Source organism: Rana temporaria, chromosome 9 (genome assembly GCF_905171775.1).
Source record: "Rana temporaria chromosome 9, aRanTem1.1, whole genome shotgun sequence".
Taxonomy (NCBI): Eukaryota; Metazoa; Chordata; class Amphibia; order Anura; family Ranidae; genus Rana; species Rana temporaria.
The window spans coordinates 146,454,339-146,565,778 of NC_053497.1; the positions used below are offsets into that span (position 1 = coordinate 146,454,339).

Below are 111,440 nucleotides of genomic sequence, written 5' to 3' on the forward strand. Positions count from 1 at the left end.
AGTTGTATATTGACTTACCGTTTTTATATATCTAGACATTGTTATAAGCTCCTGAAAAAGTGGCTCTAGATACACAAGGTTGCGGCAACTCCCCTACTAAGTGATACTTTTAAGTTTTCTATACATTATTTACTAGTCATTTCAGGGGTGCATACAACTTTTTTTAGGGGCAGATAATTTTATTACACTCACTGGGCCACTTTTTTAGGTACCGGGTTGGACCCCCCTTTGCCTTCAGAACTGCCTTAATTCTTCGTGGCATAGATTCAACAAGGTGTTGGAAACATTCCTCAGAGATTTTGGTCCATATTGACAGGATAACATCACGCCGTTGCTGCAGATTTGTTGGCTGCACATCCATGATGCAAATCTCCAATTCCACCACATCCCATAGGTGCTCTATGGATGAGATCTGGTGACTGTGGAGGCCATTGGAGTACAGTGACCTCATTGTCATGTTATAGAAACCAGTGGTGAGATGATTTGAGCTTTGTGACATGGTGCATTATCCTGCTGGAAGTAGCCGTTCCGAAGATGATGGAATGGACATGGTCAGCAACAATACTCAAGGTAGGCCGTGGCATTTAAACGATGCTCATTTGGTACTAAGGGGCCCAAAGTGTGCCAAGAAAATATCCCCCACACATCACACCACCGCCAGCAGCCTAAACCGTTGATACAAGGCATGATGGATCCTTTTTTTTATGTTGTTTACATCAAATTATGACCCGACCATCTGAATGTCGCAGCTAAAATTGGGACGTTTTTTTCCGAATCTTCTATTGTCCAATTTTGGTGAGCCTGTGCGAATTGCAGGCTCAATTTCCTGTTCTTAGCTGACAGGATTGGCACCCGGTGTGGACTTCTGCTGCCAGGGCCACCATTAGGGGTGACATATATAGCTAGATTCAGTATGGCGAGCGCATACTTGCGGCGGCGTAGCGTATGGCATTTACACTACGCCGCCGTAAGTTAGCGAAGCAAGTACATGATTCACAAAGTACTTGCCTGCTAAGTTACGGCAGCGTATCGTAAATGCGGCGGGCGTAAGCGCGCCTAATTCAAAAAAGCTGAGGGGGCGTGTTTTATGTTAATTTGGGATGACCTGATGGGATTGACGTTTTTTTGGAACGGCGTATGCGCCGTCCGCCTAAATATCCCACTGTGCATTGCGGCAAAGTACGCCACACGGTCCTATTGATTTAGACGTGGACGTAAATGACGTAAATCCCTATTCACGGACGACTAACGCAAACGACGTAAAATTTTCGAATTTCGGGAATGGCGGCCATACTTAACATTACTATTCCAGCTATTTGATGGAATATCTTTAGGCCTGATAATGCGTTACGTAAACGGCGTATCTGTACTGCGTCGGCCGGGCGTACGTTCGTGAATAGGCGTATCTAGTGATTTACATATTCTACGCCGACCGCAATAGAAGCGCCACCTAGCGGCCAGCCTAAATATTGCACCCTAAGACAGGACGGCCCAAGCTGTCATATCTTAGATAGGTTGAAGTGTATCTCTGTTTGAGAATACACTTAAACTTAGGACAGCGCAAATTCCGAGTTAGGTCGGCGTATCTACTGATACGCCGGCCTAATTCTTACTGAATCTGCCTAATATTTTTCTAATGTAAGTTTAGTTCTGCTTAATTACAAAGAAATAGAAGCATCTGAAACAAAAAGGAGTTCACATATTGAATACTACCATTGCAGGTATTAAAGCAGGGGTTCTCCCTAAATTTTTTTTTTCCTAGCATGTCATTCAGCATACTAGCGCGAGCTACAGTATGCCTTTATATTTTTTTTGGCGCCGTACTCACTGTTTAATCGCGTAGTAAAGTTTCAGACTCCCCGCGGGGAATGGGCGTTCCTATGCAGAGGGCTCGTGATTGACGGCCGGCTATGGTGCGTCACCCTTCACGAAAATAGCCGAGTTTGCTCTTCACGGCGCCTGCGCAGTCAGCTCCGATGTCTGTGCGCAGGCGCCGTATAGCGCTGTGAAGAGCCGAGACCTACTCCGGCTATTTTCGTGAAGCGTGACGCGCCATAGCCGGCCGTCAATCACAAGCCCTTTGCATAGGAACGCCCATTCCCGCGGGGAGTCTGAAACTTTACTACGCGATTAAACAGTGAGTACGGCGCCAAAAAAATATATAAAGGCATACTGTAGCTCGCGCTAGTATGCTGAATGGCATGCTAGAAACTTGGGGCCAGATCCACAGCCAGCCAGCGCAACGTAACTTTTTCCATTTAAGTTACACTGCCGCAAAGTTGCCAAGTTAGGTGCCGATCCACAAAGCACTTACCTGGAAATTTGCGGCGGTGTAACTTAAATCCGTCCGGCGCAAGGCGGGCCAATTCAAATGGGCGAGTCCCATTTAAATTAGGCACGCTCCCACGCCGGACGTACTGCGCATGCTCCGTCGGGTAACTTACCCGACGTGCATTGCGCTAACAGACGTCGCTCCGACGTCATTTGCTTGGACGGTAACGTAAATGGCGTATCAGTTACGCCGGCGTATCCCTTTTGTGGATTACCCCCTTGTTTTTTAGGGTGAAACACCGCTTTAACCCCATACAGTTATCGGAATACAATATTCTTCATAGCAGAGATCCGTACATTGTCCCTGGTCAGTGTTGGATCTTGATAAAATTAAAGTAATTATATCGGTCTCATTGTAGAAGTAACAATCTTAGAAGGAGATGGGAAAGGAAGGGGATTCATTTGAACAATGAGATTCCTGATATTCCCCAAATCATTTACATAGATTGTTTCTGCACAGAGAATAGGATGCTGCTGATGCAGAGGAAAGTTCTGACAAAAGCCGGCCGAGTCAAAGAGAAGATAAAAAGATAATGCTTTCTCATTTAACACTTACACAAAGCAAGAAGTAATTGGCAATGGGGTGATTAGAGCCAAGAATGTGAAGAATGCCTTGGAATGACTTGTGTTTTGCCTCAGAATAGACTTTGTGATCCCCGCTTTGAAACAATGATATTATTAGTGCACAAATAGATGTCATGCAGTGTGGATGAATGACCCCCCCTCTCTGAGCTGGGACCATTGGCACCTGTTGTTGAGTTAAAGAGAAAGTTTCTTGGTTTCTGCCACTCTCTGTTTTACAGTTTCAACCTTTGAAACTGATCTAAAAACTTTTATAAAAAATTTGTACAAAGTTGCATTTTCTGAAATGATCGATTTGAGTGGCAATCAATATCTGTTCATTGGGGGGACCCAGTAACAATCAGTGGGGTGATCCCATCACACATACAGGGCCAGATCCACGTAGGGCGGCGTATTTTTAGGCAGGCGTAGCGTATCGTAGTTACGCTACGCCGCTGATACTTTGAGAGGCAAGTGCTGTATTCACAAAGCACTTGCCTCTAAAGTTACGGCGGCGTAGCGTAAATCTCCCGGCGTAAGGGCGCGGAATTCAAATGATGAACAGGGGGCGTGTTTTATGTAAAACAAGCTTGACCCCACGTAAATGACGCTTTTTTCGTACGGCGCATGCGCGCGTATGCTCAGTATCACGTCGGATTTTCGAATGAAATTACGCCCGCTCAATGCCTTGACGACGTGAACGTAATTTACGCAAAGCCCTATTCGCAAATGTTTTACGCAAACGACGTACACAACGAAAAATTCTACGCTGGCCCGACGTCCATACTTAACATTGCGTACGCCTCATTGAGCAGGGGTAACGTTACGCCGAAAAAAGCCTTGGCGTATCTAGCTAATTTGCATACTCGACGCGGAAATCGACGGAAGCGCCACCTAGCGGCCAGCGTAAATATGCACCTAAGATCCGATGGCGTACTAAGACGTACGCCAGTCGGATCGAGCCCACATTCAGTCGTATCTTGTTTTGTGGATACAAAACAAAGATACGACGGGGCATCATAGAAATTACGCGGCGTATCAATAGATACGCCGGCGTAATTTCTTTGTGGATCCGGGCCACAGAGTCCAACTCCAACAAAAATTGATAGTTACCAATTAGCAATAACAATTTGACCACCCACCATAACTTGTCGACGCATGGACTCCACTAAACCTCTGAAGGTATCTAGCACCAAGCCATAAGTAACAGATCCTTTAACCACTACACTACCGGCCCCGTCAATTGACGGCGGCACGATAGTCCTATTGTTCTGACAGGACGTCATTTTACGTCCTTGTCTTTCACAGCTGCTAGGGGGCGCGCGCACACCCGTCGTGTTACTGGAATCACAATGCGCGTGCCCGGCGGCCGCGATGGCCACCGGGCACCCGCGATTGCCCAGAAACTGAGCAGGGACGTGGAGCTCTGTGTGTAAACACAAAGCTCCATGTCCTGTCAGGGAGAGGAGACCGATGCTGTGTCCCTTGTACATAGGGACACAGATCGGTCACCTCCTCCAGTCAGTCCCCCTCCACACACAGTAAGAATCACTCCTAGGTTACACATTTAACCCCTTCCTCGCCCCCTAGTGTTAACCCCTTCACTGCCAGTCACATTTATACAGTAATCAGTGCATATTTATTAGCACTGTTTGCTGTATAAATGTGAATGGTCCCAAAAATGTGTCAAAAGTGTCCGATGCGTCTGCCATAATGTCGCAGTCCCAATAAAAATCGCAGATCCCCGACATTACTAGTAAAAAATAAAAATAAATATCTTTGTATTCAAAAAAGTGTCTGGCGCCCACCATTTCATCTTGCATCACACCCACCATGCCTTGTAACCCACTCTACACTGAACGGTGTCAGCTGTCCCTAACCCTGGAGGTCACCTTTAGGCCTTGAGGGGCCCGGGAATTTGCTATACAAAGTATGTGCCAATACACCAATACAGAGGTATATTTAGAGCAGGGGTGCCCAACCAGTGGCCCGCGGAGCTCTCTGATGTGGCCTGCGACCTCCTGCTCTGGAATACGATAGAATAGAATACTGTTATTAAAAGTAATTTTTTTTACTAAAAGCACAGTGTATATATGGACATATGTGTTTTGCAGGGGTTACTGGGCTGCTTTCAACTGATCCACAGGTGCAGAGCAGTGTACCTGCGGGTTACCTACACTGTGCCATAGACTTCTATCACCTGCGAGTTTGGTGTGCTTTCTGAAAGTGCACCACACCTACCGGATATAACAGAAGTCTATGGCAAAGTGCAGCTAGCCTGCAGCAAAGCCACAGGTGAACCCGCGGTGCGGGTAAACAGTGCATCAGTGTGAAAGCAGCCTTTGGCCCCTTTTCACATGGTCTGTCCGACCCGATCGGACCCTCCATTTACCTCTAATGCCCCGTACACACGTCGGAATTCCGGTCAAGCTGTCTTGCATACACACTGTCAGACCAAATTCCGACCGTCCAAAACGCGGTGACGTAAAACACTACGACGAGCCGAGAAAAATTAAGTTCAATGCTTCCGAAAATGCGTCGACTTGATTCTGAGCATGCCTGTTTTTTTCTCCGTCGGAGTTCCACACAGACGATCGGAATTTCTGATAGGATTTTTTTCCAATCGGAAAAAAATAAACACGTTCTATTTCTAAACTCTGACGTAAAAAAAAGTCAGATAGAGCCCACACACGGTCGGGATATCCAATGAAAAAATTCCGTCTGACCTTTTTTTGACAGAAGGATCCGTCTGACGTTTTTCATCGGAAATTCCGATCGTGTGTACAAGGCATAAGGAGTGGCAGATGTAAATGGACTTGTGTCCATTTTACAAACACCTACCTCAGACCTGCTAAAAAAAGAGTTCAGTGGGCTCTATAGAGTAGAGTGGACTGCCATCCACCCGCTCAGCTTATTGTGGCCCGCGGCCGGTTACCAAGTCGCTTAAGTGTCCTCCGCTCTTCAAAAGGTTGGGCACCCCTGATTTAGGGGAATGTTATGGGCCAGATCCTCAGAGCGAGTACGCCGGCGTATCTACTGATACGCCGGCGTACTTTCAAATTACCTGCGTCGTATCTTTAGTTTGAATCCTCAAACCAAGATACGACGGCATATGGGTTCGATCCGACAGGCGTACAGCTTGTACGCCTTCGGATCGTAGATGCAATACTTCCGCGTCCGCTGGGTGGAGTTCTCGTTGTTTTCCGCGTCGGGTATGCAAATTAGCTATTTCCGTCGATCCACGAACGTACGAGCGCCCATCGCATTTTCTTACGTTGTCTGTAGTCGGCTTTTTCCGGCGTATAGTTAAAGCTGGTATTTTGCGGAGTATAGTTAGATTTGCCATGTTGAGTATGGCCGTCGTTCCCGCGTTTAATTTGATTTTTTTTTTGCGTAAGTCTTTCGTGAATCTGGATGGACGTAATTCACGTATAAGTTAAAAAAAATGACATCCTAGCAACGTCATTTAGCGCAATGCACAGCGGGAAATTTCGGGGGGACGCATGCGCAGTTCATTCGGCACGGGGACGCGCTTCATTTAAATGAAACACGCCCCCTAATCGCCGATTTGAATTCCGCCGCCAGAGATACACTACGCCGCCGTAACTTATGGCGCAAATTCTTTGAGGATTCAAAGCAGCCAAAAGTAAGTTACAGCGGCGTAGCGTATCTCACATGCGCTGCGCCAATCTATTTCTTTGTGAATCTACCCCTCTATATATATATCTGTCTGCACTATACTTTTAAAATGAACACAGTTTTTCTATAAAGGAATACATGAGGATGTTGCTTTGATAAAGCTGGATTATCCCATCATTTTTCATATTATGGATATTTATTGGGGAAGTATGACACCATCCTTTGGCTTTGTAATGGCCATGACTTTTGGGTACAATTGGAGATGTTAAAGTGTCTATCAATTTAACAGGGTACCTTCAAAAGAGATAACAAAAGCCAGCCAGTGATTTAGCTTGCGGACTACGAATTAAAAAAATCTGTTGCGGTCGAACGTACCCTTTAAGCCCCACCCACACGAGACTTCACTCAGAAAATGAAAGATACAGAATTACATTGGGGAAAAATAGGAGTCATATTGCCATAAACTATACCTGTACATCTAAATATGTGTTTCAAATATTTTATTAAAGTTAAACAGGAATACAATCAATTCATGTATATAAACATGGGGTTGTACAATAAAAAGAGAATTCAGAATAACAGATATATAGTGGCATAACATATAATACTATTATCCCCATATATTCAAGCATCATAATGTCAAAGAGAATTAAATATAAATGACAAATAGGAAGATAATACATCACTATATCAATAGCCTGAAAATATAAAGCACAGATGAAACAGAAATTACATAACGATGTAGTCTGATCATATTGATGTGAATGAAAAGATAAAAGACTGATGTAGTGTAGTCTTAACAAAATGTGGTAAGGAATAATAATAATAATACAAAATATATAGGGGGTATTTAGCACATAGTAAAAATATTCAGTAAACTAAAACAAAGGTAGGGAAAGATTTCAGAGGAAAAACGTAAAAACGTATAGGCAAGCGCTCAAACCGAGTGGGAAAAGGAATGTGTGGGGGTTCCAATCACTTCAGGTGATTTATTTCAATAAAGAAAAAAAATTCAAAGTAGTCGTAACAATTGCGAATACAAGGAACAATTAAGCGCCTAATAAGTCTGTAAACCTCGATGAATTCTTAAAGTTAATCCAACATGACCAAGTGGATCTATATTTTGTCGGGTTATCATTGGCTTGGTGAATCAAGTCCTCCATCTCAGAAATTTGTTGCACGCGGTTAATCCAGTCAGTTAGTGTAGGAGGATTAGCCTTCTTCCAAAAAAGAGGGATGCATTGTTTTGCAGCATTTATGAGATGGAGTATCAGTGATTTTCTATAGGTGGATTGAGGTAATAATGTATGGTGTAGTAGATATTGAGCAGGAGAAAAGTCCAATGTGTAAGTTGAGATTTGAATAATTGCCTCATGTACCTTTTCCCAGAAAGGTTTAATGATGTCACAGTTCCACCAAATATGTAATAATGATCCCAAAGTGTTGTTGCATCTCCAACACATTGGGGAGACAGTTGGATAAAAGACATGTAGACGTTCAGGGGTACGATACCATCTAGAATATAATTTGTAGTTATTTTCCTGGGCCGAAATGTTAACAGATCCCTTATGAATATGTGTAAAAATATTGTCCCAGTCAGATTCTAAAAGTTGTAATTGGAGTTCATTTTCCCAACTTTTATTAATTTTGTTGGAGTTTTGTAACATGGTACTAAAGAGAATTGAATAAACTGATGAAATTAGGTGTCTCTGAGGAGTCTTGGCAGTACACAATTTTTCAAATGGGGTTAGCTCCCTGTACCATTGTGAAATAGGCCTTTTGCTTTGTAAAAAATGTCGTATTTGTAAGAATTTGAAGAAGGGAATGTTATTATTTGGAAAGAGGGATGACAACATGTCATAAGATATAATGGAATTGTCTTTGAAAAAATGATGTGCTCTTAGTGTTCGCTTCGGGTCTAGTGAATTTGTTTCAGTGCCCATAAATCCGGGTTGAAAGTCAGGGTTACCATCCAAAGGTGTTAATGGGCCAGGAGAAGGAAGCATGCAGAGTGTATTATTTGATTTTTTAAAATATAGGAGTGTAGGTCCTATCAATGGATGGGATAGGCAATCCTTAGGAATGGATTTGAAAGATATCCATGGCAGGTGGGAAAGGGGAATTTGTGTAGAAAGATCTTCAATGGCAATCCAGTCTTTGGTGTGAGTGTGTAGATGCCAGTCAATGATCCTAATGATATGGCATGCTGAATGGTATTTTCGAATATCTGGGAGGCCGAGTCCCCCTTTTAATTTGGGAAGAATCATTCTATCCCAACCTATTCTAGGAGGTTTGGAAGCCCAAATAAAATTTCTACAGAGTCTCTTATAAGTTGTGAAAAAAGACGGTGGGAGTTTGATTGGGATGGCTTGCATAATGTATAAGAAGCTTGGTAAAATGTTCATTTGGAGAATGGCAATTCGGCCAAACCAGGAAAATTTACTCAAGGACCATTTGTGGAGATCATTTTTAACATTTTGGAGAATAGGGGTGAAGTTTTTCTCATAGAGGTCAGCTAACTTAGAGGGGATTTGGATACCCAGATATGTAAGGGAATTGGGTTCCAAACTGAAAGGGAAATTAGCCTTGCATTGATTTATTAAATTGGTAGGGAGAGAGATATTAAGAGCTTTAGATTTAGTAAAATTTGTAAGTTAGAAAGCTTATTAAATAGGGTGAAATCATTAAGTAGGTTTGGAATAGTGATTAGGGGTTTAGAAAGAAAAAGCAGGATGTCATCCGCGTACGCAGCAATTTTGAATTGTCTGCCTCGGATATTAATGCCACATATGTCTGGGTTGTCCCTGAGTTTTCGTAATAGGGGTTCTAAATAAATCTAAATAAAGCCTATAAGAGCCTGGGAAGACTTTGGCCCAGATCCACGAAGAACGTAAGTTCTACGATGCGCCGGCGTATCTTTGTTTTGTATTCACAAAACAAGATACGCCTGAATGTGGGCTAGATCCGACTGACGTACGTCTTAGTACGCCGTCGGATCTTAGGTGCATATTTAGGCGCTAGGTGGCGCTTCCGTTGATTTCCGCGTAGAGTATGCAAATTAGCTAGATACGACGATTCTCAGAACGTACGTCCGCCCGTTTACGTAAAGGCTTTTTTTGGCGTAACGTTACCCCTGCCTCATGAAGCGTATGCGATGTTAAGTATGGACGTCGGGACAGCGTCTAATTTTCTGTCGTTTGCGTAAAACGTTCGCGAATAGGGCTTTGCGTAAGTTCCGTTCACGTCGTCTAGGCATTGAGCGGGCGTAATTTAATTTGAAAATTCGACGTGATACTGAGCATGCGCGCACATGCGCCGTTCGAAAAAAGCGTCAATTACGTGGGGTCATGCTTAGTTTACATAAAACACACCCCCCCTGTTCCTCATTTGATTTAGGCGCGCTTACGCCGGCACATTTACGCTATGCCGCCGTAACTTTAGATGCAAGTGCTTTGTGAATACAGCACTTGCCTCTCAAAGTTGCGGCGGTGTAGCGTAACTACGATACGCTACGCCCGCTTCTATTTACGCATAGCTACGTGGATCTGGCCCTTTGTGATTTTTTTTTTTTTGTTTTTGTTCTCCGGGGTGAAAAGGTGAAGTTTCATTTTAATTCCAATGACTTCGGTCCAGCAGGCTTTGCTTTTGAGTAATGAAGGACGTTTGCCATCATCATCTCTGCAGCGCGAGGGAAGAAATAGAGGAGGCAATTAAAAAAAAAAAAAGGCCAGCCAATTCTGCATAGAGTACACGGCGGGCCTGGAACAGCTGTTTGCATCCTGTGCAGTGAAAGCATTTAATAAAATGGCAGACAATAGTTGGTTTGAAATAGAGGAGGACCCCTCTGCAGGGGTGACAATGAAGGCTTGCCTGCAGTAGCTTTGTTTGATCCGCAGCCTCTCAGCATAAGGAGTGAGGGGGTCAGCAAAAGTGAGAGGCCTTTTTCAGCCACTCTTGTGCATTCATGTGGTAATTGGGTGTCAAGCAGAGATCAGTGAGTCTCTCTGCCCGGGTTAAACTACAGGAAAAAAAAAGAAAGAAAGAGAGACAGAAAGAAAGAGGGAGCTGAAGCGATGGAGGCTGTGAATACCATCACGACCTGCAGGAAGCTCCAGGCCTCCCCCATACGAAGCACTTGTGTTCCGGCTGAGGGAGGAGGAAAAAAAAAAAAAAAAAAAGTGGGGGCCCCCATTGCATTCTTATTCAAGAAACCATTGAAAAGGACTGGACAATGCAGGAGAGGCCCTTAACAATAAACCCCCTGCTCAGCCTTCAATGCTTAGCTCTAAACAGCCATTTAACCTTCCAAAAAAAGGCTGAAAGTGACACTAAAGCCGCAAATGAGGCTTTATCCCCTAACTCCCTCCTCGTATTTTCTCCGTGAGCGGAGACTGTGGTCAGGTTGCCCCAAACCTGTGCTTTCGATGGATATGCAGGAGAACAGCGCCCTCTAACTGCAAGACAGTTATGACAGCCACAAGGTCATCTTGTTTTAGCTTAGTGTTTGAGAAAACTTTGGCCATGCCGTTTTACTTTACCTTTGGACGCCCCCTTCTGTGTATTATGGTAACATGTGTAGCGCCCTCCTCCATTAGGACAACACAATTCAGACAACACAAAATGTACATTATAGCGCCTATTCATTAGAATAGGCGCTATAATGTACATTTTGTGTTGTCTGAATTGTACATAGTTCAGAATGTATATTTCAAAGCTAAATTAGCTTCTGTTCCAGTTTAGCTGTGTTGTGTGCATTTCTCACTGTTGCCAGTAGGTGTCATTGTCACCACAGGCCGGTGTGAGAAATACAGCAAGCTAAGTGGATTGGCTCTTCTTTCCCCAGAAACAGCCCAATCAGGAGCTTCTTTGTAGCTGGGCATTCTGGGAGAGGATATTTAAGGGACAGAAGTCATGTGATTCGCTCTCTCTGACCTCGTGGCCCTCCTGGCCTAAGATATGTGACAACTTCTCGATGATACCTCAGGCCCTGCTGGCTCGAGGTTATGTTACTACACGTAGGCCCAGAAGTCTGGTTGGGGGCCTACTAGTCCAGAGTAGGGTAACCACATATCCAGACTACCATTCAGGGACACCCTCCTTCCCAAAAATCAGCTTGTGGTGTAACGAATCACAGCAAAGTGATTGGACACAAGAGGCAGGATTTATGATTTCTCCAATCACAAGCAGGGGGCGGGACTGTGCTCCCCCAGGCATTCCCGGCCAGGACAAATACTGTCAGCGAGTAAAGCGGTGATGTGGCGGCCTTTTTTGGGGGCATCAGATTGGCCCGGGGGGGGGGGTGGCTGTGTCAGTTTTATTCGGGGACACTGTATTGTCCTGGAGTGAATGTGCCCGGGACAGACCTGCAAAATGCGTGACTGTCCCGGGCAATCCGGGACACTTGGTCACCCTAGTCCAGAGGTGGTCCTGTGCTGTCTTGCCTGCGGGAAGAAGCCGGGCAACTGAGAAGATCCAGAGAAGGACTTTTCTTGGAGAGAACCGAGCGGAAGGCTGGTTTCTCAAGAAGGGCCTGGTGACTCATTTGGAGGACGCACCAATTTACCCTCACAGTACTGCCGAATGGCTCAAAGGCTCTAGTACTGTGTATCTGTGCTTCAATCTACCCACTACTGGTCACACAATCCTGTGGCAGAGGATTATCCAGCAGTTTCAATATATTTCCAAGTTTGTGGCAGAGACTTTGTTTGTGCATCATACCGGCTGCTAGGTCGGTGACAGAGGCCTATCCGGGTGTACAAAAAATCTGCTGACAGAAAGTGGTATATGTCTTTTGGATCCTAAAGTTCCTCAGTGATCTGCAATAAGGTATCTGAACTTTCCCTAACCCTTCATCCCTCTACTACTGCAAGTTGCGTTTATTAAAAGCATTGAAAACAAGACTAAGTGATTGGTGCATACATCTTTTCTTCAATATAGACTCTTAGGCCCGGAATCACGTAGAGCGGCACATCTTTAGACCGGCGTAGCGCATCTCATATGCGCTACGCCAACGTAAATCAGTGAGGCAAGAACAGTATTCACAAAGCACTCGCTCCCAAACTTGCACCGGCGTAACGTAAATTGGCCGGCGTAAGCCCGCCTAATTCAAAGTAGGAAGGTAGTGGGCGTGATCTATTAAAATGAAGCTTGACCCCATGTAAATGAAGGGCCGAACGAACGGCGCATGCGCGGAATTACATCGAATTTACGCCCTAAGATACGCCGGCTCAATGGCAACGACGTGAACGTAACCTACGCCCAGCCCCATTCACGTACCACTTACGTAAATGACGTAAAATACGACAGCTGTTCCGACGTCCATACCCTAACATGACTTACACCTGCTTTTGTTGGAGTAACTATACGCCGGACGTACGCCTTACGTAAACGGCGTATACTACTGCGCCGGGCGCAAGTACATTAGTGAATCGGCGTATCTCGGTCATTTGCATATTCGACACGTAAATCAATGGAAGCGCCCCTTGCGGCCAGCATAAATAGGCGCCCAAGATACGACGGCGTAGGAGACTTACGGCGGTCGGATCAAGCCAAAATTAAGGCGTATCTTGTATTGAGAATTAGGCGCACAGATACGACGGCGCATCCGAGAACTTACACAGCGTATCAGAAGATACGTCGGCGTAAGTCGTACGTGAATCTGGGCCTTAGTTCTGAAACGGTGAAAGGAGGGGTAACAGCAGGAATTAAAAATTATTCTCAGCAGCTCCTACGGGGTAGTGCTTCACGTGGGGGCTCGTCCGGGATCTGCCGTTGCCCCTAGCAACTCAAGTAAAACCATTCACAGAGAGTCTGTGCTAAAGAGGGCCTTGGACTGTGTTACTTTTTTCCGGAACAATAGGGGTTAATTGCATATAATTGCGTAGGCTGCGGGCAGAGCCAAGAAAGCCTGGGAGCTACGTGACTAGAAGAAAAAAGGGGGAGGAGTTTCCGCCTGCTGCTGCGTGAGGCGCTGTGTGTGTGTCTGGCACTAAAGAGAGAGAGCTGCGTGTTTTTACAGATGGCTACTTTTTATTTAATGCAATCTGCAGTGGGGCCTAGGATGCTTCCCACAGCTACCACTGCAGGTGCTGTGCTGTCGGGAACCCTGCTAACGGATAAGTTGCGTTTATTAAAAGCATTGAAAACAAGACTAAGTGATTGGTGTATACATCTTTTCTTCAATATAGACTCTTATGCCGCGTACACCCGATCATTTTTCGGCATGAAAAAAAAAGAAATTTTTCGGCATGTAGAAAAAACTATGGCCCAGATTCTCGTATCTGGGCGTAAAACTGTGCGGGCGTAACGTATCCGGTTTACGTTACGCCGCCGCAAGTTTTACAGGCAAGTGCTTTATTCACAAAGAACTTGCCTGTAAAGTTGCGGCGGCGTATCGTAAATCACCCGGCGCAAGCCCGCCTAATTCAAATTAAGCGGGTAGGGGGCGTATAGCATTTAAATTAGGCGCGTTCCCGCGCCGAGCGTAATGTGCATGCGCCGTCCCTAAAATTTCCCGGCGTGCATTGCGCTAAAAGACGTCGCAAGGACGTCATTGGTTTCGACGTGAACGTAAATGGCGTCCAGCCCCATTCACGGACGACTTACGCAAACAACGTAAACTTAAAAATGTTGACGCGGGAACGACGGCCATACTTAACATTGGTTGCCCCTCATATAGCAGGGGCAACTTTACGCGTCGCAAATCTAACGTAAACGTTGTAACTTTACTGCGTCGACCGCGCGTACTTTCGGGAATTTGCGTATTTTGCTAATTTGCATACTCGACGGGGAAAACGACGGAGGCGACACCTAGCGGCAAAAAAAAAAAATTGCATTTAAGATCCGACAGCGTAAGAGCCTTACGCCTGTCGGATCGAATGGTTATCTATGCGTAACTGATTCTAAGAGTCAGTCGCATAGATACGACGGCCCAGATTAGGACTTACAAAGGCGTACATTGCGTTGCGCCGTCGTAAGCCCTTTGAGAATCTTGGCCCAAGTTTTTCCAACTTCATCATTAAAACGACGTTGCCCACACACCATCGTTTTAAAAAAATGCTCTAGCAAAGCGCGGTGACGTACAACACGTACGAAGCCACTATAAATGGGAAGTTCCATGCGGATGACGTCACCCTTGGGGCTGCTTTAGCTGATTCCGTGTTAGTAAAAGACGATTTGCGCTTTTCTGTCTGTTACAGCGTGATGAATGTGCTTACTCCATTATGAACGGTAGTTTTACCAGAACGAGCGCTCCCGTCTCATAACTTGCTTCTGAGCATGCGCGGGTTTTTAACGTCGCCCACACACGATCATTTTTTACAACCCGAAAAACGATATAGTTTAAAACGTTGTTAAAAAATGTAGCATGTTCGAAAAAATTTGTTGTTTTTCAGAACCCGAAAAATGATGTGAAGCCCACACACCATCATTTTAAATGACATTTTTTTAAAACAACGTTTTTTTCATGACGAAAAATGATCGTGTGTACGCGGCATTAGTTCTGAAACGGTGAAAGGAGGGGTAACGGCAGGAACCTGAAGCAAGTTAGCTTGAATAATGTTATAGAGCCTCTATTTGTATTTAGAAATAAAAATCTGACAAGGGTCCTAGCCTTCCCCATCTCTAGAAAAGTGACACTAAACTCTGGTTTAAAACAAGATTCTATTTAATGTATTCATAGGTGTGCACAGCCTATTGCAGTAGGAAAGCTAACACACAAAAACACATCTGTACATACAGTGCCTTAAAAAAGTATTCATACCCCTTAAAAATTTTCCACATTTTGTCATGTTACAACAAAAAATGAAAATGTATTTTATGTGGATTTTATGTGATAGACCAACACAAAGTGGCACATAATTGTGAAGAGGAAGGACAATAATAAATGGTTTTCAATTTTTCTTTTAACAAATGAATATATGAAAAGTGTGGGGTGCATTTGTATGGCGCCCCCCTGAGTCAATACTTTGTAGAACCTCCTTACGCTGCAATTACAGCTGCAAGTCTTTTTGGGGATGTCTCTACCAGCTTTGCACATCTAGAGAGGGACATGTTTGCCCATTCCTCTTTGCAAAATATCTCAAGCTCTGTCAGATTGGATGGAGAGCATCTGTGAACAGCAATTTTCAAGTCTTGCCACAGATTCTCAATTGGATTTAGGTCTGGACTTTGATTGGGCCATTCTAACACTCGAATATGCTTTGATCTATTCTAAACCATTCCATTGTAGCTCTCTCTGGCTGTATGTTTAGGGTAGTTGTCCTGCTGGAAGGTGAACCTCCGCCCCAGTCTCAAGTCTTTTTTAGACGACCATTTTTATTGTCCTAGAAAAAAAGACCTTTTTCTCGACGTGATTCTTGTCAAGCCTGCCTTGCCTACACACGATCGTGAAAAAAAAAAGCATAAGCAAAGCGCGGTGACGTACAACACGTACGACGGCACTATAAAGGGGAAGTTCCATTCAGAGGGCGCCACCCTTTGGGCTGCTTTTGCTGATTTTGTGTTAGTAAAAGTTTGGTGAGAGACAATTCGCGCTTTTCAGTCTTCGTGCTTTTCAGTCTGTTACAGCGTGACTAATGTGCTATCTCCATTAGGAACAGTAGTTTTACCAGAACGAGCGCTCCCGTCTCATAACTTGCTTCTGAGCATGCACATTTTTTTCCCATCGTTAAAGCCCACACACGACCGTTTGAAAAACGACAACGTGAAAAACGACGAGAAAAATTAGAGCATTTTCTAAATTTTTAATGCCCATTTTTCACGTTGAGAAAAATGCTCTGGAGTCTACACACAATCGTTTTTAATGACCATTTAAAAAAAATTGCATTTTTCACGTCATGAAAAACGGTCGTGTGTACGCGGCATAAAGCCTCGTACACACGACTGGTTTTCCCAGCAGGAAAATTGCCAGGAGAGCATTTGGCCCAGGAATCCCGGCCGTGTGTATGCTCCATAGCAGTTTTCCTGTCAGGAAAACTGCCGGGAATCCTGACATGAAAATAGAGAACCCTGCTCTCTATTTTCCCATCGGGATTCCCGGCAGAGTGTTTCCTGCAGAGAAAACCGGTCATCTGTATGCTTACCTAAGTGTACAAAAACCGTGCATGCTTGATAACACTTAGACGAATGCGCGGTAGCATACAAAGTTAGCGTGGGGTGTAGCAAGATGGCGGAGAAAGAATCGAGTGTGGCGAGACGCCGGCGCATCTTAGTCGATGACGTCACCGCGTTCTTGCCATTCAAAAGAACGGCGGTTCTTTTGAGTTGTCATCTGTATACACGGCTTTGCAAGGCAAGCTTGCAAGGAATCACGTCAGAAAAAAATGACGTTTTTTTTTCTGACGGGATTCCAGGCCATGTGTACGAGGCTTGATAGGTTTTCTTCTAAAGCCTCGTACACACGACCGAGGAACTCGACGGGCGAAACACATCGTTTTCCTCGTCGAGTTCCTTGTTAGGCTGTCGAGGAACTCAACAAGCCAATTTTCTCCATTCCCGTCAAGGAAATAGAGAGTTTCGACAGTTTCCTCAACGAAAATGTACACACGACCGGTTTTCTCGGCAAAAAAATATCTCCCAGCAAGTTTATTGCTGTTTTTTTCTGAGAAACTCGGTCGTGTGTACGAGGCCTAAGATTGCCCTGTATTTGGCTCCATCCATCTTCCCATCAACTCTGACCAGCTTCCCTGTTCCTGCTGAAAAAAAGCATCCCCACAATATGATGCTGCCACCACCATGTTTCACAGTGGGGATGGTGTGCTCAAGGTGATGTGCAGTTAGTTTTCTACCACACATAGTGTTTTGCTTTTAGGGCAAAAAGTTCGATTTTGATCTCATCTGACCAGAGCACCTTCTTCCACATGTTTTCTGAGTCCCCCACATGGCTTCTTGCACGTTGCAAACGGGATCACTCTTGCATAAAGGACAGATTTCTGGAGTGTACAACTAATGCTGCGTACACACGATAATGCTTTTGCCTGGCCAAATCACATCGGAATTCAATCAGAAAAATATAGAACATGTTCTATATCTAAAGTCCCCTGTTGGGGGTCCTTGGTGAAATATCCGGGGTTTAAACAGACCCCCTGATGTCTCACTTTCTTAGACCGAGAAAGGGACTAAGGACAGCCTCAGCTGCACTGGACAGTGAATGAATGGGAGATGCTCTGTGCTGAGCTGTACCAGTCACTCACTGTGTTCATTCAGAAAAGGTACCTTCTATTGCTCTCAGTTGCCTCCAAATTCCTCTGCTGTGATCCAGCTTCCTGAGGGTTCTCCATGGTCCCCACTGTATGCGAGACGGTAGCCCCCCTCCCTTGCTTGCTCTTGAGATGGAATATGTATTATGCGATTTGTGGTGTGCACATGACTGCAACTAACCTGCACTGCTTGCTCCAAACAAACAAAAGTGAGGGTGACAGGGAGAGATTTGGGAGCTCAAGCCTATGAGATGACATGAATAAGGTGCGATTGTGAAAAGTGGGATATTTTTCTTTGGATAAAAAAAAAAGATAAAACATATTAAAAGTCCAGTAAACAGACACGGTCATATATTTCTTCGGCTGCATGTGTTTGCAAAGTGTAAACGCATTTTACCTTTTTTTTTTTCTAGAGGAATGACTACGTCAATATTGAAGGGTAATCAGAGTTTAGATTACATTGTCCTTACCTTCAGCAGAGCTCACATGACCAAATGCCCAATGTTTTTCATATGACTGGCACAGTAAAGGGCTTGGAAGGACAAACTTTTTACAATACACACATTATGTAATACTTGCCCCTTTATTTGCAGAAACTATTTGTGTTACACATATTTATATGATACTTACTGTAAACTGATAAGCAGACGGCATTTTCTTTAGGCACCTGGCTGTAGAATGCCTTGATGAATATTGGGCAGATACTCACTGCCAACACAACAACAATGGCCTCTAGTGGCCAGTTTAGATAATGCACGAAAAGAACCAGATTGTTACATAACTGAAATAAATCACTATAAAGTTATCCATACACAGGCAGAAAATGTTAAATGTTATTAGACAAATTTGGTGAAACTGTAAAGAAGGAAATTATTCTAGGTATCTTTACTGAAAATAATTAATTAGCTTGAATTTATCTGTAAAAAATGTACACTTAGGGCCAGATTCTTAGAGGAGATACGCCGTCGTATCTCTCCGTCCGGCCAGTCGTATCTATGCGCCTGATATCTATTAGATCCGACAGGCGTAAGTCTCTTACGCTGTCGGATCGTAACTGCATTTTTACGCTGGCCGCTAGGGGCGTGTACGCCGATTTACGCGTTGAAATGTGTAAATTAGCTAGATACGTGAATTCCCGAACGTACGCCCTATTCTAGGTATCTTTACTGAAAATAATTAATTAGCTTGAATTTATCTGTAAAAAATGTACACTTAGGGCCAGATTCTTAGAGGAGATACGCCATCGTATCTCTCCGTCCGGCCGGTCGTATCTATGCGCCTGATATCTATTAGATCCGACAGGCGTAAGTCTCTTACGCCGTCGGATCGTAACTGCATTTTTACGCTGGCCGCTAGGGGCGTGTACGCTTATTTTACGCGTTGAAATGTGTAAATTAGCTAGATACGCGAATTCCCGAACATACGCCCGGCCGACGCAGTAAAGTTACGCCGTTTACGTTAGGCTTTTCCCGGCGTAAAGTTACCCCTGCTATATGGTGGCGTAAGTGCGGCGTACCATTGTTAAGTATGGCCGTCGTTCCCAACGACGAAATTTCAAAATGTTACGTCGTTTGCGTAAGTCGTCCGTGAATGGGGCTGGACGTAATTTACGTTCACGTCAAAATCAATACGTCCTTGCGGCGTATTAGGAGCAATGCACACTGGGAGATTTCCACGGACGGCGCATGCACCGTTCGTGAAAAACGTCAATCACGTCGGGTCACATAACATTTACATAAAACACGCCCCCCCTGTTCCAAATTTGAATAAGGCGGGCTTACGCCGGCCGATTTACGCTCTGCCGCCGCAACTTACGGAGCAAGTGCTTTGAGAATACAGCACTTGCCCGTCTAAGTTGCGGAGGCGTAACGTAAATCGGATACGTTACGTCGCCGCAAAGATACGCTGCTGTACGAGAATCTGGCCCCTAGTTTTTGCCGTAGTGTGTGCCTCTTCTTTACCACTCTAAAAAAAAGTTACGTTACGCCCGCTCAAAGATACGCCGCTGTACGTGAATCCGGGCCTTACTATACAGTATATAAATATAATTAGTCCTGCTGATTCTGAACCTTCAGCACAGGTACTATAGGCACTAAAAACGCATAAAGAATTAAAAGTATATCCCCAGTCCTTGGATGTGGTGGATGCATTCGTTTTCTTTTTTGAGACTCTTTTCAGAACCTCTTCTGCAAGTACAGTAAAACCTTGGATTGTGAGCATAATTTGTTCCGGAAACATGCTTGTAATACAAAGCACTTGTATATCAAAGCGAATTTCCCCATAAGAAATAATGGAAACTCAAATGATTCGTTCCGCAACCATTTACTCATAGGTTCTTCAGTTTATATAAAAAGATTATAGCAATGTGATAGGATGTGTAACCACAAAATGTCCATCCAGAAATGGAAGCCTCCACAAGGGGATTAGAAGCAAAATCCATCAGGAGCTCCAGAGTATAAAAGAGAAGAGAGGCGGCTCTAAGTGTAGCAATATGTTGCTAAGGCTCCATTCACATCTATGCGACAGCGGCGTATTTTGCCGCGAGTGTGTATCTTTTTTTCTTTTCTTTTTTTTTTTTTAGATTCTTCCCATTGCTGTCAATGGGAGAACGCCAATGTCGCCTGAAAAAAAGGGTCCGGGACTTTTTTTCAGGCGACAGGCGTTCGGCATCTATGAGATGTGAACCAACTCCATAGACAGCAATGGGAATTCTCCCCTCTAGCGGCAGAAGCGTCCGGCGTCGGGCGTTTTGTCGCATAGATGTGAATGGAGCCTAAATGTTGTACCTTCATTAAATGTAACCATATTGCTACACTAAGAGGCGCCTCTCTTCTCTTTTATACTCAGTTGTGACATGACGCTACTCATGACGCTACTACTATATCAAGACATCGCTTGTATATCAAGTCAAAATAAAAAAAAAAAATTAGCTTGTCTTGTAAAACGCGCTCAAAAGTTAAAACCAAGGTTTTACTGAACTGAAAACACCTGTTGATCCTGCCAGCATTTAAGTGTCTTTGTAACTTCCTAAACACTAAGGGGCAGATCCACAGAGAGAGTACGCCGGCGTATCTACTGATACGCCGGCTTACTTTCAAATTTTTCCGCGTCGTATCTTTGTTTTGAATCCTCAAAACAAGATAAGACGGCATCTGGGTTAGATCCGACAGGCGTACGTCTTCGGATCCAAGATGCAATTCTTCGGCGTCCGCTGGGTGGTGTTCACGTTGTTTTCCGCGTTGAGTATGCAAATTAGCTATTTCCGACGATCCACGAACGTACGAGCGGCCGTCGCATTCTTTTACGTCTGCTTTTTTCGGCGTATAGTTAAACCTGCTATTTGGTGGCGTACAAAATGTTAAGTATGGCCGTCGTTCTCGCGTATTATTTTAAAAAAAAATGTTGTTTGCACAAGTCGTCCGTGAATCGGGATGGACGTAATTTACGTCCACGTCAAAACAATGACGTCATTTAGCGCAATGCACAGCTGGAAATTTAGGGACGGCGCATGCGCAGTTCGTTCGGCACGGGGATGCGCTTCATTTAAATGAAACACGCCCCTACCCGCCCAATTCGAATTCCGCGCCCTTACGCCGCCGTAACTTACGGCGCAAATTCTTTCAGGATTTAAACCAAAAAAAGTAAGTTACGGCGGCGTAGCGTATCTCAGATACGCTGCGCCGGGGCAGATCTTTGTGGATCTTCCCCTATGCAGATATCTCAAACAGTGTTATAAGCTGTGTCAGCTATCTTCCATGGACTTGAGAACTCCCCCCCCCCCCCCCCCGATAAGGCAAAGTGGGAAAAAAATAGCAGTATTGTAGTTTTGTTTTAGGGTGACAACGCTACTCGTCCATAGATACTGCTGTCACCCTAGGACAGGAAGTGTGTTATTGGCGAAAAATAAAGGAAATCAAATGAAAAAAGCAGCCACTAGACACCTGCAATTTGATTTGTTACGAATCAAAATGTGGACAACATTTTCATTAATACTGAGACGCAGAGATCCACTATAAAAAAGGGAACCTCAAACTAATGCTTTTAATACCAGTGTGAACAGGGCCTTAAAGGAAACCTGCGCTCATAGAGGGCAATAAAAACATTTCAACCAACCTCCACCATCCCCCCCAACCCAGCATACAGGTGCATCTAAAAAAATGTGAATATCATAAAGTTATTATTTCAGTAATTCAATTAAAAAAGTGAAACTCATATATTCTATACAGTAGATTCATTACACACAGAGTGATATATTTCAAGCATTTCTTTATTTTAATGTTGATGATTATGGCTTACATCTAGTGAAAACCCCAAATTCTATATCTCAAATTAAAATGTTACACAAGACCAATAAAAAAAAGAAAATTTTAATACAGAAATGTTGGGTTACTGAAAAGTATGTCCATGTACAGTATAGTAGGCACTCAATACTTGGTCGGGGCTCCTTTTGCATGAATTTCTGCATCAATCCGGTGTGGCATGGAGGTGATCAGCCTGTGGTACTGCTGAGGTGTTATGGAAGCCCAGGTTGCTTTGATAGTGGCCTTCAGCTCTTCTGCATTGTTGGTTCTGGTGTCTCATCTTTCTCTTGACAATACCTTACAGATTTTCTATAGGGTTTAGGTCAGGCGAGTTTGCTGGCCAATCAAGCACATTGATACCATGGTATTGGTACTTTTTGGCGGTGTGGGTGCCAAGTCCTGCTGGAAAATTAATGCAGCATGGTGGGCACTATGTATAGGAGAGAAGTGTGGAGGGTATGACAAGGGGCACTATGTACAGGAGAGAAGTGTATGACAGCGGGCACTATGTACAGGAGAGAAGTGTATGACAGCGGGCACTATGTACAGGAGAGGAGTGTGTAGGGTATGCCAGTGAGCAGTATGTACAGTAGAGAACTATGGACAGTATGTACAGGTGAGGAGGATGAAGGAATCTGGGAGGAAAAAATTTAAAGGTTTGTGGAAGGATGTTTAGGGACTGCGTAGTGGTTAAACGGTGCATACATGGATTCAAATTACGCCAATTAAGCAGAGACCAGCCATAGTCGATCTATGTATGGGCTAGCTGGTTTTACACAAGTCAATCTATTATCTGACTTGAGTACAACCAGCCTGTCAGGTTTTTCCCAAAACAATCAGTGCTGCCAGCAATAGTTAGCAACACTAATCATTGTACTCACTGGCAGAACACAATAACACTGCAGGAGTGATTCCCCCATCCACAGGTCAGCAGGTGAGAGGGTGTGTGGGGACAGGCTGGGGAGAGGTACTAATCAGTCCCTGGGAAGGCACTGGCTAGTATCAGAGCCAGATACACACAGGTTACATACGCCGCAACCGTTAACGCGACAGCAATAATTCTAGCACTAGACCTCCTCTGCAACTCTAAACATGTAACCTGCGGAAAAATTTAAAGCATCGCTTATTATACCAAAAAAAATCGTGCTAACTTTAGTGTTTTATATATATATATATATATATCACACATAATGTAGGAGAGAAGTGTCAGAATTGGCCTGGGTGGCAAGGGGTTAATTACCATAAGTAATATACAAATAATTATTATAAGCCCTGTGATCTCACATCCTCTGCTGCTGCAGAGTGTGTCAGCTTGTATTTAAACTGGCCGTTCTGTATGTAGCTTCTGACAGGCTGCGCAAGCAGCCCCGTATCTCTGGGACCATAAATGATAGAGACCCCATATTTTGACCAGTTGTGGGGTGGGTCTTCAGCTTCACGTGGGGTCTCTGTGGCCCCTGGTCACCAAGCTACAATCCTCGAAGTCGATCTTTTTTTTGTGATTTTTTTTTTTTGGCAAATGGGCCTTTCTTAAGGAAGGGGCCTGGAGCTGCAGCTCCAATAGCCCCTATGTTAATCCGGCCCTGCGCCCCATGTACAGATACTGCGGCAGGACGGCCCTTAAGCGCAAAAATCACATACCTGTAAATGATTCCTGTTGTCGGCTCTGGGGCGCACACCGCTGGAGCGGCGCTCCCGCTGGAATTGGACACATCGGGACATTCGTAAACAAGGCAAACCGCTGTTCTGTCACAGAGGGAGCGAGAGATCTGCTATTCAGGAACACATATGTCTCTCTTCCATCAGTCAGTCCATCTCCCACACAGAAAGAAAGCAGACCCAGGGAACACCCCAAAAAGTGTCACTTAGTATCAGGTTTGTCCGTCGCAATGTTGCAGTCCCGCTAAAGATCACTGATCGCCGCCATTATCCCATAGTTTGTAGACGCTATAACTTTTGCGCAAAACAATCAATATACACTTTTTGGGATGTCTTTTTTAAACTGAGCTGCAGCACGGTGGCCATGACCATACAGCAGTTTAACAGGACAGGTTCCACTCAGAACAGGCCTCGCCTTGGTCGACCAAAGAAATTGAGTGCACGTGCTCAGCGTCATATCCAGAGGTTGTCTTTGGGAAATAGACATATGAGTACTGCCAGCATTGCTGCAGAGGTTGCCAGCATGTCAGTGCTCAGACCATACGCTGCACACTGCATCAAATTGGTCTGCATGTCTGTTGTCCCAGAGGGAAGTCTTTTTTAAAGATGACGTACAAGAAATCCCACAAGTTTGCTGAAGACAAGCAGACTAAGGACATGGATTACTGGAGCCATGTCCTGTGGTCTAATGAGACCAAGATAAACTTATTTGGTTCAGATGGTGTCAAGCGTGTGTGGTGGCAACCAGGTGAGGAGTACAAAGACAGGTGTGTCTTGCCTACAGTCAAACATGGTGATGGGAGTGTCATGGTCTGGGGCTGCATGAGTGCTGCCGGAACATGTCAACATGTACTGTGACATACTGAAGCAGAGCATGATCCCCCTACCTTTAGAGACTGAGCTGCAGGGCAGTATTCCAACATAATGACCCCAAACACACCTACAAGACGACCACTACCTTGCTAAAGAAGCTGAGGGTAAGGCGATGGACTGGCCAAGCATGTCTCCAGACCTAAACCCTATTGAGCATCTGTGGGGCATCCTCAAAACAGAAGGTGGAGGAGCGCAAGGTCTTTAACATTCACCAGCTCCGTGATGTCGTCATGGAGTGGAAGAGGACTCCAGTGGCAACCTATTGACACTTTGGGCAAGGCCCGGACTGGGACAAAAAATAAGCTCGGGCATTTTAGTCTGAGCAGCCCGGGGGGAGGGGGGTGGTGGGCACGGTGGCGGTTAATGATGGGATGTGGGGTTCCAGCACATTATACCTCTGGACCCCTTTACATTATACAGCACCCTGCACCTCTGGACCCCTTTACAATACACAGCACCCTGCACCTCTGGACCCCTTTACAATACACAGCACCCTGCACCCCTTTACATTACATAGCACCGCACCTCTGGGCCCTACATCACACAGCCCCCCACAGTTTGTTACACAGACACCCCCTAACAGTTCTGGACCCCCTGCATGTTACACAGACCTCCCTACAGTACAGACCCTCTCGCTACAGTACAGACCCCCCTACATTACAGCCCCCTCTACAATACAGACCCCCTCCCTACAGTACAGACTCCCCTACATTACAGCCCCCCTCTACAATACAAACCCCCTCCCTACAGTACAGATCCCCCTACATTACAGACCCCCCCTCTACAATACAGACCCTCCCTACAATACAGAACCCCCCTACATTTCAGATCACCCCTACAATACAGATCCCCCCTTCAGACCCATAATGTACCTCAGATCAGCATGGGACTGCATGTCAGGTCCCCTCCCCCTGTGTAGACATAAAGGAGGAGGGGAAGGCGGCTTCACTCTGCTCGGCTGTAAGAGACAGCCGAGACTGATCAGATCATCAGAGCCACGGCCACCATGCCAGAGAGAAGGGGATCGTTGTGGGTCCCGGCCCCCCGATGTGCCGATGGGTGTCACTGTCACTTGAGTGCCTCTCCGACTCGCAGCTAAGAGTGCACTGGGGGGAGACGTGACATGCGGCCCGGTATGCCCTATGGCCAGTCCGGGCCTGCTTTGGGCCCAATTTGGATATTTTCACTTAGGGGTGTACTCACTTTTGTTGCCAGCGGTTTAGACATTAATGGCTGTGTGTTGAGTTATTTTGAGGGGACAACAAATTTACACTGTTATACAAGCTGTGCACTCACTACACAACATTGCAGCAAAGTGTAATTTCTACAGTGTTGTCACATAAAAAGATATAATAAAATATTTACAAAAATGTGAGGGGTGTACAGACTTTGTGAGATATAGCTCCGTTTTTTTTTTTTTTAAATGGCACCATGTTTGCTTTTTACCAATTAGCTGGTACTATTTTGATCAGTAAGCCGTCCTTAAAAATTAGGAACAATGGTCTGGCTAAGTTCTTTGAGAACTCTGGGGTATAAGCCATCTGGATCCTGGTGATTTGTTCACCAGTTTTTCTAGTCTTTTTTTCAACACTAATCTCTGTCAGCCACAAGGGTGCATTTAATTACTGCTATTAAGAGATGTATGGGATTTGTATTTTCAGTAAATCAGAATTACACTCACCTAGGTGGATGCTGCATCTTTCCCCACTGGCTGTAACAGTGGATCGCTTGGTTCTCAAAGCTCTGTGAGCATCTGTCAATCACCACTCTCTGGAGGAGGGTAAGTGTTGACGTCACCACGCTGTCTCACTAGGACAACGGGAATTTGTTTGCAGCCGGCTGGCTCTGTAAATTTATGCACAAATTTTAAATGATGAAATGCAATACCTTTTCTATTTAATAAACAAAAAAACAATATAATGCTATGATCAGTTTTTCTTTCTGGGTCCATTGCTGAACGATACGATCAGACTCTATGGTGGGGTCAGTGTGTGGAAAATCATTGCAGCCATCCATCCAGGGTTTTATTCTTATGATCTTCTGTGCAAGCAAAGGCATTGGCTGGGCTATAGCCACATGCCTGGTTTTGCTTGCCATCTGGTAAGCAAGTTTTCTTATGGTGGCGGTACACTTCATGGAGTGATTCACTGTGGCGTCAGTACTAGAAGAATTCAGGTCACCATTATTAAACACTGAAGCATATTATTATGTCCTTCAATCAACTATCTTGACTTAATATTTGGACTTCTCCTATGTAATATATTTAGATGCTCAGATCACCCTCTTGCATTTTTTATTGCATTCTTTGTAGTTTTAGAATGCAGATGGTGACCCTTCTGCCCTATTAATTTTTTTTTTTTTTTTTTTAAAGGCCAGTTTTCTCTCATTCATTGTTGCTCATTGGAATGCATAGACCAGTGATGGGGAACCTTGGCATCCCAGATGTTTTGGAACTACATTTCCCATGATGCTCAACTATACTGCAGAGTGCATGAGGTTCACCATCACTGGCATAGACTAAGGCCATTGTTTAACCACTTGACCTCCAAAAGATTTACACCCCTTCATGTCCTGGCTATTTTTTTTGCACTATAAACAAAAAAAGACCAAGAAATTTGAAAAAAAAAACACAAATTATATTTTTAAATTTCTGCTATAAAACAAAACAAAACAAATTTCTTCATAAATTTAAGCCAATATGTATTCCGTTATATAATTTTGGTAAAAAAAAAATCCTATAAGCCTATATTGATTGGTTTGCGCAAAATTTAGAGCGTCTACAAACAGATATTTTTCTTTGTTTTTTTTTACTAGTACTGGCGGCAAACCTCTTATAGTGGGACTGCGTTATTGCGGCAGACATTCTGAGACTTCTTGGAGACCAGTGACACCAATACAGTGATCAAAAATATGCACCGTCACTGTATAATGGCACTGGCTGGGTAGGGGTTAACATCAGGGGTGATCAAAGGGTTAACTGTGTGCCTAACCAATGCTTAAATGTACAGTGGCAGGTGCTTTTACTAGGGGGAGACATGGATCCTAGTTCCTACTTTGCAGACACAAAGAATTCATGCTTTCCCTCCTGGCAGAACAGCGTTCTGCCTTGTTTACATAGGCAGACTGACGTTCTGCCTCTGTTGGATTGTGTGTGTGTGTGTGTGTGTATTATATACACACACACGTTATCCAGCACAGAGGTGCCGCCCTGTAGCAGTAAAACTGCTTTGGGGGGACCTAAAGTGGTTAATATGTCCTTAAAGCACACCCACTTTTCCATGTTCTTTGCTTCAAAAATGTTATCCCATTTAGTATCATGTAGTATGGAACACAACTTTGTAAAAGTTGGCTTTTTTACATTTAGTGTTCTTGTCCTAGCCTTGTGTCTCCGCTTCTTATGATTTATGGCAAACAGAATTACTCTGTGATCACCGTTTCCCTAGTTATCCCTAACTTCCTCATCTGCAACGAGCTCTGTTTTGTTTGCAATTAGTAGGTCCAGCAAAGAATTATTTCTAGTTGGGGCTTCCACCAGCTTCCATACATGCATTTCATCGATGAATTTACTCGACTACCTTGAGTTTAGCGTTAAAGGAAACATGTCACATGACTTCCATTTGAAAATGCTAGTAGCCTGGGTGCTTCTGAAATTATGACTTTCTCGGTTACAGATTCAAAATAAGCATTTGGCTGGTTAAATCACTTTCTTTGCACAAAAGTTTTGGATCAGTATTTAAGTTACTGGATCAGCAAAATAGGCAACCAGGATTGACATCAGAGGGGGAACAGCAATGGTAGCCCACATATTTCACTCAGCATGGGTTTCTCTTACACAAATCAGGTGAGTCAATGAGAAAATTACTCTTAAAGTGTATTAAAGTGATCATATTCAGTTAAAAAAAAAAATATTATACACACACACACTAAATACATTTTTCTCTGTTCTCAAAATGTCCTCACACTGACAACAATGCCCAGCAGTGATGCCAGTCAGTGCCTTCTCATCAGTGCAGCCTCATCAGCACACATCAGTGAGGGAGAAAAATTACTTATTCACAAAATATATTTTTTTTTATTGCTTAAAAAAAAAAATCAAAGTGATCAAATCCCACCAAAATAAAGCTTAATCTGCCTAAGAAAAAAAAAGATAAAAATTGTGTTTGGGTACACCGTTGCATGACAGAGCAATTGTGAAAGTGTGACAGCGCTGAACGCTAAAAAATTGGCCTGGGCAGGAAGGGGATGCCCAGTAGGCAAGTAGTTTAATAAGAAAGCAAAGAGACCAGTAGGAACACCAGGGATCTCACACAAAGGAGGCAATACAAAGACAACAGGATACTTTTCATACAATGGACTGGATGGACTTGTGTCTTTTTTCAACCTGACTAACGATGTAACAAGTACATGGTACAGCAGGCACATACAGTCCTGATCAAAAGTTTAAGACCACTTGAAAAATGGCAAAAAATCATATTTTACATTGTTGGATCTTAACAAGGTTCCAAGTAGAGCTTCAACATGCAACAAGAAGAAATGAGACAAAACATTTTTTGAGCATTCAATTTAATGAAAACAACGAATAAACTGAAACAGGCTGTTTTTCAGCTGATCAAAAGTTTAGGACCACACCTCCAAAAAAAAAAAAAAAAAAAACACTAAACCCCCCCAAAAACAGAAATCCAACTTCCAAACATGAACTCAGTGATGAGTAGCTCCGCCGTTATTGTTGATCACTTAAAAAATTTGTTTCGGCATGCTTGATGCCTCGCGTTTCCATGGGGGGAGTGGGAACATCTACTGTCTGGAACTGTTGTCCATTTTTGTAAACTTCCCTTGCCATCCATCCCCAAAGGTTCTCAATTGGATTTATATCAGGGGAACACGCAGGATGGGCCAAAAGAGTGATGTTATTCTCCTGGAAGTCCCTTGTCCTGCGGACATTGTGTACTGTAGCGTTGTCCTGTTGAAAAACCCAGTCGTTACCACACAGACGAGGGCCCTCAGTCATGAGGAATGCTCTCTGCAACATCTGGACATAGCCAGCGGCCGTTTGACACCCCTGCACTTCCTGAAGCTCCATTGTTCCACTGAAGAAAAAAGCACCCCAGACCATTATGGCGCCCCCTCCACTGTGGCGCGTATTCAAGGTTACATTTTTTCTCATCAGAGAATAAAACTTTCTTCCACCTTTGAATGTCCCATGTTTGGTGCTCTCTTGCAAAGTCCAAACGAGCAGTTCTGTGGCGTTCAAGGAGACAAGGTTTTTGAAGACGTTTTTTGTTTTTGAAGACCTTCAGTCTCAGAGGCCGTCTGATGGTTATGGGGCTGCAGTCAGCACCAGTAAGGCCCCATACACACGGTCGGACCGAACCGATGAGAATGAACTGAAGTTCAGTTTCATCGGACCAAACCGACCGTGTGTATAGGCCATCGGTCTGTTTTCCTTCGGTCCAAAATTTTAAAACATGCTTCAAAACCGAACCGATGGACCGCTGCCCGATCGGACCAAACCGATGGTTATTACAGAAAGCATCGGTTCAAAACCCGCGCATGCTCAGAATCAAGTCGACGCATGCTTGGAAGCATTGAACTTCGTTTTTTTCAGCACGTCGTGTGTTTTACGTCACCGCGTTCTGACCCGATTGGATTTTGAACTGATGGTGTGTACACACATCAGATCATCAGGCCACTTCAGCGGTGAACCGATGAAAACGGTCCGTCGGACCATTCTCATCGGTTCGGTCCGACCGTGTGTACGGGGCCTAAGGGCCTTAATTTGGGTCGAGGATCGTCCAGTGTCTTGATGAGAGACCCTGCTTATGCAGTTCAGCAACCCGACCACGTTCAAAAAGGGAGATTTTTGTTTGCCTTTGCCATCACAACGTGCGACTACCTGACAGAGAATGACAATGAATCCACATCTTTGCACAGATTTGGCCTTTTAACCACTTACCCCCCGGACCATATTGCTGCCCAAAGACCAGAGTACTTTTTGCGATTCGGGACTGCGTCGCTTTAACAGACAATTGCGCGGTCGTGAGACGTGGCTCCCAAACAAAATTGGCGTCCTTTTTTTCCCACAAATAGAGCTTTCTTTTGGTGGCATTTGATCACCTCTGCGGTTTTTAGTTTTTGCGCTATAAACAAAAATAGAGCGACAATTTTGAAAAAAATGAATATTTTTTACATTTTGCTATAATAAATATCCCCCAAAAATATATAAAAAAACATTTTTTTTCCTCAGTTTAGGCCGATACGTTTTCTTCTACATATTTTTCGTAAAAAAAATCGCAATAAGCGTTTATTGATTGTTTGCGCAAAAGTTATAGCGTTTACAAAATAGGGGGTATTTTTATGTCATTTTTATTATATTTTTTTTACTAGTAATGGCGGCGATCAGCGATTTTTTTTTTCGGTACTGCGACATTATGGCGGACACTTCGGACACATTTTTGGGACCATTTGCATTTTTATAGCGATCAGTGCTATAAAAATGCATTGGATTACTATAAAAATGCCACTGGCAGTGAAGGGGTTAACACTAGGGGGCGGGGAAGGAGTTAAATATGTCCCTGGGTGTGTTCTTACTGTGGGGGGGGGGGTGGCCTCACTAGGGGAAACACTGATCCTCGGTTCATACATTGTATGAACCGAAGATCAGCATTTCCCCTGCTGACAGGACCGGGAGCTGTGTGTTCAAACACACAGCTCCCGGTCCCCGCTCTGTAACGAGCAATCGCGGGTGCCCGGCGGCGATTGCGCCCGCCGGGCACACGCACGGGAGTCGGGGGCGAGCGGGGGGCGCGCGCGCGCCCCTAGTGGCGGCTGGGAGAGAGGACGTCATACTACGTGCTCTCGCCCAGCCGAGCCACCTTGTGGACGTATAACGGCGGTGCGCCGTCGGCAAGTGGTTAAAGGCATGTGTTCCTAAACTTTTGATCATCTGAAAAACAGCCTGTTTCAGTCTATTCGTTATTTTCAATTAATTGAATGCTCAAAAAATGTTTTGTCTCACTCTCATTTCTTCTTGTTGCATGTTGAAGCTCTACTTGGAACCTTGTTAAGATCCAACAATGTAAAATATGATTTTTTGCCATTTTTCAAGTGGTCTTAAACTTTTGATCAGGACTGTATCAGGAATATGAAATGTTGAGGTAACAAACGCTATAAAGGAAATAAAGTAAAAAAAAAAAATGGTAAATAACCCAAGACGTGATAGCTTTAAATGAGTGCTTTACTTATCTCTAGTGTTTACAAGACAAGTAAATTCCATAAAAAAAAAATCTTCAATCTTGGACAGATAAAATGTAGACAACATGAATGAATTAGAATGTATAAATTCGCGCGGTCGTATTTAGAAAAAACACTTGATTTAAACAGTTAAAATTAATTTAAAAGGATTAACGGAAAACAGAAATACACAAATGAACTTTAACTTTGTAAAAGGAGATCAGCTAATGTGCAGTACGTCTTTTACCCCTCTGTTGGATGGTTAGTGGCTGCTCCTTCCATGAGGTCATACAGTGCAGTACCATAAAGCAAACAGATGCTGCTGACTTTTTTACTGCTTGGCCAACAGCTAAGACACAATCTCTTTGTAATTCTTCTTTTCTTTTAAATCATATACAGCAACACCTTGTACATAAGCAACGAGTAAAGCAAGCTTTCAGCAAGTTTAAGGCAGCTTTGTTGACATACTAAAGGAAACTTTACCCCCCAGTGATGGTAGGTTAAACACAAATCCTAATGGGAGAGCCGAGATATGTAACCCCCACATATGGAAATGCAGTCCTTTTTCTTACAGTAAGAGATGTGAAAATATAGAATAGGCTCCGCCTAGTATTAGACCGGGCCAGTTTAGATTTTTTTTTTTAAACAAAGGCGGCGAGATGCATTCCTAAATGAACAAAATATAACTGGATACTAACATTTATAAGTAATAACACCAGAGATTATTGATCCAGGTGGATTGGATTGTCAGGAAGGGGGATCAGGAAGGATTTTTTTCACCCCACTGGAACAAGTTGGATCATACTTTATTTATTTGCCTTCCTCTGGTTCAACTGTGGGTATATTACTGTGTATGGAGGTTTTCTACTTACCGGTAATTTATTTGGTTGATGTAAATGGACTTGTCTTTTTTCAACCTAACTACCACTTTAAACAATAAATGATTCAATATGCTTTAAAGTGGATGTAAAGCCAATTCATGAAATTTGAGCTGAGCACATATATCTGCAGTATTTTGTTATCTCTCTTCAAAGAGCCAAGTCCCTTAGTTCTCTCCTGAACTTTTCCCATTATCAGCACTTTAGATAAAAGCAGCCTGAAATTTCTGTCCTGGGGAGGTTGCTAAAATAGATTAACAGGGAGCTGGCTCTGTTACAAAACACCTCTGAGAGTCTCTGCCTATGATGAGAGGGGTTGTGTGCCTTTCCTCCAATCAGCAATGTTGGCTATTTTGGCTGTATGCCCAGACATCACACTCTGTGTTAACCAGGAAGAGAAAATCTCTTAACACGATCTGAACAGTATATAAATGTGAAGACAGCGGATATACATGTAAAACCTATGTAGGGAGATTTGGTTCATCACTGTGTATCATCTGAGGTTGTTCCCTTCACTGGGTGTATGGAGGGTTTACATCCACTTTAACAAGATTTCTACAAGCTTCAAGTAGTCCTGAAGCCTGCTAGCAGCTTGTTGAAAAACCCAACTCCCAGCACAGGAAAACAAAAAACTGCCCTTGCAGTTATAGCTCATTGCCCCCATTGTGCCATTTCTGGCTCCAGCTAGGTCGTGCCAGCAGTTCGACTGGTAACATGAAGTCCATTTCCTGCCTCCTCCACATACAAAAGGAAAGAATGCAGGCGCCTCTGAGTGCAGACTGTTAAAATATATTTGTAAATCACAATAGTACAACTCACAAATGCAATGACAGGCACATCTTTATGGTTGTTTGCCTGGTGATGCATCCATAGCAAGCTCTGAGAAATGAGCACACATTCCTTCCACCACCAGGGTGCGCTGGCTCCAAAACGCATCACAAGCATGCCAGTGACTTCATCCCGACCAGTGCTGAGGTCCAAGGAGCATTCCACCCCTCTTTTTCGCCTCTCCTCCACCAAACCACCATCTTGCCGGGCACGATAACCGTCAGAGTGGCCAGGACAGCTCCCTTTGCGAACCAGTGATATGGATGCATCACCGGACCAACAACCATAAAGATGTGCCTGTCATTGCAGTCCTAAAATGTGAGTTGTACTATTGCAATTTACAAATATATTTTAACAGTCTGCACTCAGAGGCGCTAACACAGTGGCCCCCCCCCCCCCCCCCTCACGTTCGCTACAGCTTGCAGCTGTTGGCTATAAAGACTAAATAGACTTCTCAGTACAGCGGATCTGTCTCAGATTTGCGCCACACCTGTATGTTTTGTTTGAATCCTCCACATGCAATACTGGGGTCACAAGCCCTGCAGTGTACATGATGATGCCGAGGTCACAGTCCAGAATGTTGCTAAGGAAAGGGGAAGACAGCGCCAGCAGGAACACCAGGGATTTCACACAAAGGAGGCAATACAAAGAGAACAGGACTGCTATAAGGCAAGTACTACAGCCTCTTCCACCATCCTCTAGATGTAAAAAGGGTGGACCTCACTGCAATGGACTATTTTTTTTTTTCAGGCCTCCAGTGATGTCTTGGTCACAGATTCAGCACTGCTCCTCTTCCATAGATGCCAGCACAGCAAAGCTCAGCCCCATGACCGGGAATGACAGGAGAATACTGTAGACATGGTGCCGCCCTCTTCAGCATTTAGGAACCGCCCATCATTGGAGGAAAAGGGGGTGGCAAGGACCCGAGATGTCACCAGACCAAGACACCTTGGACAAAAGGTTTGTATATAGATTTTCCTTTTTATATAGTGTACAGGTGCTTCATGGGCGTTGGGGGGGTACAATTATGAGCCCACAGTTAAACTTTAAAGGCTTCAATAACGCTGCTTAAAACTGGATGGATGCCCTGCAAATGCTTTTAAAAAGCTTGCTGTACATACGACAAAAAAAAAACGAAGTCTCTATGTACTAGGCGTGAGCCCTTATTCACAAAGGCATACGGATCCTTTGCAACTTGTATCAAGGAGAATGCAAACTCATCAAGGCACATGAAACACTGCCACGACTTACAACCAGGTGACTTTGAATCAACTTCAGGGAATGCCTGTGTTATCTTCCTGTAATGTGAAGATGAAGATCTGACTTGGAGGCAACTTCCATTAAAGTCTATGGGCACAAGTCGGATAGAAGTCACCTTGAAGTAGTACAGAAACCTTTTCTAAAGTCGAAGCAACTTCTGTAGTGCCAATTAAAGACAGATCTCATTGAATAAAATGGGATTTCACATCACGTGACTTGGGGGTCTCACAAGTCGGATCCCAAGTCGCTACAATGTAAACCAAGCCCAACAGTGCAGGGAGATGTCAGCAATTGGTAACTTTCATTATTAGAGACAAAATATCAACTTATATAAAACAGAAGAACAGCCTCACCTCAAAAAAAGTTTTTTTAAAGCAACTGGAGGTAATTCTTAGCTCCCTTTTTGAAAGTTGTCACCACCCTAGGTGGAGAGGCTTGAAAAAGGGGCAGACACCCAGAAACCTGTTGACACTTGTGGCCCCAACCACCGATTAAAAGTTATTAAAGTTACAAGTTGCTGACATCTCCCTGCGCCCTTGGTCTTTTCAGGGCAGTGCAGGCGGCCTGTTAAAATCAAAGACTGGCAGCAAGGACCTCCGTGCACACCCGTGCGGGTCTGATGCAGACAAACTGTGGATCGGTACGCCAGTGTGAATGAGGCCTAAATATTTTAGTGAACATAGAAAGGACCTTCACATTTTTTTTAAATCCCTTTTCAGTTACACAATAAAGCCAGTTTAGATGCAAACAGTGCTCTATATTTAAAAATAAAATAAAATCAGTAATCTCTGAAGAAACCATTGGGAATTGGGAACAGTCTGATCTTTGTCGTTTTCTCAAAACAAATTACCACTTGACAGCAATGTATGAACAGACATTAAGACAGTTAAAGTGGAACTCCAGTCAAACAATTAAACACACAGTTGAAATAGCAATATGTAACTTGTTGTCATACACCCAAACCATGAAATTTCCAGGTTTGCAGCTCCCAGTGTGCACTCTCCACCTCAAACCAGCAGACATTTGAGAGGCGTAGAGCTGAACCAGGAGCTGACTAAGCAGGGCGACAGTTGTGTGTGAACCACAAAACACGGCGGGTACAGCCATTATATTCTGTATATTTCAACAATGTATTTAGACCTGCACCAATTTTTTTTGTATTTAATATTAAAATGTGTCAGTCAAGCTATGGCCAGCCTGATGCATCCTGCTTCTGGAGAACATGGCTGGAAGAAGGCAAACAGTGCACCATTCCTGCACAAAGTTGCTTCAGAAAATGATGCCCAAACATGCTTAGGTACCCATTCATGCTTACAGTATACCAGTACAGAGTCTTAAATCTGTAATTATTATTTTTTTTCAAACCATAGCTATCCCTCAAAACTGTCATGTTATGTAAAATATACATAAAATCCGGTGATGTGTCAGTATACCAACAGAGTTATTGGGTGAGGGTTGGCACAAAGCCTTCCCCCAAGCAGCACTATATATACACACAGAATCCCAATAGCAGAAATCCTGAATTAAATGAATTCATCCTCACATACTTCTCTGCTATAGGCCGCAGACCCTGCACTATAGCCTCCCCACACTGTGCATTATTGCCATTAGCTGGATGGGCAGGAATTCATGATCGGTAGTGGTGAAGTAGGAATAGAAGCAAGCATAAAACATAGCATACAGTACTCAAACATACAATACTCTCCCTTTCCCATTAATGCATATCAACCTACTGTCACCGTTTTCATGATCTACCTGTGCTGCCCCTTTCATCTGTCATTGGGCATTCCCTGGGAAATCACTGAAAGAGACGTTACATAGAAAGCAAAGTTTTAGCACTCGCTGTAGGACAGCACAGAGAACATAGTATAGCTGACATACTATGAACATGATAAAGTTAAAACTATTGGCTAAAATTCTTCTCCTTTTGGTCCATTAATATGTTCAAGTTCCCAGCTTGAAGGAAAGCTGAACTTCCCTAAAATTGATAAGAGGATATACAGATGCGCTACATATTAAGGTCTCCTTTTTGTTTTCAAGATGGAGTCAGTATGGTGTGCCCAGTCCTGTGCTTAGGTCACAGGTAAGCTCTAACTGAATGGCAACCATGCATGTGGTTTTCTATTTGTGACTGCTCATAAGAACAGAATGCAGAACCGGTCTCATCCAAACCAACCGATGGAGTGTTCAAGAGATGACATGATAAAACAAGTTTTGTGCGAATTACTAAAATTTCACTCGCTCCTGATGGACTAAAAAATAAATTAGAAAAAAAAACAAAAAAACAATGTCCCTTTTTTAACAGAAGGGCGTACACCCAGTTTCCCTGAAATGCCACGTTTGATATCCCAGTTTGCATTCGAGCTGTAATACTTTGGTATGTGAGTAGAAGCTCCATTGATGAAGTCAGGTCAGTCAGCCATCTGAGGGTGACCTTATAACTCGTGTCACATAACCAGAACCGCAGGGGAGAGGCACTACAGCTTCAACTTTCCAGACTGGATCCTCTGATACACCTCAAGGTCCAATGGGATGTACTTTCCTTGCTGTGAATCCAAAACATATAGGGCATCTTTTACCACCTGTGGGTCAAAGCCTTCTTTCCTCATGTCTGTTTTCTGGAATTTATAAGTTCCTGTTTAAATAGAATAAAGAAAAGGGAACAAAAAAAATAAAATGTTGGGTTGGTGTTGAAAATATCCATGTTCAGCAAAGCAACAGAAAATAACTGGAAGATTCCCCCCCCCCCCCCCCCCTTCGTGACGCAAGCATTTTTTGCTATTGAGCACTGTGCTACTTTAACTGGCAATTGTGCCAGTTGGTCATGCAACACTTTACCTGTATAAAATGTATATAATTTCTTGTACACGAATAGAGCTTTCTTTTGTTGATATTTGATCACCGCTGGGTTTATTTTTTTATTATAGAAAGGAAAAAAAAAAAAAATGTTATCAAAACTGGAGCAGTCAGAATTTGGAGCATGGCAACCAATCAGCTTCTATCTTCAGCTTGTTCAGTTAAGCTTTCAAAATTAAGTTAGAAGCCGATTGGTTGCCTTGCACATCTGCTCCAGATTGTGGCTGCTCCAGTTTTGATAAATTTCCCTTCTAAATATTTTTGAAAGAAAAAAAATCAAAATTCAATTGTTGGTAGTTTTTTTTTCCACACAATATTAGCGCAACTATTTATCAAACCCATATTTTCAGTAAAATAATAATAAAATAAAAAAACGCAATCTCACGACGCAGACATTACCCAATGTTTTTTGTAAAAAATTCAAGTTAAGGCTGCATGTCAAGCTTTAAAATTGTGCATGCCCAGGAAATGGTGAAAGACTACAGTAACCAAAATTGTCCATAAGCAATGCTTTGAAAGCCTTTACAGGTCATCAATTTAGAGTCAACAATGAACTGCCCTGGACTTACTGCTCACTATGGCAGGTGCAGTAATATCCAATATGTATGGTGCAATCATCATGTTCACATGTAGGTGCATTTGTGTTAAAATGTGCATGTATGTGGAAGTAGGGGTTTAAAAAAGGTTTCTATTCAACTTTAATTTTTTTACTTTTGTTTTTACTTAACTTCATTGCTCTCACAAAGGGTCTGATAAGCCCCCTATGAAATAGAATTGTGCAAGTGACAAGTTCTCTTTGGAGATAACTCACTTGGGCACTCTATTGAAGCTGATCAAGCACAGATCATGCTTATACAGCGCCTTCTCTCACCACATCTGTCAGTAGAGGACAGAATTGAAACCACAATGAAAAGTTTGTTGTTACTTCTGGCTTATTTTACAGGACAATCAGCAAAAAGGCATTCACTGATCTCTCTCTGATCGCCCCCCTGACACCCCTGATGAATATGCACCCAGGAGGGACGGGGTATTTTTTTTATAACAAACATTGTATACTTGCCTGTTTTGTGTAATGGTTCTGCACAGAGCAGCCCAGATCCTCTTCTTGTTGGTTCCCCCGCTGGCAGTCCTGGATCCTCCCCCATGCTGAATGCCCCCAATAGCTAGTCTCTTGGTATGGGGGCACTCGAGCACACGCACGCAGCCCTGCCCCCCTCTCCTCATTGGCTCACTAGCTGTGATGTACAGAAGCAGGAGCCAATAGCCCCTGCTTCTGTGAAGGCCAATGCAGAGAGAGAGACCAAGGACAGCCACTATTCTCATGCACATAGCTGGAGCGAGATGGGGCTCAGTAAGTATAACGAGTGGGCGGGGGAGCTGCACCCAGAAGGTTGCTACAAGGCACCCCAGTATTATTTGCTGTCCTAACACTATACATTTTGAGTCTCCAAAGTCAGAGTACATCTCTAATAGATGGAGAAATAAAGGGCAGGTATGCATGCAGGGAGCCCACCCCTCCTTATAAAGGTACAGGGACATACTGGACACCCAGCAATAGCACAATGGCAGTGAAGAGATTCAGTGCATCCCCTAAACTGATCATTATATATGTGCTCCAAGTTTGGAGACTCTCCAAATTTATAGAGTTAAAGCGGAGTTCCACCCTATTTTACAACTTCTTTGCATTCGTTTTTACACTGCCCCCTTAAATACATTTGGGATGTTTTTTTTTTTGTCTTTTAAAAACTCACGTTTTTATCCGTGAGTCTCTTATTCCCCCGCCGCGGCGGAATGCCCCCCCCCCGCCGCATCCAGCGCTGCTATGCCTCCTGGGATATGTGTTTCATCAATCCCAGGAGGCTGGCCTCAACATCGCAGCCGTGGATGAACATCTCGGGGGGCGGGAGGGAGATCAGTGCCGCCCATAGAGGTGGTGTCCTTCCTCTTCTCCCTCTCCAACTCCTCCCCTGTCCTAGCACCGCCCCCATCCTCCTCCCTCCACCACCCGCCCGCCTGCCTTCTGTCTCCGGTGCACGGAGATACAGATCATCAGACAGACAGAGCGGATCTCACTCTGTCTGATAGATCTGTATGTGAGAGCACCGAGCGTAGTACAGCCCCACCTCCCTGTACATAGAGACAGCGCGCTCTGCACTGTGTGTTACAAGTCTAGTGCAGGGAGGCGGGGCTGTACTACGATCACTGTGCTCACATACAGATCTACACAGACCGAGATCCGCTCTGTATGCCTAATCATCTGTACCTCCCCCCACTCTGCACATAATGTTGTCACCGCACTAACGTCACCACACTAACGTCACCGCACTAACGTCACCGCACTAACGTCACCGCACTAACGTCACCGCACTAACGTCACCGCACTAACGTCACCGCACTAACGTCACCGCACTAACGTCACCGCACTAACGTCACCGCACTAACGTCACCGCACTAACGTCACCGCACTAACGTCACCGCACTAACGTCACCGCACTAACCAAATGAATTTATTGACAGTGCACATGTCTGGTATATGTATACACACCACATATATAACAAGAGATATATATCATCTTGTTATGTAGATATATCTGCACAGGAACAAATTATTTCGTATATTTACTGGTTCCTGGAAGGAGGAGGGGAGGAGGGGAGGGGAGGTTTGCATAGATAAGGGGCGGTAACTTCCTCTGACACTCCCGTTGCTATTGAAACCTGATCTGAAACCATTACACTGCTTGTACAGCACTGAGCATGTGCGAGGCTGAAATCCAGGAAGTCATACAGTCTGGCTTCATGATGCCCACACTTAAGATGGCCCCAGTCAATTTCTGTTTTATAAAGTGTCTAAATGCTGTAACAACCTAACAAAACGGACCTTAGTTTACAGACTAACTGTAGTAGAATACATTAAGCTTGTGTATTGCAGGGGTTTTCATATTTAAAAAGTTTTTATTTTTAAATTTGTGGCCGGAACTCCGCTTTAAGACAACACTGGGGTGCCGTGATGTGGCCTCTGCAGCTTGAGCATATATTTGCAAATGTGTGCAAACTAAACCCCTGGTTTTAACATGAACTGTTAGACAGGACAATTCGGAAATTTTTGTTGATGGCCGTCAACACAAGTCTGATCTTTGGAGGAGAACAGGCTGAGCTCCCAGCACAGTCAGAAAGACTGACCAGGCTGTGCCTCTCATGCCTCATGTGGCTAGTTTTTAGGGACTGGCAGAAACACCAGGGATTTCACACAAAGAAAGCAATACAAAGAGAACAGGATACATTTGTATACAAGTAAATGGTACAGTGGGAACATATTGGGAATATGAAATGTTGGGGTAACATTCTTTATTATCTGGCCTGTCACCCAGTCAGCAGCTTGCTGTAAAAGTAAAACCAAAGAAACTATAATTTCTAGGAGGAAATGGTCCAAACTTCTAGATGCTAGCCTAATAAAATGTTTATGAATGAACCCCCAAGCCTGCATGCAATAACCACAACTGGCTGAAAAGGTGATAAAAGTAGACATTTAGATGTCAGTGACAGCCAAGTCTGAAAACTAGGAACACCCAACCTGTCATCAAATGAGGAATGTAGAATAATGGTCCCTCATTAAATAAAAAAAACCTGCGGCTTTGGATAAGATGTTGGAAAAGTGTCCCCTCTATGGACCTTCTTAAAGTGGAGTTCCACCCTCAAAAAAAAAATTCCTACAAAAATGAAAAAAAATAAAATGAAAAAAATAAATAAAATGTTTTACTTACCCTAAATAGCTGTTGCTATGCGGAAGTGCCGAATCTGCCTCTTCATCCTCCGCGGTGGATTCTCTTCCGCCACCTATACTTGGTTTCTTCTTGTGAATGGGGCGCGCTGCATTCTGGGAACTGTGTGTATCCCAGAAAGCAGCAGGCCCATTCACAAAGCACCTCGCTGCTCGTACATGCGCAGTAGGAAACGGGCAGTGAAGCCGCACGGCTTTACAGCCTGTTTCCCTTACTGTGGATGGTGGCGCCTGGAGCTGCTAGGATCGAGGATCGGCCTCGGCGGGGGCCAACATCGCTGGCGACTAGGACAGGTAAGTGTCCTTATTAAAAGTCAGCAGCTACAGTGTTATCAGCTGCTGACTTTTATTTTTTATTTTATTTTTTTACCGGACCTCTTTAACCTTCCAAATTTGTGATGTTTTCTTCAAAGTTGTAAAGCTCTTCTAATCCAAATCAATTACTTCCGTGAATGTATCATTACAACAAGAGACATTTCCAAAGTCCTCAGTTCCTACCTGTTTTGTTCACCTCTGGCAAAAGTCTGAGAAAGACCGGATGTGCGTATCCAGGCAGTGACTTTTTAAGGTCTTGGATAAACTTTTGCAAGTCACATTTATGATCAGGGTCAGCAACAGCCGCCATCCCAGCTCTTCCTTCTGTTCCTAGAGTAGGAAAGGAGTTCAGGAAGATTTTTCAGGACAGGGCAGTGTACACATTTAGTTTTGTAAAAATATAGGTCAGGTACACGTAGATCATGCTTGAAGGTAGGCTCAGTCTTACCTAGCACCTCTACTCCATAGACGACCACATCAGCTTGCCCAAGGAATCTGCTGAGTATTCCTTCCACCTCTGTGGTTGATACATTCTCTCCTTTCCACCTGAATGTGTCTCCCGTTCGATCCCGGAAATACATGTAACCATAATCATCCATCACCAGTACATCACCTATGTCAGAGCAGATAAACCTGGGTTGAAAATTAGGTGCAATAGCTCAGAGAAATAGCTGGAGCTTCATTAAAGTAAAGGTTCGCCTTTTGACAAAAAATAATAAATACACATTCTTTTGTACGAGGAAGCCGATACATTCTGACCGGAAGCGCCGTGCTAGTTAATTGAAAACTGCAAGCCGACAGCCGCAATGGCTGCCGGACATTGTAATTTTCCAAGCCCAGAGGGCTGAATTGTGGCAGCAAACATGGGGAGAAGATCCACAGTCTGCTGTTACAGCGGGGATTGGGAGACGTGGGGCCGGGGTCAGTACTTTTATTAAATGTACCACCCTAAAATTTTATAAAAAGGTGAACTTATCCCAGTCAGGTTTTATTACTGTCTGTGAACCTTATAGGGATAATCACACCAGAACAAGAAAAAAGTGAGAGACTTCCAATAAAGACAAAAGTTCTAGAGACAACCCAAGATTCCCCTTATTTTAGAGGGATTTCCTATAACTTCCTATTTTTGGCAATGGGACAGGCAGTGAAGATAAATCTCAATGGGACACAGATAATTGCAAAAAAGGAGTTTGGCTTTAGTGTCATTCAGTGACCCACATATCTAGTCGGGGGGGGGGACAAAAAAAAATGCAGCACTCTCTACAGTAATCTTTGCAGTACATGCATATTCTAAAATGTTTTAAACTTTTAGAAATGTTGCAATAAAAATAAAATACCTGGTGTTTTGCCAGAAGTCCAGTGTACAAACTTACTTTCAAGCTGGCAACACTGTCTTTGTTGACCTGATATGCCAAACATACATATATCAGCCCTGCCGGAGTTTGCCGTTTTGGACTACAGAACGTCCTCTAGAAGGGAGATGTGTTCTGAAGTCCAGCAAGCAAGAACTCAGGCACGGCTTATAATACTGCGTGAGATTTCAGTGGAGAGGAGGCACTGTACTGTCTGCTAAAAGGAGAAGTAAAAAAACTCAATTGGTTATTGGCAGATGAACAGGCATTTTTCTGCGCTCCCAGCATTTTTAACCTCTTGACCACCGCCCCATGTCAAAAAGACGTCCTCCTTTTTAAAGTTGAATATCTCGATAACGGCAGCAGCTGCTGCCACAATCGAGATATTCATCTTTTCAGGGGGCGGTGGTGTACACGATAACGGCGGTCTCCGCGGCGGATTCGCCGCGAGATCGCCGTTATCGGTGGCGGGAGAGGGGCCCCCCCCCCCTCCCGCCGCTCTCCGCCGCTTACCGGAGCCGTCGGTAGCGGCGGAGGGGATCCGATGTGTCCGGCAGCTGAGCGGGGACGGGACTGAAGGAGAAATCTCCTTCACCCGTCCTCCTAGCTCTGCTGGGCGGAAGTGACGTCAAAACGTCAGTCCCGCCCAGCCTCTTAAAGAAACATTTTTTTTTTTGTCATTTGAAAAAATGACATTTTTTTTTTTTTATTTTTTTTTTTGCATTTAAGTCTAATTATGAGATCTGAGGTCTTTTTGACCCCAGATCTCATATTTAAGAGGACCTGTCATGCTTTTTTCTATTACAAGGGATGTTTACATTCCTTGTAATAGGAATAAAAGTGATCAATTTTTTTTTTTTTTTTTTTTTTTGTGTAAAAAACTATAAAACTAAATAAAAATAAATAAGAAAACCAAAAAAAATTTTTTTAAAGCGCCCCGTCCCGACGAGCTCGCGCGCAGAAGCAAACGCATACGCGAGTAGCGCCCGCATATGAAAACGGTATTCAAACCACACAAGTGAGGTATCGCCGCGATCGTTAGAGTGAGAGCAATAATTCTAGCCCTAGACCTACTCTGCAACTCAAAAAATGCAACCTGTAGAATTTTTTAAACGTCGCCTATCGAGATTTTTAAGGGTAAAAGTTTGACGCCATGCCACGAGCGGGCGCAATTTTTAAGCGTGACATGTTGGGTATCATTTTACTCGGCGTAACATTATCTTTCACAATATATAAAAAAATTGGCCAAAATGTATTGTTGTCTTATTTTTTAATTCAAAAAAGTGATTTTTATCCAAAAAAAGTGCGCTTGTAAGACCGCTGCGCAAATACGGTGTGACAAAAAGTATTGCAATGACTGCCATTTTATTCCCTAGGATGTCTGCTAAAAAAAAATATATAATGTTTGGGGGTTCTGATTAATTTTCTAGCAAAAAAATTGTGATTTTCACATGAAGGAGAGAAGTGCCAGAATTTACCTGGTGGGCAAGTGGTTAAAGAGACAAAATATGGTGACATGTGCATGTATTGCAGTGATATACGGAATGTTTTTTCCCCCTCTAGATATACACTTTACTTTACATGAGCTCCTTGTGGTGGCTTACTGAAACTGAGAACAAAGACAGAGGTTTTGTTTTCTCCGACTCCACAATGAAACTTACCAGAAAGATATGCCATGTCGCCATGTCTGAAAACATTTTGGGCTATTTTCTTGTTGGTTGCAGACTCATTCACGTAACCGTCAAATCTTCTAAGCGGGTCTGACTGGATAATTCTTCCAACCAGCTGTCCAGGCTCTCCTATGAACAAGAAAGATGAATATACCAGCAAAGTCTCACTTCCAGAAAATCAAACCTAACATAGTTGTCATCACTTAAAGTTGATGTAAACACGATTCATGAAATTTGAGCTGTGTACATATATATATCTGTAGTGTTTTATCTCTCTTCAAAATAACCAAGTCCCATAGCTCTCTCCTGCTCCATTCCTCTGTTATCAGCCTGGTAACTCCTGACAAGTTCTCTGTCAAATATGATAAAAGCAGCTTGATTTTTGTGTTGGGGAGGATGCTATAAATAGTTTAACAGAGCCCTGAACAATTCAACAAACTGAGCTGAAAGTCTCTACCTATGAGGAGAGGGGGGTGTGTGCCTTTCCTCCAATCAGCTGTCTTGGCTGTATGCCCAGGCTTCACTGCATGGTTGTCCTCTATACACACACTGAACCTGCATGTGCTCATAGATCATGATTACTTCAAGATAGAAGGCTGTGGTGTATCAGAGCACCGAGTTGGCTCACATACAGAAGGGGACTCCACATCCCCAATGTGTATCTAAAGAACCCGGAGGAGGCATTAGGTCCCCAAGAGACCTCTAAAGTCTTCATAAAAGACACCTGTCACCAGAATAAAAAAAAAAAAAAAAAAAAGAAAAACACACACACACATGTATTCTATCCTATCCTTCCACACATACCACCATAGTAGTTAGATGTGATGGCATAAACTGCTCTTGTGGCGATACAGTCAATATTATAATGGAACAGCAACAGGATTTCAGAAATAATGTTATACCACAAGCACAGGTCAAAAATACCACACAATAATAAACAGTTGTAAATATAATTAAAATAACAAATAATATGTAGCTGGCTATGTAGTGTGGTGGTGGGTGTGTTAACAGGTGGGTGTGTGATTTAATGCAGATTTTGTAAAAAAAAATAACAAAAAAACAAAACAAAAAAAACACACACAGCACCTTTCACGCTGGACTCACCTGGCTGGCAAGGAATACAGAGACCTTGAGGGGTGCGAATAAGCTCCATTGTCTCTTCATTTACCTTCATCAACCGAATCGGATAAACAAAAGGCAGGATACGGCTGTTAAATCCACAGGATCCCATCTAAACAGAGGATGTACCGTCACATATCAGTTTTATGTTAAAATGAATGTACCCCTTTTTATTCCATAAAAAAAAGGGCTCAAATATGTATAATTTTGATATATAGATGAGGAAGAAAGGGCGAGGAACAGAGAGAAGAACCTTTTATTTATGTTATTACAAGTATTAGCAATCCAACTTTTATAGGGGTCTTTACCTTCCTTTGGATTAACTGTGGATAGAGGGTTCTGTATGTGAAGGTTTTCTATTTATTTAGATGGCCTGGGGGTCTTTTTCAACCTATGTAACTATCTGAGCAACTGGCTTGAAAATGTGAGTCATGTACAACGTACCATTTTCCTTAGCCTTGATTAACCAATTCATAATGATTGCCACTACCATAATTTTAAAGGAGATCCAATAAAAGCTAAATATAACAGTCACATGGCCAAAAAAGTGCTAGGTGCTAAGCAAGCAGCATAACTCAAGCGAGTTACCTATAGCCATTTAGGACTATTTAAATGCCATGTAAAAGCCCAATCATGACTGCTTAAAAAAGTACAGTAAAACCTTAGACTGCGAACATAATTCGTTCCAGAAACATGCTTGTAATCCAAAGCACTATCAAAGCGAATTTCCCCATAAGAAATAAAGGAAACTCAAATTTTTAGTTGCACAACCATTAATTCATAGGTCCTTCAGTTTATAATCCATATAAAAAGATTATAGCAATGTGATAGGTTATGCAACTATAAATGTCCATCCACAAATGGAAGCCTCCCACAAGGCGATTAGAAGAAAAATATAGCAGGAGCTACAGAGAATAAAAGAGAAGAGAGGTGCCTCTAAGTGTAGCGGTAAGTTGCTAAATGTTGTACCTTCATTAAATGTAACCATATTGCTACACTTAGAAGCTCCTCTCTATTTCATAATCAGTTGTGACATGACGCTACTCTTATATCAAGACATCGCTTGTATATCAAGTCAAAATGTATTAAAAATATTTGCTTGTCTTGCAATACGCTCTCAAACCAAGTTACTCTTAAACCAAGGTTTTACTGTAATACAATTTCCTGCAAGTATTGCTTTTTCCTTGGGACTACGGTGAGTGGAACAAGATAAGGCAAGAGCAAAATTCACAGTGGGGTTAATTTACTAAAGGCAAATCCAATGTGCATTACAAGTTCACTTGTAAGTGCAGCCGCTGTAGATATGAGGGGAAGCGCGGAAACGAGGGGGGAAGCGCGGAAACGAGGGGGGAAGCGCGGAAACGAGGGGGGAAGCGCGGAAACGAGGGGGGAAGCGCGGAAACGAGGGGGGAAGCGCGGAAACGAGGGGGGAAGCGCGGAAACTCGCTTGAGTTATGCTGCTCCGAAATGAGGGGAAGCTCCGAAATGAGGGGAAGCTCGCCGATTTATATCATTTAATCACGTACAAGCAAAAATACTGTTCATTTTCATTGCATGTCCCCCCTCAGATCTACAGCGACTGCACTTCCAAGTGCACTTGCAATGCACAGTGGATTTGCCTTTGGTAAATAGACTCCGTGGCGTCTATTCACTGCGGATCTATGCAAGTTATTTCTGTGCAGATCCTCCATCGTAACTACAATTAGAAGAAGTCTGAAGAACAAACTGAAGATACTGAAGATGAAAAAAAAAAAGTGGGGAAGTGTAACTTATGTGGAGAAAAAGTAAAATGGGCAGAAATAGGATTGTGTTTTACTCACGATAAAACCCTTTACTCTGTATTCAAGGGACGACACATCTCTGCTTTAGATCATTGCCTACTTGGTATATTGTCACCTACAGGAGTAGGGCACAAAGTACAAAAAAAAAAGCTAGCCCAGGGGTGGCCATGGCTGCTGGCCAACCATCCATAGGATGGTAGCAGTAAATTTAAAGTCCTTACATGAGTCTTCTACAACTATAAATAGGAGATCTAACCTAGAAAACCTGGACATGACATTCAACGACACCCCGAATACCCCAACTACATCCAAAAACTGGTTTGGGACAAAACTAAGGAAAAACAATGTCCTCATTTAAAGTAGAAACTGATACCATCTGAGGCAGAAAAGAGTCTCAGCTGCCAGTTCTTACTACTATGAATCACACTGAGAGAGTGTTAGTAGCGGGATCTCCTGAATACCCCCCAAAGTTACTTTTGCAATACCAGCAATATGTCCCATGGTTAGAATGATGGACTAACTGGAGGGGCAATGTGACAAACACCCTGAATAAAGACGCTGACAAGCAGAAGAGATGCCAAAGGACACTGAAACAGGAATTAGAACATCCAGGAGGAAACCTCTATGTCCTATACTCTAGAGCAGGGGTCTTTTCAAACAAAGGGCCAGTTTACTGTCCTTCAGACTTTAGAAGTGCCAGAGTTTTCTCTATATTTATATATATATATATATTTATATATATATATATATATATATATATATATATATATATATATATATATATATATATACATACATATACATACACACACACACACATATATATATATATATATATATATATATATATATATATATATATATATATATATATATATACACACACACACACATATATATATATATATACACACATATATATACATACATACATACATACACATATACATATATACACACACACACACACACACACACACACACACATACATTTATATACATACATATATTCTCACACACACACACATACATTTATATACATACATATATTCTCACACACACACACACACACACGTATATATTTACAGCAGGTGACGGTCTAAAAGCAGAGCTGTGCCCTCCAATGAAGAAAGAAAAATATGTGCTACAGGTAGACAATTATCATGCTCTGTTGCATTAAAATCCCTTTGCCATAACAAAGACATCTACACCGATAACACACTTACATTATTGTCAAAGTTTCCAAGGCTGCAGTTACACTCTGTTGCTCCATAAAATTCTGCAATCTGGGGGACTCTGAACCGTGTCATAAACTCTTCCCAGATAGCGGGACGAAGCCCATTGCCCAATGCCATGCGCACACAGTGCTGTGCCTCTGCGTCTCGTACTGGCTGGTTCAGGAGGTACCGACAAATCTCGCCAATATACTGGACAATCTGAACAGATAATAGGACATGTCAGTATGTGACCAAAGAATTACAGCAGTAAAAAAACACCTATTGGCTTCTGCGAGAGAATATAAAGGTTCCTTACTGTGCAGTTGTATTTAGCACAATCATCCCAAAACCGTGATGCTGAGAACTTCTTCTTGATGACAACTGTCAGTCCAAGGACGATACACTGACCCATTCCAACAATGTTCCCTGAGGAATGAGAATCGCTCTTTATTTACAGCAACAATATAAAAAATGGTATACAACAAATAGATATTAGAAGTTCAGCATCATAGGATTTACTTCCTGTGAGCCCAGGTTGACACTGACCCGCTCCCTGGGGGGGACATCAAGCAGCTTGGGCCTGCAGTAGTCAAGGACCAAGTGGTGCGCACCTGCCACTACGCGAGCATGACTTAATCCAATAGTCCAAGTCGCATCATCGAATCAGCCAGAAGTTTGCAAGACCAAAGGCCTTAATAAAAGTTAGACTGAATTAAGCTTTAAAGCGGGAGTTCACCCATTTGTAAAAAAAAAAAAAAATTTCTCCCCATAGCTTCCTGCTCGTTCGGTCTAGGGGAATCGGCTATTTGTATTAAAATATGAGCAGTACTTACCCGTTTTCGAGCTGCATCTTCTTCAGTCGCTTCCGGGTATGGGTCTTCGGGAGCGGGCGTTCCTTCTTGATTGACAGCCTTCCGAGAGGCTTCCGACGGTCGCATCCATCGCGTCACTCGTAGCCGAAAGAAGCCGAACGTCGGTGCGGCTCTATACTGCGCCTGCGCACCGACGTTCGGCTTCTTTCGGAAAATCGTGACGCGATAGATGCGACCGTCGGAAGCCTCTCGGAAGCCTGTCAATCAAGAAGGAACGCCCATTCCCGAAGCCCATACCCGGAAGCGACGGAGAGGATGCATCTCGTAAACGGGTAAGTACTGCACATGTTTTAAAATAAATAGCCGATTCCCCTAGTAAAAACGAGCAGGAATCTAAGGGGGAAAAGTGCCCTCTAAGGGTGAACCCCCGCTTTAAAGTGGACCTATCGGACCTTGATCCTATCGCTTTCAAATGGTGGACGAATAAGGGTCTGCTACGCATAGCAGACCTTTGTGACAGAGGGGGTGTGCTATCCAAGAAATCCATGCGGGAAAAATACCAAATGCCATTAGCAGAATGTTATAGATATGCCCAATTACGTCATTATGTGCAAACTCTGGCTCGTAAGGGTGACATAGCAGCTTCTACTCCCATGAAGCACTTTCATGCTCACTACGATAAACTCAGAGGCCATATTTCTGTGATATATGCGATGTTGACGAGTTCAATTAAAATATATGCTCCAATAGGAAGAAAATTAGCCGGAAACCCTTGATTTGGAGGAGTGGTATACAATGTCGGAAACTGCGTCTCGATCACTTATCAACACATCTATAATAGAAGCTAATTATAAAGTGTTGCTTAGATGGTATATGGTGCCGGCTATGCTTGCCACCTTTGTACATGGAGCTACCCCCAAGTGTTTTAGAGGCTGTGGCCAGATTGGAACCACCTACCATATTTGGTGGACATGCCCTAAGGTTAGGGGGTTCTGGATCAGGGTCTATAATTTTATTTATTCTCTGACTCAGTTGAACATGGTTAAATCAGCGAAACAAGCTCCTTTGGGTGACAGGGTAGCGGAGGCCTCTAAGGCCCAAAGGCGGCTGCTTACTTTCATTTTTATATCAGCAAAGATTACAATAGCCAGAAATTGGGGGTCCGCTGCCCTGCCATTCCATCAGCTTAAAAGGAAACTCTCCTGGTTTATGTTGAATAAACGATTGACGGCACTGGTCCAGGACAAAATAAAGTTATTCCATAAAGTCTGGGACCCATGGCTTGGATAGCTTACTAATGACCTAAGGACGCTGGCGACGTAGTTATGGTCCTACTTGATGGGTCTTGGGGCGCTGGACAGTTGCTCTCCTATTTCTCCCTTTTCCCTCTTCACTTCTCTCTTTACCCCTCTATTTTTCTCTCAAGAGTTCTCAAACACTGGTCTTCATGTTAAGGTAATAGTAATAGCAGTAAGATGGGCTTACGATTTTGTGCCCGGGGACCCTTGGCCTGTTGGACTTGAGGTTCCTGGGGTAGGAATTGATTGTTTTTCTATTTACAATTGGTGGCAGTTTGGTTTATACCCTAGAGTTTTTATGATATTGACGATATTTATGTTGGACCCTGCGTTACATTTCATGATTGATGTATGGGCCCTTGATTGCGTTTGATAATGCATGCTAATGTGCTGAGATGCTTTTGTACTGTTTGTATAAATCTTTTCAATAAACACAATTGAAACTAAAGTGGGCCTATACTGTATCTCTTGTCACAGGGAATATCTACACTTGTTAGCTGTGCCAAAGCAGTATATGAAAGACAATTATCAAGTTAACGGACAGACATGGAGAACCTTGTAAATTTATTGACATCAACGACTCCTGGTCATAAAAAGGTTAACAAAAGCAAAAAGGACAAATTCTGTGTTGCCCATAGCAAGAGATTTTTTATTTTTTTTGGTCCTACATATGCCTAAAATTACAGCTGGAAAAGAACTGGCTGCTATGAGCAGACCCTTTCATCTCTTTTGTAATATACATTGGTCTACAAGTTGGGAGCCAAGAAATGTAAAAAATTCTTTCTAAGCAGAGACAAGACTGAAGTCCAAATGTAGCCCTCAAGGCCAAACTCTGCAATAAGGGGGAACGGGTGTTCTGCTCTTTATCCTCACTCACAGACATCTTTATAAGTAGGCACTAACAGTCTATTAGGCAGTTACATGAAAAGTTTACCTGCAGAGTGGTACAGAGGTAGGCAGTCATAAATGATGTCATCGGATCGCATGCCAAACCCATAATGCACCAATGCAGCCATGCGGAAATATCTGCAAAAAGAGGGCATGTCAGTGCTCTGAATTTTTGGCCTTGATGTCCGTCTGAGCGCTGGGTTAACAGAAAATTTCCTTACCTGCTGTGCACCACTATTGCAGCTTTGGGAAGTCCGGTTGTCCCAGAAGTGTAGATATAAAATAATTTATCTAGAAGGGACACAAAATTATTTAGATGACAATTATCTGTGCTCATTAAATTATATATATATATAAAAAAAAAAAAAAAAAAAAAAAAAAAAAAAAAACACACACACACACACACACAACAAAGAGAGAGACACACACACACACACACACACACACACACACACACAAGTTCACATAAAACACACAAGGATGACCAATATTTTTGATCAAACGTCAGAAACTTTGCAGCATTTTTGGGCCAACTGTGGCTTTATGTGCTGGGCTGTTGGAATAACATTGTTTACTGGTGACCTTCACTGTTATGCACTACAAGGGCGGCATCAATACATATAATTGAATGCATTGATATTTTCAGAACCAGCATAGAAATGGTACCTTTATTCTGTTCCTGTGTCACAGAATTCACAGAGCCTGCCTTCAGTGTCACAAAAGATTTATTGTATTTTTAAACAAATAAAACAAACACGTACATGTGTTATGACGTACAAATAGCTTAGCAGAGGTACAGAGCCTGTCTTATGAGATACAGAGGTACTAAGAGGAGGAACCCATACAGGAATCACTGCTTGCAGGTAGCAAGGTGTCATGGGATATGTAGTCCTTAGAAATGGAAAGTAAACAGCACAGGAGGAGTTGCAAAGCATGCAGGGAATTGAGAAAGTTGTAAGTTGAAAAAAAAAAGAATATTAAATGGAAAAAAATCTGCAGGCACAACGTTGCAATGTGGTTTTACAATATGCAGTCCAAGGCGCTTCTGGTGTGCCTGGCTCAGGACTCCCATTAGGGAAGCTTGCTTGGGGTAACCAATAAAGTGGGCTTGTGTCCCAACAACAGAGTCATCAACTTCCCCCACCCCATAAGCTGCCCAGAGTTTGTAATAAATACACATGCCTCCCCGCCCCTTAGCTGGGGTCCCCCAATGCCTATTGGGAACCAAAGTACTTCCTGACTTCATGAACACCAAGTCATTACTGTCATGGGACTCGATCCACCAAACAGCCCAGGATACTGGCCTGCTATTTAAACAAAATGACAGATATTTTTATCCAATGAGATTTAATGATCACAGTCACATGCTGAAAACAGAGGCCAACACTGGCCATATACACTAGAAGAATTTTGTTTTAAAAAAAAAAAAAAATTTTGGAACATTGAATACATTTTCTTATGGCTAGTGAGATCAAATTGACGTTCAATTTCAACTACAGTTCTGAGAAAATTTGGTTTTCATAAATATTTTAATGAAACCTTTTTTAGTACAAAAAAAAAAAAAAACAACACCTGGAACTACATTCAAATAGCAGGTCTGGACAAAGGGCTTTCTAATAAAATAAGTTGACTAAATGTTGGCAAGAAAGCATATTCCGATTTTTCAGAGCTTTTGTACGAATGTTTGAAAGAAAATCCTACTGTGTATAGCCAGCCTTAAATAAGGATAAGAAAAGGCGGGAGACAGCCAGAATGAAGAAAGAAAGAAAGAAAGAAAGAAAGAAAGAAAAAAAGAAAGAGAAAGAAAGAAAAAAAGAAAGAGAAAGAAAGAAAAAAAGAAAAAGAAAGAAAGAAAGAAAGAAAGAAAGAAAGAAAGAAAGAAAGAAAGAAAGAAGAGACGTGCAGTGGGAATCAGTCAAGACAAGGAAGAAGAAAGGGAGGAAAGAGGTGCAGACCTTAGCAGGAAGAGAGGACAAAACCTGCCATTTAGATGGTGTCGTGTTCCAGAACAGTCTGGACTACCCAAGCTGGCCGGGGGCAGAGTGAGGAGAGCATAAGACCACCATTGGTTCCACACTTTTAGGAACCTATGCCGCGTACACACAACCGTTTTTTGGGTTGTAAAAAATTAAGTTTTTTTTTCAATGCCATTAAAAACGATCGTGTGTGGGCTCCAGAGCATTTTTCACGATGTAAAAAATGGGCATTAAAAATTTCGAACATGCTCAAATTTTTCACAACGTTTTCAACGTTGTCATTTTTAACGTCGTAAAAAATTGCCGTGTGTGGGCTTGAACGATGTGAAAAAAAACGCGCATGCTCAGAAGCAAGTTATGAGACGGGAGCGCTCGTTCTGGTAAAACTATCGTTCGTAATGGAGCAAGCAGAATTATCACACTGTAAGGCCTCATACACACGACCGGACATGTCTGCTGAAACTGGTCCGCGGACCAGTTTCAGGGAACAGATCCGATCATGTGTACAGGCTAGCGGACAGATTTCCAGCGGACAAATGTTTCTTAGCATGCTAAGAAACATGTCCGCTGGAAAGCTGTCCGGCGGACATGTCCGCTGGTTAGTACACCTAACCAGCGGACAGATATCTCCCGCATGCGTCGAATGGATTTGACGCATGCGTGGAAGTATTTTACTTCCTGGTTTGGTGACGTGGCGGCGTCAACGTCACGTCACCGCGCTGTCTGTCCGCGGGGATTTCGGTTTGATGGTGTGTACAGACATCAGACCGAAATCTCAGAGCGGACATGTCCGATGAAAACGGCCCGCGGACCATTTTCATCGGACATGTTCGATGGTCTGTACGAGGCCTAACAGACTGAAAAGCACAAATCGTCTTTTACTAACACGAAATCAGCAAAAGCAGCCCAAAGGGTGGCGCCATCCGAATGGAACTTCGCCTTTATAGTGCCGTCGTTTGTGTTGTACATCACCGCGCTTTGCTAGAGCATTTTTTTTCATGATTGTGTGTAGGCAATCAGGTTGAAAAAAACATATAGCTGGATTCAGGTAGATGCGCGCATTTTTACGGCGGCGTAGCGTATCGTATTTACGATACGCCGCCGTAAGTCAGAGAGGCAAGTGCTGTATTCACAAAGCACTTGCCTCCTAAGTTACGGCGGCGTAGCGTAAATGGGGCCGGCGCAAGCGCGCCTAATTCAAATGAGGATGAGGGGGGCGTGTTTTATGTAAATGGGTGGTGACCCATGCGCATGCGCCGTCCGTGTACATATCCCAGTGTGCATTGCTCCAAAGTACGCCGCAAGGACGTATTGGTTTCGACGTGAACGTAAATTACGTCCAGCCCCATTCACGGACGACTTATGCAAACGACGTAAAAATTTCAAATTTCGACGCCGGAACGACAACCATACTTAACATTAACTTAACATTGACTTAACATTGACTAGGCCAGCTATTTGTTCGACTAACTTTACGCCGGAAAAAGCCATACATAAATAACGTAAAAAAAATGCGCCGGGCGCACGTATGTTTCAGAATCGGTGTATCTAGGCATTTGCATATTCTACGCCGAACTCAACGGAAGCGCCACCTAGCGGCCAGCGTAAACATTGCACCCTAAGATACGACAGTGTAGGAGACTTACGCTGCTTGTAACTTAGCCTAATTTAAGCGTATCTGGTTTCCAGAATACGCTTAAATTTAGGACGGCGTAGATTCTGAGTTACGTCGGCGTATCTACTGATACACTGGCGTAAAGCTTTCTGAATCTAGCGATTATTTTTTTCTAGACCATTAAAAATGTAATTTTTTACAACCCGAAAAACGGTCGTGTGTACGCGGCATGAGTGTTAGAGTCATGAAATGTACTGGTCATTATCTCATGAAGCATGAGGGTAGTCAAGATGATCTTCCCCTATGCAAACCCAAACGAAGGCTTCCTCCAAGCCCTGGCAATGGCAGTTTTGCAGCAATGAAAAGGTAGGTGTCCAGCTAGACCCTGGAGCCCAATTGACAGCTGGCTCTGCCTTTCATTGAAAATATATGATTTGGGGGTCTTTTACAAACTCTGAAAGCTGCAAGTAAAAAAATGAAAGGAAAAAAAATGCAAAAATGGTCCAGCTACTAGAGGTGAAGCTAAGGGCTTGGTAAGCAAAAAGGTTAAAAGAAATAAATATATATAAAAAAAAAAGTGTGTGTATTCCCCCTGTATTCTTGGTTGATCTGTACCTGTGAATCCCCTGCCAGAATCTTTTGGAGGAAGGCGGGAAGCACTCTGCAGTAATGGAGACAGGAATTCTGTTCCAGGGGGAATCGTTGATGGGTCACAGTCACCCACGCAGTAGAGACGTGTGGGTTTACCCATCATGGCGTACACATCCGTCATGGCTGGGAACATAAAAAGAAAATGGAAAAAGAAAAGCAAAAAAAATTAGCAGATGAACCTTTTCCAATGGACCAGCAATTTATACACAAATGGAGAACAGCGCATTCTTCCACATTCCATTATCGCCTCCAAAAATAGATTAATTAATTTAAGGTGGCAGAGATGCATACACCACCAGTGCCCACAGGACAATCTCCACTAGAGTTAGGGTAGGCTTACTATACTGAGAACATCGGCTTGGGGCAGTGTGAAGACAAGCACTTAATTCTGTAGAAACCAAAGGCTTTCTTTATACAGACAATAGAGCAATAATGACTTGCATATCTCTGAGCCCTGACTGCAATGAAGATGTTCCCTTCAGGACTAGGTCACACCGGAATTTTACATGTTTTTGTGGAATTGCCATACAGTCCAGTTTTTGCAGCTCATTCACTTGAACTGGCTGCAAAACTCACTGGATGGCAGAAAAATTTGTTCTGGCACATGATTGGATGATGGAAGTTTACGGAGCTTCCCCCTGGAGCAATTGCACTTGTAAAGTGCCCAGTCTAATTTGCCTTTAGGAAATCTACCCCATCGGCACCGACTTGGGGGGGGGGTGTTCACCTGTGGTGCGGAAAACACACACACAACATGCCTTTCCGGCATCATGTCTTGGTGGGAACAACTCCCAAATGAAACCTGCACTGATGGAGGCTTTATCTAAGAATGCTAGCTGCCTGCCTCTGCAAAACAAGCACCCAAGCATTGTTTTATGTTACCTGTCCACCACACTCCACCAGTCGGTAATCTGGGAACCCCAATTTTGCTTGTAGAATTAAAAAATTATGAACCACTGTTCAACAAAGATTACCTGGGAGATGGGAAACCAGTGCTCTGGCTCAAATGCATTTGTAATGTAGCAATAATACTGGAAAAGTGGTCTGGGGATCTCTAGCTAGATCATCATCGCTCCTCAAATCAGGCTGGTTCCCTAATACAACTGAGGACTATCTCATGTTTCCTAGCTGTTAGTATGTATGCTGGTCTATGACGTGAACCTGTATCATTGTCCAGTTGATCTTGATGTTATTGTTGGTTTCTTTTACGTCCCAACAGCTTAGCATTGTACAAGTAAATTGTTTTGTATCCCTTCTTCTACATTGAAAAAAAAAAAAAAAAATGTCGAAACAGAAATGTAGCAACAATCCTCCGATACAATGAAGCCAGCTACTCAGGAACATCCATTGCGACAATTCTTTATTGACTACATTTCGACCAAAGCCTAAGTTATAGCACTCAGCCGAAACACGCTAGCATGTTATTACTGCATCCTGCTATGTAGGCAATAAAGAATTGTTGCAATGGATGTTGCAGAGTAGCCAGCTTCATTGTATCAGAGAATTATCAACCACTCCCACTGCAGGCCCCTTTACATTCCCATTACAGCCCAGTTACTAGTATCCAGTTATTTCGCCCTCACCTTGGGACATTTCCCGACCGAACACCACAGCCTTGGAGTTGGACACACTGAAGCAATGCTCTAAGGCATCAAGTCGCAGGTTGAAGTTAATCAGAGCTGCTTCCACTCCGATTTTTGCCATGCCGAGCCATAGGCCCACATACTCATTACAGTTCTCCATGAACAAAGCGACAACGTCCCCGCTACGGAAGCCTTCTGCGTACAAAAAGTTGGCAACGGCATTGGAGAATTCATCTAGTTCTTTAAAAGTCCATGAAGCACCCGTCCCCTCAAAGATCAACGCTGTTTTGTCTGGATGGCGGTTGACCAATTGCTTGAATATGGCGGGGATTGTATTCTTCTCTCGAAGGTGACGCTTAACTTGCATCTTCACACGGAACAGCGTCATAGCACCTCTGAGAAAATTAAAAACAAAAAAGTCAGAGCGTCAATTAAAATTCAGGAAACTATTTATTGGGCTCTATAGATGCTGGAACATAATGGCGGGTCCGTTTACCTTACCACACCTTAAGAACATCAGTTTAACATTAAACAAAAATCACAGTCTGATATCAAACAACAAATACAGTCCAAACAAGTTCAAGCTTTATCTGTAGAAGTTTATTCTTCTTTGCAGACCCTCCTTGGTTTTCACTATACCTTGTGCATTATCTGCCAGCCCTTTCCGGTACGTGAAATAGGACACAAGTTCTGCTGCAAACAGGTCCCGTATTTATTCAAGCTCCTTGGCCTCTCGTTTATTTCTACGGCAGGCATGGATATTAACCACTTAAGACCTGGACCTTTAGGCAGCTAAAGGACCCGGCCAGTTTTTGCGATTCGGCACTGCGTCGCTTTAACTGACAATTGCGCGGTCGTGCGACGTGGCTCCCAAACAAAATTGGTGTCCTTTTTTTCCTACAAATAGAGCTTTCTTTTGGTGGCATTTGATCACCTCTGCGGTTTTTATTTTTTGCGCTATAAACAAAAATAGAGCGACAATTTTGAAAAAAATGCAATATTTTTTACTTTTTTCTATAATAAATATCCCCAAAAATATACAAAACATAATTTTTTTCCCTCAGTTTAGGCCGATACGTATTCTTCTACCTATTTTTGGTATAAAAAAAAAAAAAAAAATCGCAATAAGCGTTTATCGATTGGTTTGCGCAAAATTTATAGCATTTACAAAAAAGGGGATAGTTTTATTGCATTTTTATAAAAAATGTTTTACTACTAATGGCGGTGATCATCGATTTTTTTCATGACTGCGACATTATGGCGGACACTTCGGACAATGTTGACACATTTTTGGGACCATTGTCATTTTCACAGCAAAAAAATCATTAAAAATGCATTGTTTACTGTGAAAATGTCAATTGCAGTTTGGGAGTTAACCACAAGTGGGCGTTGAAGGGGTTATGTGTGACCTCATTTGTGTTTCTAACTGTAGGGGGACGCGTGACGTCATCGATTGTGTGATCCCTTTTATAGGGAAACGCAATCAATGACAGCGCCACAGTGAAGAACGGGAAAGCTGTGTTTACATACAGCTCTCCTCGTTCTTCAGCTCCGGGGACCGATCGCGGGACAACAGCAGCAATCGGGTCCGCGAGTCCCGCGCAGCTTCGGACCAGGTCGCGTGCACGCGCCGCGCAACCCCATGGCTGGGCTTAAAGAGCCATGTACGTGGATGTGCCCAGCCGTGCCATTCGGCCGACGTATATCGGCGTGAAGGGGGTCCTTAAGTGGTTAATCAGTTTTAATTAGACATCTTTTTTTTTTCGGATTTCCGAAAAAGCAAAAAAAATGAAAAAAATGAATGAAATTTCGTATTTTCGAATTTTTCAGTTTTCGAATTTTCGAAATACGAATATTCGGAAATACGAAAATTGAAAAATTCCAAATTTCGAAATTTCTGAAAAAATCGAAATTGGAAAAGTGAAAAATTCTAAAATTCGAATTTTTCCATTTTCGAAATTTCGATTTTCAATTTTCAAAATTTTGATTTTCAAATTTTTCAAAATTTCGAATTTTCGTATTTCGAAAAAAATTTCAATTTTCGAATTTTTCCATTTTCGAATTTTTCCATTTTCGAATTTTTCCATTTTCGAAATTTTGATTTTCAATTTTCAAAATTTTGATTTTCAAATTTTTCAAAATTTCGAATTTTCGTATTTCGAAAAAAAATTCAATTTTCGAATTTTTCCATTTTCGAATTTTTCCATTTTCGAATTTTTCCATTTTCGAATTTTTCCATTTTCGAATTTTTCCATTTTCGAAATTCAGAAATACGAAAATTCGAAATTCGGAAAATTCGAAATTTGAAAAAATACATTTTTATTCATTTCCGAATTTATGTATTTACGAATTTCGGAAATACGAAAATTCGGAAATTAATAAAAAACGGAAATACGAAAATTCCGAAATATGAAAATTCGAATTTTCGGAAATGTGAAAATTCGTAAATTAAAAATTCGTAAATACGAAAATTCGGAATTAACGAATTTCCGTAAAAAAACGAATTAGAAACAAAACAAATTGCACATGTCTAGTTTTAATTGTTAAATCTGAACTCCAGACAATCACCTATATAGACAGATGAAATACATAAGGGAGCCATTTTACCTGCCTTATAGAGGCCCACCAGACACAACGCAGTTCAGGGGATGACATCACTTATTAAGCCTTGTACACACGATCAGGTGATTTCCGTCCGACAAATCCGTGGATTTGCATACAGACGGCAGAACTTTTTCAGCCAACATACACAAAACTACGTGGTTTTACAGCTCTTTAGCGACACCCTTTAGGCAACATTTGCTTATGTTATCTGATGGTTCAATATTGGTTTCGGAGCATGCGTGTTTATACTTTGGATTTTAGTCCGACGAACTTGTGTACACACAATCGGATAATCCGACAGGATACATTTGTTGTTGGACAGTTTGAGAGCATGGCTATCGCACATTTGTTGTCGGTAATTGCGACAATTGTGATGGAGCATACAGACGGTTGGATTATCCGACAAAACACATCCGGACATTTGAGAGCAGCAGAAGCGGAGGGGCTGGGCCCTGACACAGGGGCAGACCAGCAGGGAGAAGGGGGGGGGACACAGGAGCAGATGACAGAGGAATGCAAACTGACCACGGTGTCGGGGGTCAGCAGCCATGATGAACCGTGGTCCGTTTACAAAGAGGAGGGTAGAAACTGGCAGGATCAGCCAGGTATTACAAGTGATACAAGGTGCCAAATGACACAGCACAAGCTGTTATACATGCTTTAAAGGAGCAGGATCAATGTTCTATTAATTATTTTTTTACTTTTTGCTATAATAAATATCCCCAAAAAATATATATATATAAAAAAAAGAAAACATTTTTTTTCTTCAGTTTAGGCCGATACATATTCTTCTACATATTTTTGGTTCAGTTTGCGCAAAAGTTATAGCGCTTACAAAATAGGGGATAGTTTTATGGCATTTTTATTAATATATTTTTTTTTACTAGTAATGGCGGCGATTAGCGATTTTTATCATGACTGCGACATTATCGTGGACACAGACACTTATGACATTTTTGGGACCATTGTAATTTTTACAGCGATCAGTGCTATAAAAATTAACCGATTACTGTGAAAATTACACTGGCAGTGAAGGGGTTAACCACTAGGTGGCGCTGTAGGGGTTAAGTGTGCCCAAGTAAGATTCTTACTGTAGGGGGGGTGGGCTACATGTCACAAGGAAGCGGTGATCACTGTCATTGTCAGTAGGCAGAGCGGGGAGATGCTTGTTTACATCAGTATCTCCCCGTTCTAACTCACAGTGAGACAATCGCTGGTATCTCCACGGCGATCGAGTCTGCGGGACCCGCGGTCGGGCTCACGGCAGGCGTGCGCATCCACAATGCCGCAATCTTAAAGGGGATGTACAGGTACGTCCTTCTGCGTGTCCGAGCCACCCTATCCACGTATATCTTCGTGTGCTGGTCGGCAAGCAGTTAAAATTGTGCATGCTCATGGAATGGTGACAAACTACTTTACTTCTCCATAGGCGACGCTTCAAACGCCTTTACGGCTTACCCGTTTAAAGTTACAGAGGAGGTCTAGTGCTAGAATTATTGCTTTCACTTTAACGTTAGTGGAAATACCTGTGTGGTTCGAATGCAGTTTATATATGCATGCATGACTTGCGTACGCATTAGCTTCTGTGCGCAAGTATGGAGGGAAGGGGATGCTTAAAAAAAAAAAAAAAAAAAAACGTATTATTTATTTTACTTTTTATTTTTACACTATCCCTTTATTTATTTTTTGTATCACTTTTATTCCTATTACAAGAAATATAAACATCCCTTGCAATAGAAATAAGGATGACGGGTTTCTTTTTATGGAGAGATCTGGGGTCAAAAAGACCAAATATTTTTACCTTTAAAAGCAAAAGATCAAAAATACATAAAAATTCTTCCAGCCTGGACCGAAAAAGACGCCCTGACGTCCCTCTGGTCCTCCAAGGCCATATAGTCGATCAGAGTGTTAACCCTTTAATTGCCTGTGAAAGCCGCCGGCGTCACTGCCGTATCGTTTCTCAGGTGAACCGGCAGAAACGGTAAGCCTGAGAAACACCAGCAGGAAGGGGGTTACGTCCCCTCGCGCCGTTTTGAAAACCGTTCCAGTGGCTCATGAGCCGCTCGGACCCGAACGGTATCGGGTTATGGCTGATATCTTCAGCCATAATCCAAGGTTAACCACTTGCATATTGCTGTCGGCAAGTGGTTAAAGCTGCATTTAAAAAAAAAAAAAAAAAAAAGGAAATATAAAAGTACTTATTAGTGAATATAGAGCTGCATTACTAAGTCTATTTTAAATCTGTCTGGAGTTCAGTTATACAGTGGTATTAAACCTACAATTGGCACTAAATCCACATCATAAAAAACTATAAATAAATGGTGTATTACATGCTGTTCATACTCAGTCACTATGAGATTTGTTTTCTGTATTCTGCAAAAAACCTGGTTGATCCTGCTGCTCTCTATCTCCACCTTCTGTTCAGGACCCCAATTCAGCTAGGGATTTTGCAGAGCAGTGTTGGCAACTCTGCACATGCTCAGTTTTCAGTATTTCCTCCCCATCACATCTGAGCAGCCCATGTAACTATAGAGTCACACATGTGGGCGTATACACAGTGGTAAATGGCAGCCCACTCCCTTCTTCTCCCCCTGCTTTTTTGTTTGTGCAAACTTTACTGAAATGTCACAAAATTACATTATATTAGGTTCTACTGGATGCATCACGCAGCATCGAAAAAAAAAATGCCATAATTTTTTCAGCATTGTAGCACAGTGGTGTGAGCAGACATGATCGGGAACAAGGGTTTTTGCCTAGGTAAGGCTACCAAGCACAGTCCAAGGCATCTGGTGTGAACGGCCCCTTACACAGCGATGGCGTCCTTTAGGAAAAATTATAGAACTGCCTCACTAAAGTCTCCTTCTGAAAAGTAGCAGATTAGTTTTATTATTAATTTGTGTCATCGGGTGATACAGATTGCAGTATACTGCAGTATTGTGCAAAGTGAGTGCAGGTGCCGTAGTCCAACGCTTATCAGTCCAATTCAAAACACCATCAGAAAATCAAGTCCAAGGACGAGGAACCAAATAACATATTCAGAAGGTACAAAGGGTTGTATGGGAGGTCTGCTACAGATAGCCGGGAAGGCATATATGTTTATCTGTTCTAACAAACATAGTAAATGGCTTCTATAACTGGAAAAATAAACTATTTCTACATATGCCTTGTATAACCATTTAGCAACTTTAGAAGGAAAGCGTTGTTCATTTGGCCAACTCAAGGTGCACAGTTGTCGCACCTCTAGTACACATTAGAAAATTTAAAGGGTCATGTCACTTTACCCATTCATGGCAAAAGAGACAGGTTCTCTTGATAGCTCACCAACTCTTGCACTGCTACTTACCTTTCCTGTACTCCAGTTTGTCTACGAGAGCCGTCTGCCTAAATCCCATGTGAGCTCTGTGCCAGACCTTACACAGGGTTATTGACCCGCTTCCTTTACCCCACACATGACTAGGTGATTGTCAATTGGCTGCTAAGAGCATTGCATCCTGGGAGGCCGGGAAGGTGATCCGATATCCCACCCTACCTGGATGCACCAGGTATTTACAAAGGTTCTGAGGAGCAAAGGAAACAGAGAAAGGCGAGTATTAGTGTGTGGGTAGCTGGTGGGGTTGTGCTTTCAAGAGAACCTGTCACTTCGCTCTGAATGGGCAAAGTGACAGATTCTCATAATACGGCATCCAATTGGTTATTACTGGAAAAAAGCAATGGCTTTACATTTGAGGCAACCTTTTTGACTTGACAACTATTTTCAGGAGCCAACCCAACAGAACAGATTAGGGCAAGCTACCACCAACAGTTTATATAAAAAAAAACTGTATAACAATAAAAACGGGGGGAAAAAACAGGTTTGGAATATGGATATTACAAGAAAATATTAAATCAAAAGATGTCATGAAGTGAAATAGGCTTTTAACAATGGAGGAATTAAAAAATAAAAAGGAAATGATACATATCAATGATTGGCGGTACACACAACTAAAACATTTTTTCGACAGTCTTCCCCAACCGATTAGAGCAGGGACAAATCTTCTCCCCCTTTAAAAAATTATGTGGAAAAATAGAGAAGGGCATAATCTCTAAAATATATCAGATATTAAACGATACAAGAACACAGAATACTCTACCATTTATCGAGAGATGGGAAGAGGAACTGGGCTCTCGGTTGAACGAGTTCGAGATTAACCAAATAATAACCAGGGTCCATGAAACCTCAATAAATAATGACACTAGAGAACTAAACTACAAGTGTTTGGTTAGATGGTATCTCACGCCGGATAAATTATATAAATTCTCAGGCTCTGCTTCACAGCAATGCTGGAGGGATTGCGGTGAAGTGGGCACTATGGCCCATGTTTGAAATTACAAATAACGCACTCCCGGACGATCCTTGGGTATGTGTTTTGCATGGATTCCGAACTCCAACAAAACAATATCTGAAGACTCTGATCCCAGAACTTTTGAATGCGGCAAAACATCAAATAGCGCGGAACTGGCGGAAAAAAGAGAGTCCCTCATTGAGAGGGTGGTGTAGCAGAGTAGAAGAAATTTATAGTTTAGAATTTTTAAGATTTAGAGACGAAGAGAAATGGGAAGAGTGCATGGAAAGGTGGGATAAATGGAAAAGGTTTAAACACACAATGAGTTTTGTTGACGCCATGAGTATTAATATTAATTTATGATGCATTGAAGAGAGGCTGGAGATTTTGTAGCATATGGGATTGGTTAGGCTTGCACGGGGGACGACTGGTAGGAGAGAGGTCGAGCGGGCAGAGATGAGCCCGAGCGGTCTCTCTTATGTAGTCCGGTGAGAGCTAGGGCGCAACGGATATGATGAAGAGAGAGGTGGGATTGTGCAATAATGGCATCTAAAAGGTACTGTAATTAGGGAAAAAGAAACTGGCAGGGGAGGCTTGGGGAGGGGGAGGAAGGGGAGGGGATGAAAGGATATTTTTTCCACTCAAGACTTGGATTGTTTTGTTGTTCCTATGAAAATTAACATGAAATATGAAAAGAAAGAAAAATATCTTAAATAGATTAAAAAAATAAAATTAAAAAAATAAAGGAAAAGAAATTATAAATTTAACTAAAACGATCGTGATCCACTAATGATGCGATACCATAGAGGAGATGATATCAGCAAGTGAAGTATGGGCCAGGAGCGCGGTCCTCTCCTCGCCCAATAGATCCTTTTTATCTTTGGTGGAGTCTGAAGTGAAAAAAAAAAAAAAACGAACAATAAAAACGGGGGGTGCTTGCCCAGACCCACGGAATCATTTACGTGACCAAAAAATGTGGTTGAATTGTCAGAAATGGCGCCAGTGTATGGACAGTATAGGACTTTGCCCCAATACACGAAATTCAGAAAAACGGCTATGTTTACAGTTCCAATACAAGAATGGAAAACCGTTTTACCTGCCAAAAGACTTAATATTCTGTTTTCAGCCCAGCAGATTATAGTGCCCCACCAAACCTGGGTTTTCCAGGTGTATTGAAAGTACACTTTTGTTTCTTAAACTAAAAAAAGTTGTACTAATGCATGGGTGCTCAACCTGTGGCTCTCCAGCTGTTGCGGAACTACAATTCCCATGAGGCATTGCAAGCCGCTGACAGGTACAAGCATGTCTTCCAAAGGCTGAGGCATTATGGGAATTGTAGTTTTGCAACAGCTGGAGAGCCACAGGTTGAGCACCCATGTATAATGTTTAAAGTAATTGTAAATGCAAAAAACAAACAAACACTTACCTGCCCTCTTCGCAATGCGTCACCAAAAGGAAGCTGCTTCCTATCGTGGCACACCTCGGGGGTTCAGTCCTGAGCTTCGCTACCTGTGTCCATAGTCACACACAGCGCAGCTCAGTCCCAGGATTTGACTGGCAGCAGCAGGAACCAATGGCCTCAGCAAAGCCTGTGAAAACGAGACGTTAAGAAGAGAGCCTGTGCAGGTAGGCACAGCACTGGATCGAGATTGGGCTCAGGTACTTTTTGGGGAGAGTGAGAAGGGATACTTTTACCTAAACATTTTTTACTCTTATGCCGCGTACACGCGACCATTTTTAATGATCTAGAAAAAACTACTTTTTTAAAAACGTGATTCTTGTCAAGCCTGCCTTGCATACACTTAATCGTGAAAAAAAAAAATGCTTGAGCAAAGCGCGGTGACGTACAACGGCACTATAAAGGGGAAGTACCATTCGGATGGCGCCACCTTGGGGCTGCTTTTGCCGGTATCGTGTTATTAAAAGTTTGGTGAGAGACGATTCGCGCTTTTCAGTCTTTGAGCTTTTCAATCTGTTACATCGTGACGAATGTGCCATCTCCATTACTAATGCTAGTTTTACCAGAACGAGCGCTCCCGTCTCATAACTTGCTTCTGAGCATGCACGTTTTTTTCACGTCGTTTAAGCCTAAACACGACCGTTTTTCACAACGTGAAAAAAATAGAGCATGCTCTAAATTTTTAATGGCCATTTTTCACGTCGAGAAAAATGCTCTGGAGCCAACACACGATAGTTTTTAATGACATTTAAAAAAAATGGATCACCAGATTCTGAGTGCTCCCGTTTTAGCAAATCTACCCCATTGTGTCCAGGGTTGGTCATTTGTCCCTAAATGCAGGTAAGAGCTGGATGTGTGAATACTGGGCATGAGTTCCGGCGTGTTCGCATAGAACACGTGCACAGCCCGCCAGGAAGTGAGCATGGCGCTGTGCTAATCACAGCCAGGGAGACATTGTCTTGATGCTCGGCTGCAGGGATTGTGAAATGTCTCCCTGGCTGTGATTAGCGCAGCGCCGTACACACTTCCTGGCGGGCTCTGCATGTGTTCTATGCGAACAGGCCGGAGCTCATCCTTGGTGAATACATACAAAAAGCTGAAACCCCTCTCTGCCCGTCATTGCTTTGTACAGGCTTCCCAGCCGCAGTTGGTTCTTCCTGCAGGAATCAGCTGTATATCCCTAATCACCCTTCTGATTGTATCCTTACTGTATCATTTAATGACTTGACTTTGGTAGGCTGTAAACTGATTAGTTACTATGGGGGTTAACACTGCACATCATCACTGATCTCAATTTCTTCAATAAGTATTATGCCTTGTACACACAAGCAGAATTTCCGCCGGAAAAAGTTGGATGGTTTTTCCGATGGAATTCCGCTCAAGCTTGGCTTGCATACATGGTCACACAAAAGTTCTCTGAACTTTTGAGCGTTAAGAACGCTGTGACGTACAACCATACGACGAGGCGAGAAAAATAAGTTCAACGCTTCCGAGCATGCGTCGAATTGTTTCCGAGCATTTGTGTTTTTTTTCCCCGTCGGAATTGCATACAGACAAACGGATTTTCCGATAGGATTTTTTTCCGTTGGAAAAATTGAGAACCTGCTCTCAAACTTTTGCTAGCGGAAATTCCGACAGCAAAAGGGTCCGAATTTCAGATAAAAAGCTCACATCAGACTTCTTCTCGGAAATTCCGCTCGTATGTATAGGGGCATTAGGGTCGCATCCAATACAGGTACCAATACTAAGCATTTGCATGAGTACTCATGCAAATGCTCCGATACCTGAAACTGAATGGGCTCAAATCGCACTGCAAAAAGTCGCATGCAATATGAACAGGAATGCAGTGCATTGCTGTCTGAATCGCATGCAGTTCCTGCACCACTCTCCTGTGTGAGCCAAGGCTTGTCATAGTGACTTCAACCTGGGTTCACACAGGAGCGGTGAGGAAAAATTGCAATGATTACACCACATTCTCAATTCTTTGCAGTGCAATTTAAGCCCATTCATTTTATATGAGTTCAAATTATCCTGCAATGGTATCGGACTCGGTATCAGAGTAATTGACTGAAAGAATCGGTACTCATTCTCGTTGGTAAAAAAACGGTATTGGTGCAATCCTAATAAGTATAGCTATGTTCCCTAAAATGTAAATGGGAATACAGTATTAATGATAATCAGACATGCAAGAGGCCACTTACCCCAGGCTATGTTTATCCAAATGTCCTAAGCAAATTTCTGCTGTAGAACATATTGATAAACGAAGCCCATCGATTTCATATTGAACACAGCACTTTTTAATTGTGTCTGCTTGTACACTGCAGAATGCCAGTATGGCCAGCAAGATCCCAACAGATTCCACTGAAGCTAAAAGGACCGAAATCCAACCAACAACAAATGCACGGCACACCATCTCTTCAGAAATGCACATGTGTACAAATATGCTTAGGCTTCCCCCTGTTGGTAAAAATAAAAATTTGTGATCAACACTGAAGGAAGCCTAAAGCAGGATTTGCTCCAGGGATAGTAATCATTTCAGCCAGTTCTATTTGATTTAAACATTACAGGAAAATAAGGCCCCTTTCACACGGTCAGGTCCGCCTGTCAGTTTTGTTGGTGGACCTGAACGGCCGCTCCATGCAAGCCTATGGAGCGTCGGATGTCAGCGGTGACATGTCCGCTGACATCCGACCTGATCCGCTAAAATCAGACATATGGCGATACGTCGCCATCCGTCCATGGTGGATCGGATTGGGTGAGATCTGATGGAAACGTACATGATGTCCGTTTTCATCAGATCTCTCCATAGGAGACAGCGTCGCTAGACAAGCCCCTCCCCGCTCAGTGAGCAGAGAGGGAACTGTCCATCATCCACCAGCTCAGCGGAGAGATCTCCTGCTGAGCTGGCGGACTCCGTGGCGACGGAGTCTGCCTTGTGTGAAAGAGTCCTTACTAAAACTGGGGAGTGCAAAATCTGGTGCAGCTGTGCATAGAAACGAATCAGCTTCCAGGTTTTTGGTCAAAGCTTAAAGGGGTTGTAAAGGTAAATGTTTTTTCACCTTAATGCATCCTATGCATCCCCCCGAACCCTCATTTTACTTACCTGACCCCTCGAAAGTCCCACACTTGTCCCCATGATCCTCTTCGGTTCCCAGCCTGGCCATTGATTGGCAAGGCTGGATGGATTAATAGCAGCGCAGCCATTGGCTGGCGCTGCTGTCAATCACATCCGATGACGCTGCGGGCCGGGGGGCAGGGCCGAGTGATACAGTTGGTGACTATGCCCGCCGCTGTATCACGGGAGCGCGCCAGCAAAAGCTTTCCACCATGCGAGCTCGCTCACATGAAGGTGGAAAGCTCTTGTGAGGAGGAGCCGAGACAGCCGCCGAGGGACCCCAGAAGACTGGATTAGGGGACACTCTGTGCAAAACGAGCTGCACAGTGGAGGCAAGTATAACATGTTTGTTATTTTACAAAAAAAAATTTTTTTTTACTTTAGTGTTCGTTTAACCACTTAACCACCAGCCGCCGTCTACAAACGGCGGCAAGGTGGTTGCTTAACTGGGGGTCGCCGTTCTGAAACGGCGCCCACCAGAAGCAGTAATGCGCGCCGCCTCGGGCGTGCACACAGAAAATTCTGTGCGCGCCGGGTCTATGAGACCCGGCGCTACACAGATCACGGTAACTGACCGGCAACGGCGGTCTTTTACCATGTGATCGCGCCGTCCAATGACGGCGCGATCACAGGTAAACAAACCGGCGTCATTTGATGACGCCGGTTCCTCCCTCCTCTCGCTGTACCGATCGGTACAGTGTGAGAGGAGAGCGCGGATGGCAGCAGCAGTGTGGGATGGATCTGTGACTATTGCAGTCACAGATCCATCCATCCCTGCTCAGCCATCCCTGCATTAACCCCTGAAATACTCTGCCTTCCCTGTGCAATACTCTGCATTAACCCCCTGCAATACTCTTCCTTCCCTGTGCAATACTCTGCATTAACCCCCTGCAATACTCTTCCTTCCCTGTGCAATACTCTGCATTAACCCCTGCAATACTCTGCCTTCCCTGCGCAATACTCTGCAATGCTCTGCCTTCCCTGCGCAATTACTCTGCAATACCCCCTGCGCAATACTCTGCAAAACACCCGCGCAATACTCTGCAAAACACCCGCGCAATACTCTGCAAAACACCCGCGCAATACTCTGCAAAACACCCGCGCAATACTCTGCAAAACACCCGCGCAATACTCTGCAAAACACCCGCGCAATACTCTGCAAAACACCCGCGCAATACTCTGCAAAACACCCGCGCAATACTCTGCAAAACACCCGCGCAATACTCTGCAAAACACCCGCGCAATACTCTGCAAAACACCCGCGCAATACTCTGCAAAACACCCGCGCAATACTCTGCAAAACACCCGCGCAATACTCTGCAAAACCCCCGCGCAATACTCTGCAAAACCCCCGCGCAATACTCTGCAAAACCCCCGCGCAATACTCTGCAAAACCCCCGCGCAATACTCTGCAATACCCCCGCGCAATACTCTGCAATACCCCCGCGCAATACTCTGCAATACCCCCGCTCAATACACTGCAATACCCCCGCACCAATACTCTGCAATACCCCCGCGCAATACTCTGCAATACCCCCGCGCAATACTCTGCAATACCCCCGCGCAATACTCTGCAATACCCCCGCGCAATACTCTGCAATACCCCCGCACCATACTCTGCAATACCCCCACACCAATACTCTGCAATACCCCCACACCAATACTCTGCAATACCCCCGCACCAATACTCTGCAATACCCCCGCACCAATACTCTGCAATACCCCCGCACCAATACTCTGCAATACCCCCACACCAATACTTTGCAATACCCAGAAAATACTCTGGGGGAAAAAATGCGTTTTAACCACTTCCCGCCCACGTCATATGACGTCCTTGACTTTGTGCAGGGATATCTAAATGATGCCTGCAGCTACAGGCATCATTCAGATATCATTTTTTTCAGCCGGCGATTCTCTACACCATAAGAACGATCATGGCGGCTGTTCCGCCTCTTGATCGTTCTTACGGGAGGCAAAAAGGGACGTCCCCACTCCCTTCGCCCTCCGGTGCTTCTTCTGACTCACCGCTGCGATCGAAGCCAGGATCGTTTTTTTTCTTGTTTTTTTTCAGGCTTCCCAGCCTAGAGGTGAGATGTGGGGTCTTATTGACCCCATATCTCACTGTAAAGAGGACCTGTCATGCTATATTCCTATTACAAGGGATGTTTCCATTCCTTGTAATTGGAATAAAAGTGATCAAAACATTTATTTTTGGGGAAAAACGTGTCAAACTAAAATAAATTAAGTAAAATGAACAATAAAAATAAAAAAAAAATATTTAAAGCGCCCCTGTTCCCGCGTGCTCGTATACAGAAGCGAATGTGTACGTAAGTCCCGCCCACATATGAAAACGGTGTTCAAACCACACATGTGAGGTATCGCTGCGAACGTTAGAGCGAGAGCAATCATTTTGGCCCCAGACCTCCTCTGTAACTAAAAACATGTAACCAGTAAAAACATTTAAAACGTCACCTATGGGGATTTTTAAGTAGCGAAGTTTGGCGCCATTCCACAAGCGTGTGCAATATTGAAGGGTGACATGTTGGGTATCTATTTACTCGGCGTAACTTCGTCTTTCATATTATGCAAAAACATTGGGCTAACTTTAATGTTTTTTTTTTTTAAAAGCACAAAACTGTTTTATTTCCCAAAAAAATGCGTTCGAAAAATTGCTGTGCAAATACCATGCGCGATAAAAAGTTGCAACGACCGCCATTGTATTCTCTAGGGTCTTTGCTAAAAAAGCATAAATAATGTTTTGGGGTTCTATGTAATTTTCTAGCAAATAAATTATGATTTTTCCATGTAGGAGAGGAATGTCAGAATTGGTCTGGGTGTTCCAGAACGCCTGATGGTGATCCCTGCATGTCGGGCCTCTCTATGTGGTCACGCTGTGTAAAAGTCTCACACATGTGGTATCGCCATACTCGGGAGGAATAGCAGAATGTGTTTTGGGGTGTAATTTGTGGTATGCATATGCTGTGTGTGAGAAATAACCTGCTAATATGAAACTTTTGTGGAAAAAAAAACAAAAAAAAAAAAAACCTTGATTTTGCAAAGAATTGTGGGAAAAAATGACAACTTCAAAAAACTCACCATGCCTCTTTCTAAATACCTTGGAATGTCTTCTTTCCAAAAAGGGGTCATTTAGGGGGTATTTGTACTTTTCTGGCATGTTAGGGTCTCAAGAAATGAGAGAGGCTGTCAGTACATCAGATGTGATCAAATTGATCAATTTTCAGTAATTGGTACCATAGCTTGTAGACCCTATAACTTTCACCCAGACTAAATAATATCCAAATTTTTTTTTTTTTTTACCAAAGATATGTAGCAGTATACATTTTAGGCCAAATTTATGAAGAAAAATTCATTTTTTGCAAAATCTTATAATAGAAATGAAGAAAAATTCATTTTTTTACAAAATTTTCGTTCTTTTTTCATTTATAGCGAAAAAAAATAAAAACCGCAGAGGTGATCAAATACCACCAAAAGAAAGCTCTATTTGTGGGAAAAAAAGGACAAAAATTTCATTTGGTTACAGTGTTGTATGACTGAGTTATTGTCATTCAAAATGTGAGAGCACCGAAAGCTGAAAATTGGTCTGGTTATTAAGTGGGTTTAAGTGCCCAGTTGTCAAGTGGTTAATTGAACTGAAGCGGAAGATAGAAGCCGATTGGCTACCATGCAGAGCTGCACCAGATTTTGCACTCTCCAGTTTTAGTAAGTAACCCCCCCATTATGTCAAGACTGGACACATGGCTTAAAGGGTTGGTTCACCTTATTAAAAAGAAACTCATCACACAGTCATGCTACACCATAGCAGCGCCCTTTGCAAATCAGATCTTCCAGCCATGCCTCTCCCTCAGGTAACCTACCTGTGGACCATATGTGATTTTATTTTTCATTTGCACGAGCAGGAGGGGGCTGACAGGATCACTCATGTAGAGCATTTCGGCTGATTGATCAGGAACAGGACGAAATGCGCACAGAGCATGTCCAAAATTCACATAATCACATATTGAATACTTACAGCAGTTGGGGAGCAGCATCGTGGCAAAGTTTCAATACAAAGATTGACGTATTTTGCCTCTTCTTACTACAATAACTGCCATGTGCTGTTTTGACCTATTAAGTGACAGTGTTACTTTAAATCCAGTTCATGCTCACCTGACATCCCGTCCTATGGTCTTGTAGAATACTTTCATGAACTTCCATCCTCCAGAGCCTAGATAGAATACCAGGACACCACCGATGGTCTGAAACCAGGGTAAGCCAACTACCGCCTTAAACAGCAGCAGCAGGGACATACAAGACGCCACCCGAAGCATCCTCCTGCAAGAGAAGACACATGCACGGTCATGTAGTAGAATTCAGAAACCTTTATAACAACAGCATGAAAGGCACACCCACACACGTGTCTGTCACAAACCCAACAAACAGGCACTTTCACATACAGGGCAAAGCTCAAGACCAACTAGAACATCGATAAGGGAGCTTACAACAGTCACTTTTTACTCTCATTGTAAGTCATATTGTCCATTTATGAAGAACAAAAAAAAAAAAAGTGAGTGCACCCATACTAAAAAAAAATGCAATTATTTATTTATTTTTCTGCACTACAGCCTGCAAAGCATTGCAACAGCCATCAGTACACCCTACATGGAATGCACAGACTCCTCGCCCAGCTCCAGGTCTTGAGGAGCTACAGATCAACCATTACAGATCTAGAGAAAGTCATCAATGGACCAAGACCAGACGATGGCACTTGTCTCCCAATCACAGATCCGTGTTAATGGATGATGTGCTGCATGGTGAGCAGGGCCGGCCCTACCATGGGACCCGATGGTACCATGCAGAACTTTCAGGGGGGCAGCAAATTTCCTGCCTGCACGCCATCCCATTCCGCCAGCTCCACTCTGCACTCCACTGTGGGGCTAATTGCCGCCCGACCGCTCCTCCCCTTCCGCTCTCCGCTCCACTGTGGGGTTAATTGCATGACTAGAGCCATAACAGGTCCTTTTTATACTCATATATATATATATATATATATATATATATATATATATATATATATATATATATATATATATAGCCATGATAGGTCCACTTTAGTTATCATGATATAAAATAATGGATGTGTGGGCATTTTGGTGGGCGTAATTTTTTTTTTTGGGGAGGCAGCATTTCATTCTTGGTACCAGGCAGCACAATGTCTTGGGCCGGTGATCTGCCGTGCTGGTTCCATGTATCATGGAAGTTCCAGCGCATGCGCGAACTGATGCGCAGAGATGGTTCCAGCTATCGGGAAAGTTCCTTCAAGCACTGCGCAGGTGCAAACTTGCCGACGGAAATCCCCGAACGGCGGCCGGCATCCAGGGCGACGTGGACTTAGAGGAAAGTGGCCAGTCGGCCTCACGTCCTCGCTGCGCTCGGACGGCTCGCTCGGCCTCCTGGCTCCTTTTTTAACATCCTCCAATCCACGGGGATGTTAAAGAATGAGCCTGGATGCCGGGCGAGGTTCGGAGATTTCCGTCGGGAAGTTTGCGCCTGCGCAGTCAGCGAAGGAACTTCCCCCATAGTGGAACATTGAGGACAAGTCACCGGCACTGATGGTGAGAGCCACACATAGCTGGGCCAAATAGAACAAAATCCAGGATGCGGTGTTGGCAAAGAACCCAGCGTGGGGAGGGGGGGGGTGTAACTGGTGTAAACATGATCAGAAAGGTGGACTTTTAAATGAAAGAAAGAAAATGTGCATGTGATAGTGTGTGTCACTTTTACTGAACAGCTTGGTCTGAAGAAAATAAAATGAAAGCATGTGGGGGACAAGAGCCGACACACAATCCTTACATGTATTATCCACATACAAGGACAATAATGCAAAAAAAGAAATACAATTATATAACCAGGTCTAGGTTTACTTGTTATTAGCTCTAAGGACACAAATATCTGAACTGCAAACATCAGTGTGGTCATCTTCATCTCTGTCCTCGAGTCCCCACAGTACTTGACTTTTAAATAACTGGTTGGTGCTCGATGAGATAGCCGAGGAGGGTACCATGCTAGAACCACATACGAATGAGGTTGCCAGCACCACAAATAAATGCATTTAACATAATTATTTCAAGGCATCACGGGGTCCTTTCCTCAAAGTGACATATTTCTAGGACACCTCGAGGAAGGGACTCTGCAATACCGAAAAATTGCTTTTTTATGACTTTTGTGATGCCGTTTCACAATAAATATGTGAAATGGGCAGCACAGGGGCTACGTGGTTAACATTTGCACCACTAAGGTTGTCGCATCGCCTCGAATTCCAACCATGACACTACCTGCCTGGAGCTTGCATGTCCTCCCTGTACCTGCGTGGATTTCCTCCGGGGACTCCGGTTTCCTCCCACCCTCCATAATGACATGCTGGTAGGTTAATTGGCTCTGGTATGTGTATGTGAATTAGGAACTTTGGATTGGAAGCTCCCTGAGAGCAGGGATTGATCTCAATCTACAATATATATGTAAAGCACTGTGTAAACTGCCAGCACTATATAAATACCTTAAATAAATGCATTGTTTTGAGTGTTGCCGACTTTGTATCCTCCTGTGTTTCTATTTAGTGAGTCAATGAAACAAAACCAGCCTGCAGCAGCTCAAGTGATAGGACACCTGATCTGCACAGCACAGCACAGCACCATGGAAAACAGGTCAGCAGCTCCCAGGAAAGTGGTTTGTATTCTGGGATTTTTTTAATCCCAACTCCAGGTTTGTAAAATAATAAAATCACTATGGAAAAATAAGGTTCTCGCTCTCTCTTCAGTGCTGTCTTCCGACTCCACGGCTGAAAACAAATCCACGCCACACTTTTCACATATTTGCAAAATCATTTATCATTTTCCTTGCCTTCACTGTTATGTGCCACTTTGTGTTGGTCTAAAATCCCAATAAAATACATTTACGTTTTTGGTTGCAACATGACAAAATGTGGAACATTTCAAGGGGTATGAATACTTTTTCAAGGCACTGTATATATAGTTTTTTAATCTGCTCCGGTCACATGATCCTGCAGCTCTGTGCAAGGGGTGCAGGACAATGGCTGTGAATTTGAGGAACTGTGGTGTCATGATTCGACTGACAGCAGCAGAAGCCTATGGCTCCCATTGCTCCCCGTATAGTAGGGTGTTTTTACTTTAACCACTTGCCTACTGGGCACTTTTACCCTCTTCCTGCCCAGGCCAATTTTGATCTTTCAGCGCTCTCACACTTTGAATGTCAATTTCGCGGTCATGCAGCACTGTACCCAAATGTATTTTTTTTTTCCACACAAATAGAGCTTTCTTTTGGTGGTATTTAACCACTGCTGGGTTTTTTATTTTTTGCTATAAAAAAAGTCCAAAAACTTTGGAAAAAAAAAAAAAAAAAAAAATGTCTTTGTTTCTGTCAGTAAATTTTGTAATTAAGTAATTTTTCTCCTTTGCTGATGTGGCGGCACTGATGCGCCTGTACTGTAATCAAGGCACTGATGATCAGTGCAGGAAGTGGTTTATGCAGGGAATGCATTAAGGTAAAAAAACAATTAGAGCGGTAGTAAAGTCTGTTTAAAAAAAAGAAAGAAAACACAACAGGGTCTCCTGGCAGGTTTAGGTCATAATTTACTAGTAATGCACAGCATAATGGTACATTATGACAGACTTGCCTTCAAACTGAAACCTCCAGCACTGCGCTGACACTGCTCTCCCTGGTGCCCAACGGCTTTCATCTTCACCTTGTCTTCTTTCCATGTTTTTTTTACCCTTGGCTGCGCCGAGGCGACATCAATCCTGCGCAAGCACACCAAAGTCCCAAAGCTGTAGCACGCAGAGCGGGCCGTAAACGTGGTCTGAGCTGCGCATGTGCTGCTCAGATCACATTACTCACTATGGTCTCTTCCGTCTCTTGCCTGTCAGCAGTTTGTGAGACTTTTACTTTACTACCACCACTTTAAGAATAGCTACCGTTAGGCTTTCCTTCCACTTTAACACACTGAACGATATTTTCTTCATTCCCAGTGTAGCCCCCCCTTACTTTCAGTAAGGGCGCTACGCTAAAGTTAGTGGAAGAATGAGAGAGATAAGTTGCTCTCATTCTTAATTTTGTTAAATTTTGCTGACGCCAAATCTGGATTGTTCTGTGGGTCAGTCTGCTTTCCAGGGATGCAGTTTCATCTCTGGGCGGCAGGTGGCACCAGAGGGGTCCAGGCTGAGCGGCTTCTTCTCCGCAGCCAATTGGAGGAGTTTTCCCTCACGGGGCATGCTGGGGAGGAGTATTTCTGTGGCGGAGGCCGTTGTTCTGGGTTCTTCGCGGGTTCCTGGTTCCAGGTGCAGCACCCACCTTTAGGGTGTGCGCACATCGCGGGCCCCACCACTATGGCCTACCTGGCCTGGGGTCGCGTGCTACGTGGAGTTCCTGACTCTGGGCCCTCCTGGCCTGGAGCAACTGATGCTACCAAGGGGCCCCAGTGACTTACTGGGTCCCCACTTCTATTGAGAAGATCCCAAGCTGTGTGCGGTTCGGTGGGGGATCGGCTTGAGGAGAACCCGGAGGCAGGTTATCCAAAACGGCTTGAACGAACCATCGGGGATCTGGTGACCGGGCATTGACAGGTACACTTGCACTGACAACCTGTGACCCTAGCACAATTTACTGGGAGGATTCGCTCTGCTGTTTAACTTAAATCTGCACTAGGCCTGTGGCAGAGGCCCCAATATTCAATCAGAGCCAAGTCTGTGGCTGAGACTTGTTCCTCCCAGCAACCTTAAAGAGGGGGTTCACCCTATAAATTTTTTTTTTTTTCTAGCATTAAATTAAGCATAGTAGCGCGAGCTATAGTATGCCTTTATTTATTTATTTTTGTCCCGTACTCACTGTGTAATCCTATAGTGAAGATTCCGACTCCCCGCGGGGAATGGCCGTTCCTATCCAGAGGGAAGATGATTGACGGCCGGCTCTGGCGCGTCATGCTTCTCCGGAAATAGCCGAAATAGGACTTGGCTCTTCACAGCGCCTACACATAGTCTGTGCGCAGGCGCTGTATAGCGCCGTGAAGAGCCGAGACCTACTCCGGCTATCTTCGGGGAGCGTGACGCGCCATAGCCGGCCGTCAATCATCTTCCCTCTGGATAGGAACGCCCATTCCCCCGCGGGGAGTCGAAATCTTCATTATAGGATTACACAGTGAGTACCGGGCAAAAAAAATAAATAAAGCTCGCGCTACTATGCTTAATTTAATGCTAGAATGTTGTTATTGAGGGTGAACCACCGCTTTAAGTGGCACTCCGGCTGCCAGGCCTGTGGCAGAGGTCTGTCCGGAGTCACTTCACCCACTCTGGCTGGAGTGGCGACGTACTGATACAACTACAGAATAGCAGGATTGCTTTTCTCTATCCAAAGCCTGATACTGCCAAGTTCCTTTACTTCATCAACCTTTCCTGTCTACCTTAAGTTGATGTTGGTCATGTTGGACCAAGAAAATAAAGCATTCAGAAAACTTCATCTACCGATTGGACATTCAATTACTGCTCTACTCACTACTTCACCCCTAGATAACACATAGAGGTAACTTAATACGCCGATCCCAAAACAATCAGCGGCTCCTGAGGGGGTAGCGCTACACCAGCTTGGTCCATGGTGGGAGCCTTTGCGTTTAAAGTGTTTTTTTTTTGTTTTTTTTGGTGGTGGTGGTGTTACCACTGACCACCAATGATTCTGTCTTAGGGAGTGGGGTGGAACATGTCCCTGGCCACTAAAAATTCTGGGATTGTCTCCACTAGAGGGGGGGGGGGTTATTGTAATTACGGTACATGCAAATCAAACACAAATTTTTGGTCACTTTTCCTTTCATAGTATAAAATGAAAAAATATTTGTTATAAAAAAATACCAACAAAAGGAAGCTCTTTCTCCATGCTATGTTATAAAATTCATTTAGGTACAACATTGCAGCGAAACCAGAAAAATGGCCTAATAACGAGATAGCAATACAGGTATATAAGTGGTTAAATATGGCAAAACATATTGGGGTTGATTTACTAAAACTGGAGCGTGCAAAATCTGGTGCAGTTCTGCATAAAAAGACGCGTCCAGCTTTTTTTGGTAGAAACTGAAGTTAGAAGCAGATTGGCTCCCATGCACAGCTGCACCAGATTCTGAGTGCTCCAGATTTAAGAAATCTCCCCCTCGGGATGTTTAACATGTGAACTACTGTTATCGCAAGTAACAGATTTTTAGGTTACACCGCAATTCAGAGATCATCTCCGATTGGTTGCAGTGGCTTAGTGGACGTTTTTAGAAATGTGCCTTTTTTCAGCCTCCAATGTGCTTCTGTTCAATGTTTTCCTTCCCCGAGTACAAATGGCAGGAAGAGCCCAGTGTGCCATGAATACCAAACACAGCACACCGCTCTATTCCGGCCATTGTCACAGTGACGGGGACAGCTGTCATCCTGAGCGCAGGGCGGGGTTCTCTAAGTGGCGGCCAATTAAGTCCTTTCATGGGTGGGGAGATGCAAAAGAGAGGATCTTTAACTGACCTTCACAGCTGCCTCAATGCTACAAACTCTTTCTTCAATCACGGTAATGGATTACGGTTACAAAGTCTCCATATCTGAAGGGCAAATTCCTGGTTTATGATCTAACAACCCTTACACGGCTTGGTACATTTACACTTTATAACCCAGAAAGAGTCCTCCCTAAACATAAGAGAGCACAGCTTGCCAGTCCTCCAATGTAGAGGCTGCATTCATTTTCCAGTCCTAGGGTGACAACACTCATTCCTTGTACTGCATCTATGGAGGAGCAGCGTTGTCACCAAGGGCTTACTTATACTAGTGGTTTGGTGGGAGGGGGAGGTGGCTGAGGAAATAAAACCACAGGGTTGAACCGCAATTTTCCCACCCCTCAAACGCTCCCTCTTTAGCTGGAATGGCAGCCGTCAAGGGTGTATGCATGTCGCTGCAAAATTATACCACCCTGCTCAGGGGGCACAACTGCCCGCCAAACATGACCCATTCCAGTAAATGTGGCTGCGCTACAACCGCACACAACACACATGATTGAGGCACGGTAGTTCAGCATTTAGCTGGTTAAAACAGTTAAGCCCCTTTGACACTGGGGTGGTATAGCGCTGCTATATTTAGTGGCGCTATACCGTCAGAATTGCAGCGGTATTCGGCCGCTAGCGGTGCGGTTTTAACTAGGGATGTCCCGATATCGATACTAGAGTACTCGGGGGAAATGCTCCGATGCCTCAGCCGATACCTGGGCAGTCAGGGGAGTTGCAAGTCTTCTGCTCTGTGCAGTCTTTCCTCCCCCCCGTAATCATCCGTGCTGCTCTTCTCTCCCCCTGTCAGTGCCGCTCTTCTCTCCCCGTTCGTCCATGCCGCTCTTCTCCCCCCCCGTGCCGCTCTTCTCCCCCCCCCGTGCCGCTCTTCCCCCCCCCCCCTGTGCCGCTATTCTCTCCCCCCCCCCGGCCGCTATTCTAAACCTTTACCTTGTGCGAGCTTTGCTTAGCGGGGATCGCTCCCTCGATCCCTGCCGAGCAGGCAGATGACAGGTCTGTCTCCGCACACTGTGCAGGGACAGACCTGTCAGAGCGCCGCTCTCCCCTATGGGGAATTGAATGACGATGGACGGTAGAGGATCAGAGCGGGTCGGATGTCAGCGGGCATGCCACCGCTGACATCCGTGGCTCCATAGATGAGCACGGAGCGCCCGTTCAGGTCCGCCTAAAAAACTGGCAGGCGAACGGTCCGCCCGTGTGAAAGGTTATGTGTTCATTGCGTACAAATGTATACATTTTCTTGTTTGTTTTCATGGAAAATAACAAAAACATTCCTTAACTGCTTGCCGACCGCTGGCCGCCAAATAATGTCATGGGCCTTCAGTGGTGCTATCTGAATGATGCCTGTGGCTGCAGGCATCATTCAGATATCGTTTTTTTAGATGGCTATTCCCTACACCATAAGAACAATCATAGCGGCTGTTCAGCCACTTGATCGTTCTTACAGGCAGCAGGAGGGGACGCCCCCTCCCGCCACCCTCCGGTGCTTTTCCCAAGTCGTCCGTTCAATCAGCATTTTGTAGAAGGAGACCACCGCCGGCAGAAGTTAGCCATAGAGATTGCTGAGGAACAGATAGTCTCCAGCAATCTCTATGACTCACAAAAGCCCGGGTGCAATGTTATGACGTCACGTCCGGGCCAGGAACTCGGCAGGAAAGCCTGAGATGCTTTTCTTTTTTTTATCTCAGCCTTTCCTGCCTGGAGGAGAGATGTGGGATCTATAAAAAGAGGACCTGTCACGCACTATTCCTTTTACAAGGGACGTTTACATTCCTTGTAATACGAACAAAAAACGAGTTAAAAAAAATAAATACAAGTTCTTAAGGGAAAAAGTATAAAAATGTATTTTTTTTTAAAATAAAAAAATAAAATATTAAAGCTCCCCCCGTCCCCGCGTGCCAACACTCAGAAGCTAACGCATACGTAAACTACGTTCAAACTAGGGTTGTCCCGATACCACTTTTTTAGGACCGAGTACAAGTACCGATACTTTTTTTCAAGTAGTCGCCGATACCGAATACCGATACTTTTTTTTTAATGTCATGTGACCGTTTTCAAACCACAATACAGACCAAAGATATTTTCTTTAGAATTATGAAGAACTGGTACATCATGGTGTGGGGCTGTTTTTTAGCATACGGTACTGGAAAACTACATATCATTGAAGGAGTGATCACTGTCAGTGCAGCTCATCGGTGCCAGTGCCCAAAAGTGCAGCTAGCCAGTGCCACCTATCAGTGCAGATCAGTGCCCATTAGTGCATCAGTGCAGGGAGGCAGCTTATTAGTGCATCTCATCAGTGCCACCCAATCAATGCCAGTGCCACCTATCAGTGCTATCCATTTATGAGTGCCATTCAATCAATGCCAGTGCCACCTATCAGTGCCATCCAATGGTGCCATCCAATTTGTGTTCGATGTCACAAAAAAAAAAAAAAAAGTATTCTATTTTGGTATCGGGAGTATTTGCGCGAGTACGAGTACTCGCGCAAATACTCGGTATCGGTCCCGATACCGATACTGGTATCGGTATCTGGACAACCCTAGTTCAAACCACATATGTGAGGTATCACTGCGAACGTTAGAGCAAGAGCAACAATTCTAGCCCACGACCTCCTCTAACTCTAAACATGTAATCTGTAAAAAAAATAATAAAATTAAAGCAACACCTATGGAGATAAAGTACTGAAGTTGGCGCCATACCACAAGTGTGTGCAATATTAAAACGTGACATGCAAGGTATCCATTTACTCGGCGTATCATCTGTCACATTATACGAAAGAAAATTGGGCCAACTTTGCAATTTTGTTTTTTTATATTATTCATGAAAGAGTGCGTAAATACCGTGTAAAAAATAAAATGGCAATAAATGCCATTTTATTCCCCAGGGTCTCCGGTAAAAAAAAAATATATATATTTTGGTGGTTCTGAGCAATTATGATTTTTGCATGTAGGAGAGCAATGCTGGAATGTGCCCTGTGGGCAATTGCTTAAAAAAAAAAAAAAAAAAAAAGCAGTGTATGGCATCCAGTCAGCTTTTATCTTTCATTTTCAAAGCTTACTTGAACAAGCGGAAGATTGAAGCCGATTTGGTTGCAATGCACAGCTATTCCAGTTCTCCCCCTCTCTATTTTTGCAGAGTACAAGATCATTCCAAAAGCAAGGTACCCAGAAACACAAGTCAGCCGTTGGAAGATGCAGGACTGTGAAACAAAGATGCCACAAAGACGCCAAGCATGCATTTTTATACCCTGTGCAGCCATCTACAGCCTTTTCTTAGTGGAACAAGTGTGAATAGCTGAAAAAGAACATTTCATAAATTTGGAGTTTCTGTACAAGTCGGGGTATTCTAAAGATATGCCATTCTTTCTGGTCTGTATCTTATATAGGAAATCTCATGTCTATGGAGTACCAGAAGCCATATGGATTCATGAAGCAGCTGTACAAGAACATTACAGCTACTGATCAATGCTGTCTACAGGGTTTAAATACTAAGAAGCCATTTTTAAGATGTCTCCATGCTGACACCTAAAGGGGGTTCTATAGGTTACTGCCCTCTGTGTGTACCATCCCTGGATTGTGCCCCGTCCTGTACGTATCATGGCTAGCAGAAATCACTGTGGGTTTGGTTACAGAGGGCCATTGTCTGAGGGTGACCAGAAAATGACAATATGGTTTTGTGTTTGTGACAGTTACATTGTAGCATAGAGCACTGTCTCTCAATTTAAAGTCAATGCATTATTTGTCACCTTCCCTTCAAAAGGATCATTTATGAAACAGAAACTTGGGGGATGGAGGATGCCGCTTTTATCAATGCCACCCAGCTTAGGCAGCCTTTCTCCGCCAACCTCCTCATTCATTCATTTCTTTCAACTCCTAAACTCGGCACTTCAGAAGTCAGCCCACCAAATGCAGATATCTCCGTTTTTGAATGAAGCTAAAGCATTAAACCGTATAACAGTTTTGTTCATCTGGGGCTCCAGAAGTGGAAACTCTGGTCCATGCATCTGCTGTGAGGAGCCAATTTGCCCTGTTGCTGGTTCTAATGGAATGCAGTGTTATCCATAGACCATCCGATAAGCGCACTGTCCTGTTGGTGGCTGCCCAGCTTCTACAGAGCCTGCTCTCTACTCATGGCCCTGGGTCCTCTGCAAACCCAGGACCAGGGCGGGGGGTTCAAGATAGAGAGTAGACTTTCCAACGTGAACTCCTATTTAACCACTTAAGCCCGGACCATATTGCTGGTCAATTACCGGGCCACTTTTTGCAATTCCGCACTGCGTCGCTTTAACTGACAATTGCGCGGTCGTGCGACGTGGCTCCCAAACAAAATTGGCATCCTTTTTTCCCCACAAATAGAGCTTTCTTTTGGTGGTATTTGATCACCTCCGTGGTTTTTATTTTTTGCGCTAAAACAAAAATAGAGCGACAATTTTGGAAAAAAAAAACAATATTTTTTACTTTTTGTTATAATAAATATTATCGGTCGACCGATATATCGGCTGATATTTTGCCGTTTTGGAGAAATCGGCATCGGCCGATTTCCATCCAAATTAGGCCGATATTTAACATGGCCGTTAGCGGTGCCTCGGCTCCGGAGCTAGGCCGAGGCTGCGGCCTTTCCTGATGCTGTGACCGCGGCGGCAATCCGCGGAGTCGCGGATTGCCGCCGCGGTCACAGCATCAGGAAAGGCCGCGGCTTTGGCCTAGCTCCGGAGCCGCGGCCATCTTGGTACACCCAGCGTGGCGGCCCTCCCCTCTGTTTACACCCAGAGGAGGAGGGGCCCGCTCGCTACCATCTGCTGACTTTTTTTTTTTTTTAGTTTTAGGAAGTCGGCAGCGGGCCTGTAACCGCCAATCGGCGGCCGCCGCTGCCGACATCCTCCACTCTGCAAAAAAAAACGTCCCCTGACTGCTGCGCGCCCTGCCTCTGCCTACAAACCCCAGAATGCAGCGAGGGCCGGCAGTTACCGCTGATTGGCTGTTACCGGCCCGCTCTGCATTCTGGGGATTGTAGGCAGAGGCGGGGCAGCACGTCAGGGACGAATGGAGTCTTGTGCTAGGCTGGTGGGCATTGATAAATTACTGACATTGGGCTGTACTGGTGGGCACTGGTTGGCACTGAAGAGGTGATGCACTGGTTGGCACTGATGAGGTGGCACTGATGGGCTGCACTGGTGGGCACTGATGAGGTAGCACTGATGGGCACTGATATGGCACTGACAGGCTGCACCCCACCTCTCCACCCTAAACAATTATCTCCTCCCCACCTCTCCACCCTAGGTTTTTTGATGAGAAAAAAATAAAAAAATAAATCGGCCTAAAATATCGTCTGCAAAAATCGGCAACACATATCGGCCATCGGCCGCTCCGATTTCCAAATATCGTCATCGGCCAGAGAAAAACCCATATCGGTCGACCTCTAATAAATATCCCCAAAAAATATACAAAATAGGGGATAGTTTTATGGCATTTTTATCAATTTTTTTCAAAAACTGATCGACCGATTCAAACACTGTATGAAGAATAAGTAACATGAAAGGTGGAACCTTTGAGCCGCGCACCCTGGATACAATAATTATAAAACTTATCAAATCACTCTAGAGCAGCTCGTAGTATAACCAAAGGTCATGAATAAATTAATGAAAATAATAAAATTTTATACAGCGCTCAAATGTGTATAAATCAAGTGCGCAGCGATAAATAAATTCAGTGACAGGAAATAGAAAGTACCGTTTTCCACCAGTTTTAGGCAAACATCCTACTCACCAGATTGATCAGACACCCATGACAGGTGTCAATTAAGCAGAAAGGTAAATCGAGATGTATCCAACAATGCAGACGCCTGGTCGCAGCTCGTCTTTAACAACTCATGCTGTTTTTTTATTTATTTTTCCCGTTGCCAGCATTATTTTCACAAGTCGCATGTATATCATGCAGGTGCGACTTTAATGTGACTTTTGAGGGTTTTCATTAAAGTCCATGGCCCTCAAGTCGCATTAAAGTTGGATCAAAGTAGTGCAAGAACCATGTTAAAGTCACTGCAACTTTAAAAGGGTTGTAAAGTGAATTTTATTTTTAAATAACAATCATGTTATACTTACCTCCACTGTGCAGCTCCAGTGGCCCCGATCCGCGTCTCCTGGGGTCCCTCAGCGGCTGTCTCTGGACCTTCCCGCAAGAACTTTCCACCTTCATGCGAGCTTGCATGGTGGCAAGTTCTTGCGGGTGCGATCCCGTGATACAACCGGCAGCTATAGCCGCTCACTGCATCACTCGGGCCCGGCGCGCCGCAGTACTGGATGTGATTGACAGAAGCACGAGCCAATGGATGCGCTGCTTTCAATCCATCCACTCTAGCCAATCTACGACCAGGCTGAGCAGCGAAGAGAACGTCGAGTGCGACAAGTTGCACCCCATGTTTCTCAATGAGTACTGTTCACAGCTGTGCGACTTAAAGCGGGGGTTCACCCTAAAAAAAAAAAAATTATAACATTAAATCCAGCATACTGCCGACATGAACAGTATGCTGGTCTTTTTTTTTTTTCTCTCCGTACGTACCGTTTAATTGTTATTTTCGCCCAGGCTTCTGGGTTCTGATTCCCGCGGGACTGGGCATTCCTATTGAAAGCTTAGCTGATTGACGTCTGGTGAAAATCTTCCCATGGCGCATAAAGCGCATCACCAGTTTTCCATAGATAGCCAACCTTTTTTAGGGTGAACCCCCGCTTTAAGTCGCACAGCTGTGAACAGTACTCATTGAGAAACATGGGGTGCAACTTGTCACGTGACTTTGGGGTCCAGACGCATGACAAGTCGCACAAGTGTAAATGGGGCCTTACTAGCGGCGAACAAAAAAAGAAATGGAAAAGAAAAAACCTGAATGCAGCCATGAGATCGAATAATAAGCTACAATATAATAAAGTATTGACTTCTGGTTTAAAACATCTTTAAAGTATTATTCTGTTTACAGAAACATTTGGTCATTTTTTCCATGCCGACTATATAAAAGGTTCATTAATATTTGTTAAATGTACTTTCAGATGAATCCCTCCGATAGAACTGATTAAAAATACATGTTGTTATTATAACTGGTAAACATTTGGGACTATTTTTATCCAGAGCTTCACTTCAGATGACGCTGAGCAGCTTCTCAAAAAACTAGGTGAGGGTTCAACGTGGTTTTGCGAAGTGTGACAATATTGTGACATCCACAGACGGAGGTTAATGAATCAGAGCCCGGGGGGTCACGCTGTAACAAGCCGCCACTTGGGGGAACGAGGGGAGAGGTGATGACATGAAGACACAGATGTAAGAGGAAGCTCTCGGCTGAGCGGGTCACTGCAGGACAAAACTCGCCCACATTCACTTCTTACACACTGAGCTCCAACTACACCAATGTTCAGGCATGGTGCTTCTGGGTGTGAAGAGGTTAATCCTACCCAAGTATATGGGACCAGTGACCTGTGCTACAAAAGAGATCTAGACTTAAGATCAAAATCTCATTGAACCTTATTAGCACAACTCTGTGTCAAAGAGGATGAACACCTACCAAGGTCGTAATCTAATTTACGCGTGGAATTCCGATACCGGAACGATGATCAGTTGAGCAATCACAGTATGACAATAAAAAGGGCAAAGAACAATTTCCAAGAGGTGAAAAGGTAAAAAAACGGGTGGGGGGAATCTTTCAGTTTGCTGCCAAGCTGGCCATACACCTTTCAGGCTGGGTTCACACTGCTGCGATCACAGGCATCGCATGCGATTCGCACCTTATTGCTGTGCACATCATATGGGATGTCTGTGCAATGAAATTCAGCCAAATTGTATGGCTGAAATCACATTCGCACCAAAATGGTGCAGGACCCTTTTTCTGGTCCGCACTGGAATCGGATGGCATGGATGTTCACACCCATGCCATCCAATTCCTGTACCACTTTATGCTTCGTGCTGCAAACTGATTTGGGGGTGTCATTGACTTTACATCGGCATCCCCAGCGGTTCACAGATGTCAGTGTGCGATTCAGTTGCGATGCGGGAACCGACCAGGAATCGCAGGGTTTCCCACATTTCACCAGTATGAACCAGGACTCTGAATGTGATATCTCTATTCAATCTCTAGGCTGCATCTACACCTGAGCGTTTCAAAGTCGCACGTTTTTACAACAATTTTGCCGCAATTTTGTTCAGGTCACCAATGTAAAAGGGAGAAAAACGCCTGTAATCTGCCCCAAAGAAGCTCATGTTCTTTTTTGAGTTTAGGGCGTTTTGTTTCAGGTGACAAAACCCTCAGATGTGAACAGGTGCCTTTGAAATTAATGAGATTTTGATTGTTAGGCGTTTTGCGAGCGTTTTATGAGCTGAAAATGTTCAGGTGTGAATGCAGCCTTAACCCTTTCATGCCTAAACCTAATCCAAATTTTTTGCTAGAAAATGACTTGGAACCCCCAAACATTATATATATATATTTTGCAATATTTTATGTCGGACGGTATTTGTGCGGCGGTGTTTTAAACGGGGAGAAATTTACTTTCATGAATTACAAAAAAAATTAAAAAGTAAAGTTAGCCCAATTTTTTTGTGTAATGTGTAAGATAATGTTACGCCGCGTAAATAGATACCAAACATGTCACGCTTTATAATTGCATGCACACGTGGAATGGCGACAAACTACGGTACCTAAAAATCTCCATAGGCGACGATTTAAACTTTTTTTACGGTTACCAGGTTAGAGTTACAGAGGAGGTCTAGTGCTAGAATTATTGCTCTCGCTCTGGCGATCGCGGTGATACCTCACATGTGTGATTTGAACACCGTTTTCATATGCGGGCGCGACTTATGCGTTTTCTTTGTTGCGCAAGCTCGCGGGGAGGGAAGCACTTTAAAAAAATAAATAAAACAATTCTAATTTATTTTAATAATATTAAAATTGTGTTTTTTTTTTTGTTTTTTTACATTTTGATCTCTTTTATTGCTGTCACAAGGAATGTAAACATCCCTTGTGACAGTAATAGGTGGTGACAGGTACTCTTTATGGAGGGATCGGGGGTCTAAAGAGCCCCGATCCCTCCTTTGCACTTCAAAGTATTCAGATCACCGAAAACGAATACTGTGTACTTTTTTAAATCCGGCGCCATTGGTAGCCGAGAAACCCGGAAGTGACGTCATGACGTCGCTTCCGTGTTTACATTGCGGAGACTGAATCAAAGCCGTTTATGGTTTTGTTTCAGTCTGCGCCTGGACACTGGAGGTGCCGGATCGAGGATCGGGTCTCCCGGTGGGACGGGAGGCCCGGTCAGAGCGGCGAGAGGGGGGGGGGATGTCCCCTCCCGCTCCTCCGGCATAAAAACCGAGCGGCTTTTAGCCGCATCGGTTGTTATGCCTGGATAGCCAATCGCCGGCTCTAAACAACGGTACCAGGATGATGCCTGCAGTTGCGGGCATCATCCGGTATAACCCCTGAAAGCAGAGGACGCATATATGCGTACGCTTGGCGGGAAAGGGTTAAACTATGTAATAGTCCTACCTCAACAATTGACTCTGTATGTACTTAGGTAGGCTCTAATACTAAAGGGGGTATTCGGCTCCAAATCAAACATTTATTATAACGCAGCTTACCAATGTTCAGATGTTACCTTTTTTAGGCCTTTTTTTTTTTCTTTCCACCTGGTGATCTAGCAAGAAAGTCTGTGGTATTTCAAAAGAACAAGCTGTCCTGCCAACATAGCAGTTTGAGAGTTGACACAAGCTGTTTACCACCGACAGGGGTGCCTACAATGGTCAGATTTTTATTTTCTGTAAAGACTTTTTCCCCCCAAAAGGAACACAAATCTGTTGCTGCAATTGTTTAGCAAGTCATATTTGGAGTTTAGCTTCAATTTGTTAGTGTATCTAAGCCTGCTAGTACACCTAACACTCCCCTCCCCCCCAGACTGCCAATGCTGCTGTCCAAAAGGTGTCTGTCGCTCCTAGTATAGGCACTCCAATACAAGAGGTGTGTTACTGGCCAGATCATCCATTAGATAAAAAAACAAAAAAACGAACGCAGCCACCACATCTGATTGGCAAGTTGTAATACATTACCTTTTTGATGTTGGGTTTAATACCACTTTAGAAAGAGAAACATCAGATTGCAAAGTGTATGAGCAGCTCTGAAGCCTGTAATTGTTCAGTGATCAGTAAAGAATGAATGGAATGGGATGTGTACAGTCAGTCAACAATTACAGCCTCCAAAGCTGGTCAGTCAGTCAAGCTTGCTACTGTGCTGGGGTTGGATATCTTATCTGCTTTTCAGGCAATTCTTTGAGCCTGGGTTCACACTGTAGTCATGTGGGAACCAGTGCGGTTCCAGCATCGTATCTCGCCCGCAGGCAGTTCTCACTGCCCTCTGCGAACCGCTGCAGGTGGCAATACAAGGTTAATGACACCCACAGATCGGTTTGCCGATCGCAGGGCGAACTGTGGATTCGGACAGGAATTGGATCGCATGTGATGCTTACAAACAAGTGGAACTCCGCTTTAAGAGCTGGGACTGATGTGATTTGAATATTATAAAATGTATTGTACACACGATCGGATATCTGATGGAATCTAATCCGATGGATTTTTTCGTTGGATATCCGATGAAGCTGACTTTTCTCAGTCTTGCCTACACACCATCAGTCAAAAATCCGACGCGGTGACGTAAAACACTACGACGTGCTGAGAAAAATGAAGTTCAATGCTTCCGAGCATGCATCGACTTGATTCTGAGCATGCGTGGATTTTTGATCCATGGACTTCGACACAGACGCCGTTTTTTTTATCAATAGGAACATTTTAAAACATGTTCTATATATATATTAGAGCTGCACGATTAATCGTCAAGAATCGTTATCGCAATCTTTTTCCCGTTGCGATTCTTGACACAGGGTTTTGCGATCTTTGACATGAAAAGAATTTTCTCTCTGCACTTTGGTATGCAAAGAATTTCCTGTCTGCTCTCAGCCAAAAGTCAGTCTGGGCAGCCTGCCAAGTTTTAAAAAAACATTCTTTATCAGTGGAACTTTAAGTCTAAACATTGTATCACTTCAAAGGAATAAACTTCTGTATGTAAATTAGGGAACGTTTAACCACTTAAACACCAAACCTTTTTCTGACAGCTCTTTTCAAGTTAAAATCATTGGCCCAGATTCAGCATAGTTTTGCGCTTAACTTACGGAGGCACAGGGCAACGATTTTGCCCTACGCCCCCGCAAATTTGCGCCGCTGCCCTCGATTTACGGAGCAGTAGCGCGCGCAATTTAAATGATCCCGCCGGGGGCGGGAATCATTTAAATTAGGCACGCTCCCGCGCCGAGCGTAGAGCGCATGCTCCGTCGGGAAACTTTCCCGACGTGCATTGCGGCAAATGACGTCGCAAGGACGTCATTTGCTTCAAAGTGAACGTGAATGGCGTCCAGCGCCATTCACGAATCACTTACGCAAACGCCGTGAAATTCAAATTTCAGGGCGCGGGAACGGCGGGTATACTTTAGCATTGGCTGCCCCTACTATTAGAAGGGGCAGCCTTGCACTAAAGTTGCCGTACGGAAACTCCGTACCTGGCTTGCGCAGGGCCCGCGCAAGTTTGTGAATTATGCAATTATGCAATTTGCATACTACACGCTGATCACAATGGGAGCGCCCCCTAGCGACCCACGCAAGAATGCAGCCTAAAATCTGCGTGGCATAAGAGCCTTATGCCGCGCAGATTTTAGCCTGCAGTCGGTGTAACGAGGTCCCTGAATCAGGAGCACTCGTTACACCATAGCAAGTAAGCAATTGCGCCGTGTAACTTATGGTTACACAGGCGCAATTGCTTCTTGAATCTGGGCCATTATTTTTTTTTGCTAGAAAATTACTTGGAACCCCCAAACATTATATATTTTTTTAGTAGAGACCCGAATAAAATGGCGGTTGTTGCAATATTTTATGTTGCACTGTATTTGCACAGCAGTCTTTTTAAATGCAATTTTTTTGGAAAAAATTACTTTAATGAATTAAAAAAAAAAAATAGCCAGTAAAGTTAGCCCATTTTTTTTTTGTATACATGTAAAAGATTTTACGCCATGAGAAACGTGAGAGAATCGTGATTCATTCTAAGCAAAAAAAATCGTGATTCTCATTTTGGTCAGAATCGTGCAGCTCTAGCCTACATCATTCAAAATACCAACCTAAATCTTTCTCTTTATTCCTCCCAAGACCTCCTGCTCTCTAGCTCCCTCATCACCCCCTCCCATGCTCGCCTCCAGGACTTTTTCAGAGCCTCTTCCATCCTATGGAACTCCTTACCCCAATCTGTCTGATTATCTCCTACTCGGTTTGCTTTTAGACGATCCCTAAAAACCCTCCTCTTCAGAGAAGCCTATCCTGCCTCCACCTAACAACTGTACTTTGATTTTCTCCAATGTCTCATCCCCCACAGTTATTACCTATTGTACCCTCCGATCCCTCCTATATTGAATTGTATTGTAACTGTACTGTCTGCCCTCATGTAAAGTGATGTGAACTGTTGGCGCTGTATAAATCTTGTATTAGAATAATATTATATAGAAGTGCTGCGTAAATTGATGGCTTTATACAAATAGCTGTAATATTAAAATAAAAATGTATAAAATGCTACAAGAGACTGTCAGAGAACACGGACTTACGAGAGATGGTTGGAGACTGTAATAGACAGATTGGAGACCTGTATGAGGGTAAGCTGCAAGAGACAAGGAGACATGAAACTGCAAGAAAACACTGCCCAAGGACCACATAGGAAGCACCAAAAAACACCTGTGGCCCTCAGGTCCCTAAGGTCTGTAGGCAGCCTAATGCCGCGTACACACAGTCGGAATTTCCAAAACAACAAATGTTCGATGTGAGCGTTTGGTCGGATATTCCGACCGTCGTATGTAGGCTCCATCGGACATTTGCTGTCGGAATTTCTGACAACAAAGGTTTGAGAGCTGGTTCGAAATTTTTCCGACAACAAAATTTCTTGTCGGAAATTCCGGTCGTCTGTATGCAATTCTGAATCAATTCGACGCAAGCTCTGAATCATTGAACTTTTCTTGGCTCATTGTAGTGTTGTACGTCACCGCGTTCTTGACGTTCGGAATTTCAGACGACATTTGTGTGACCGTGTGTATGCAACACAAGTTTGAGCCAACATTCAATCAGAAAAAAATCCACGGTTTTGTCAGAATTTCCGATCGTGTGTACGCGGCATTAGACTTCTACTATCAGCTTTGTCTGTCTGAGCAGCCAGGTATTAAGAGTTATGTCCTGTGTCACCTGTCCTACAGGCCTTTTACAAATAGGTTTGGAAGCTCGCTTGCCATGGTCCTGGACGGACAGCCTGGAGCTTGCTGCACCCATCTCTCCTTTTGACCCACATATGCAATACTACTTGATGTGTATGCCTGGTCAACGATAAAAAGCAGTTACCAATATTCAAGGTGCGGGAACAAACTTGCAGGGCCAGCAGCTATCTATGGCCTCTAAGCACTATTGGGAACACATGCAGAAACCCTTTTTAAAGTCCAAGGTTTACAAAGCATTACCTTGTGAAAAGATAATAACAATGCATGATCACAAAAATGCTATTTTGTCAGTGGAATAATGTGAAGTACACTGTGTACAAGACACATCCTGGTTGGGCATAGCTCCATAAACCATGTTAACACACTAAACAATCCAATAAACTTTGCCAACTGCAGGAGCAGGTTCCATGATCACAGAAGGTCATGCCTGGAGATTTTATCATTATAACCCAACAGATATCAAAAGTTCAGGTGACTAAATACACCACTGTGCACCCGGAAGTGCAAAATCTGTTTTGGATAGATTGATCAAAGAGTAGGACGGGGAAACTAGAACTCTGGAAGCATAGCTGGAGTGCAAAGAGTAGGACGGGGAAACTAGAACTCTGGAAGCATAGCTGGAGTACAAAGAGTAGGACGGGGAAACTAGAACTCTGGAAGCATAGCTAGAGTACAAAGAGTAGGACGGGGAAACTAGAACTCTGGAAGCATAGCTGGAGTACAAAGAGTAGGACGGGGAAACTAGAATTCTGGAAGCATAGCTAGAGTACAAAGAGTAGGACGGGGAAACTAGAACTCTGGAAGCATAGCTGGAGTACAAAGAGTAGGACGGGGAAACTAGAACTCTGGAAGCATAGCTGGAGTACAAAGAGTAGGACGGGGAAACTAGAATTCTGGAAGCATAGCTAGAGTACAAAGAGTAGGACGGGGAAACTAGAATTCTGGAAGCATAGCTGGAGTACAAAGAGTAGGACGGGGAAACTAGAACTCTGGAAGCATAGCTGGAGTACAAAGAGTAGGACGGGGAAACTAGAATTCTGGAAGCATAGCTAGAGTACAAAGAGTAGGACGGGGAAACTAGAATTCTGGAAGCATAGCTAGAGTACAAAGAGTAGGACGGGGAAACTAGAACTCTGGAAGCATAGCTGGAGTACAAAGAGTAGGACGGGGAAACTAGAATTCTGGAAGCATAGCTAGAGTACAAAGAGTAGGACGGGGAAACTAGAATTCTGGAAGCATAGCTAGAGTACAAAGAGTAGGACGGGGAAACTAGAATTCTGGAAGCATAGCTGGAGTACAAAGAGTAGGACGGGGAAACTAGAACTCTGGAAGCATAGCTGGAGTACAAAGAGTAGGACGGGGAGACTAGAATTCTGGAAGCATAGCTGGAGTACAAAGAGTAGGACGGGGAAACTAGAATTCTGGAAGCATAGCTGGAGTACAAAGAGTAGGACAGGGAAACTAGAATTCTGGAAGCATAGCTGGAGTACAAAGTAGGACGGGGAAACTAGAATTCTGGAAGCATAGCTGGAGTACAAAGAGTAGGATGGGGAAACTAGAACTCTGGAAGCATAGCTGGAGTACAAAGAGTAGGACGGGGAAACTAGAACTCTGGAAGCATAGCTGGAGTACAAAGAGTAGGACGGGGATGCATAGCTGGAGTCAATCTTTTACCTGTTATAATGAACCGGCCAAGTGGATGGCCCTGTCAGCCCTCTTCTGTCCCACAACCTTGAACAAAAAAATAAAAACGGGGCAGTAAATTGTCGGCTCAACGACGATTGCAGTCAATCCAATAGCCGCAGTTGGAAATGCCTTCATCCCCACTGTAGAGCGTGGTTGGGGAAATATGTTCAGTTATTTTCATTTAGCCCGCAAGCTGAATGAAAATAATCTGTTTATGTACCCAGCATACTAACCTAGTCATCTCAAAGATAACATTATCACAGTAGGCAAAAGGTTTCTTATATTCAAACAACTCTCCAAGAACAGAACCTGGCTCACACCACACCCGGCAGACCATGTTACCGTTGTCATGATATCTAGCACAGCTTTACTCAACAGAGGAACCCTTGAAATAATTTTCCGGTCTCTGGCAACTCCTGCTAAAAATGATTATCTACCACTCATAATACATTAACCCTTTCATGCCCACAGCTGATGTCTGCAGCTGCGGGCATCATCCCGGTATAACCCCCGAAAGATGAGGCCACATATGTGCGTATGCTCAGCGGCAAAGGGTTAAATGTGATGGTCCGTGGAAAGAATGCTCCTTACACTTGTGGTATTTTGGAAGAATTAAGCTCAGTACACACTAGCAATTTTTTTTCATCCAACCTAGCGGGCCGAACGAAGGAAAAAAAAAAAAAACATAAGCGCTCGAGAGGGGCCGCTGTACTAAAAATCTGATGTTAGTACAGTGATCTACCCAGCTGAGCTATTGTGCCCCCCCGCCAGAACACACTGGTCAGCGCCCTCAGCCATTGTCTGAGAGCGCTGATCGGATGCCAATCCACAGACATTTTTAGGTCATGCCCCTTTGACATAAGCTGGACGATCGGCCAGCTTCTTTTTGACCAGGTGCCGTACACACAGGCTGAATGTCAGCCTGTTTCTAATGAATCGGCCGATAAGGCTCAATGTTCAAGGCTTTGTGTCCTTACAGATACATAAAAATATCAAAAATCTGAGAGGCAGAAATTGCTCCATGCTCAAGGACCTCCTAGCAACCCCTTGAGGAGCCCTAGGCTAAACCTAATTTTTCCGCCGCTTGACTTAACCCCTGCCAATGTATACCCCACTTTAATGACTGCTCAAAGGTACCAACCAAAAGCAGGCACCTGGGGCACCTATCGCTGCAGGATGGGCAAAATTTAGCTAGATGTTTGTATAAGCCTGTCAGAAAGCTTGGGAGATACTAACTTGGGGGTCTCTAGCATGTCCCCTCAGTCTTCATCTTCAATTTCGCCCACCCCATCCATCCATTTCTGTTTGATGGAATATGCCAATTTGGTTGTAGAGGGCATGGTAAGCATGTTGTAAAAAAGGTATATGAGCTGGCGCGGGTTGTCCCGAAGGGTCACCTCAAGTATGTTAAGGGAGGGCAGAGTGGGATACGCAGCTGTAAACTGAGTATGGAGGGCATGGCAAACCTGAAATAAGCGAAATAGCATATGATTTGGGGGATTAAATTTCATTTTCAACTGGTCAAAAAAGTTTTAAATGTCTCCATTATGGAGCACATGTGACAGTAGGTACACTCCCCGAGTAGGAACACTCCATCGAGCCCCTCAGCCCCCTCAATATGTCAAAAAAGGGATGTGGGAACCGGGAGTCCACAGTGCCAGACACCAAGGCCAAATATCTAACTGCCTGACTTAGCAATGTGATCAAAATGGGAAAGTTTTGCAGCCAAGTAGTAGATCTCAATATCTGGGACCGCAAGCCCCCCCCAGTGTCGTCGGGCATTGTAAAGCCTTCCATGAGAGTTTGTGCCTGCCTGGCCCCCAAAGGATTGGAGAAGCGTATCCATAATTTTAAAATACTTAAAAAGGGATGTATACTGGGAAATGCCAAAGAACATATAGGATTTTAGGCAGGAGTATCATTTTGATCAATCCTACACGGCTCGCTACTCCCACCGGTAATCTCGCCCACATTTGGATCTTAGACTTAATAAATGGGATCAGGGGTTCCACATTTAAAGGGATAAAGTCCGCTAGTGACCTAGAAACCTGTATTCCTAAGTGTTTAAGAGTACTCACTCCAACTAAGGGTAGACAAGTCTGCTCTCTTGTCAGGGGGAATAAGTCAATAGGAAGGATTTGGGACTTGTCCCAGTTTATTGTAAGTCCCGAGAACCTACCAAAGTTCTCGATGATTTGGAGAGCTGTCTGAAGTGAAGGGTCCGAGTCGGTTAGGTACAAGAGCATATCATTGGCGTAGAGCCCCAAACGCTCCTCCAACAAGCCAGAAACCAGCCCCTGGATGCCCGGATGCGCAGCACGCCCATGCAAGTACATCTACAATTAGTGCAACATTAAACTGCAGCTTAGCAATGTAAGTATTCGTGGAAAAAATATGCATAAAAAAAAAAAAAAAAACACCAAAAATATAAGTAACAGTGATAACAATACCCTTACCCACCCGGCTCTGCACACACCCCAACTCCTGCAAGCATGAATCCCAAACAGAGAACTGAATTCACAGAAGGATTGTGGTCGACACAAGCCTGGCTCCCACAAGCAGCAGGACACCATCCGGGGTAGCAGACTTGAGAATCATAGTCATTCAGGGGAAGGGTGTGCTTCCTCCAATGATCCTCCAGGGGGATATTACTGCCTGCAATGAGAACTCAGTATCACACCGGTCGTGTGCAGCAATAAAAATGGAGAGATTGACCGCAGCATAGCCCCAAATCCGCGGGCGGCATTAAAACAGGAGATGGTCCCATATTAAAACAAGGGCAGTGATCTAGCCAGGCCCGTGCATCGGCAATGTTATTAAATAAGGGTGCACTAATAGGAGAATAGATGTAACTCAAACCAAAAAAACTGAACAGTGAAAACATAAGAGCAGTCCCTTTAGAGTATATCATAGGCCCGGGCCATAGTCAAAGCAGGGTAATGGATGGGAAGGGCATATTCCAAGTGGTACTCACAACTCAGGCGGGGTGAAGCCAGTCAAGCCAGTCGCAGGCAGCCTTGGGTTTGTCAAAGAAATGGACCCGGTCTTCTCCAACAACCCGAAGGCGAGCAAGGAACAGCATGACGTATTTCAAATGGTGAACTCGCAGGCGCCGCTTGAAAACCGCGAATTCGCTGCATTGAGGTTATACCTCCACGGAAAAATCAGGGAAGGCCGTAATCTGATGATTGTGCAGTGGTATGTTGTCCTTTTCTCTGGACAAACAGAGGATGGCATCCTGATCCTTAGAATTCAGGAATTTGGCAATAAAGACTCGAGGGGGTGCCCCCTGGGGTGGCTTATTGGCGGGCATCCGGTGAGCGTGTTCCACCACAAATGACTGAGAGAAGGCCTCACGACCATAGGCCGTAATCAACAGCTCTTCCAGGAAGGTTAGCACCCTCCGCGCCCTCAGGGAGACCGATAAATCGCAGATTGTTCCTCCTTATGCGATTTTTGAAGTCATCTTGCTTCTGTTGGAGTTGGGCAATGAGGCGACTGGCCTGGTCAGACGACTTCTGTAATTGAGGGATGGCATCCTCTGCATGACTCAGGCGCTGTTCATACTCCCCAACTCGGTCCCTCAGTTGCTGCAAGTCCTGCCTGATCGGCGAGATATCGATCTTTACCTCCTCTATTCTCGTAGTGAGGGATGTTTGGCAAGCCGCTATTGCCTCCAAGACCTCCCGCTTATCGGCCGCACGCGCTGCAGTCGGTGAGCCGCCATCTTGGGCCTGAGCCGGTCCATCCTGATAGCGAAATTGCACGAGTTTGGCAGCAGCGTCGGTCATTCTACAAGGTGACAACATATCCCCACTCTGCACCGGGACCTCGGTAACAAGAAAGCAGGTCGGTAGCTGCGTTTTCTGGGGTCAGGATCACATAAGAAAGTTACCGCTGGCGGAGCTCAGCTTGGGCACCTCTCACCGCATGCAGCTCCAGGCCACACACCCCCCACTGCTCAAAAACTTTAAATCAAAAGGACCATAGGGTGTATAGCGAGGGGTGCAGGGTTCTATGGGTTGGGAGCAGGGTGTATAGTGGGTGGTACAGGGTTCTATGAGTTCAGAGCAGGGTGTATAGTGTAGGGTGCAGGGTTCTATGGGTGGGGTGCAGGGTCACTGGGCAGAGCTGGCTGTAGCACGGTCAGACACAACAGAGACGTGCAGGGGGATGTTTGCTTCCATTCATTCGAGAGTCGAAACACAGTCCTCCGCTGTGCCTCTGACACTATGTATGGACAGAGAGTGCCTGCCTGCTGGGAGATAGTTGCTGCAGGGAGAGGAAAGTAGGAACACCAGTGGTCAGGCACCCTAGGCAGCAGCAGTGGGCCCTGCCTAGGGTTCCATGAAAACTTGATCTAGGATGTGTGTCCAGACCAGTGTTTCTCAACTCCAGTCCAAAAGGGAAAGGGAAAGGGAAAAGAAAGTCTGCAGATCCTTCCCAACTTTGTTTATGGAAGCTCGATAGTGCTCACAAAAGAACAATTGCTTACATCAGCCTCCCTCAAACTTTTTACCCCTGTGAATCCCCTAAAATAATTTTCAGGTCTCAGGGATCCCTAACTAAAACCAATTCACAAGGGGTTAATGGGAAAAAAAATGCCTTTTGCATTGGTGATCAGTAGGAAGAACACAGCCCTTACAGAGACATCGGAATGCCACACTTACAGACTACTGAAAAGAAAATTGGTTTCACGCTACTTGTTTTGCTTAACATCATTGACCCTGGAACTATTTACAGCATCTCACAAAAGGGAGTACACTCCTCACATTTTTCTAAATATGTTATTCTATCTTTTCATGTGACAACACTGAATAAATGACACTTTGTTACAATGTAAAGTAGCGAGTGTACATCTCGTCTAAAACAGTGTCAATTTTCTGTCCCCTCAAAATAACTCAACACACAGCCTTCAAATGTCTAAACCACTGGCAACACCCCAAAGTGAAAATTTCCAAATTGGGCCTAATTAGCCATTTTTCCTCCCTGGTGTCATGTGACTTAGTGTTACAAGGTCTCAGGTGTAAATGGGGAGCAGGTGTGTTGAATTTGGTGTTATCGCTCTCACTCTCTCATTCTGGTCACTAGACATTCACCATGGCACCTCATGGCAAAGAACTCTGAGGATCTGAAAAAAAAAAGAATTGTTGCTCTACATAAAGATGGCCTAGGCTATAAGAAGATTGCCAAGACCCTGAAACTGAGCTGTGGAGGCCATTGGAGTACAGTGATCTCATTGTCATGTAGTGAGATGGTTTGAGCTTTGTGACATGGTGCATTATCATGCCGGAAGATTCTCTGCAAGAATTGTTACTCTACATAAAGATGGCCTAGGCTATAAAAAGATTGCCAAGACCCTGAACCTGAGCTGCAGTACGGTGGCCAAGACCATACAGCGGTTTAACAGGACAGGTTCCACTCGGAACAGGCCTCTCCATGGTCGACCAAAGAAGTTCAGTGCACGTGCTCGGCATCATGCTGAGGTTGTCTTTGGGAAATAGACATATGAGTGCTGCCAGCATTGCTGCAGAGGTGGAAGGGGTGGGGGGGGGGGGGGTCAGACGATCAGTGCTCAGACCATACGCTGCATCAAATTGGTCTGCATTGTTGTCATCCCAGAAGGAAGCCTCTTCTAAAGATGATGCACACGAAAGTCCACAAACAGTTTTCTGAAGACAAGCAGACTAACAACATGGCTGTACATGAGTACTAGGAGAACAATTCAATGCCATGTGGTTCAGAGTATGGTTCTTGTAGCGTTCCATATGCGGTTCCTGTCAGCCCAGACACCCCAGTGGGAGCATACTGTGTCACGTAGGCTGGTAGAATCTACTTAAACACTGTTTTACAATCACTTTAAGCTGGCCCATACACTGGTAGATTATTTTTGCTGTTAAACCCACAGGCTAAATGAAAGAAATATAACAAATTCCTCAACTCACGCTAAATAGCATGGAAGGACGAGTCCCCTGTTGTATCCTAACGTCTGATTGGATGCCAATGCTCTTTGGCATCTTCATTTTTTCAGTCAAAAGATGTGGGCCCGGGTGGTGCCGGCGCCACCACCCTCTGATTGAGTTTCATTATAAATGCCTCACAAATTGAAAGTGCGTTGAGGTGCAATTGACGATTATCACAGCGGCAATGTGTACTATAAACACAGGTCAAGAAGCATGCGATAACGGGTTACGGTGTGTACAGCTCCTTACTGAAGGCCTACCAACGTGTTTACTGTCTGCTCTATTGACCAGATTGATCTCTACTGGTCCCGATTCTAAATGTATTTTTTCATATGTACTTAGGGATCACCTAATAAATAATAACTGGGATCCCGAGAATGCCATCTTTTTAACGCTAGAGACTAATGAAAATCTTGCGGTTGGATTTAACCACTTAAGACCTGGACCAAAATGCAGGTAAAGGACCTTGCCCCTTTTTGCGATTCGGCACTGCGTCACTTTAACAGACAATTGCGCGGTCGTGCGATGTGGCTCTCAAACAAAATTGGCGTCCTTTTTTCCCCACAAATAGAGCTTTCTTTTGGTGGTATTTGATCACCTCTGCGGTTTTTATTTTTTGCGCTATAAACAAAAATAGAGCGACAATTTTGAAAAAAAATGCAATATTTTTTACTTTTTGCTATAATAAATATCCCCCAAAAATATATAAAAAAACATGTTTTTACTCAGTTTAGGCCAATACATATTCTTCTACATATTTTTTGGGGGAAGAAAAATCACAATAAGCGTTTATCGTTTGGTTTGCGCAAAATATATAATGTTTACAAAATAGGGGATAGTTTTATTGCATTTTTTTTAGTTTTATTTTTTTTACTACTAATGGCGGCGATCAGCGTTTTTTTTCGTGACTGCGACAATATGGCGGACACTTTCGAGAATTTTGACACATTTTTGGGACCATTGTCATTTTCACAGCAAAAAATGCATTTAAAATGCATTGTTTATTGTGAAAATGACAGTTGCAGTTTGGGAGTTAACCACAAGGGGGCGCTGATGGGGTTATGTGTTCCCTGAAGTGTGTTTACAACTGTAGGGGGGTGTGGCTGTAGGTGTGACGTCATCAATTGTGTCCCCCTATAAAAGAGATCACACGATCGATGACGCCGCCACAGTGAAGAACGGGGAAGCTGTGTTTACACACGGCTCTCCCCATTCTTCAGCTCCGGGGACCGATCGCGGGTCTCCAGCGGCGATCGGGTCCGCTGGTCCCGGAGCTTCGGACCGGGTCGCGGGAGCGTGCCCACGGCTGGGTACTAGTACAGGACATACATGTGCCCAGCCGTGCCATTCTGCCGATGTATATGTGCAGGAGGCGGTCCTTAAGTGGTTAAGGAACGATCTAGTGGGGTGGGCTCTCCATAATGAGTAGCTCGTTTTTACATTCCAACCATGCAATTCAGTTTAATAAAATAAAAAAAAACACATCCGTACTCTCCTCAGTGCTGCAGCTGTCCCCTTGCCAGGTAGAAGACTGAGAACCGAGTGATCACATGACCACTGATCACTCAGTCAGCAGTGACTGTTAGTCATCACACTCTGCTTTGCCCCTCCAGGACTGGACTGTGGAGGCGATAGCAGTGGCTTGCCCAGGCTCTTAGCCACGCACCAAGAGCCAAAACCAGTAGTCAATCAGGCAGCTGGGTGGATCCCAACAATATTGTCTGTATCCTTCCGGGGCCTGGAGCTGCTCTGTAATGTCAGCGGGTTTTAGCCAACTGATTTTGGGTTGCAGCAGATCAAAAGTTTGCGTGCTCCTTTGACCCACAAGAGAAGCATGACCAAAAAAGCTTTACTTCTCTTTTAGCTCAGTATTCAGCGACAGTGTCAAATGTGCCACACTCTTCTTCAAGCTACAACTATGTCACTCTCAAGACAGTTGCTCAATGCTGCACACTGAGCAAGTCGGAAACTTGTTGGTATATACAGAAAATCTGCTTTTGTATATGAAGAGCGCAATAAATAAATTACCATGGAGGGCTACAGGCATAGGACTGTGAATACAGGGCAGTATGGAGGGAACAGACCCCGATATAATGGGGTGTGTAGATGTCAGTATGGACAATATAAATGGTATATAATATGATCAGTATGGAGGGAACAGACCCCGATATAATGGGGTGTGTAGATGTCAGTATGGACAATATAAATGGTATATAATATGATCAGTATGGAGGGAACAGACCCCGATATAATGGGGTGTGTAGATGTCAGTATGGACAATATAAATGGTATATAATATGATCAGTATGGAGGGAACAGACTCTGATAAATGGGGTGTGTATGATCAGTATGGACAATATAAATGGTATATAATATGATCAGTATGGAGGGAACAGACCCTGATAAATGGGGTGTGTATGATCAGTATGCACAATATAAATGGTATATAATATGACCAGTATGGAGGGAACAGACCCTGATAAATGGGGTGTGTATGATCAGTATGGACAATATAAATGGTATATAATATGATCAGTATGGAGGGAACAGACCCTGATAAATGGGGTGTGTATGATCAGTATGCACAATATAAATGGTATATAATATGATCAGTATGGAGGGAACAGACCCCAATATAATGGGGTGTGTAGATGTCAGTATGGACAATATAAATGGTATATAATATGATCAGTATGGAGGGAACAGACTCTGATAAATGGGGTGTGTATGATCAGTATGCACAATATAAATGGTATATAATATGATCAGTATGGAGGGAACAGACCCCAATATAATGGGGTGTGTAGATGTCAGTATGGACAATATAAATGGTATATAATATGATCAGTATGGAGGGAACAGACTCTGATAAATGGGGTGTGTATGATCAGTATGCACAATATAAATGGAATATAATATGATCAGTATGGAGGGAACAGACCCCAATATAATGGGGTGTGTAGATGTCAGTATGGACAATATAAATGGTATATAATATGATCAGTATGGAGGGAACAGACTCTGATAAATGGGGTGTGTATGATCAGTATGCACAATATAAATGGAATATAATATGATCAGTATGGAGGGAACAGACCCTGATAAATGGGGTGTGTATGATCAGTATGCACAATATAAATGGTATATAATATGATCAGTATAAGGGAACAGACCCCAATATAATGGGGTGTGTAGATGTCAGTATGGTCAGTATGGACAATATAAATGGTATATAATATTATCAGTATGGAGGATTGATGTATATGAAGGACCAGAATGATGAATGGGTGGTGTGTATTGTATATGATCAGTATGGAGGCTCTATATACATAGGACTCTGTATACAGGACAGTATGGAAGGAACAGACCCCGATGAATGGTGACTGTAGATGTCAGTACAGAATATACATGCTAGTATATTGCTAGTATTGGGTTGGTCCCCCTTTTGCCTTCAGAACTGCCTTCATTCTTCATGGCATACATTCAACAAGGTGTAGAACATTCCTCAGAGATTTTGGTCCATATGGACATGATAGCATCACGCAGTTGCTGCAGATTTGTTGGCTGTGTGTCTATGATGCCAATCTCCCGTTCCACCACATCCCAAAGGTGCTCTATTGGATTGGATCTATCTAGTGACTGTGGAGGCCATTGGAGTACAGTGATCTCATTGTCATGTTCAAGAAACCAGTAGTGAGATGATTTGAGCTCATTATCCTGCTGGAAGATCATCTGAAAGAATTGTTGCTCTACATAAAGATAGCCTAGACTATGAGAAGATTGCCAAGACCCTGAAACTGAGCTGCAGCATTGTGGCCAAGACCATACAGCGGTTTACCAGGACAGGTTCCACTCAGAACAGCCCTCGCCATGGTCCACCAAAGAAGTTGAGTGCACGTGCTCAGCGTCATATCCAGAGGTTGTCTTTGGGAAATAGACGTATGAGTTCTGCAGAGGTTGAAGGGGTTAAAGGGGGTAGGGGTCAGCCTGTCAGTGCTCAGTAGGGATGAGCTCTGGCGTGTTCGCACAGTCCATGTGCAGAGCCCGCCAGGAAGTCGGCACTACAATGCGCTTATTACAGGCAGTGAAACATTTCCCGATCTCTGCAGCCGTGAATCGGGACAATGTCTCACTGATTGTGATTAGCGCAGCGTAGTGCCGACTTCCTTGCGGGCTCTGCACGTGGACTGTGCGAACACGCTAGAGCTCATCCCTAGTGCTCAGACCACACGCCGCACACTGCATCAAATTGGTCTGCACTCTGCATGGCTGTTGTCCCAGAAGGAAGCCTCTACTAAAGATGATGCACGAGAAAGCCTGCAAACAGTTTGCTGAGGACAAGCAGACTAAGGACATGGATTACTGGAACCACGTCCTGTGGTCTGATGAGACCAAGATGAACTTATTTGGTTCAGATGGTGTCAGGCGTGTGTGGTGGCAACCAGGTGAGGAGTACAAAGACAAGTGTGTCTTGCCTACAGTCAAGCATGGTGGTGGGAGTGTCATGGTCTGGGGCTGCATGAGTGCTGCCGGCACTGGGGAGCTACAGTTCATTGAGGGAACCATGAATGCCAACATGTACTGTGACATACTGAAGCAGAGCATGATCTCCTCCCTTCAGAGACTGGGCCGCAGGGCAGTATTCCAACATGATAACGACCCCAAACACACCTCCAAGATGACCACTGCCTTGCTAAAGAAGCCGAGGGTAAAGGTGATGTACTGGCCAAGCATGTCTCCAGAACTAAACCCTATTTAGCATCTGTGGGCATCCTTAAACGGAAGGTGGAGGAGCACAAGGTCTCCAACATCCACCAGCTCTGTGATGTCATCATGGAGGAGTGGAAGAGGACTCCAGTGGCAACCTGTGAAGCTCTGGTGAACTCCATGCCCAAGAGGGTTAAGGCAGTGCTGGAAAACACAAAATATTGACACTTTGGACCCAATTTGGACATTTTCACTTAGGGGTGTACTCACGTTTGTTGCCAGCGGTTTAGACATTAATGGCTGTGTGTTGCATTATTTTAATTAAAATATTTACAAAAAAATGTGACTGAGGGGTGTACTCACTTGTGAGATACTGTATAGATCTGTCAGTGTATACATAATGGATGATGTGATGAGTATGGAGGATGTAGTGTATAAGGGTGGTGTGAGTGCTATGCAGAGAGGGGTTATCCTCGATTACTGTACATCTGTGGGAGGACACCGTATACAGAAGGGAGTGGGGGGGGGGAACACACAGTATACAGAAGGGAGTGGGGGGGGGGAACACACAGTATACAGAAGGGAGTGGGGGGGACACATTTCACAGTATGGAGAACACACAGTATGCAGGAGAGAGGGGGGGGACACACAGTATACAGGAGGAGGGGGGGGGACACACAGTATACAGGAGGAGGGGGGGGACACACAGTATACAGGAGGAGGGGGGGGGACACACAGTATACAGGAGGAGGGGGGGGGACACACAGTATACAGGAGGAGGGGGGGGGGGACACACAGTATACAGGAGGAGGGGGGGGGGACACACAGTATACAGGAGGAGGGGGGGGGACACACAGTATACAGGAGGAGGGGGGGGACACACAGTATACAGGAGGAGGGGGGGGACACACAGTATACAGGAGGAGGGGGGGGACACACAGTATACAGGAGGAGGGGGGGGGGAGACACACAGTATACAGGAGGAGGGGGGGGGGAGACACACAGTATACAGGAGGAGGGGGGGGGGAGACACACAGTATACAGGAGGAGGGGGGGGGGACACACACAGTATACAGGAGGAGGGGGGGGGACACACACAGTATACAGGAGGAGGGGGGGGGACACACAGTATACAGGAGGAGGGGGGGACACACAGTATACAGGAGGAGGGGGGGGGACACAGTATACAAGAGGGGGGGGGACACAGTATACAAGAGGGGGGGGGGACACAGTATACAAGAGGGAGGGGGGGGGACACACAGTATACAGGAGGAGGGGGGGGACACAGTATACAATAGGGAGGGGGGGGACACACAGTATACAGGAGGAGGGGGGGGACACACAGTATACAGGAGGAGGGGGGACACACAGTATACAATAGGGAGGGGGGGGACACACAGTATACAGGAGGAGGGGGGGGGACACACAGTATACAGGAGGAGGGGGGGGACACACAGTATACAGGAGGAGGGGGGGACACACAGTATACAGGAGGAGGGGGGGACACACAGTATACAGGAGGAGGGGGGGGGGACACACAGTATACAGGAGGAGGGGGGGGGGGGACACACAGTATACAGGAGGAGGGGGGGGACACACAGTATACAGGAGGAGGGGGGGGACACACAGTATACAGGAGGAGGGGGGGGGACACACAGTATACAGGAGGAGGGGGGGGGACACACAGTATACAGGAGGAGGGGGGGGACACACAGTATACAGGAGGAGGGGGGGGGGGAGACACACAGTATACAGGAGGAGGGGGGGGGGAGACACACAGTATACAGGAGGAGGGGGGGGAGACACACAGTATACAGGAGGAGGGGGGGGGGGACACACAGTATACAGGAGGAGGGGGGGGGGACACACAGTATACAAGAGGGGGGGGGACACAGTATACAAGAGGGAGGGGGGGGGACACAGTATACAAGAGGGAGGGGGGGGGACACACAGTATACAGGAGGAGGGGGGGGACACAGTATACAATAGGGAGGGGGGGGGACACACAGTATACAGGAGGAGGGGGGGGGGGACACACAGTATACAGGAGGAGGGGGGGGGACACACAGTATACAGGAGGAGGGGGGGGGAGACACACAGTATACAGGAGGAGGGGGGGGGGACACACAGTATACAGGAGGAGGGGGGGGACACACAGTATACAGGAGGAGGGGGGGGGGAGACACACAGTATACAGGAGGAGGGGGGGGGACACACAGTATACAGGAGGAGGGGGGGGGGACACACAGTATACAGGAGGAGGGGGGGGGGGACACACAGTATACAGGAGGAGGGGGGGACACACAGTATACAGGAGGGAGGGGGGGACACACAGTATACAGGAGGAGGGGGGGGGACACACAGTATACAGGAGGAGGGGGGGGGGAGACACACAGTATACAGGAGGAGGGGGGGGGGGACACACAGTATACAGGAGGAGGGGGGGGGGGGACACAGTATACAGGAGGAGGGGGGGGGACACACAGTATACAAGAGGGGGGGGGGGGACACAGTATACAAGAGGGGGGGGGGACACAGTATACAAGAGGGAGGGGGGGGGACACAGTATACAAGAGGGAGGGGGGGGGACACACAGTATACAGGAGGAGGGGGGGGGACACAGTATGCAATAGGGAGGGGGGGGGACACACAGTATGGAGAACACACAGTATAAATGAGGGAGGACACACAGAATACAGACCGCACACAAACATTTTCAAGCTGCTGTGTCCGGTCACAATGGCACTGGAACACACACTAACCTGCTATACACACCACACACGGCCCCCTTGGCTCTGCCTCCGCTGTCCTCTTTCCCCGGCTCTGCTTACTCCGGTGTGTAGACTTTCCGGGAGCGCCCTGACCTGTCATGCGGCTGTTAAGCTCCGCCCCCTCCCGACTGTAAGCGCCGCACAGAGGAATCCCGGGGAATGTAGTCAGTACTCCTTCCCCCTTAGCTGTACCACCAGTATTGGCCGCTGGGCGCCGCTACTGAGCCAAATGCGGTGGTGGTGTTGTTCTCCACATGGTAGCGTAGAATGACAGTCACGTGACTGGGCTGAGCTGTGCAGGGTCACCGTATCATGTGACCGGGAAATTGTAAATAAGGGAGGAGAGCTGTCTGAGGGATTATTACCATGGAGTGTAATGTGCTCTGCCCAGCTCTGTATTCAGTATCCGGAGTGTGTATCTTCCCATGATCCTCTACTGTGTGTGCTACACAACCATTGTCAGCTCTGCATCCTCCACCATCCCCAGTTATATGTTTTCCTCAAACATCAGTCCCGCCATTTCCAACCTCTGCCAAAAACTCGCCCCACCATCACTAACCTCTGTCATAGAGTCTTCTCTGTCACCACTAACCTCTGTCATAGAGTCTACTCTACCACTGCTAACCTCTGTCATAGAGTCTCCTCATCACCACTAACCTCTGTCATAGAGTCTCCTCCGTCACCACTAACCTCTGTCATAGAGTCTCCTCCGTCACCACTTACCTCTGTCATAGAGTCTCCTCCGTCACCACTAACCTCTGTCATAGAGTCTCCTCCGTCACCACTAACCTCTGTCATAGAGTCTCCTCCGTCACCACTAACCTCTGTCATAGAGTCTCCTCCGTCACCACTAACCTCTGTCATAGAGCCTCCTCCGTCACCACTAACCTCTGTCATAGAGTCTCCTCCGTCACCACTAACCTCTCATAGAGTCTCCTCCATCACCGCTAACCTCTGTCATAGAGTCTCCTCCATCACCGCTAACCTCTGTCATAGAGTCTCCTCCATCACCGCTAACCTCTGTCATAGAGTCTTCTCCGTCACCACTAACCTCTGTCATAGAGTATACTCTAAAACCTCTGTCATAGAGTCTCCTCTAAAACCTCTGTCATAGAGTCTCCTCTAAAACCTCTGTCATAGAGTCTTCTCCGTCACCACTAACCTCTGTCATAGAGTCTTCTCCGTCACCACTAACCTCTGTCATAGAGTCTTCTCCGTCACCACTAACCTCTGTCATAGAGTCTTCTCCGTCACCACTAACCTCTGTCATAGAGTCTTCTCCGTCACCACTAACCTCTGTCATAGAGTCTTCTCCGTCACCACTAACCTCTGTCATAGAGTCTTCTCCGTCACCACTAACCTCTGTCATAGAGTCTTCTCCGTCACCACTAACCCCTGTCATAGAGTCTTCTCCGTCACCACTAACCTCTGTCATAGAGCCTCCTCCGTCACCACTAACCTCTGTCATAGAGTCTTTTCTGTCACCACTAACCTCTGTCATAGAGTCTTCTCCGTCACCACTAACCCCTGTCATAGAGTCTTCTCCGTCACCACTAACCTCTGTCATAGAGCCTCCTCCGTCACCACTAACCTCTGTCATAGAGTCTTTTCTGTCACCACTAACCTCTGTCATAGAGTCTTCTCCGTCACCACTAACCTCTGTCATAGAGCCTCCTCCGTCACCACTAACCTCTGTCATAGAGTCTCCTCCGTCACCACTAACCTCTGTCATAGAGTCTTCTCTGTCACCACTAACCTCTGTCATAGAGTCTTCTCCGTCACCACTAACCTCTGTCATAGAGTCTTCTCCGTCACCACTAACCTCTGTCATAGAGTCTTCTCCGTCACAACTAACCTCTGTCATAGAGTCTTCTCTGTCACCACTAACCTCTGTCATAGAGTCTTCTCCGTCACCACTAACCTCTGTCATAGAGTCTTCTCCGTCACCACTAACCTCTGTCATAGAGTCTTCTCCGTCACCACTAACCTCTGTCATAGAGTCTTCTCCGTCACCACTAACCTCTGTCATAGAGTCTTCTCCGTCACCACTAACCTCTGTCATAGAGTCTTCTCCGTCACCACTAACCTCTGTCAAAGGTTTTCCCCCACCATTGCTAACGTCGGCCATAGACTCTCCCCTACCACTGCTAACTTCTCTCATGGATTCTACTACGCCACCGCTAATCTTTGTGATATACTCTCTTGTACCACTGCTAACCTTGTCATAGGCTTTCCACCACCACTGCTAACCTCCGTCATAGGCTCTCTCTCACCACCATTACCTTTGCAATAGGCTTTTCACTAACACTGCTGCTAACTTTTGTTTTAGGCTCTCCCCCACCACCGCTAATGTTTGTCATATGCTTTTCGCCCTCACCACTATCCTTTAGTTCTACTCCACCATCACTAACCTTTCTCAAAGGCTCTTTGAAACCACCACTATTCTTTGTCATAGGCTCTCCCCACACCAATATCCTTTGTCATAGGCTCTCTCCCACTGCCACTATCCATTTTTATAGATTCTCCCTCACCACTGTTAACCATTCTCATAGGCTCTCCGCCGCCACCACCACCATCCTTTGTTATAAGCTCTCCCCCACCACTTATAACCTTTGTCATATGCTCTCCCCCCACTGCCGCTATCCTTTGGTAGCGATTCTCCCCCACCACTTATAACCTTTGTCATAGGCTCCCCCTACCACAGCTAACCTTTGTGATAGGCTCTACCCCTCCAATGCTAACTTTGTCATAGGCTCTCCCCCACCACCCCTAAACTTTGTCATAATCTCTTCCTGTCAAAGCTAACGTTTTTCATGGGCTACCCACCACTATCGCTTACCTGTATCATGGGCTATCCCCCACCACAGCTAATGTCTGTCATAGTCTCTACCTGTCACAAGTAACTTCTGTCAAAGGCTCTGCCTTTCTCTCTCTATCACAATTCCATGAGTGTGTCTTGGTATGTGGCAACACACTGTTTTAATGCTTATTCGGTTGCCGACCGCCGCATGTACATATACGTCCACAGAATGGCACATACAGGCATATGGGCGTACATGTACGTCCCCGCCTTTCCGCGGATCGGGGGTCCGATCGGGACCCCCCCCCCCCGTACATGCGGCGGTCGGAAACCCGCGGGGAGCGATCCGGGCCGAGGGCGCGGCTATTCGAATAGCCGCCCCTCGCGATTGCTCCCCGGAGCTGAAGAACGGGGAGAGCCGTGTGTAAA

At 44.4% G+C, this 111,440-nt stretch overlaps 1 protein-coding gene across 1 annotated transcript; it reads right to left on the reverse strand.

Moving 5' to 3' along the window:
- Positions 1 to 35,493: 35,493 nt before the first annotated feature.
- Positions 35,494 to 108,381, reverse strand: SLC27A4 (solute carrier family 27 member 4). The gene is made up of 13 exons (XM_040324771.1): positions 108,203 to 108,381; positions 73,337 to 73,501; positions 57,670 to 58,064; positions 56,051 to 56,209; positions 52,066 to 52,135; positions 51,891 to 51,982; positions 49,163 to 49,272; positions 48,856 to 49,065; positions 45,834 to 45,960; positions 44,721 to 44,858; positions 42,156 to 42,320; positions 41,891 to 42,037; positions 35,494 to 37,393 (listed from the first exon to the last, which is right to left on the reverse strand). Exons 2-13 carry the CDS (start codon positions 73,495 to 73,497, stop codon positions 37,236 to 37,238), a joined length of 1,932 nt encoding a protein of 643 aa, XP_040180705.1. The 5' UTR covers positions 73,498 to 73,501; positions 108,203 to 108,381; the 3' UTR covers positions 35,494 to 37,235.
- Between the last annotated feature and the right edge of the window lie 3,059 nt (positions 108,382 to 111,440).

Excerpts from the sequence above, each read along its gene's own strand:
- SLC27A4 (XM_040324771.1), bottom strand. The coding sequence starts at position 73,497 with ATGCTTCGGGTGGCGTCTTGTATGTCCCTGCTGCTGCTGTTTAAGGCG. Across the intron at positions 51,983-52,065 it reads GCAATAGTGGTGCACAGCAG|ATATTTCCGCATGGCTGCAT; the intron begins GTAAGGAAATTT and ends CTCTTTTTGCAG. Across the intron at positions 44,859-45,833 it reads CTGTATTCCTTGCCAGCCAG|GAGAGCCTGGACAGCTGGTT; the intron begins GTGAGTCCAGCG and ends TCTTGTTCATAG.